Raw genomic sequence first — 128,765 nt, 5'->3', positions numbered from 1 at the left:
ACTCTCAGAAGGAAGTTATTTTGACAGGCACCACTCTACCTCAGGAGAATGGAATTTGTCACAAGACCAGGGGGAAAAAATGACATTTAAAATGATTAACTATCAAGACCCAGACTTATCCAGTTCTGTGTTTGAATTCACTCTTCAGATAAAAAGCAAAAGATTCAAAGATGAGAGACTCTGCAATTACAACTGTCTCTTTAGGAACCCTTCTATGAAATGCAGCAGAATGTAGAGATGGCACATCTTTAGATGTTCATCGGTCTTACTTAAAGCTGGAGTCTTCCCCCAGGGCAAGGTCTTTCCCAAACAAGGAGAGATGAGGAGAGCAGGAAGGTGCAACACCAAAGAATAAACAAATACTGTCACCAAAATTCAACAAATGCCCCAACTGCAATCGATAGTTATGGTATGGTTTTAGGGGAAGGTTGTCTAGGAGTTCATAAATGGAAGAGTTGAAACTTACTGCAAAGCTCTATTTTATTCCCCACAAACAAATCCAAGACCAGTTCCTTCAACCAGTAGTCTCTGTCTCCCTCCTAGGAAAATACAAGCAAGGACCAGAGGCATGGATTTGACTGCACCTGCATTATCATTCATCAGTGAGCCTGCTGCTGTAGAGTTTCGGTTTAGAGTAGCAGAAATGAAGGAAAATCAGAAACAGAATTCAGGGTCGAATTCATTTTTGCCAAGACACTTGTTCTGAATTTTTTTGAGATTCTTCAAAGGAGAGAAGGAAGGAGTAAGATCGTGAAGAGAAAAAGCAAGGGTAGATTGGAGTCCCTTCGATGGCGTCAGAAGTGCACTGTGCTTGCTACTAAAAGTAAAGGCATCATTCCGAGTGGTAGGGAATACAAGAAATTAAGTAAATGCTCTCTATATTTCTGAAATCAGAAGAGACAAACTTCATTCATAGGAACATCTTCCTCAAATGGAGCCAAGCTGGAAACAAATCTCTGTACCAGGTGTTTCTCTATTCCTTCTCCAAAGGTTCTTTTGCTTTTGCCAAATTTCATTTGTTGTTTTCTTGGATTCCATGAATGGGTGTGGTCCTCAGCCTTTGGGGACAGACATCTGGGGAGTTTCTAGCTAATTCATCAGGCTCTCACCCTGTTCTTCACTCCCATAATTTGGGTTTGGATTGGTACGTGATGGATTTATCTGCTCATTTTATTCCTCCTGGCACAGAAGGCCCCTGAATGTTGGTGTAGAATGGCACAAATGATGTCATGCCCTTCTCAGCTGGGCACATTCTTGGCTGAGGCTGGGTACCAATCACATGTCAGATCAGAGGTTCTGCCACCATCCTTGGGCCAGGCTGAAACTGAGCTGGCTGTTCTTGCTGCGGAGAGCTGCCATGTCTGGGGAGGGTCCCCTGGCACCAAGAGTGACAACAGCTCGCTTCCCTCTTAACCCTTCACTCCCAGCCAGGGTCCAGGGCTTCTGCTCAGTGGTCAGGACCTGAACCATGTGCTTGCAACTTTCCTTTATTCACCTGTTTGGAATGGCTGCCTTTCACTCAGGTAGGTCTGCAGAACAGAAGCTTTTCTTTCAAGTATTGTGGCAGTCTTGTCTATTAATAAGGACAGGGCTCTGCTCTCTCCCGGAGTTTTTATCGCAGATTTTTATCGCAGGTTTATACAAGATTTCTGTAAAACTTCATGAGGAAGTGAAATTGACAATAAAAAAAAAAAACACTGCAATTTTCAGAAAAAACAAAAAAGAAACGATCTATCTTTTGACAGGGACTTCTCCAAAGATATACATGTTGCGTGGATCTCAGGATTCACTTCCCCCTGGGCAAACCCCATTCATACGTTGTAGTTAAGGCTCGTAGGATGTGTTGAATCCATCATGTTCCCAAGGTGCTGTACGTTCCAGCTACCTAACTAAGCACCTGGGAAAAATGTCCAACTTCCCAAGACAAAATTCTATCACAGTTCATTCCAGAGCCCCAGCTCCCGAATTCAGGAACCTACAACTCGGACCGGCTTGCCCACGTGCCTGGCAAGGTGCCAATCCACCTTGAGCCACGACCTGCTGCTTTCCAGCATGTTGTTAGCAGAAAGGTAAACCTGGAAGTGGAGGTAAGGCTTGAGCTCGGGCACTCAAACAGGAGTTTGGGTGTCCCAGACAGAGGCCAAAGCACAGCACAGCTTCATTATTAAAATAGTCAAAGGAAGAAGGGGAAAAAACATTGAAGCATTGCAACTCTTAGAACAGGAACAAAATTCTAAATTTTGTAAGTTTGTAGATTGAGCCCTAGGCTCAACAAGTAAAAATCAGCAAAGTATTCATTAAGGCTAATTGAAGTAATTGGACACTGTATGTGGAAATTTAAATTTTAAAAGCATTTGTGTTTTGTGTGTGTATATATAAAAACATTGTGTAACTATTTGCTTTTCACACCTTTTCTTCTAATTGTAACAGCAATCAAGGCTCTTTACCACCACTTTCACTGTTTTCATGGAAAACAGCTCTACCTTGTCCTCATCCTGTCTCCTATTCTTAGCTGTTCTTCCATTTTGGTGTGCTTTTTTTTTTAAGATTTATTTTTTTTATTGCAAAGTCAGATATACAGAGAGGAGGAGAGACAGTGAGAAAGATCCTCCGTGCAATGATTCACTCCCCAGGTGACCACAACAGCAGGTGCTGCGCTCATCCAAAGCCAGGAGCCTGGAACCTCCTCTAGGTCTCCCACGTGGGTGCAGGGTCCCAAGGCTTTGGGTTGTCTTCGACTGCTTTCCCAGGCCACAAGCAGGGAGCTGGATGGGAAGTGGAGCTGCCAGGATTAGAACCAGTGCCCATATGCGATCCTGGCACGTTCAAGGTGAGGACCTCAGCTGCTTGGCCACTGCGCAGGGCCCTGGTGTATTATCTTGTTTTTTCATTTGCCCTCTGTGCATACTCACACACACATGGAAAGGCACAAAGCTTTTGGGTCATGATTATCCATAGCTTCCTTTCTGTTCTTCCCACCCACTACCACTTAACGTGAGCCTCACTTTAGGAACTCTTCATTTTTCCATCATATAAATGTGTTAAGCCTCAGCCAATAGTCTATAGTTAATTTCTTATATATTTTGTTTTTGTAAATAATAGTATGCATTCATTTTTGTGTATAAATCTTACTGAAAAGCATAATTTTAAAAGTGATATTAGTCAAACATTGTGATTTTTTGTTATAATCAGGGACAAAACAAGGATATTAATTCTTGCAATATCTATTTAACAAGGTTTAGAGATTCTAACCAGTGCAATATGGAAAGCCCATTAAAAAATACAGACTGGAAAATAAGAAATAAAATTATCTTTATTTCCAGATAATATGATCTTATATGCAGTAAATTTTAAAAAATCAGTATAGTAACTATGAAATTAGTAAATAAGTTTACCAAAGTCCCAACTTCATGCAAATAAACAAATATATTTTTTGAAAGATTTATTTATTTTTAATGGAAAGGCAAATTTACACAGAAAGGCACAGATAGAGAAAAGATCTCCTGGCCTCTGGTTCACTCCCCAGGTAACCACAGCTGCAACAGCTGAGCTGATCTGAAGCCAGGAGCCAGGAGTTTCTTCTGGGTCTTCCACATGGGTTCAGGGTCTCAAGGCTTTGGGCCATCCTCGACTGCTTTCCCAGGCCACAAGCAGGAAGCTGGATGGAAAGTGGAGCAGTCAGAACACAAACTGATGCCCCTATGGGATCCCAGTGGTTGCAATGTGAGGATTTAGCCACAGACCCAATGCACTGGGCCTTGAAAATCAATATTTTTAAAGCAATATATGTTTATATACTATCAAAAATAATCACAAATGAAATTAATTCTATTCACAGTGACATCAATAAAAAATATTTAAAGACACAAGATGGCAGGATAGGGTAAGGACATGTTTAAACAATTGGAGAATCATCAACAAGGGTGAAACAGAGAGGCTGTGATCCTGGGAAATAGGAGAGAGACCCCCTGGAGACCCTTGGACAAGGGAAAGCAACAGAGACAGCGGAGCAGTGTTTTAGTGACCAGATACCCCAGCAGCAATCGGCGATCAGAACTCTACCAGAAGCCGTGTGAAAAGGGGTGTCACCGGGAGCTCAGGAAGTAAGCCTAGGTGTGAAAAGGGGTGTTCACCGGGAGCTCGGGAGGTGAGCCTAGACATAGAACTGCTCAGCCTGCCGATATGTCTGATTGGAACATGAGCAGAAGCAGAGTGGCAGAGCTCAAGCAGGTTCATGAACAGGGTGGATTTCATGGCTCAGACCTCCCCACCAGTGCCACATTGAGCACCGTTTCGTGCACTGAGAAAAGGGCTGTGGGGCTGAAAAGAATAATGGTGCGCTACACAGGCACTGGGCTGGGAGAGAACTCACTTTTGGCTCAACACATTGCACTGATCTCCCAGAAAAAATAATACTGACTTGGCATCCTACAGGTTTCACCCAGAATAGGTCTGGGTGGCCTTTAGACCTGACAGCCAGCAGGTTCTGGCAAGACCAGCACTGCAGACAACCAAATGAGTTAGGACAACTGGTGTTTCCCTAATCCAGGGAACTGCTCGGACCAGGAGTGGGCAAAAGGCTATGGTGAGGTCACAGCACAGGACCACAGCGGGCGCAAAGTGGTGATCCAGGAACTGGGGCTGCAGAGACTGTGGTGAAAGCCTAGCACAAGTGCCCAGGACTGAAACTCCTGGAGGGTGTGGCTCAAGTGACTGCAAATGAAGAATTGGGTACAGAACACAATAGTAAATTGACCTGTAGAGCAGTGAGCAACAACACAGCTTAGAAACCAGCCCTAAGAGGAGGAATCTGCTAATCACAAGTACAATGACCAAGACCAAAGGAAGGGACAGAGGCACAATGAATGTTACTGATGCCTCCCATGCAAAGCAGCAAAAGCCTTTGCCAACCTCAGAGTTAAGTGAGAAGCGCAATGAGGAAATGGGGGATAAGAAATTTAAAAGGTTGTTTGCCGGGCCTGGCACGATAGCACAGCAGTTAAGGTCCTCGCCTTGAACGTGCTGGGATCCCATATGGGTGCCAGTTCTAATCCTGGCAGCCTCACTTCCCATCCAGCTCCCTGATTGTGGTCTGGGAAAGCAGTTGAGGACGGCCCAAAGCTTTGAGACCCTGAACCCGCGTGGGAGACCTGGAGGAGGCTCCCCTGGAGGAGGTTCCTGGTTCCTGGTTTTGGATTGGCTCGACTCCAGCCGTTGCGGCAGCTTGGGGAATGAATCATCGGACTGAAGATCTTCCTCTCTGTCTCTGCTCCTCTCTGTATATTTGCCTTTCCAATAAAAATAAATAAAATCTTTTTTTGAAAAGTTTGTTATAAAGCTTCTTAACAGCAATGAGAAGTGCATGCAGGAGTTCAAGGAATTTAAGGAACATTTCACACAGGAAACAGCAACACTGAAGCAAAATCAAGCCAAATTATTAGAAATGAAGAACACAATGGATCAAATTAAAAAGTCAATGGAACGCCTCAGTGGCAGAATGGGTAACGCAGAAGAAAGAATCTCACAATTGGAAGATATTTCTTGCCACAATGGGGAAACGATCAAAAAGCTGGAAGTGGAACTGAGTCAAGCTAAAAAAATATTCAAGAATTAAGGGATATCATTAAAAGGCCAAACATAAGACTTATTGGAGCTCCAGAAGGCACAGAAAGAGAAGCTGGGTTTTAATAAAATAATAAAGGAAAACTTCCCTAAATTGGAGAAAGAATTGGGAAATGAAGTACAGGAGAGGGGCGCAGAACTCCCAATAGGGTTGAAAAAAAAATGATCTTTGCCACAACACAGGATAATCAAGCTCTCTTAAGTTTAACACAGGGAGAAGATTCTTAAATATGCACATGAAACAAAAATAATTAACATTTAGAGGAACCGCAATCAGACTCACTGCTTACCTCTCAGAGGAAACTCTATAGGCCAGAAGAGAGGTGACATATTCCAGGTTCTAAAAGGAAAAAATTGTCAGCCCAGAATAACTTACCCAGCAAAACTTTCCTTTGTCTTTGAAAATGAAATATAATTCTCCCACAGTAAAGCAAAGCTTGATTCTGTGCCCATGTAGGAGGGAAGCCTGTCATCATTCTGTGCCCGTGCATGAGGGTGGCAGGTCCATAGCTGCCTGGGGATGAAGGTATGCAGATGGCCTGATGGATGAACCCTGCAGGGACATGTGGGGACCTGGGAGCTCATGTCCTGGTGAGCAGAGCAAGCTGGAGGATTTCCCCACGTCCTTGATCCTGAGCAGGGTTGGGGAGGTAAGGGGAGAGACCAGGATAATGTGTTGGCCTGGTGTGCTAGTGGACCAGGTGGGGCTTGGAGAACTTTGATCAGGCCTAGGTTTTAGGTGTGTGGAGGGGTAGGGTCCTAGGTCAGCACACGTGTCAGGAGCTCAGAACTCTGGTGGGTAGACAGAGCTCTAGTCCAGCACACCACACCACCGGAAGATTGAGCTTATTAAGACTGAGCTGGGGAACCCAAGCGCTCCCAAGCACAGGGACAGTGGATGGATTAGGAGAAGGGGCAAGCGAATGTGTGGGAGGGAGGATCGCTGAGGGAGTGTGTTGCAGGTAAGGAGTGAATTCTAGGGGACTTCCACGGCAAAGCCATTGTACTTGCAGGTAAGCGAAGAGGCTGAGACCAAGCGGTTTGGAGAAGGGCAACTAGAAGACCTTTAAGGGTCAGAATGATGCACCAGCCCATGTGGGAGACCTAGCTGGGCTTGTTAGTGTGCTGTGTGAAATATGTGAATCTCAGAGAGATGAACATGCCATGTTCTCTCTTACAAGTGTGAAACTAGTATAGAGTATAAAAATTGGATGGCTGTCATATCCTTTGGTATGGAGTTATGAATATTGCTTCACTGAATCACAGCATGTAAATGACAACACACCCTTCATGCCTCACGTTATGACCATTGTCATGAATCTCTCACTTTGTGATATAAATATCTGTTTTCCAGAAAAATAGAGCAGAGATAGAAGAATGGAATGCTGCATGGCTCCCTTGTCCGACTGTTCAACAAAAAGACATTCTCTGACCTTCCTTTTTGAGTCACATAGAAAAGTGATGAACCTACCTGGGAAACTTAGAACTCTCAATGGTTACCTCAGACTTTGGTTTTCAGGGGCCTGGGAAGCAGATCCTGAGTGAGTAAATCCTCCTGAACATGATATTCTTCATGACAGATGCCCAGAGAGCCACAAGTCTGAGGCAGGAATTATCACTAGCCTCGGGTCACCCTCGTTTGTTGGACAACACTGTCATGTTGTCCCCTTATGCAACAAGACAGAGTGTGAGTCTGATCTCCTGCTACAGAAAGGTGGCAAGCAGGACAGAGTGTCCAGGAGCCCTGCAACCACTGTCACCTGCTGGTCAGGTAGCCCTAAAGACTAGTGCTCAAAAGGCCTAGGAAAGTTTCCCTGTTTTATGTATATGTATTATTTTTTTTATTTAAAGATTTATTCAGTTTATTACAAAGTCAGATATACAGAGAGGAGGAGAGACAGAGAGGAAGATCCTCCGCCTGATGACCCACGCCGCAAGTGAGCCGCAACGGGCCGGTGCGCGCCGATCCGAAGCCGGGAACCAGGAACCTCTTCCAGGTCTCCCACACGGGTGCAGAGTCCCAAAGCATTGGGTTGTCCTCAACTGCTTTCCCAGGCCACAAGCAGGGAGCTGGATGGGAAGCGGAGCTGCCGGGACCAGAACCGGCGCCCACATGGGATCCCGGGGCGTCCAAGGCGAGGACTTTAGCCACTAGGCCATGCCACTGGGCCCGTATATGTATTATTTTTATTGGAAAGGCAGATTTACAGAGAGAAGGAGAGACAAACAGAAAAATCTTACTTCTTCTGGTTCACTCCCCAAATTCCCACAATGACCGGAGCTCAGTTGATCCCAATCCAGGAGCTTCTTCCATGTCTCCCACAGAGGTGCAGGATCCCAAGAACTTAAGCCATCCTCCACTGCTTTCCAAGGGCATAAGTAAAGAGCTGGATGGGAATTGCAGTAGCTGGGCACATGAATCAGAGTCAATATGGGATATTTGTAGACGGAGGGTTAACCAATTGAGCCATCACACCAGCACCCCCCTCCCACACCTGGTTTTAAACTGTGTTTGTTTTGACACAGTTTTATGATTCTTGTTTACTTATATACATGGTCAAATCAGAGGTCAAGTAATCCTTCCTGATGGATGTGTCAGCTGGAGAAGTAACCCTGATCTTTATAGCAGAGCTAGGCTTTATTCACATGGCTGATGAGCAAAGCCAATGGGAGGGTGACTCTAATCTGTCTCCCAGATCTGGGGAATCTGGTGAACGTTTTATGGGCTAGGTAGGATAAGCTGACACACAGAAGTATTGGGTTTGGAACTGGGCCATTTATGGTAAGGTTAGGAAGATGGGTTCCTGCTCCAGATTTCCCTGGTCACTGGATCCCTTATTTTGAAATGGCTCCAGACCCAGTGTGATGCCTCAATCAGGTAATGCTCTTCTTGCTAGTGCCAGGATCCTATATAGAAGCTAGTTTATGTTTTGGCTGTTCCATTTCCCATCCAGTTCCCTGCTTATAACCTGGGAAGGCAAAAGAGGATCCCAAAGCCTCAGAACCCTGTACCTGCGAGGGAGACCTGGAGCAAGCTCCTGGACCCTGGATTCGGGTCAGCTCACCTCTGGCCATTGCAGCCACTTTGGGAGTGAACTAATGGATGAAGATTGTTGTCTCTCTCCTTCTCTCTGTAAATCTGTCTTTCTAGTAAAAATAAATAAATCTTAAAAAGAGAAAGAAAAACAGAGGGAAGCGGGGGAGGGAGAGAGGGAGGGATGAAGAAAGGAAGGGCAGGCAGGAAGGTAGCAAGGAAGGTTCGTACATTTAAGTTTCTCATTCTTTAGATAAACTTATTTTCTTTAAAAGCAACAGCAAAAAAAAAAGATCCATCTATTTATCTCCTTTGCTTCAAAGGCAGAGACAGAGCTCTCGCATCTGCAGGTTCATTCCTCAAATGCCCACAATATTTGATGCTAGACCAGGCTGAATCCAAGAACCCCAAATCAACCCAGGTTTCCAGGCAGGTGGCAGGGACCCAGATACTTAAAACATCACCTACTGTCTCCTAGGGCATTCGTTAGCAGGAAGCTAAAATCAGAAGTGAAGCTGGGTGGGGAGGGGGGTGTTGGCACTGTGGCAGCCCTGCTGCACCAGTGTCTCATGTGGGTGCCAGTTCAAGTCCTAGCTGCTCCATTTCCAATCCAGCTCCCTGATAATGTACCTGGGAAGGTAGCACAGGATGGCCCATGTATTTAGGCTTCTATACCTACATGGGAAACCCAGATGAAGTTCTTGGCTCTTGGCTTCACCTAGACTATTGGAGCCATTTGGGGAAGTGAGCCAAAAGATGAAAGATCTCTCTTTCTCTCTTAGCCCTTCTTTGTGCAACTCTTTCAAATACATAAATAAATCTTAAAAACAAACAGAAAAACAATGAAGCTGTGCCTGGAACTCAGGCACTCTGAGATGGGATGTGGGATCTTGATCACCGCACTGAGTACCCACTTCATCTTTTTTTTTTTTAATTTGGTTTTTCCTTCTTCAGTCATGCCCATGTTTCTCCACATCTGTGTGACTAGGTCTTAAACAGCTCCCCTAAAGAACAACAACAACAAAAACCAGGATCTTGAATAATAGGATCAGACCCATTGTTACAGCACAAGTCAGGGAAATTTTAGAGAAGGAATGGAGAAATACTGCAAGAGATTTTGACATCTGGTGCATTAAGAAGAAACCAGTAAAGGGGGCAGTCCGGTACAGGGCTCAGTCTTTGTCTTCAATCATTGATCTTACCAGTCTCATCATCTTTTTCTGACCAGTTGCCTCTCACACCCCCAACCTCAGCCAATCAGTAATAAGCATGAATCCGAAATTAATCAGTGAGTGTTAAATATGAGTGGTCTTCAAAAACAGGTCATGGAAATGCATATTATGAGAAAACGGTACTTGGAGTTCACTTTTTTGGCACCAAAATAAAATTAACTTGCCATTCCAATTTTCCATTAACTTTCTTTCTTTCTTTCTTTATTTATTTATTATTTTTAATTCATTAAATGCAATGTATTATGTGACACAGTTTCATAGGTACTTGGATTCTCCCCACCCCTCCCCAAACCCTCCCACCATAACTTTCGAAGTCCTATTGTATTATCAGCAACTCAGGTACTTCTCGAGGAGAATGTATGTTACAGTGACATTAAGCTAGCCCTATGTTAGGTTACCAAAGGCCCCTTGCAGGACCAGGGTGTCTTGACCTCTATGTAGCATTGCTTTTATAGGACTCTGTTCCTATCCCAGGAGCTCTCACGATTCCAGCCCCCAGCTCTTTGGTTTTCCCCAAACACACTGCATCATGTCTTCTGCCTCCTTCATAGTCCTGTCCAAGGGGCGCTTTCTCCTGGTGGTTGTTGTTACGGGATTGTTCTGTCTCGGGTCTATAACATCGGTCCCCAAAAATTTGTTGTGAGGTTCTGAATGCCCTTAATGCTTAAAATCAGTGACAGCAATGATGGTACATTTCCAGACAGTGTTGGGAAGGTTGCCTGTAAGGCAGATCCTGTGGGTATCTGCACTGGCCGAGGGGTGGGAATTAAAGCAGCCTCCACCCCACCATGCTCTGGTGACTTCCTGTGACTATTTAACGATGTTACCTTGGTATGTAAAATTTTCATAACTATATTTGTAAAATCCTGGAGAGCTTGAGTCTGCTTATTTTTTTCCTCATTTCTTTAAGATTCCTGTCCAGGTTAGCAGGATCTCACGCTGATTAAAGATTGACCTTATGCAGACACATCTGTCTACTCTTACCAAGGTACATCTTGGATTTCCTCGTTCCATTAAGAGAGTAAAGGATGTCTTTTTTTAGGAAGAACAAGCACAACTTCAAGGGCCTTCATTATAATCTAATGCAACCACTGCATTTCACCCATCTTACAGATTCAGACAGGCAAATACCCATTTGAAAACCTGGTGACAGTGGAGAATATAAAGCAATTCTATTACATTCTGAGAACAGCATCATAAATATAGATTAATTCCTGAAGTTGAGATAACCATAATATTGATTTAAAAAGAACATTAATTTTGCCATAATAGTTTATTATCTTTCATGACCAAGAAAAAAAGATCAAACCCTATAAATGCTATAGATTTGGTTTAACTTTTCTTGCACAATAAAACTACCGTAACAAAATAACTTCCCATTTTTATCATTAACACAGGAACTTATTTTTTAATTCTACTGAAGTGTTGAAAACTATGATCAATATCAATTTCTTAATTTTCTTGTTATAGCTCTCTCCAACCAGTCTGTAAACTTGATGAGTCACATTTGCTCACCCTTCTAGCTCTGTAATTTCTATGGTGTCTGGCTGGCACTGGCTCCACTCATAGCTCTCCTGTGAATGAATGGATGGACCTTTAATACATAGCTTTCCCACAGTGCTGTATTAATCATTTTCTCTTAAAAGACTAACTTACTAAATGGTACTGATTAAGGGACAATGCAAGCTTGGCCCAAGACCCAACCCCAGGAAAGATGGAATTTTTGAAATCTCATTTCCTAAGCCTTTTCTTTCTGTCCCATTTTCTCTTCTTTCAGTATTCCCTCTGCCCTAACCATGCAATTTTTGTGGAAATCCACCCCCCCATAATTTTTATATCAATATAAAAATGATCAAAACCAAATATAGACTGAAGAATATTTTCATCTCTTTTAATTTGTTAATTACTTGACCTTCAAAGCAAGTCATCTTGAATGTTACTATGTACCAGGATCACTTGTGGGGCTTATTCAATTTAGTTTTTAAGGGTCCAGACACTGTAATTCAATGGGTCCAAGTTCAGGGCTACAATTTGCATATTTAACAAGTTCCTCAAATGCAAGTGGCCAGGTGACTCATTACTTTAAGACACTCACAGTCAACCAACTTTCCCCAGATTGTGTAACCATTTTCTACCCTCAGTATTTTTCCAGTCTTCTTCAGGCCAGAATAAAAGTGTGTGATAGTCTGATAGTCAGTCTGGGGCTAAGAACTTAATGCCTTAATTTTAGATGCTGTTTGCATTTTCAGAAGGATATCCAAGGACAGCAAATATTTGCCTCACAGCAAACTCACTGATGAAAACTGGAGCACTGGGAAAGAGGGACATTAAGATTACACGTTCTTTAATAAGCAAATATATCCTTGTACTATTTAAATATAGGAGGCCATTGATTACCTCATTAGAGGAGTATGTTTCCTTAGGCTTGTTTACACAATGCTACCTCAAGTGTAGGCTTGATCTATTATCTTCACTTAGTCACGGATGAGAATTAATCGTTTTATTAATTTTCTCCTGCTTATCTGCATTTCTTTCCTTAGGTACATGATTCTGAATACATTTTATCTCCCAGAATCTTCTTTGGTAAGTAAGCATAATTACAGATTTTTCCTTGAATTGATTGAGAATTGAGTTGCTTAGATAATATTTCTAACCCTGTGCTGTGCTGGGATAAGAGTCAAGTAATTATTAGTAAGTGACACCATGTTTGACCAGGTCTGGACACGCAGACTTGCTCACATGGAGGTGTGCACTGGCAGGCAAGGGAATAGAGGCAGACACTTCAGGAGGAAGGAGATGGAAGTCAAGGTTGCTTCACAGAAGGGACTCTGGGGGCCAGTTTTGAAGGATGGAGTGGAACTTTGGAGAGAAGGTCTGTGTAGAAGATTGTCACATGGCAGCAGCAACAACTTATGCAAAGAAGTAAATGAAAATTTGGTTTGCTGGTCCCTGCGCAGTGGCCTAGCGGCTAAGGTCCTCGCCTTGAACGTGCCAGAATCCCATATGAGCACTGGTTCTAATCTCGGCAGCTCCACTTCTCATCCAGCTCCTTGCTTGTGGCCTGGGAAAGCAGTCAAGGACAGCTCATAGCTTTGAGATCCTGTACCCACGTGGGAGACCTTGAGGAAGTTCCTGGCTCTTGGCTTTGGATGAGCGCAGCACCGGCTGTAGCAGTCACTTGGGGAGTGAATCATCGGATGGAAGATCTTCCTCACTGTCTCTCCTCCTCTCTGTATATCTGACTTTGCAATAAAAATAAATAAATCTTGGGGGGAAAAAGGAAAATTGGTTTGCTGAAGAGAGCTGCAAAAGTCATTTGGCATTGATGAGGGTATAGGTTGCATTCATTTCTACTCCAGGTCTGGCCTCGCACCTAGAAAAGCATTCTAAGTGCAGACATGTATGAACGTGCATAAAGTAATAAAATTTATTCACAAGGTGAGAAGACACACACATGCATGTACACACACACTCAGCAGTAACATGGATTGTCCCACACAGAGAAATACCTGTTCAGAGTAGGCACTGGGCTGGAAGACGACCTGCGAGGAGGAGGAGTGGGGGGAGGGAGGAAGAGAAGGCAAGCGAGCTGCATCTCCAGCTCTGGTCTACGGCTGAAGAGGGGAGGGCCCCTTTCCTTTCTCGGTCTCCTACATGAAGTAGGCAGCGCGGACTCCAGGCGCATAATCATCTAGGAAGCACGAGGCACTGCCATGTGTCCCACATGGAGCACAATATTCCATATATATTCCTGGCTTATCCATATATATTCCTCACCCTCCACCAAGGTCCCAGATGAAATAGATGTATGCTTGGAAATAGGTCATTTGGATTGACAAGTGGGAGGATAGCATTGCATGTGGGGGCTTGCGAATTCCAGCTCAGGGAAACTAAAACAACCAGCTGCCTGTCACACATCAGTATGGCTAGGAGCAGGCAAGCATGGCCTCATGGCCCACAACCTGTGTGTGAGGTCACACGTGCACCTTATTTATGAGACCGCCTCACTTGATTTAATGTTCTACTATCATTGTCTTCAAATTCTTAGTTTTTGAGTGAGCAGTCCTGCACTTCTGTTTTGCAGTAGATACTGCAAGTGAAGGAGCTGGCACCAGGAGCTGATCTGATGCAGGCTTTGTTGAAAAGCCAAGGAAGGATAGGGTTGCAGGTGAGTTATGACCCAAAGTTCATGTCAGTCTTCTTTCTCCAGGCTTAGAAGTCAGCAAGCCACAGTTTCTGCTGCCATGATATCACCAGAGAGGGCTGTTCAGAGGTTCTTCTCTTCACACAATGAAAGGATGCAGTGGTGTGACTCAGAGAGGAGGTAACAGAGGCAGTAACGGTTAGTGAAGAGAGGTAACACCTGACCGACCAGGGGGGCTCCCAGTAACGGGTTGGAAGCTAGACTGCATTCATGGCTCTTCCCCCCCCTCTTCCTGGTAATAAGTTATAGAAAACTCCTGCTGTAGAGTTTTCTGGACAGGGAATTCCTGAACTTTGTCCTGGGACCTCATGAGCATACACGGTCATTGAACCTAACAGTCCCCTTGGTGCAGGACCAGGGAGATTCTGCTAAATTCCCCCAGGAGAGGTTACTGAACACAGGGTGTGTAAGTGCTACTCAACTTTGAGGCTTGTCTCCTCATTCCATCACAACCCCTCCTATACACACTGGCCAATGTCTACTTAGTTACCTAGCACTTGGATCTTGTCAGCCATCCATGTGGAAATGCATGAACCATATCACACACTGTCTGATGCTGGGGGTGTTAGTTTTCCTGTGATGATTCCTCTTCAAAAGCCTTTAGTGTCTTCTCAAAATTAATAACTTTTTCTAGAACATTCTCTACATACATGAGTTTTTCATATTTTTTTTTAAAACCTACAAATTGAACTGTTAGGTCAAACAGAAAATACATTTTTTATTTTGACAGAAGTTGTTAAACTCCTTCAAAGGGAAATGCCAGTTTACATTCTTCCTGACATATGTGATGCTGTATTTGAAATACTATGCCAAAACAACTTATCAGAATTTTGTCAATTTGGTAGACAGGATTGATATTATTATATTAATAGTATTTCAAGGGCCATAGTGGTACAGGTAGCTAATCCTTCACCTGTGGTACCTGCATCCCAAATGGCTGCTGGGTTTAGTCCGGCTACTCTACTTGCAATCAGCTCACTGATAAAGGTCTGGGAAAGAACAAGAGGATGGCAGAAGGCCTTAGCCAGACCCAGAAGAAGCTCTTAGCTCCCAGACTCAGGCCACCCAGCTCTGCCCATTGCGACCATTTGAGGAGTGAGTCGGCAGATGGAGCATCTCTCCCTTTGTAACTCTGACTTTGAAGTAAAATGAATCAATCTTTAACATGAGAGCGAGAAAGAATTTCTTTTTGTGTATCCAAAAGCTGTTTAAAATTATTTTCCTCTGTGGCCTGTCTGTTCATATTCTTTTCCTTCTTCCTGTTGCTGGTGGATCTTTTTAATGAACTTGTGAGAGGACTTTATACAGTAAGGATAGAACACCTTATCCTTGATATATTTAACAGTTTATCATTTGAATTTTTAGCTTCCTCTTTTTTTTTTTTTTTTACTATGCATTTATTTTATTTTCATTTAAAGACAGAGTGACAGAGAGAGAGAGAGAAATCTTCCACCCACTGCTGGGCCACGCCGAAGCCAGGACCCCAGAACTCCAGCTGAGTTTCCTTCTCAGGTGGTAAGGACCAAAGCACTTGATCCATAACCTGTTGCCTCCCAGGACACATTAGTGTCAGACTCAATTGAAGCAAATTTGCCAAGACTCAAACCAGCACTGTGACATGGGGCAGGATACTTAACGTGCTGTTCTGCTACACTCATCCCCTATGATATTTTTCCATGGAGAATATCTTAATTTGTGTGTAGACAAATGTATCAATCACTTTAGCAGACTTCTGAAACTTTTCATTTTCAGAGATTCTCTGTTGCTCTGAATATAACAAATACCCTGAATTTAAATTGATTTAATTTTTAAACAATATTTAAATATGTTTTCTGCTAGAAATTGATGTGATGCATGAGCTAAATAAATGGCATTTCCCCCAATTGTCTTAACACCTAATTGGGCACAATCAAATTTTCCCCACTGATTCAAAAATGCCACCTTCACTATAATTTAAATTCTCATCTATTTTGGGTTTCACTTACGGTGCTATATTCTGTTCCATTGAACAACCTATCCAGGTGCTGATGTGAAACCACTTTAGTACTTAGAGCTTTTATCATCTATTTTGATATCTCATATAACTGGTCCTTTCTCATTACTATAGTTTTTTTTTATGTCCTGATTGTTACTTGTTTATTTTTCATATGAACTTTGCAATCATCCTATTCAGCTCCCCACCACCCTGGTCCCCCTGAATTTCAAAAAGATCATCTTGGCTACAATATGAACAAGAGCGCACATGGGAGGACCAGCAAGACACTGTTGTGGGGGTTCACGTGTCAGATGGGGGCAAGTTGGAGCGGCAGGCAGGCAGTGAAGGTGGAAGCAAGACCATATCAATGTATAGACAGGGATAACCGCTAGCAGGAGTTGACAATGAAGGTGATTTGGCACTTGAGGAAGAGAGTGCTTTTCCAGCCTTGCCTGGAGCAACTTGGCATTCTGTCTAGTTCTGTAAAGGCTCCAATCTGCATCAGTCCAAGGTGCACGGGGAGTTTTACAGTTGCCATTAGCACCCAGGTCTTCTTGGGCAAAGACCTTGAGTTCACCTTACAGAGATATCATCAGTTCAGATAAGGTTCCCCCCCCCCCCCCCCGTTGAATTTCTATAACCTGTATCAGGAAAACAAAGGAGCATTCAGAGCATCAGACAGACTGGGGGAAAGTACTGACGATGACCTCAAACCTGCGGTTCTCAGTGGCAGTGGTATATTTTGAAACTTTCTGTCACATTCCATCTGGGGGCCTGGAAAGACAACCTGTGGTTAGTGAAGACAAAATATGATAATTCAGAAGGTTTCCTTTCTTCAGTTCCTCAAATATTAAACTGAATTACCATGTGATTCAACACTTCTGCTGAAGTCTATAACCCCCAAAGACTTGGACAGATCAGTGTTCAGCTATGTTCACAACAGCTGAACAAACCAGCCAAGTGAGCTACACACATAACTAGAATGTAAAAAAGAAAGATGTGCCAATCTGGGCTACAGCATGGACAAACCTAGAAAACACTGCTTGGTGAAAAGACCCAGACACCAAAGAACAAAAATCACATGACTTACATGTGAGATACCTGCAGTAGAAACAGTCACGGGGTCAGAAGGCAGAATGATGGGCACCAGAGATTCAAGACATGCCCTGTAATGGGTAAGCGTTCCTGTTTGGGATGATGAGCAAGTTCTAAGAGGAGATGGTGGGGATCACTCCTTAAATTTACAAAATGAATGCCATGAACTTTAATAAACTTAAGAGTCGTTACATGATAACTTTTGTGTTTTACGTGCTTTTCTTTTTAAGCTGTATTTGAAAGGCAAAGTTATAAGAAAAGGGGGGGGGGGGTGGAGGAGAGAGGGACTCTTTCCTCCATGGTTCGCTCCATAGATGGCCACAGTGGCCAAGGCTGGGCCAAGCCAAAGCCAGCGGCCAGGCTTCCACATGGTTGGCAGGAACAGAAGCACTTGAACCATTCCCCACTGCTTCCCCAGTCACACTAGCAGGGAGCTGGATTTTTTTTTTTAAAGATTTATTTTATTTTTTATTACAAAGTCAGAAATACTGAGAGGAGGAGAGACAGAGAGGAAGTGGAGCTGCCGGGATTAGAACCAGCAGCCATATGGGATCAAGGCGAGGACCTTAGCCACTAGGCCACGCTGCCGAGCCCAGGGAGCTGGATTTTAAGTGGAGCAGGCAAGGCATGAACTGGTGCAGTATTAAATGTTTTTTAATTTAATTTTCCACAAACATTTTGAAGTCATCTAGTGTCCATTTTACCATAATAAAAAAGGAATTTTTTATGGAAGAATAGATCTTACTAGGAGTGCCTTCTCTCACCACTGGAACAAACTGACCATGTGGCTCTGTTTACAAATCTTAGTAGCACTCTGAGACCTAGCTGTCACAGAGCAAGCAATATAAGCTAAAACAATGCGAAATATTTTGGGAAACAAACTGTAGCATTTGCCTCTCCGGAAATCCCCTCCCAAGTGGGTAGCCACAAAGGGAGGAAGCATAAGAGGGTGAAACCAAAAGTTTATTGTCAAAGCTGAGGGTTTCTTTATTTCATTCTGGATAGATAAACTCTACCACCCTGCATTCAGAAATGTCAGGACTGGAGCACTTCAGTTTTCTTTGCCATAGTCTTCGCTCATCAATCTGCAGATGGTGTGATGCCAAAATGTTGGAAGCATTCAGTTAAACTCCTTACAGCCCAATGTCAAGTCAGCAGAATTCGGCAGTACATTCTGAAGAGCTCAGACGATGGCGAGTGGTGAAACTAAATTCCTGCCAGTCAAACTGATGTGACCAATGACCACTGAGCTATCAGGATAACAGCTACCCACAGTACTTCCATGAAAAAAAAGTTATTCCAGAAATGTATCATAAAATACAGGAACATCACACATGATCAAGCTATCCACGTGATGAATGGTAATGTGGTGTCCAGGAAAAGGCGAGCATAACGCATTAATACGATGCAAAGATGGAGAGCTGAATTATTTCTAGTGAAAAAATTCTTTGACAGATCCACACAGAAAAGTAACTACATCTGAACACAAAATCATCACAGGATTAAAGAATGAGCAAAGGTTCAGGTGTTGGCTTGATGACAGAAAATGAAGGGAAGGTAGACATAAAAATGTTTACCAAGGGAGGTAGGTCGTAGTCCTCCCACTTTTGTAAGCCATGATACTGTTATGAGATGCTGAAAGCAATCTCAATTCTTGTCTCATGTCAAAGATTTTCCTCAAGGACAAGAATAGAGTAAAGCAAGATTGATTTAAGTAAAAAGTATCCTGCCACAACAGCCAAGGCAGACTGCTGGAAGGAATTATTTAGGAAACTTACTAGTGGCAGGTGTTTTATACACAAAAGTGGCTACCTAGATTGAGCCAATCAGGGGAAAAGCAGAACAGCCAACAATCAGGAGGCTGGAGTAGCAACCAGTCAGATGCAAGGACAAAGTCCAACTGAGGCTAGAATTGTAATCCTGTGTATCCTAAAAAAAGCTGTCAAAAGGATAAAGATTGGTACCCTTTTCTAATTTACTCATGAGAAAAAACTAAATGTTGCTACAAGTAGCCTCTCAAAGAAAGTAAGAACTTCACCCACTATTTTTTTTTTAAGTTTTATTTTTATTGCAGTAAGATATACAGAGAAGAAGATCTTCCATCCGCTGATTTACTCCCCAAGTGGCTACAATGCCCGGTGCTGCACTGATCTGAAGCCAGGAGCCCAGAGCCTCTTCCAGGTCTCCCACAATGGTACAGGGTCCCAAGTCTTTAGGCCATCCTCATCTGCTTTCCCATGCCACCAACAGGGAGATGGATGGGAAGCAGGGCTGCCAGGATTAGAACTAGTGTCCATATGGGATCCCAGTGGATGCAAGATGAGGACTTTAGCCTCTAGGCTACAGTGTCGGGCCCTCTTTGTTCATTCTTTATAGGAACTCTGTCTCTTTTTTCATTCTGACAAGGACCTGACCTAACTGCCTATTGGCCCATCTGATACCTAACAATACAGGCCATTTAGTCCACCCCTTTAAAACTGAGAGCCCTGGGATTGTAACCAGATCAATGCAGTCTTTTTTACATTATCAGAAGAAAAAAGTGTTCCTGTTACAGGTTTTTGAATGTTACAAACAAAAAGAAGCCAGAAGAAACCAAATTGCGGCTGCAAGTGGATCCCTAAGATTTCCCCCAGAAGCGCTCAGAAAACTGCCCTTGCGTGGAGAGGGGGATGAAGGGAAGCATTCCCATGGGAAAGGATCTCTTGGGGAGCGCTCCTGGGTAGGTCTCTGCTCAAAGTCTTGACCAGCTCAGAATACCCTCAGAATACAGAGATGTTATTATTCTCCAGCCCTCCAGAAAGTCCATGAGCGAAAGGCTTTGAGCATCCCCAGGCAGCACCATGACCTTTGCACGCTCCTCTTGCTTTCCCTGCACCACTTCCACTGTTGGTAGCCATTGCTTTGGCTGTGCTCTGGCCTCAGGATTGTCCTGGTACAGCATGTTTCATCTCCTGGTACAGCATGTCAGGAAATGCTTCAAGATTCATTGCAATTTTCACTGAAAACTGCTCTTCTGGCTCACTGGTAGGAAGTTTTCTCCAACTTGTCATCCAGAACTGTGCTAACTGAACCTACGGAGCTGTTTATGATGTTGGCGGTTTATTGTTTCTGCTGTTCCTCATCAGTTCTTTTTGATTAGGATGCAAACAAGATTAAAGTTTTCTTGATGTGGATGATCTACAGTGGACTTCATCTTCAACATTAGCTCACCCTTTCTTAACATGCTTTTTGGAAGCCCAGCACGGTGGCCTAGTGGCTAAAGTCCTAGCCTTGAACGCGCCGCGATCCCATATGGGCGCCGGTTCTAATCCCAGCAGCTCCACTTCCCATTCAGCTCCCTGCTTGTGGCCTGGGAAAGCAGTCAAGGATGGTCCAAAGTCTTGGGACCCTGCACCTGTGTGGAAGATTCAGAAGAAGTTCCTGGCTCCTGGCTTCGGATGGTGCAACACCGGCCCTTGTGGTCACTTGGGGAATGAATCATCGGCTGGAAGATTTTCCGCTCTGTCTCTCCTCCTCTCTGTTTATCTGACTTAGCAATAAAAAAATTTTAAAAAATAAATAAATAATATGTTTTTTGGTAGACTTTTGATTTCTTTGGGACATCATCCCCATATATTTGTGTGTGTGTGTGAGAGATGCATCAATAATTCACCATTCTTCCACCCAAGAGTCCTTGTAAATATGTTTATTCTTACTTCAGTTTTAGAATTTCCATTGCTTTGAGAGGAACATTTTTCAAACTGATGCCATATCTTTGTTAGTAACGCAAACAGAATTCTATTTATATACATTATAATTTGATTTTGTTTGCTTGGTTGGTCTTTATTTGTTTCAGGGTAATTTTTTGGTTTTTAATATTTTTAATTTTATTTATTTGCATAACAAAAATAATTTTTAAAATATTCAATGCTATAATATGCTAGCATACATTTATGTTGGTGCAAAAAATTGAAATCCATACAATTTTTCATGATACCCATTTTCTGAGCCCAGTGCAATAGTCTAGTGGGCAATCCTCACTTTGCATCTACCAGGATCCCACATGGATGTTGGCTCATGTCCTGACAGCTCCACTTTCCCATCCAGGTCCGTTCTTGTGGCCTGGTAAAGCAGTAGAGCATGGCCCAAAGCGTTGGAGCCCTGTATCCATGTGGGAGACCCAGAAGAAGCTCCTGGCTCCTGGCTTCGGATTGGTTCAGCTTTGGTCATTGTGGCCACCGGGAAGTGAACCAACGGATGGAAGACCTTTCCTGTGTCTTTCCTTTTCTAAATAAATCTTTTAAAAAAATCATTGCCCACTGAAGGGAAACCAAATAGAAGCATAAATAGCTGGTTGATTCAATGGTATTAAGAGAAACTTATTTTTTTAAAAAATCCATTTTCCATGATCTTTTCAAAAGCCCCCTCCTAGAACGTGCCTTAGGTGTATGATAGACTATTCCGCCTTTTTAATATAAGTTCCACTCTATGTCATCCACACAATTGCAAAATCAACTAATGATTCCTAGCTGAGACTTTATCCTGCTGTTAAGCATTAAATCACTTAAAGAGAACATGATATTAAAATGGGATTTTCAGTTGAGATGTCTGAAACAGACACCGCATTCTAAATCACAGATGGTCCTGGAGGTTTATTTTTTCCTGGTCAATACTCAAGTCCCAAAGGGCTCTACGCCTCCCTATTTTATTTTGCCTTTTTTTTTTTTCCTCAGACAATTTCTGGAGTGATGTAAATACGTAAGATGCTCACCATTTCTCCATTGTTATTCCCGGGTCTCCCTCCCACCCTGTACTCCATTGACTCATGTTGTTAGGCTTCTTAAAACATAGGTCCCGTTGGGGTAAACTTGGCAAAGCGCCCCTGTTTTACCATGTTATCTTTCCTGGTTAAAGGAAGGAAGCGAAGTTCAGCCCTTGGTTTCCCATGCCCTGTCCCTCCCCTCAACCAGCTCTGTCTGCACTTCCTGCCTGGGTTTGGGTCCCCTTCTGCTGAGACGCACCCTGGGCTCCTACCCAAACTGTGTGAGAGTGTTACATCTGCACTTGTTAAGACAGCGAGCTTTGCCCTTCAAAGCTGCAGAGAGATAAATTTAGACATAAAACAGGAAGCAATCCTCTGTGTAACAGAGAACACTCTAAGAGAAGTTATGCCCCCAAACATACTAGTACTGAACTGTGGGGGAGGAGTTCTCAAATACTGCCACGGATCCGATCACCTGGAGGTCTCCCGAAGCCACACAGCATCAAGCCCACCCCCAGTGTCTCTGAATCAGTCAGTGTGGGGCAGGGCCTGACGTCAACAGCTGTTGCTCAAGACCACACTTTGAAAACCACTGTGTTTGATGTTAAACAGAGACAAATTAAGCCCTGCAGGTCAAAGGCTCTGTCTGAAATGGAAGGTGTTGGAGTAAGTCACCTAAGGTGCTCTCCAGAACTGACACTCCATGACAATGGTGTTCAGCGAGTGACTAAATAAGTACGTGTATCAAGCTACTCTCATTGTCATTAAATAACTACTGTCAGATTACTTTATGATGTTACTAAAAAAAATCCAGAAGCTTCAGATCGCTGATCTATGTACAGCAAAACATTATTAACAAGTCATTACTCTTAGTGAAATGCTTACAGTATAGACTATTTTAGAGAACTATCTTTTGCTTTTAATTTTAACTAAGCTCCCAATAAGTGTTTCAAAGCAAAGCTTTCAGTGTTCTTGTTTAAACTTAAGCAATAAATAGCATGTAAGATTTCTTTAATAATTAATGTGTAAATGCCATAGTATGCCTTAAACAGGTGGTTCAACTAGGCATGTACCTCCTTTTCTCCTTTCCTGAAATAAATCAATCTTACTCACAGTTTAATTTAGTACTATGTCCGACCTCCTGAAATAGCTAAGCTTGTGTTCAACATCTAATTTTAGACATGTAACTAATATGTTATTACTTGAACTGCTGAGTATATAAACATTATTCTCCCTTACCTAAATAAATCAGTGTATATGTTACTTTGCTTCATAAAGGTTCCGTTGTCTTCCATCTACCATTGTCATTATCCACAGTGATTAAGTATCTATGGTCATTGTCCATGGTCAGCCTTTGATCATGTACTCTTTTCCTTCAAAGTCTATTGCCCTTCCAACCCTGTCAGCTTGGGCCCCCACTTAGGTCTGTGCCTTCTTCAGACACCATGACTTCTTTTGGCTTCTCCCTTCTCCAAACTTCCTTACTACCCAAGGACTTCAGACTGAGGAAAAAAAACCCCAAAGCCTCTAGGCAACACCCCTAATCTGACCCACTCAAACCTCCCACCTGGTATCACTCTATAAACCCCCACACTCTGAATGGACAGTCTGGGTGATTAGGAGTTTTGAATGCATTGCTAGCACAAAACATTTTGCAAGGTACACCTCTATCCTTTGTGAGCTACCCAGTCTCTGATATTGTTACAGAAAAGAGACCAAGATAATGGAGTTTTACCTTGATGGAACAGGATAGGCTGATGAGGACCCAGTGCGCTACCCCACAGGCTGGCCCCATCCACTCTCTAGACTTCCTCTCTGCTAGGTGCCACCCCAATCACACATTGCCTTCCAGCTGCTTGTCTAAATCCCCGCCCTCCCCTTGTCTAGCTGGCATGCTCCCAAAGCTGGAGTAGAACTCGCCCAAACAAGATGGCAGGAGTGTGACTCAACTAACAGACTGAGCTGACATCCATACAGAAGAATAGAAACAATGAAAGCGACAAAAGATGAGCTCAATGAAATAGGCGTCAATCAGGAAATGGGGTGTGGCTGCCCCTTTGGTGTTTCTCTAAAGGTAAACTGCTTGATATTTTGTGCACTAGCTCTATGGCCTGGCTTAGTGCATTTTGTCCTGCTATTAACACAAGACAACAGACTAGGGGTTTTATAAACAAAACAAGTTTATTTGGTTTACAATTCTTGTTGTATTTTGATACTGGTTTGGGTGTCTCCAAAAGGCCCATGTGTTAAAAATTTGGTTCCCAGCCTGGCACTATAGGAAAATGGTGGAAACTTTAGGTGTGGTCTACTGGGAGGCCCTCAAAAAGCATTCTCTTAGGAGCTCTCCCAGAGGGCTGCTGTAAAAGAGTGAAGTTGAGTCCACGTGCTTGCTGGCTGTCTAATGTGAGCTTTTCTCCACATGCTCTTCCAGTTATCCTGGGACCTTCAGCATTAAGCCGTGTATTTGGACTTCCAGCCCCCAAAACCATGAGCTAAATAAACCTCTCTCTCTTTCATGGGTGGCTTGTGTTCAGGTATGTCACTGTAACATTGAAAAGCTGATGTACAGCCCTCAAGGAGTATGAGGCAAAGATACAGCCCTCAAGGGGGAGTGGGTAAGAGGGAGGAGCTGAGTATGGTGAGTGCCTCTGTGCTGTTAGCAGACTGTTGCAGGCCTTTGTATCTTAATGTTTATGCCAAGTTATTGCCCCCAAAGAGATAAGAATTCAGACCAGAGACATATGTAAGGTGCACAAGAGAGAGCAGGATTTATTTAAAAGCGAGACAAGAAGTATATACTCACAGCTGGGTGTGGGCCACCCCATGGGCAATACCTGCCGTGTGTGGGCCAGACGGCTGCCTGTAAGCGGGTAGAAGGAGGAAGGAGGCCAGGGAAGGACCTAGGTATGGTCCAGAAGCAAAATTTAAAAATGGGCTTTTCCTGTATCAGTCTCTTTTATGAGATTAGGTGCAGTACCCTAATTGAATATGCAAATATACCAGAGTTAAGTGTATGTTGAGGCATTCTGGGTGTTTAATATTGCCTCCTTGTGGAGTTTAACTTCCACATGGACATCAAGCCTTCTCCTCCTTCCTGTTCCAAGATGAAACACAGGTGCAGTATGAGAAACTGTGTGTGTTTGATTGACAGGTGTGTAGTGTGGGAGGGGTGGTTACAGTGAAGGGCTGACAGAAATTGTAAAAAAATATTGCAGGTCAGCTATTCCAACCTAACTTTCTGGCTTAATTCTCTCATATCAGAACACAGTGGAAGGCATCATCTATTGGCACAGCATGTGAGAGAGAGAAAGAACAAAGGCTGAAACCATCCTTTTATCAGGAACCCAATCACCTTTCCAAGTCTCTTCCTCCCTATACTATTGCACTGGGGATTAAGTTTCCAATGCAAGAACTTTAAGGGACACATTCAAAGCATACCAGTCCTGTGACTGGGACACTCTCAACAGCCCTGGTTCTTTGGTACCCTGGCTGGACAGGCTAGCTCTGAGCCTTAATGGCCAGAGAAAGGAATTCCTATAGAAATTGAAGATGCAGTAGGGAAATAAGAGAAGCCAATAGGAGCCGGGTTAATGGACAAATAAAGCTCTTTCTCCCCTGATAGTAAACCTAATATATTGAACTTCACTTTGTTTCTCCTAGGCCCTGTACTTGTCTCATTTGCTTCTACCATCTTTTAACATTCAATCTCCCTAAAGGAAAAGAGGAAGATGAAATGAACTTAGATCTCCTAGCCCTTGGACTATCATCACAGATTCACTCCACTGTGTTCTTGACTTTAGCATTAACTATATGAGTACGTATCCTTCAATTATAAAGTGAAAAAATCATGGGCATGCTTGAGAGATTGTTTGGAACAGATTTTCCCTACCTTGGCTATAGATTAGAACCAGCTGGGATAGCCAGAAAACAAATTCTAATAATAATACAGCAGTCCCAAGGCAACGAAATAGGAAGATGGAGTATATAGCCAAGTATTGGCTTATACTAAACTCCTGATATAATATGTAGTCCAAGCTGAGCCCCCATGCCCTGAAGATCATGTATCCCTTCATAGCATGACTGCCCATCACTTAGCGGACCAACTTTTAAAAAACCACAATGCCTGTACCCTACACCAAGCCAATTAAAATCAGTCTCTGGGGATTACAGCACAGGTGTCTGGTTTTTTGGTGGTTTTTTGTTTTTAGTCCATCAGATGATTCTTTGTGTGTATGGTATACTATATGTAACAAAATATACCATTTTGACTTTTATTTTTAAGGGTGCAAAGTCATTCGCACTAAATATATTCATAAGATTCTGTCATCAGTACCCACTCCCGGGACTTCCTCATCATCCCAAATGAAAATTGCACTTGTTAAACAGTAATTTCTTTTCTCCCTCTTGCTCCTGGTAACGACCCTTGTATTTTTTGTGTCTGTGAATGTGGCTACTCCAGGTGTCTCATGTAAATGAAACCCTCCAATTCCTGTCCATCTGTATCTGGCATATTGTGCTCAGCACAGCGTTTTCTAGTCTGCTCCATGTAGTGTGTATCAGAATGTAATCTTTTTAAGACTGGACATCATTCCATTGAATGGATCACATTTTGTTACTGCATCTGTTGACGGATATTTGAGCTGCTTTCATCATTCTGCTGTGATGAATAGTGCTGCTATAGAAAAGGGTATGCATCAAACTACTTCAATTACTTTGGGTATATATCTAGCAGTAGGATTGTTGCATTGTGTGGCAATTCTACCTATTTCTGAGAAACTGTACTATCCTGGCATTAATTATATGTGCAGCCAGGGAGGACAAACACAGGTACAGCCAGTTTGCCCCTAAAAACCCCAGACAATATTAATCCATGATGGGTAAAATATAATTGAATTAAATTCTTCATAAAATTGCCTTGTAGCTCAATACATTTATTATTGCCACACATTTTAAAGTGTTCTGGGGTTTAATACAGTTATTACCTTGATGAAAATCTCAACATAGCAGCTCATGTCCTTTACAATTAGCACATCTATTGTTGCTCTTTCCTGAAGTTGAAATGTCCTCCTTGTGAGCATTTAGACATCAAACTTTCCCACATAGGTGTTGGTTCTAATCCCGGTTGTCACACTTCCCATCCTGTTGTGGCCTAGAAAAGCAGTCGAGAATGGCTCAAAGCCTTGGGGCCCTGCACACACATGCGAGACCCAGAAGAGGCTCTGGGCTCCTGGATCCAGCTGTTGTGACCACTTGGGGAGTGAATCAACTTCTGTTTGACATAGGACCTGATTGGGATGCTCTGTGCAGAGACAGAGATGGACAGTGCACAATAGAAATATGTATATACCATCTCTTTACAGAAGCTCTTCAGTCTCATATCTGAAGATGTACAAGTCACTAAACATATACAAATGTTGTAAAATACAGCACCTTCCTTCATCTGTCCAGTGTTGCTGACAAAATACCTGAGGGTGGGCAGTTGGTGGAGAAAAGTAGCATTATGAAGCCCCCAGTTCTGGAAGCCAGGAGCATTATTCTGAGGGTCTTGTGCTGCCAGACAGCATGGCCAATGCATCTTGAAGCAGAAGCAATGTGAGAGCAGTGAGCAGTGCATGTGGAATGGGGATTCAAGGAAACACCAGGCTTACTTCCAACAACACTCTCTGGTGAGTGCCATGGTGCAGCATGAATCCTGTCTGATGGTGGTGTCATCTTCTAGAAAGTCACACTTGTAACAGAGCTATCGCCTCTCAATACCACTACACTGGAGATGAAGCTTCCAGTACATGATTTTTTGGAAGACAAACCATAGTCATCACGGTCTGGATGTGACTCAGTTCCCAAGCTCCTTCTGGACTTCAGATTCCAAAATTGTAAGTGAACGGTACTGAGAAGATGGTCACTTAATCCAGTTAGAGTGTTCAAGAGGTGAACCTAGCCAAGAGCCCTTGGGTCATTGTGAGCACACCCTTGAAAGGAGTTCTCCCAAGAAGATGGGTTGGTTAGAGTTGGGGCCAACTGTGCTGTCTACTCCTTGACTCCCTGTGTCACCCTTCCTCAATGGATGTGCTGCCATCGCCATTAGCCACCCTCATTTAGAACCCAGAACAGAAGGTCGCTTGATCTTGGACTTGAACCTCTAAAACTCTGAGTGAAATGAAGCTCTCCCTATACAATTAATTGCCTCAGGTATTTTCATAATATTAAAGAGAATCTGACTGACCATACACTGCATGAAATCCCAGCAAGAACTTTGAAGGAGGAAAAGAAAAATGCTAAGCAATAGTGAAAACCTCAAGTCTCGACCTTCTAGTGTTCTCAGATAAGTAATTAGCCTCTTACTTTTGTCTTGTGGCCTTACCATTTTTATGTGTCACTTAAAAAATTATTTTTACTTGAAACTCAGAGTACTAGGAGCGAGAGAGAGAGCCACTGGTTCAGTCCCCAAGTGGCTGCAATGACCAGAGCTGGGCTGATCCTAAGCAAGGAGCCAGGAGTTTCCTCTGGGTCTCCCATGTGGGTACAGGGGCTCAAGCACTTGGGCCTTCCTCTGCTGCTTTTCCATGCACATCAGCAAGAAGCTGGATTGGTGGAGCAGCCAGGACTCAGCTTGGCACCCATTTGAGATGCCAGTGCCACAGGCAGAAGATTAGACTGTTACACCATTGAACCAATTCCCACTTTTTTTTTTAATTTGAGAGGCAGAGGGTCAAATCTCATTCCCACTTGCTGGTTGACTTCCCAAAGACCCCCAGTGGCCAGGACCAAGCCAAGTTGAAGTCAAAATCTTAGAATTCACCCCAAGTCTCTCTACTTGAGCCATGCCCGGCTGCTTCCCTTGGTGTGCAGCAGAACTCTGCAACAGGGATTTGGATTTACCCTGGCACCCCAACCTGTGGCTCACTGCTAAGCTATACACCCATCCCAGCTTTCCCATTTTTAAAGTATGCCATACCCAGATGCTGGGGGGAAGAACGATGGTTTGGAGCATCTGTTGGGGTATAAGAGTAGGACACATGAAACAGCAGGAATTTGGACTGAGAGGAGATGTGGCAGTGGCAGCTAGTTTTGATATAAACTGGGTAAAGCACTTTATAACAGAATGCTGGTTCTGGGACTCACTTAGCAAACCAGGTCCTCCACATCCACAGCTTCCTGTCCATGGATTCAACTATTACCCACAAATATTTGGGGGCGGGGCAAAAACCCACATCTATACTGAAAGATGTACTGACTGTTTTCCTTGTCATTATTCTCTATAAAAGGAACAGTTAGAGATGCCTCCTGTTTCACACTGGAGTACATGAGTTTCATTTCTGGCTCCGGCTCCCCTTTCCAGCTCCTTGCCAGTACACACCCTGGGAAGGAGCAGGTGATGGTTCAAGCAACTGGGTCCCTGCTGTCTGTGTGTGAGACCTGTATTGTGTTCCTAGCTCCTGACTCAGTCCCAGCCCCAGGCCAGTCCAACCCTCTGTGGACAACGAGGAGTGAATCAGCCGATGGAGGAGTGAGCTTCATCTCTGCCTTTTCTCCCACATGCTCCTTTTCTCATTTTCTTTCTTCTCCCTCCCTCTCTTTCTTCCCATCTGAAACAAATAACAACTTTCAGAAGTAACAAAACAGCACAACACTTATGTATATAGCATTTACATTGTATGAAGTCTTATTTAAAGTACACAAGGAAATGTGAGTGGGTTATATGCAAATAACATACCACTTTATATAAGGGACTCAAACACCTGCTAATTTGCGCATCTACAGGGTTCTGGAAGCAATCCCTTGCAGAGTCCAAGGACCACAGTCTACTGGCAAAGCCACTATATATTTCAGGCTCAGAGACCTGATATCAACAAGCCTGGGTAACTTTTAAACAAGATTTATCAAACTTTATTTTGCCATGGAACCTTTTGCATCACCCACTCGTCTAGGAATTAGTGTTCCTCGGGATATAACTGGGGGAATTTTGTTGCAGAACTAGAGAGCTGGATGCTTTTGGAACCAGTGCGCTTATATGCATGGCACTTCAAGTCCTGCTTATTCCTCTACATGGCCCAAGCTCTCTGTCAGCCACAGCTCCACATGTGCCCACTTCCCTTTGCACACCACTTCTCCTTCCAAGACAATGGGCACTCTACTGCCTGAATGCCTTCTGCTAAAATCCACCTCCCATATCATGAGTCTTCCTCAGTTCTCCCCCTTGGTACACTCATCGCTTCCTTCAGCTCTGAACTCTGCCTCTAGCAGGCCGTGTCTCTGAAGCCACTTCCTCTGAAAGATGGGCTATTTAAGTCCTACTGTATCATAACACATCTGTTGAGGCTACGGTTTGACAATTCTCTTGGGAACAGTGTGTCATCTCCACCTATCAAGTTTGCTCATTTAAGTCTGAAAACACCTTTGCCCTCTCCCCTGAACCTTTACAGTATTCCACATGGCAACAACACTTGTTCATTTCTTCCTGAGTAAAACAAGCTCTGAATAACACAACTGAAAGTTTCAACAACATCCTCCAAAGAACAATGATTCATTCATGCACGCCAGTACTACTGGTAAAAAAAAAAAAAATCAATCAGTAAATAAATAACTGTCCCCAAACATTTTCTCTGTCCTTCCTCTCCATGCCCAGTGTCTTAGCTCTTTGGTGGAGGCCACTGTTTCTTATCTATCCTTTTTAATACTTCCTGCACCTCCAATCTTATACATGTTTGCCCAAGTGAATTTTTAGAGACTTCAAAGTGAAAACACTGTCTTGCTTATAATAATTCAACTCTTCCTCATCACTTACGTGAAACAAGATTTCTCATACTTCAAACATTTATCACCTTTGGGGGTTTGGGCATAACCTCATAGTGCCTACTTTCTTGGAAACATGACACACTTCTTCTAACAAACGTCACACTTTTCAATGAGTTGACCTTGTGCTAATGAATACTATGACTAGCAAATGAAAACACTGCCCATCAGATTTTGTTCTTTTCTGTTTTAAATTAATACATAACAATGAAGATCAAGACATTCGTCTTGTATTCCTCAAAAGCACCAGTTTGATATGAATGACACTGCGAGACACAGCCCTCCAGGATGAAACCCAAGCCCTCTGCAGTTAGCATTTGCTCTTCACCAGCTTTTTCATCTTGGCCACAGCACCATTCTCATCTGCAGTTTCAGCTATCCTGAACCAACTGTAGTTCTCCAGTCTGGCTTTATTATTTTAGGGTCTGAGCTGTTTACATATGATATTCTTGCTACTGCATTTCTCACAGCACCTCTTCTCAGTCTGAACATCAGTTCAGCAGTCAAAATGCTGCTTGGAATGCCTGCATCCCATATCATAGGATTGAAGTTTGAGCCCAAGTTCTGTTCAAGATTCTTACTAATGTGCACCCTGGGAGGCAGCAGGTGGTGGCTCAAACATTAAATCCCTGATGTCCACATGGATTGAGTACCAGGCTCTTGTCTTCAACCTGGCCCAGCCCTGGCTATTGCTGATGGAAAATTCACGCTCGCTTTCTCTCTTTCTCTCTTTCACTACGCCCTCCCCGCCCCGCAAAACAAAAATTAAAACATATATATCATCCTGTCTTTCCACAGAGAAAGAAGGACTTTCATTCTTGCACTGCCCTCTTGATATCACCAGAACATTCACTCCTCTATTTTCTCCTTTGCCTTAAGCAGACATTGGATTTAGTAGGTGCTGTGCTCGGAATCCTTGGAGGAAAACCAGAGGAGACTGAAATGCAGTGGATATCCTGACTAACCCATCTGAGCTATTTATGCTTTCCATTGTTTTTGTGAATAGGATGCTTTACAACTCTTGAGAGGTAAAATCGAACTTGTAGAAAAATAACAGTAATACAAGTAATTCCTAATATAAAAAAGTAAATTCCACTAGTGTGAAATTTAATAGATTTCCCTCCCGTGACAACATGGGGGAAGCCAATTTCGCACATGATGCGTTTGTTTTGGCTTTCCTGCAGTTCTGATGTGTTTATCTGATTTAGATTTTTCTCTGAAATGATTGTAACACCTTCCTGGCTCCTTTGTAAGTTAATGAGTTAAATAAAATCCTTGACACATTCATCGCCTGAGGGCACTTCAAAAAGCTTGTGCATATAAAACTAAAAGATGTCTGAAATCCACATATACAGAGGTCTTCAAAAAGGTTCATGGAAAACCATATTGGGAAAAAAATTGCATCCGTTTCAGTTTACACCAAAATAACCACATTTTAATTCCACTTTTCAAAGAACTTTTTAAAGTATCTTGGTGTATTTGCTGGGAGTTCAGATTTATTTTCTTTCTAAAGTACACTCTAATAGCATTTGGTACAGAGCCTGGCACAAGGAAGGCTTATTCATAATTGTGTGGTTGAATACACTCGGATCAGTAAATGGAGTTTTGGTCATTAGTCAGAGCTTATGTATAGAAGAAAGAAGGGTATGGAAAACCAGTGTGACAAGTAGCTAGCTACTATTCCAAAATTGAAGCCGAAATGAGAAACTTCTGCTACTCCCCTGGGAAATGTTGGCAAGAGTGGGCTCCATGACTGTGTGTCCGGAGTGGCCATAACAGAGGCTGAGTCAGAGAGGTCACTGAGAGTGCTGGCCATGGCATAAAGGAAGGAAGACAATGAGCAGCATTGAGGCCACCGGGCTCGCTTTTCCTCCCCTTCCTTGCACACCCATCCCAGGACTTGCAGGTTCTGTCCTGCACTGGGTCTTTCAAAACTTGTCCAGTTATGAAATCAGATACTGCTCTGGCATTTTCACTTGTAGTACCATCTACAGTGAAATTGTGTAAAGGAAAAAAACCCCTATGAGTCAGTTTCCACATCTATGAGTGTTTTGAAGATTACATCAGTGGAGTTCCATAGAATGAAACCGCGAACTTCCTGCAAAATTGTCTGGATCCACAACAATCTCTACCTGCTTCAACTAAGAGGGAGGCCTTCCAAGGACACTGTCCAGGATGTGCATGAAGTCTCAAGAGACGGTCAAGAGCCAGTTCTCTACCCTCAAGTTGTTGCCTAGCTTTATAGAAGCATAGTGATTGATATAGAAAAGGAAGCTCAGTTACTATTTATTATGTAGTTTCCAAAATTAATGTGGAAATTTTGCCCCTACTTCTCCTAGATAGTGTATGCTATTATCAAGTTCTAATATCTTCTTTAAAAAAAAAAGTATCTGGGGCCCAGCGCAGTGGCCTAGCGGCTAAAATTCTCGCCTTGAACACGCTAGAATCCCATATGCACACCAGTTCTAATCCTGGCTGCCGCACTTCCCATCCAGCTCACTGCTTGTGGCCTGGGAAAGCAGCCGAGGACGGCCCAAAGCCTTAGGATCCTGCACCCACATGGGAGACCTGGAAGAGGTTCCTGGCTTCAGATCAGCACAGCATCGGCTGTTGCACCCATTTAGGGAGTGAATCATCGGACGAAGATCTTTCTCTCTGTCTCTCCTCCTCTCTATATCTGACTTTGCAATAAAAATAAATAAATCTTTAAAAAAGAAAAGTATTTGAAAGGAAACGTTGCAGAAGAGAGACAGAGATCTTCCAGCTGCTGGTCCGCACCTCAAATGGCTGCAACTCGGCTGCTTCCTCCAGGTCTCCCATGTGGGTGCAGGGGCCCAAGGACTTGGGTCATTCTCCACTGTCTTCACAGTCCATAAACAGGGAGCTGATTCAGAAGTGGACCCGTCTGGACACAAAGTGGTGCCATTATGGGATGCTGGCACTGCAAGAGAGGCAGAGCCTACTATACCACATTGCTGGCTCCCAACTTCTTCTCTTCACAGATGTGGAAACTGAAGCTCAAAAAGGTTAAATAAATAGCTTCAGGGCCATACCACTAATAAAAGTTCAGCATGGGGACTCCAATTCAGAGCTTAACTCTCAAGGTCACGCTCTTGCCACAGCAATCAGTCATGTCCAAAAGAGAGCCACAAGAGTGATTTTATTTTGAGGGGATTTTATGTAGTAGAAATACTAACACTTAATTGAGAAGAAAAAGAGACTAGTCAGTGTCATGTCCATCCCAGTACATCAAGAAGATAGGGTGTCTGGACAGGTTATAAAGTAGCCAGGTGGAAAACTGGGTAGGAAAAAGGTACCCGTGAGAAGCTATATAAGACACTGATGATAGCTCCAGGTTAAAAGGTAGGATTCCAGGAAAGACTGATTCCTGTAATTGGTACACCCAGGTAATACTCTCAGGAAATACTAGTTCGGTGGTTGAGGACAGAATAGGAAACGCACCAGAAGCAATTGGGAAAGGTTTGTCCCATCAAGCTAAGAAGCAAGCGTCTGCATTTGTAAGGGCAATGGCTAGCATGGACTGAGTACTCACGAAGTGTCAGTCCCTGAGCTAGGTGTTTCATGCACAGCTCCTTCAAGGTTGCGGGCAATTCTGCAGAAACCATATTCCCAGCCCCAATCTAAGGGTGTGGCAAAGAAATTCAGTAATTATGTGAGGTCATGAAGTTGGAATCTAACAGGTGTTCCTGTTAGATCCAAAGGCAATTATATTGCTTTCTGACTGCCTATGCTGGAACATGGTAACATCACTACCTTGCTAAAATGTAGTGGAGTGCCCAAATTATTGCCATAGGAAATTTTGTTGTCTTGGGGACTAACCCAAGTGGGCATTTAGCCTAGCCATGTCCCACACTGCAGTATCTGCATTCAACTCTAGGTTGCAGCTGCCAGTTCCAGCTGATGCTGCACATCCTGCAAGGCAGCAGACACGGCTGTGCTTGTCGTGATCCTGCCACCCAGGTGGCACACCTGAATGTGGGTCCCCTGCTCAGATGCCTGAGGGTACTTACACATGACATTTCTGAGGATTCACTCCCCAAGTGACCGCAATGGCTGGTGCTGTGCCGATCCGAAGCCAGGAGCTTGGAATCTCCTCCAGGTCTCCCATGTGGGGCAGGAACCCAAGGCTTTGGGCCGTCCTCAACTGCTTTCCCAGGCCACAAGCAGGGAGCTGAATGGGAAGTGGAGCTGCTGGGATTAGAACCGGAGCGCATATGTTCAAGAGAAGGACTTTAGCCGCTATGCCACCGTGCAGGGCCCTCTCTTGCCCTTTCTCCTCACCTCCATCCCGAGAGAGAGAGAGAGAGAGAGAGAGAGAGAGAGAGAGAGAGAGCGAGCGCGAGCAAGAGCTGCTTTAAGGCACCAGAAAGTGACCCAGGAAGTGTATAATCACATTTTCTAAATTACTTGCTTTTTGTCCCAATTCAGTGGGATAATGCCTTGGAGGCTGCTAAGATAGGGAAAAGAGAATATAAGATCTTTTATCCTGGATCTTTCCAAGGAAGGGCAACCTTTTAAAAGTGTTGGCTTTGATTATGAAAACTGCGGGTGGGGAAAAAATATCTCTTTAGTCAGAAATACACCACAGCTCGGGTTTTAAAAATCAAGGTGTAGGGCCCAGCGGCGTGGCCTAGCGGCTAAAGGCCTCACCTTGAAAGCCCCAGGATCCCATATGGGTGCCGGTTCTAATCCCGGCTGCTCCACTTCCCATCCAGCTCCCTGCTTGTGGCCTGGGAAAGCAGTCGAGGACGGCCCAATGCCTTGGGACCCTGCACCCGCGTGGGAGACCCGGAAGAGGTTCCTGGTTCCTGGCTTCGGATCAGCGCGCACCGGCCCGTTGCGGCTCACCTGGGGAGTGAATCATCGGACGGAAGATCTTCCTCTCTGTCTCTCCTCCTCTCTGTATATCTGACTTGTAATAAACTGAATAAATCTTTAAAAAAAAAATCAAGGTGTAAGCCTCCGCAGCGATTTCGACCAATTTCGACTCAAGATCTTCAGTCTGCTTACTTCCCCTTTTCAATGCCATACACATCGAAGCCGAAGCATTTAAAACGAGGAAGCGCCCCTGAGGTCGCCCAAAGCTGGGTTGGGGGCGCCCCCGGGCACACGCAAGCGCTCAAGTCCGCGGACCTCGGCGCCCGGCGACGACGGCGGGCGGGCGAGCGCTCCCCTCGCTGCGTGAGGCAAGCCTCCTCCCACGGCCACGGGAAGCCCCGACGCCGCAGGCTTCCGAGCCAGGGCCAGAGCCGCCGGGGCGCAGTTCCTGCACCGCTTCCTCCTCCAGCGGCGGCCCCGGGTCCCTTCCTGCTCCGCGGCGTTCGAAGCTCGCGCGGCCGCGGCTCCGGAGGCGGCGGGGGTGGCGCGCGCGGCCGCACGCACGCGCGGTGGGCGCGCCGCCCCCGCAGGCCCCGCCCCTCGGCGCGGCTCCCCAGGCTCCCCCGGCAAACTCGCCTCAGCCGGCAGGGGGACAGAGCTTCCTCCTTGGGGCGCGGGTGCAGCGCCGCCCTGCAGGTCCTTCCGCTCCTTGCCTCCGCGGTCCGGAGGCGAGCGGAAGGCTCGCGAAAAGCCGGATTCCGCGACGTGGCCGCGGTTGCCGGCGAGGGCCATGTCGCTGTGGGGGCAGCCGCTGCAGGCCCCGCCGCCCCTGGCCTCACAGCCGCCTCTCGGCGTGCCCTCGGGGCCGCCGTTTGCCCCTATGGCCGGCGCGACGCTGAACCGCCTGCGGGAGCCTCTGCTGCGGAGGCTCAGCGAGAGCTTGGACAGGGCGCCCGAGGGCCGGGGCTGGAGGAGGCTGGCCGAGGTGGCGGGCAGTCGGGGGCGCCTCCGGCTCAGGTGAGCCCCGGGGCGGGTACGGGGTGGAGGGGTGCGCGCCGTGGGGTGAGCCGCGGCTCGGGGGGCCGCGGGCGGGGACTGAGAGGGCGGAGGCGTCGGTCCGCTTCAGGGGAAGCCGAACTCCGCAACTGTATCGCGACCTGCCTGCCACCCCCTCGGCCCGGGCTTGGGGAGGGATAAAGAAAAGGCCCCCAGGCGAGGCTCTCTGAAGGAGCGAGGTGGAGGAGGGGGACAGGTGGCCGCTGGCCCCAGGGTTGGGGCGACGGGTCCCCGCACTTGACGTGCAGGGAAAGTCGAGGTGCACGCAGCGCTCAAGGCTTCGGGAAAGGAGCCATGCAGGGACAGGGAAGAATCAGGGTGCACCCTCCACGCAGGGTTTTATGCAGAGAAGGAAGCGGGGCAAGACCGAGACTCGCTTTCTTCCTGCACCAAACCAAGTCACAGAGTTCTCCGCTTGACTGCAGCAGGAGCTTGGAACTTGCAGACGCCTTAGCAGGAAGTACCCCGTTGGCCACCCTGGAAGGTTGGGGCTCCTTTGGCTTTAAGAATGAATTGAGAAGCCGGGACAGCGCTTATGTGTGTCTGTCTATATATGACATGCATGTGTTATATACTGATCTTCGCCGTATTGGAATTAGGAAACCGAGACATCTTCAAAATCGAAAATAGCCTATTACCATGAAGCAGAAACTATTTTTGGATTAAAAAAAAAAAAAGAAACCAAACTTGCCCAAAACAATTCATTAGAAAATTTGCATTTGTTTGCATTTTTAAAATCCCTTTAATGTCTTAGCCCCAAGACCTGGCTGCTTTTAAGTGCTGCTGCGTCCAGTTTGTTGCAGTCACACATGGTGGGGAATCCTGGGATCTCTAGCATTCAGTGTTGAGAGAATGAGTGCAGAGGGTAAGTGAGGTCTCAGAAATGACTATAAAAAATCATTTTGATCTCATGAATCTACTGAGAGTGTACTGAGGAATCCCAGACCTCTTCTGCGTACCAGTGTTAGGGTTTCCTTCTTCCTTTTAAACCCCTTAGTCCTCTGTTTGTACTCCTGAGGTGATAGATTGTGTTGCACCGTAGTTATTGGATGCATCTCTGAATTCCTAAAGAGTGAGGGCCCATCCCTTGATATCCTATTGGATGCATTAAACCTCACAGACAATAAACACTTGCTGAATGGATCCTGGAGTTGGTTCATTCAGGATTGTGTGTGCTGTATTCATTAGCTGTAAGTTCCAGAAGATAAAACAAAATTAACACAACTTAGTTCCCATTCATAATGTCTTAAGAATGGACTGTTATTTGGGGAGTTACAAATAGCATACTAAGCATTATACTAGAAGTAACTCAAAATAATATGTTTTTATCCTTTATACAGCACACAGTGTATACCAGACAGTGAACTGATTGTTTCCTTGGGTCATCCAGTTGAGCCCTCCAGCAGCGTGAGTTTTAGTCGTTGAGGCTGAGGTAGACAATAATGATGTAGGCCACTGTTGCCCATACAGAGTGATGTGAAGAGAGGATTAAGAAGTGGGAAGTTAGCAAAATTGGGGAGACAGGTGGCCTCATTTTCCTCTGGTCTAAGAAAAACACATTCGACTTTAGCTATGTAAAGAAAATCCAAAATACTATTATTCTAGGTCTGTAGATTTCTGAATTTCTATAATTCATCACTGTAATGTGAAAAGTTACCTTCTCTGGAGGCGTACCTCCAAGGTATCATGTTATTGACTGGTGTAAGGGCAGGCTTGGGGTTTCTGAAGAGAGCCTGGTGTTGTTTATCTGGCAATGGGGCAGAGAGGAGGAAGTCAGGAGTCCTGCCAGGGAAGGAGTATGGCTGGTGGAACCCACAAGTTATGGGTAATGTGGCGTTGTGTGCTCTGTTCTCCCCAGACCTTCAGTCAGTTTTTGTCTGGCCTTGTTTAGGGGAACATGAAGACATGAGTGAGGTTGCTGTGCTGGAGAGCAGGGCAGATGCCTAGCAAGAGGTTGGCCAGCCCATGGGCATGCGTTTGTGGAGTCTGACACTGTCAGATACAGATGCATGTTACCTGCATTCCAGGGCGGTGGAGGCTGCTACCAAGTTAGTTTGTTGGGGTGGAGAGGGTAGCAGAGTTTGAGTACAGTAAGCTTGGACCTGTTAAGAGCAGAAGACTTAACAAGGGTAATGCTGGGGACTTGGGAACTAGACAGTGCAACAGAGGGGCCAGGTGTCAACCAGTGACTGCTGGTTGTATTTGAGGCAAATGTTATGTTAATATGATATTGTACCACTGGGACAGGAGGGTCTGTGATGGTAGAATGGTAGATCAAAGAGCTGTTTTTCTCTTGAGTGTGGAACAGAAATTTTAGTGTGGGAGTCTAGGCCAAGTGACTAGCAAATCCACGTGGAGGTGAAATACTCCACAGAGCTGCTAGATTCAGAACTATAACATCTCAAATGTTGTGTCTTCTGTGTTTTTTTTCTTTTAGCTTTTTTATTTTCTGACCTCTTACAACTTTCTGCAAACTAGATGAGTATTGAATAAGTAAATAAACCATAAGAAAAGAGTTGATTTAGAATTATCCACCAGAGATTAGGATTAGGAATAATTCTGCATGTTCTTAGATGGCTGTGGGGGATTCAGAATAGATCTTTGCACACGGTTTAGTTCCCCACACCATGTGCAGATGTAAGAACACCCTCCCATGTCCTCCCAGACCTTGTTCCCTTCCACACTGAGGTTATTCCAGGCACCCTTTGCTGTCAAAGAATATAGACACAGATTCCAAATGCCTTGCCCAACTTGCGTAAGGGCTGGAACGTCTGCTCCTTGGGATGGCAGAGCTGGAAACCCATAAAATGCCTGAATTCCACCAGGCAGGGAATTCCGAAAGGGGGCTGTGGCCGGTGGGCTGAGGAGAAGCCCTCAGCCTGCGCTGTTGAAGGTGCTGTTTTAGTGTGGAACCCCACCTTCCAGGGTGTGTAAAAGTCTAACGAGGCCCTCCTCCTCATCTCTGTCTCCTCGCCTTGGAGTTTTGGAACGCCCCAGTGCTGAGGCGTGATGATGCTTTTTCCAGGCTTCTTTACCTAGACCACTTCTGGGAGTTATCTTTCTTTTTTTTTTTTTTTTTTTTTGGTTTATTGTTTTTTTTTTTATTGGTTACATTGCATTATGTGACACAACTTAATAGGCAGTGGGATTCCCCCCACCCCTCCCCAAGCCCCCCAGCCGCCCCCCATGGTGGACTCCTGCACCCTGTTGCGTTACCACAGTTCAAATTCAGCTGAGATTCTTTCATTGGAGGCATCTACCAGGCATAAAGTCCAGCATCATATTGTCCAGATAAGTTCATCAGTTCCTTGGGGAGACCATCTCTGTTCTGAAGGTAGAGCTGGTAGAGTGTTTTTGACATTTCAAAGGTTCTGAATTGCTGCCACTCTCACCACTTCAAGTGCAATGCGGTCTCTGGAGAATCCACTGATTGACATAGTCCATCATAGAGTTTGGAGTTATCTTTAAATCTCATGGCTTTACTGGTCAAATACGCACAATGTCTGCAGTCTGAACTCTTGAGATTTGTAACCGTGGGTTCTTGGCCATCTGTTCCTGACTGACTAGTAGGCATCTTTGTGGGATCTCTCTCCCTTAAGCTCCACTGTCAGGGTTCAGGTAACTATCCCCCTAGGATTGCTAAGACTTTGTTCTTTCAAGCACTTTCTGCTCCAGTGGCATGCAACTTTTTTCTTTATGACCCCGCTTTTATACACCATGTCATTTTTGCCAGCATCTCCCGCCTGCTGACATGACTTGACTGTGTAGCTAGAATCTACCATGCACTGCTGATACTGGGCCAGATCACTTCGATATTCCAGTAACCATGTTTTCATGCTTTGTGTTACCCCCCACCCCCAGCCTGTTGTCAGAATTGCAGTGAGAATGGTTAATTAGACTGTCTCTCCTCTGCTCATAACCCCAGTTGCTCCTCCATCTCAGAGTGGAAAACATCATTCAGGGGCCCGGCGGGATAGCATAGTGGTTAAGGTCCTCACCTTGCACGTGTCGTGATCCCATATGGGCGCCGGTTCTAATCCCAGCAGCTCCACTTCCCATCCAGCTCCCTGCTTGTGACTAGGGAAAACAGTTGAGGACAGCCCAGAGCCTTGGGACTCTGCACCCGTGTGGGAGATCCGGAGAAGAAGTTCCTAGCTCCTGGCTTCGGATCAGCTGGCACTGGCCGTTGCGCTCACTTGGGGAGTGAACCATCAGACAGAAGATCTTCCTATCTCTCCTCCTCTCTGTATATCTGACTTTGTAATAAAAAAAAAAATTATAAAAAACAAAAAAAACACCATTCAGTTTCCAGTTAGCTCTTGGGCCTGGTATCCATCATCATCTCCAACTGTTTCTACTCCAAGAATACTTCCTCCCTTGAACACAGTGGAGTCTTAGACTTGCTGCTTACTGAGAGTTAAGCGGGCTCCAAAGATGACTGCTCTGTTTGCTCTTTTACCTTTTCAAGTATTTGCTCTTAAGTTTTATTCCTGTTTTTCTACCCTTGTTTCTGTCCATGCCTGTGCATACCTGCATCACTGTTCCTGAAAAAATGGAGGAAACCCAGGACTTTGTGCCCACACCTGGATGAAAGGATGCCAAGTCTGAGATCAAGAGAAATAAGGATAATGTGAAGTTTAAAGTTTAGTGCCCATACCTTGGTCATCACAGAGAGAAGGTAGCGAAACTAAAGTAGTCCCTGCCCCGAGTCCTGGCAGTGAAGGAGTTGAAATAAACTAAAATAATAATATATTCTTTAAAGTCATCTTTATGAGGACTTTTCTGATCGTAACATTTAAAATTACCAGGTCAGCAATGTGGCACCGCATGTTAAGCTGCCAGTTGGGAAGACCAGATCCCGTAGCCGAGTGCCCATGTTGGGGTTGTGCTTCTGCTGATCTAGCTTCCTGCGTATGTACCTGGCAGGCAGCAGACGATAGCCTAAGTGCTTGGGAAACTTCAGTCTGGCCTAGCCCTGGTTGCTTATAGCCATTTTGACAGTGAACCACCAGATGAAAGCTCATTCAGTGTCTCTCCATGTTTCTGCCTTTCAAAAACAAAATCTTTAAAAAAAGCTGTACTCCTGCATCAGCCTGCTCGTTGTCCCTGCCCTGCCCTGCTTCGGCTCTCACCAGGGTACTTAGGACATTGAGGAGATGGATTCTACACAGCTAATCTGTGTGTCTCTGGGTTGAAACGGCCAAAAGAATGGGCATGTAGTGGTTGCAGGGCATACAGCAGCTTCTGTTTGATTATGTATTTCTGAAAGTAAAGATGAAAGTAGGTATTTTTTAGAAGCAAAGTGTGTTTGTTTCAGTAATAAAGAAATATTTTTATTAAATCACAAATTCCGACGTAGGACTCATAGAAACCACCTCAAAGTGTGCTCTTACAGGAGTGGAACTTAAAAAGGAAAGAAAGAAAAAATTGGGTATGTGTAAGCATCATCTTACAAAAGCCAGTGCCCGTGTGGAAAATCAGTAAAATGAAAGAGAATTTGTTTTTCTTTGTGCCTCTGTATTGGAAAAGAAATTATCTACTTCAGTTTAATCTTTGTTGAAGAAAAAAGGCGAGATTGTTTTTGATTTTTCTCTGTATCAAGATAAGCATTAAAACATCACTTGATTTCATGTGGTGAGGTGGCTTCTTAATTCCGTGTGTCAGATGCTGGTAAACTTCTGAATCATAAAAGATTATATTTAGCACTCAGCATCCTTATTTTTATAAACCTCATAATTATTTGAAAAGTTAGTAATCTTTTGTCTTGGCCACACCTTCAAGTGGGTGGCACAAGAATTACCCATCCATTTCCTGATTGAGAGACCACTGGTGGGGAATGTCTTTCCTGCAGTTTCCCGCCCAGACAAGGAGGGGTCAGGGAATGCTTAAAATCCCAAGACCCTTCAGAAAGCCTTTGGTGTGTCTCCCACTCTCCTGTCAAGAGGCACCCCACTTCCCTGCTTTCCGGAGGTGCTTTCCCTTCCCTCTTCTCTGCACGTTCACCAGGTCACTTTCAAAATAAAACTTCTCTGTTTCCCGGCCTTTTATTTCTATATTAAGCTGAGGAAAGAACCCACTGAGCTTTTTTGATAATATTTATATTGTTTCTGATAGCTTCCTTGACTTGAACAGTTCAGGGATTGAAAATTTTTGCCAATTAGGAGAGCCAGAGGCATCTATAGCCTTTTGTTTTTATTGCCATCATAGTCACCATGATTTCACGAAAGGATGCTTTAACATTTAGAACTAGGAAGCACAATCGCAGAGTAAAAGGCAATCTTACTATCCTTTTTTTAATCATCTTGCCATGCACCAGAGATAGTCTTCCCACTGGTCTAGCCCAGATTTGGGATTGGCTAATACCGAAGATGATGATTCATATGAAATAAGAATAGCAGATTGAATATTAGGTAAATTTGAATACTTAGGATACCTAGCAGGTATAGTCATCACAGAAGGACTTGGAGGACCATTTCAGGTTACTAAAACAGTTCCTCACAAAAATATCTAAGGAAAAGTAAAATATTTTCAGAAATAAGCATGGTTAATGTTCTTTTAGTAGCCCCATGTTTGCTTGAATAGTTAGAGCTAATCTAGTGTTTTTCCTTTGCCAGGCACTTCTTACATGGATTATCTAATTGACTAATTATAACCCCATGAGGCTAATAACATTACTGTTGAGATTATTTCAGCTGGATACGTTTTTCTCTAAGAGATAATCAGTATTATCCCAGAATTATGAATCTTTGGTGACAATATAAATGTCATGCAAGCATTTTAACAAAATGGATCAAAAAGAATTAAGGAAGATTAAGAATATTTCAAATGAGCTGGCCTTGTGGCACAGTGGTTAAGAAACTGGTTGCCTACATCCCAAATCCGGAGGCCCAAGTTCAACTTCTGACTTTGCTTTTGATTCTTTCACATTCAGGGAGGCAGTGGATGGTGCATCAAACATTTGCTGTACCTGCCAACCATGGAAACACACAGGTTGAGTTCCGTCTTCTAATGTGGGCCTGACCAACCCTGACTGCTTAGAGGAATTTGGAGAATGAATCACAGATGGAACATTTTTCTTTCTCCCATCCCTCAAATCAGATGAAAATAAATCAGCAAAAATGTGTTAAAATCATCTTGCTTAACAAAAAGTGAAAGACTGTTTTTTTAAGTAATAGTAAAGCTCATTGCTGACCTTGATACTGCCGCGGTTGTTCACACTGCTTGGTTTGGCCACTTCTCCCGTCAAGATTTGCAGCCTTCCCAGTTATGATTGAAATTCATTTAGTAATCTTTCAGTCGTAACTGATTAATATGGGCATGCTAGAGTTTCTGTTTTCAGGGATTTTTCTGTAACCTGTTTGAATAAAAGCGTGCTCATGCAGAAAAGCTCACAGTTAAAAGGCAGAATTGTGTCAGACAGAGAACAGGGACCTGCAGAAGATTGCTCATGGGCTAGGCACAGACTGGTGCCTGTTCTGTACAATCTATAAACTGACTGATTTCTGGGTTTTAAAAATAGCAGAAGACAATATATGACAGAGACAGAGTAGTCCTCATACCTAAAATAAGTTCTCGCCAGCCCTTTACAGGAGCCGGCTAAGGAGACTGGGTGCGTGCGTGTGCTGGGCTGGTGAGGTTTGTGAGGACCTCAGAGAGAAGGCAGTTGATTTGGGGCTGTGATTCAGGTTGGCGAAGGAGAGGGCAGTGTCTGCGAGGTGAATGCAGAGTGTTAGACTGTCACACAGATGACCTTAAACCCATTGGTCATTGTTTTTGGTTGTTTCATGGTGAAGGGTGTGTGTATGTTTAATTGTTGATTTCTGCTTTGTTCCTTTTTCCTCCCCTTGAATATTTCATATTTGTATTTCTTCCCCCGTCTATAAAATAATTGAAGTGGTATCATTATCCCATTATTTGTAACCTCCTACAATATGACCTTAATTCTGCTTCTGATTGTGTATACTTTTATTGAACATCATACCATAGAAAAGGAAATTGTATGTATATGTTAAATACTGATTTTTTATGAATAGTTTTAGGGGGTGCCCAGCCTAGTAGCCTAGTACCTAAAGTCCTCCACATGCTGGGATCCCTTGTGGTCACAGTTTCATGTCCCAGCTGTTCCATTTCCCATTCTGCTCTCTGCTTGTGGCCTGGAAAAGTAGAAGATGACCGAAAGCCTTGGGGCCCCTGAACCCCCTTGAGACCTAGAAGGAGCTCCTGGCTCCTGGTTTCAGATTGACTCGGCTCTGACTGTTGTGGCCACTTGAGGAGTGAACCAGCAGATGGAAGATCTCTCTGTCTCTCCTCTCTGTAAATCTTTCCAATAAAAATTTTTAAAAATTAAAAAATTAAATTCTTTCAAATAAAAATAAATATTTAAAAAGTAATCGTTTTAGGGACCAGTATTGTGGCACAGTAGGCTGAGCATCCACCACTAGTGCCAGCATCCCATATCAGCACCAGTTCTGGTCCAACTCACTCACTGCTGGTACACCTGGGAAAGCAGCGGGTCCTGCTACCCATGTGGGAGGCCCGGATGGAATTCCTGGCTCTTGGCTTCCGCATGGCCCAGTGAACCAGTGGATTAAAGATTTCTTTCTTTAACCATTGAACTTACCAGGACAATAAGATGCTGGACTTTATGCTTGGTAAATACCTCCAATGAAAGAATCTCAACTGAACTTGAACTGTCGTAATGCATCAAGGTGGAGCAATCCACCATGGGGGGAGGGTTTGGGGAGGGTTGTGGGGAATCCCATTGCATATAAAAATGTGTCACATGGGCCCAGCGGCGTGGCCTAGCGGCTAAAGTCCTCTCCTTGAAAGCCCCAGGATCCCATATGGGCGCCGGTTCTAATCCCGGCAGCTCCACTTCCCATCCAGCTCCCTGCTTGTGGCCTGGGAAAGCAGTCGAGGATGGCCCAATGCATTGGGACCCTGCACCCGCGTGGGAGACCCGGAAGAGGTTCCAGGTTCCCGGCTTCGGATCGGCACGCGTCGGCCCGTTGCGGCTCACTTGGGGAGTAAAACATCGGATGGAAGATCTTCCTCTCTGTCTCTCCTTCTCTGTGTATATCTGGCTGTAATAAAATGAATAAATCTTTAAAAAAAATGTGTCACATAATGCAATGTAATTATAAAAAAAATAAATTACTTACCAGGCTTAAGAAAAAAGATTTCTTTCTTCTCTCTCCCTCTCTCTCTGTAATTCTGCCTTTCACATAAATAAAACCTTAAAAAGGAACAATTTTCATAAAAAATGGTAAGACAATGTAAAGATTCTTTCATGAAGGGATTATCTAATGATCTTGTGAAGGACCAAATGGTGAATGTTTTGTCTTTGCAGGCCAACTGTTCAGTCTTGTTTTAGAGCAGAAAAGCAGCTATAGGCAAAGGTAAATGTGTAAATGAATGAGCAGAGCTGTGTTCCAATCAAATGTTGCAAAAACCAGTGGTTGGACACATTTAGCCCACAATTCACAGCTGGCCTGTCTCTACAGTGGCGTTTTCTAGGCACTGTAGATGTCAGTAGTATTGATTCTCTTTTTAAGCATGCTTTCAAAAAATAGTGAAAATGAATACACATGGTACAAGAAAAATTTAATAGTACAAAGGGGTTTATAGTGAAAGGTAAATCTAGCCATGAACTCTATTCCTAGTCTTGGTTCCCCTCTCTGGAGGAACAGCTGCTACAAGCTTCCCAGTTCCCTTTGCTAAGTTACTCTGTATCTATAAACATACACACACTTATAGTTGGTAATTAAGATAGTGGCATCTAAGACATACATATAGTTCCATATTTTTTATAAATACAATCGTATAAATACAATTGCCTGGTTAATAAAAATGGTATATAGTTTTTAGTATGTTTCAAAAGATCTATACTTTTGCCTCCTTTTTTTTTTTCTTTTTTAGAAAAGAATGAGTAGCATACTTCATTTCATGTACATACTATAAATTGATCAACTAGGAAGCCAGGAACCAGGGGCCTCTTCTGGGTCGTCGTCTTCCACATAGGTGCAGGATCTTAAGGACTTGGGCCATCTCCCTCTGCCTTCTCAGGCTGTAAGCAGGGGAGTGGAGCAGCCAGGACACAAACCAGCACCCTATGGCATGCCTGCACTAATAGGTGGAGGATTAGCCTGTTTAGCACAGCACTGGCCCCGCTTCATCAGATTCTTTTTTCTGATTTTCCAGTTCCCCGTTCCTAAACATTTGAGAAGCTATCAAGACTGAATTTCTGTCACAAGCTGTTTGTGGACCTCTGTCTCGTTCTCCTGATTTACTAATATGGGAGTTGAGTGGGGGGAGGGCATGTAGAAGAATCCCCTGGGTGATGGAGAAGGAGGTGGCGAGCACACCAACGTTCATTTTGTCAGTGCTTTCCGCTCACCAACTTGTGGTCATTCCCTGGGGTACCCACACTGTTCCAGATGGACAGCAGGTGTATCATATTAAGGCAAGTTCTCTGTTTTCAGTTGTCTGGACCTGGAGCAGTGTTCGCTTAAGGTGTTGGAGCCTGAAGGAAGCCCGAGCCTGTGTTTACTGAAGTTAATGGGTGAGAAAGGTTGTACAGTCACAGACCTGAGTGACTTCCTGCAGGCCATGGAGCACACTGAAGTCCTCCAGCTCCTCAGCCCTCCAGGTGGGTCTTGCCTTCAGAGATTTTCTCCAGGAGTCTTGGCGTCATTGTAAAATAATAGGGAAAAATTTTATATAACCTGCATATTTGATAACAGGGAATTATATGGCAATGATATTGTAGTTCTATACATAAATGCTGTTTTAAAAAAAAGGTTTCTTGGGCTCGACAGCGTGGCCTGGTGGCTAAGGTCCTCGCCTTGATCCCATATGGCCGCTGGTTCTAATCCCGGCAGTTCCACTTCCTCTCTGTCTCTCCTCCTCTCAGTATATCTGACTGTAATAAAAATAAAATAAATCTTTAAAAAAAAAAAAGATTTCTTTATTTTATTGGATAGGTAGATTTACAGAGAGGAGAGACAGAGAGAGAAAAATCTTCTATCCTCGGGTTCACTCCCCAAATGGCTGCAACTGCCAGAGGTGAGCCAATCCAAAGCCAGCAGCCAGGAACTAGGAACCAGGAGCTTCTTCCAGGTCTCTCAGGCGGGCAGAATCCCAAGACTTTGGGCCATTCTATGCTACTTTCCCAGGCCATAAGCAGGGAGCTGGATGAGAAGTGGAGTAGCCAGGACATGAACCCATGCCCATATGAAATGCTGGCACTTTCAGATGGAAAATTAGCCAGTTGAGCCATTGTAACAGCCCCCATGAATGTTCTTTCTTCCAAGAGGTCCATGCAATTTAAAGGTAACATTTTTTCTAACATACATTGAAATAGTGTATCCAAAAAGTAGACATTTATTTTTCTGTGTATGTGTGTATATGGGTGAAGCAAAGCAAGGCTAGCAGGTGTTTGCTAAGTTTTATGGCAACGTGATGTGCTTTTGAAATGTAGATTATCTCAGCCATACACGTTTTCCTGAATAGACTAATACTGAGTAAGGCTCCTTGCTCAGAACATACATATAGTTGTGTGCTGTCCGTTGCATGTATCAGCAACTCCAACACAAATTGTTGTAATGACAGGAATACATTTCTGAGAAGCCTTGACGTGAAGTAGGGTTCACGAGAGGCAGGGAACTAGCGTGTTTCTGAGGATTTGGTTTGCTTTTTGTCTCTGCCGTTCCTGCTCTGGCTGCCTTCTGAGACTGAGTCTCCACATAGGCCAGCTTGCTTGCAGACTCTTGCTGAGTTCATTCATCTTTATCCCAGCATTCCTAGGAAATATCAGAAGGTTTGGGCCTGGCATGGAAGCCTAGGAGCAAAAGTCTTTGCTTGGCACACATCGGGATCCCATATGGGCCCTAGTTCATGTCCCAGCTGCTCCACTTCCCATCCAGCTCCCTACTAGTGGCCTGGGAAAGCAGTAGAGCACAGCCCAACGCTTTGGGACCCTGCACCCACGTGGGAGACATGATAGAAGCTCCTGGCTCCTGATTTCAGATCGGATTGGCTCCGGCCAGTGCAGCCGCTTGGAGAGTGAACCAGTGGATAGAAGATCTTTTTCTCTGTCTCTCCTTCTCTCTGTAAATCTGGCTTTGTAATAATAATAATAAATCTTTTTAAAAACCTCATTCTCTTTTTCAATAAAAGCAATAATGAACCAGTTCAACTGCTGGTTGCCACGTCTGTAAAATTAGCATAGTAATGCTCTGTTGGCAGTGTCGGGAACCTCTGAGGTTTTGTGGTATGAACACTGAGCTGAGACCTAGAGCTCCCAGCTTTTACAGTTTCCTGTATATGAAACTGGGCTTGAGTGAAATTGAGTTAGGTCATTGTTTATAATATCTTGCCTGCACTTCTGAGGCAGTGTTTTACTTTTTTTTTTCAAAATTGTTTGCATAATTGAGAGGAATACATGCCCATGTGGGCCTCTGATTAGGGTGGGGAAGGGGTATGGAGGAAGGTGGATGAGACACATGCCCCAGTCTTTGGTTTGTTTGTTCTGTGTCTTCAAGGGAGAAGGGGGAGAGAAGCCACTCCTTGCTGTCAAACCATATTAGCACCCAGAGATGGGGGACAGTTCTTGCCTGACACCCTGGAAACCCTGATATGGAGAAGAGTATTCCGAAGGTTTTACTTGAATGGTTTTGATAGTTCTGAGACATTGTTGGTTTCTTTGTTCCAGAGTTAAGAAAATCTTTCCAAGGTCTACTGTTTGACAAAGTCCACCTTCGTGTATCCACAGACCCAGGACCATGCTGCAAATCTTGGCCAGGAAAATTGTCTAACCCATTTTGCTTTCCATCCCCTGACAAGGCAGTTGACATCCCCTGCTAGCCTAGATGAGCTGACCATTGTGTCCCCCGTGTGCAACTGGACATGCTGTCCACTCCACAGTTGTCAGCAACTCAGCAGGCCCAATCTTGATACATACACTCCAAGGTCGGTCTAGGCATCCTGTGATTTTCCCTGTGACCTGCATCTGAGTCCAGCGATCCAGACATGGAATCCCCCAAGAAACCTCACCTGGGGTGACTTCATGCTTGGCTCATGTGTGCCAGCCAGTTCAGGATCAGGTGTGGTCTGTCATCTGCACCAGCCAGCACGTATACTAGTTGGTGCAGCTGCATGGTTAGTTCTGTCTCAGCCTCATAGAAGATAGCATTTTGTATATCTTGGTCTTTGACAAGGCAGCAACTAATAAAGTGCCATCAGTTACCTTTTGTTGAAATACGCTGTTGTGCTGCTCTGTTTCTCTCCTATAGTCAGGTTAGCACCTTCCTATCAGTACATAGAAGGTTCTGGCAATTGCTCTGTTGGTTTTTTTCAAGATGATTCCATGGAACTCTTTTTGCTTTGAGGGCAGAACAGAAGACAGGTCATTCCTGTCTTACCATGTCCACACTGTTGCATTAGGTTTTGTCATATTGGCTATCCTCACATAGTGTCCATTGTTTCTTTAGTGTTGATTGTTGAAGTAAGAGTAAGTATTTTAAGATCCAGTGAGGTTCAATAATGTAAGAATTAATCTGGATAAAAACTATAGTAGTTATATTATGAATGTAAGCCCTGATAAAATAACTTAATCTGGGATTTTGCTTATTTATTCAAGAAACATTTCCTATATTCTAATATCTTTGCTATTTCAGGCATAATGCTAAGTACCGGGAATTCATGGATGGCTAAAAGAATCATTTCTTCCTGTGCGAAGGTCATTGTTTCATAGGAGAGACAAACATGCAAATGATCACATCCGTAGCTCTGATAAAAACAAACACATAACATAGGTTATCTGATGGCCAGTTTTTCCTTTTCAACATATTCTTGATTTTTGGTGAAAATGCAGAGTTACATATTATAATGTTTTCTCTTTTTTCATAGTAATACCATTTCATAGGGGGTCATTGGTTATACAGAAAACTGAGTGAGTTTCTGGTCTGTTTGGGGTTAGTAACGTGGTATGAGCCTCTGAACAGGCCTTTCAGCCTCATTGCAGGGATGAGTACTAATGGACATAATGTGATGTTATTTTGCTGTAGTCTGTTCCAGTTGTTTGTGAAACAATAGCCAAAGATGCTGTCAGAGTGGCTGTGATAGAGAAGTTATCAACGTTTTAAGAATGTGACCAAGTTTTCTTTCCAAAGGTAGCATTTCTGCATCTCCAGCCAGAACAGTCCTGAAATTGGGAACCAGCCTGAGTGGTCTCTCTAAGATAAAGACACACATTCACCCTGACATTGTGCGCTCTGAGGACCCAGTGTATCTTCTGAAGAAGCCCCAGTGGGAAGGGTATTCTCTCACCAAGCATTGCTGTCTCACTGGGCTCTTCGATACAGTGTGAGCTGCCCTGGCGTCTGCTCTTACTGGAACTTTGTATTTAAGAAATTGCTTCCACTTTTCCTGTGTGGATGATGTTCACCCCCTTTTTTCAGTACTGATAAATTGTTGGTGTCTTTTTATTCTTGTGGTCATGTCGGTGGGAATTGGAGAAGGAATCTTAAGGGATGTACCAAAATTGGTTTGAACCACAGGTCTGTAATTATTTTTTAACATTTTTTTTTGAAAAGGCTGATTTGGGGCCCGGCAGCATGGCCTAGCGGCTAAAGTCCTCACCCTTAACGCACCGGGATCCTATGTGGGCGCCAGTTCTAATCCCGGCAGCTCTACTTCCCATCCAGCTCCCTGCTTGCGACCTGGGAAAGCAGTCGAGAATGGCCCAAAGCCTTGGGACCCTGCACCCGCGTGGGAGACCTGGAAGAGGTTCCTGGCTCTTGGCTTCAGATCAGCACAGCACTAGCTGTTGCAGTCACTTGGGGAGTGAATCATTGGACGGAAGATCTTCCTCTCTGTCTGTCCTACTCTCTGTATATCTGACTTTGTAATAAAATAAATAAATCTTAAAAAAAAAAAACAAAAAGAAAGAAAAGGCAGATTTTACAGAGAGAAGGAGAAACAGAGATAGATCTTCCATCTTCTGGTTCACTCCCCAAGTGGCCACAAAGGCTGCAGTTGAGCCTATCTGAAGCCAGGAGCCAGGAGGTTCTTTTGGGTTTCCCACGTGTGTGCAGGGTACAAAGGATCTGAGCCATTTTCTGCTGCCTTCCTAGGCCGTAAGCTGGGAGCGGAATGAGAAATGGAACAGCTGGGGCTAGTACTGGCGCCCATATGGAATGCTGGTGCTACAAGCAGAGGATTAGCCAGTTGAACCACCATGCCAGACGCTGTAATGATTCTTCTTAGACTGGTATTCTTTTTATTCAAGCTTGAAAGTTTCAAGACAAAATATCAAGGCTTCCAGTGTTGACAACTGGATTTTTTTTTTTTTTCTGAAAGGCCGAGGGACAGGGATCTCCCATTCTCTGGTTCACTTCCTAAGTGTATGTAACAAGGCAGGACTGGGTGAGGCCAGTCAGGAGCTGGGAACTGAGACCACTGAGGTGCCCCCCTAAGGACCTAACTATTAACCCATGCTTCCGAGGGTCTACACTGACAGGAGGCTGGATCAGAACCATAATAGGGACCTGGACCCAGGTACTTTGATCCGAACACCACATCTAAATCCCATTTTCCCATGAACTTTTGAAGTGACCTCCTCCCATATATTCCAGTATGCTGTGGGCAAGCTCATAAGTAATTTTCAGTGATATTTAGAAAATTTCCAAATAAACATATTTGTTTATGTATTTTGTTTGGAAGGCAGATTCACAGAAAGAAGGATTAAGACAGAGAAAGATATTCCATCTGCTGGTTCACTCCCTAAATGGCCAAAACGGCAAGAGCTGAGCCAGTCCAAAGCCAGGAACCAGAAACCTCCTCCAGGTCTCCCACATGGGTGCAGGGCCCCAAGATCCGCCCCATTCTCCACTGCCTTCCCAGGCCACAAGCAAGGAGCAGGATGGGAAGTGGGAGCAGCCAGGACACGAACCAGTGCCCAAATGGTTCTTGAAGGGAGGATTAACCAATTGAGCCATTACACCAGGCCCCCAGAATAACTTTAAAGAAAAGAATTAGATGAAAGTTGGTGGAAAAATAAAGCAAAACAAAAACTGGATTGTGAGTCTACTGCCTCTGGAAGTAGATGTAGGTTAGTAGATGCAGTAGATCCATTCCTGGAGAAGCTGTTTGTAATAACTACTCCTAGGGTATCCCTGAGGAATCTTTTTGTCAAATCAAGGGTCATCCTAATTTTGTCTTTTATATAATTCCAGCAAGGTTTTACGTTTTGTTCTGTTGCTGAGTATCATGTATAATGGTTTAGATGTGTGTGTGTGTGTACTCTGAAGGTGCAATCCTCATTTCTATCACACCCAATCAGATTCTCCCAGGTTTACAGAAAATCAAGGGAGATCAGGAATGAGTTCATTTTGAGTTCACTCTAATGCTTCCTAATTTAAAGCCAATTTGGCCAAACTCCTATGTCTTTTAGGCCTTTGCTTGTTCCATCTTGTTATTGTTGTCATTATTTTTCTCTTCTTGCACCTAAACTTGGAAAATCAGATTCTCTATATTAAATTTATGTTCTAAGGCTGGCTTGGCAGATGAATGCAACAGTTGGGACATTAATACATAGTGCTGAGGGTTTTTTGGCTTGAGCTGTGCTTCTCATCCCGTTTCCATTGCAGAACTCATAAAAATTCTGAACTTCATCCATGCTGAGCTCACTTGGCCTCAGCACAAAGGATAATGGATGAATTTAAAACCTTTCCCTTGGCAAGTGTAAAATTCTTCTTTTTTTTTTTTCTTCGAAGCTCTGTGTTTGCTAAAGGTTTTCTAGGATTTCTCTAGACCTCAACTATACCAAACACATGCTTAATGTTTCCTGATTTTGATGCTGCTTTTATCTGGTATCTTTCTTATTTGAATTTCACATATGTATTTCACATTACATACTTTTTCCATAAGAAACCTTAATACCTGTAATACATAAAGATTATTGAATTATTTATCCATTTTCTCAATTTATTGTTTTTTCCTTTGGGTAAGTGAATTGTAGAGGAAAAAGGCACTATTATGAAATCACATTCAAGATAGATGGGAAAGAAAATAAAAGTAGGTAAAGAAGGTTTTTTTTTTCTCTCTCTCTCTAAAGGTTTGTTTATTTATTTAAAAGGCAGAGTTACAGAGAGAAAGATCTTCTGTTCACTAGCTAACTCCCCAAATGACTGTATGTGCTCTACCTCAGTGCTGGTCCTGATTTGTTTTAAAGATTTATTTATTGTTATTGGAAAGGCAAATTTACAGAGAGAGGGAGAAACAGAAAGATCTTCCATCTGCTGCTTCACTCCGCAAATGGACACGACTGCAGTGGCCGGAGCTATGCCAGACAGAAACCAGGACCCAGGAGCTGCTCTGGCTCTCCCATGTGTGTGCAGGGTCCTAAGGCTTTGGGCCATCCTCCACTACTTTTCCAGGTCACAAGCTTGGAGCTGGATGGGAAGCAGGGCAGGTGGACACGAACTGGCCCTTGGAGGTGAGGATTAAGTTGAGGATTAAGTTCTGCCCAGTGCAGAAGTTTTAACAACCTTTTCTTCTTCTCTGAAAGCCAGCTAGCCCGAGTATTATAGACTTCAGCAAATGTGAAATGTACTTTTTCTTTTTTTTTTCTTTTTCTCTTTGTGGTCATCTGTCACTCTGTAATAGATTACCCCAATGCCAAAAACTGGAAACAACCATTTTTTTTTTGAGGGTTCTGAGAAAGGGATCCAGTGGTAGCTTAGTTGGGTAGTTCTAATTAAGGGTCTCATGAAATGGCAATTAAGCTGTTGGTTGGGGCGTAGTCATCTGAAAGCTGTTTGGGATTGGGAACTCTGCTTCCTCAGCATGTCACAATGTGGCTGCTGTCAGGAGGTCAAGCTTTCGCACCCACCGTTGGCAGGAGGCCTGCTTTTATTTCCTTACCACATGGGTCCCTCCACATGGCTGCCTGGCTGTCATGACTTGGCAGTGTGCTTCCCCAGGGTGCATGATGGGAGAGTGGAAGTCCCACTATTGATTCTAGAATCTTCTTCCAAACTTTCCATCAAAAACTTTTCCCAGTTTTGACACTGGTAGTCATTCCTTAAATGAGAAATGCCTGCATCATAAGTATGAAATTCATATCCTGCTGCTCTAGCTACACCTTTCTGCTTTCAATGCTAAGTCATTGTGTAATCTTTTGAAGACATTTTCAGTGGCATTGTCCTGGTTCATTTCATACTGCTGTAACAAAACATCACAAATTGGGTGATTTATAAAGGAAAAAAATTGAAAATCCAAAATTAGAATGTGCTCACACGGTGCAAGGCAGAAGGGCAAGCAGGGCAAATGATATGTCTTTACTTGGCAAAACAGAGAGCAGTGTTAACTCACAACCCTGCACATCTCCATTAGACCCCCTCTCCCAATACCATGAAACTGAGGATTGAGTTTCCAGTGTGTGAATCTGGGCAGTCACATTCAGACCACACTGTCTGGGTGAGTGTGTATGACTAAGTACTAGCATGAGCTAGCATTGACAACTAGGCTATATCCACGGCTTGGTGGGGATTATTTTATAAGATATATGCTACTCCTCAAATCCAAATTAGAACATTGGATAAAAGTTTCTAAGAGTTGAAGAAATAGGGCGCCAGCATAGCATATGAGCACCAATTTGTGTCCCAATTCCCTGCTTGTGGCTAGAAAAAGCAGTGGTGGATGGCTCAAGTCCTCTGGCCCCTGTACCCATGTGGTATACCCAGAAGACGTTGCTGGCTCTTGTCTTCAGATCAGCTCAGCTCTGGCCTTGGCAACCATTTGGGGAATGACTCAGCAGATAGAAGACCTTTCTCTCAGTCTTTACTCTCTGTGTAATTCTTTCAAATAAAAATAAAATAAATCCTTTTTAAAAATTGAATAAGTATGGCAAATGATTTTTCTCCCTAGCAATAGAGAGTACATGAAATCTGCTGCAGGTAACTTTCTTACCTGCTGCTTTTACACAGCCTGCGACTCACAAACTAATCATCGGGGAGGGAGATGTGACTGGGGATTTATGACAGATAAATATGCAAGTTGTAGGTTATTTCTAAAATATCTACTTTCTTACCTTTAGTTATATAAACAAAGATAATACCTCCTTTTTAACTTAACTGTTTTCCTTCCCCTCTCCCCCAGGAATAAAGATCACTGTAAACCCAGAATCCAAGGCAGTCTTGGCGGGACAGTTGGTGAAGCTGTGTTGCAGAGCAACTGGACATCCTTTTGTACAATATCAGTGGTTCAAAATGAATAAAGAGGTAATTTTTTAAAGATTTTATTTTTGTTGGAAAGTCAGATTTACAGAGAGAAGGAGAGACAGAGAAAAAGATCTTCTGTCCGCTGGTTCACTCCCGCAAGTAACTGCAACAGCCAGAGCTGAGTCAATCTGAAGCCAGAAGCCAGGAGCCGAGAACTTCTTCTGAGTCTCCCACGTGGATGCAGGGTCCCAAGGCTTTGGGCCATCCTCTACTGCTTTCCCAGGCCACCACAAGGGAGCTGGACGGGAAGCAGGGCTGTCTGGATTAGAACTGGCGCCCATGTGGGATCCCAGTGCTTGCGAGGTGAGGATGTTAGCCGCTAGGCTACCACACTTGGCCATTAAAGAGGTGATTGTTTTAATGGGTTTTGGTGTTTCTGCTGAATAAGAATGACTCCAGATGAATATCAGGTCAGGATAGGAACATATACCTTCTGTGTTATCTTTTTATGGATGTGTGATTTCTAAAACCAACTTTTTATATACTGTGATCAAAAAGTGATGGAAAATTAGCATTGTCATAAATGTGGTCTTAGGAAATTAATCAAAGTCAGGTAACATTTTTATGTTATTATTGACATTTTCAGTATCATTTTGATGACAAAATAATTCTGAGATTGTCTTACTATAAAATGTAAGCCATAATGAGACCAATTCTTGACTCTAAAAATTGTGCAAAATAGGATTTACTTAAGCAACAATGTTAGCAAGTAGGAAACTTCACTGGAACTTTCTCACTTATTTATGCCAAGATCTGTATAACAGGTTATATCTTACCTAAAAGTTTAAGAAGTTCTCAAGACCACATGGAAAGCTAAAGCAATGTTATTTTAACAGTTATACCTAACCATATTAGATCAAAGGATTTAGGCCATTTTGAATTGAAGTCTAGATTTGCAGCATGGGACATTTACTCATTTTGTGGAAGGATCATGTCTCTTCTACACCCAGCAGGTGTTTTCAGAACGCTTGTTAGCACTCTCCTTTTGGGACCAGTACTGTGACACTGCAGACCTCAGCTTAACCCACATTGCCAGCATCCCATATGAATTCCTGTCATGACAGATGTGAGGATTAAATAGATAGGCTATTTATATGCCTTGGAACATAAGAGATGATTATCAAAGATTATTTTACTGTTTTATCATTTTCAAGGTTTATGTTTTTCTTTAAATAAATGTCTTTCAGGATAAAATAATAAGAAAAGCCTGCTATAGATGATAACTATATAATTTGTAAAACACATCCAGTTTGGCAATAGCCATTAAAGTAGAAAATGAGGAGGCATCTTTTATTTATTTTTTTATTTTCATCCACTGCTTCACTTCGCTAAAAGCCTTAATGGATGGAGCTGAGCCAATCTGAAGCCAAGAGCGTCTTCCAGTTTTCCCAAGTGGTAGAACTCAAGGCTTTGGACCATCCTCTAATGCTTTCCCAATCCGTAAGCAGGGAGCTAGATGGGAAGTGGAGCAGCTGGGACATGAACTGGTGCCCATTTGGGATGCCGGTGCTGGCAGGCAGAGGATTAGCCTTTTGAGCCACTGCACTGACCCCATAAGCAAACATCTTTAATCTGAAGAATTGTGATGGATATTAAACTCTAACCAGTTGAGTTTTGTTAATATTTTACCAACCCGCTCTGATGTCCCTGGTTCTATCTTAGGATAGAGCAGTGTTTGCTGAGCACCTGTTGGATGCCTGTGTTCTCAGGCACTGTGAAGCTGTAAGACACAGGGTCCTTGTCCTCGAGGGCAAGCAGGGAGAAAGTAGAAATGAGCAGGCTAGCATCACCATCACCGGGAAGCAAGCACAGTGCTGATAGAAAGTGAGAAGCCACAAATGGTTTGAAGCAAGAGCAGCAGCATGATGAGTGGGATTTTTTTGTAAAACACAGACTTGCTGGAAGAGAGATTGGGAGCAGGAAGAGGGCCACTGGGTAATGCAGTGTGTGTATTGAAGTGTTAAGGACTGAAAAGGAATAGATTGAAGAGGAAAAATCTAGAGTAAGGCTTCAGACATCTTAAATCTGAAATGCACAGCTTCGCTATGGATGAAGCTGTCCACAGTACAGGCATCCCATATAGCTAGCATCCCACATCGGAGTGTTAGTTCAAGTTCTGACTTCCACAGTTCCACCCAGCTCTCTGCCAGTGTGCCTGAGAAGGCAGTGAATGAGGAGCCCCTGCCCTGCCCCAGGGAGATGGGAGACCCTGATAGAGTTTCTGGCTCCTGACTTTGAACCGATCCATTGTTGTGGCTACTGGAGAGTAAAGCAGATGATGGAAGATTTTCTCTGTGTGTGTCATTTTATACCTTTGAAATAAACAAAATATGTCTTTCAAATGATAGTTAGAAGAAAAGAGAAATAAAATACCCATCATACATCCAGGTAAATTGTCTACGAGTTTGGAGCTCTGGAAAGACAACATTAAGAGTTATGTAGTGATGGGCCTGCCACGACAGCTTAGTGGCTTAATCCCTACCTTGCATGCACTAGGATCCCATATGAATGATAGTTGTGTCCCATCTGCTCCACTTCCCATCCAGCCCCATGCTTGTGGCCTGGGAAAGCAGTAGAGGACTGCTCAAAGCCCTGGGACCCTGTACCCATGTGGGAAACCTAGAAGAAGCTCCTGGCTCCTGGCTTCAGTTTGGCTGAGCTGTTGTTGCGATCACTTCGGGAATGAATCAATGGACGGAAGATCTTCCTCTCTGTCTCTCCTTCTCTCTGTAAATCTGCCTTACCAATTTAAAGAAATAGGTAAATGGATATACAAATAAAAGGGTTATACAGTGAAACAGGCACCAGTAAAGACTGAATATGCCAGAGTTAGGAAGAAAGCCAAAAGGGGATGGTATCTGGGTCTCACATGCAAAGGATTCCCAGAAGACAAGGATGGCCAAGTTCTTGGTATTGCCAAGAGAAACTTGGGAGTCAAAGGATTGGTTGATTGGTTGGCTTAGAATATATTTGAGAGTGCTGTAGTGAAAGGGAAAATGATGCTGAAGCAGAGAGAGAACAGTTTAGGAGCAAGCAAACCAAAAGGGGTTGCAAGGACCCCACGTGGCAATTGATCGGTGCACCAAATGCCCATATATTGATGGGTCATTCACTGACATTCTGCACATGATTCTTTTACAGATTCCATATGGAAATGCCTCAGAACTTATCTTTAACAAAGTGCAGGTAAAAGATGCAGGCTTTTATGTCTGTCGAGTTAATAATAGCTTCGCGTTTGAATTCAGCCAGTGGTCACAGCTGGATGTTTGTGATATCTCGGAAGTAACAGAAAGCTCCCAAAGTAAGTGATAAAGGAAGCTGAAGGTTGGGATGGGGACCACCTTATTTTAGCTGTTTGATTATAAATAATGCCAGAGTAACAGAAACAGGACCAAAAGCTCACATAGTAATTCATCCATCCTCTGCATTGTTGCCACTTGTTAAGATTTGATCCCGTGTGCTATGTTTGTCTTTCTCTCTGTACTTGTGCACAGGGCACAAATCCTGTAGGATATTTTTTGTTTAAATAAAAGGATGGGGGGTTGTATTTTATCTTTTTTTATTAGAAAGACAGATATACAGAGAGAAAACTCTTCTGGGTCTCCTAGGTGTGTGAGGGTCCCAAGGCTTTGGGCCATCTTTGACTGCTTTCCCAGGCCACAAGCAAGGAGCTGGATGGGAAACGGAGCAGTCAGGATTAGAACCAGAGCCCATATGGGATCCCGCTGTATGCAAAGCGAGAATTTAGTCACTAGGCTATGACACTAGGCCCTGGATAATACATGTTTTGCTCACTGGATACCTGCTGATCTCTTCCAGACTTTGCCTCCTTTTAGCCTCTTGTGGCTGGTGTTGTGACGTAGCGAGTTAAGCCTCTGACTATGGCTCTGGCATCTTATATGAATGCCAGTTAAAGTCCCAGCTGTTGCACTTCTGATCTCACTCCCTCCTAATTTGCCTGGGAAGCAGCAGATGATGGTCCAAGTGCTTCGGCCCCTATATCCCCATGGCAAACTGGGAAGAAGCACCAAGTTCCTGGCTTCCACCTGACCCAGCTCGGGTCATTGTGGCCATTTCTGGAGTGAATCAGTGGATACAAGAGATCTCTCTCTCTCTCTCTCTCTTTCTCTCTCTGTCTCTGTCTCTTCTTCTCTTTAACTCGATCTTTCAAATAAATAAAATAAAGCTTGAAAAAATTGATGTGCTCTACCCTCAAAAAATTTAAACAATAGTAATATTCATGTTTAATGAACGGTTTCTGATATCTTTCTTAGGAAGGTATACTAGTGTGAACACATTTGTGTTTATTCAGTACTGATATCAGAATTCCTTATTTCGGAGGACAAAGGTGCAGCATGTAACACTTGCATGTCACTGAAGGGTTAGAAGATTCCACAGCCAAACTTGAACAGTGTTCTTTCCTTTAATCATTAAGCATATTGACACTTGGAAAACTGCGGGAAATCCTAAACTGATGGAATGTGCTTAACTTTGTTGAACATGATTTTCTAAACTTGTTTGCAACAGCTCACTGCCTTATCCACAGAACCTTTGATTATGTCATGAAATACAATTTGGGAAATGTTATTAAAGATTATCAAAAATGAAATGTTAGCTTGACACATCTGGTTTTTTTAAACTATCAGGGAAAAATTGGTTTTATGTTTATCCTGAAGATTTACCTTTTCTTTTAATTTAAGGAAGTGTGGATGGCGTCTCTGAGTGCACGCTGCAAATCTGTGTGGAGCCAAGATCCCAAAGGCTATTGCCAGGCAGCACGTTGGTTCTGCAGTGTTTTGCTGTGGGAAGCCCCATTCCTCACTATCAGTGGTACAAAAATGAATCACCGTTAACACATGAAACAAAGAAGCTCTACATGGTAGGAAATTGATTTTTAAGGTATCTGGGTTGAAGAGGGCTTTGGAAATGTGTATATATAAAACAGATGGCATAGTTGACATTTATAGTGAATATTGAAACTTAAGGGGCCAGTGTTGTGGTACAATAGGTTAAGCCACCACCTGTGACCCTGGCATCCCATATGGGTACCCATTGAAGTGGCTGATCCACTTCAGATCCACCTCCCTGTCAACGTGTCTCAGAAGGCAGCAGAAGATGACCTGAGTAACTGGGCCGCTGCCACCCAAGAGGGGACTTGATGCAGGTCCTGGATCTCAGCTTTGGCCTGGCCCAGTCCGGCCACTGCGGCCGTCTAGGGAGTAAACCAGCAGCTAGAAGAGCTTTCTCTCAGTCTCCCACCCCAACCTGTAACTCATCCTTTCAAATAAATCAATCTTAAAAACAAACAAAAATGCAATAATAACTTATGTATGTTGGGATGTTTTAATGCTTCTAGTGTTTTTACTTCAAGTCCACTGCCATTACATATTAATACTTACATTTGCAAAAATACTAGAATTTACTAAGGACTTCTATGTGAAATGTCAAGTAGGTTTTTTTTCTTAAGCCAGCTTAAACTAAAGTTGAAGAGAAAATATATATATGTTCTAATACTGATACAGGTGCCTTATGTGGACTTGGAGCATCAGGGAACCTATTGGTGTCGCGTGTATAATGAACGGGACAGTCAAGATAGCAGAAGGGCGGAAGTCATCATCGGTAAGCAATATTATTCACTGTTCTGACAAGTGGAATGTGATAGAAGCCCTATAAACAGAATGCCTAAGCAAAGGGAGTTCTACTGCTTTTTCCCATTACCATTTAATTATATGTTAAGTATCAAATTACACGTTTATATAGAAATTTGAGAGAGTACATACTAAATTCATAATCTAGATTCACATCAAAAGAAAAAAAACTGGAGTATCTTATTTATGTCATTTTAGTTGCTTTTTTAATTTTATTGTTTAAACACAGCAAAAATGTATTCTTTAAAGATTTAAAAACAAAAAACCTGCTTTGATTAAAAGATTTTTTAATAACACATTTTTTAAAGATTTATTTTTATTGCAAAGTCAGATATACAGAGAGAAGGAGAGACAGAGAGACATTGATTTATTCTGCAAGTGACCGCAACGACAGGAGTTGAGCCAATCTGAAGCCAGGAGCCAGGAGCTTCTTCCAGGTTTCCCACATGGGTACAGGGTCCCAGGGCTTTGGGCAGTCCTCTACTGCTTTCCTAGGCCACAAGCATGGAGCTGGATGGGAAGTGGAGCCACCAGGATTAGAACCGGCGCCCATATGTATCCCAGTACATTCAAGGCGAGGACTTTAGCCACTAGGCCACCACACCAGACCCAATAACACATTTTTAAAACCAAGATCACAAGGCTGGTGCAGTGGCTCAGCAAACTAATCCTCACCTGCAAGCACCAGAATCTCATATGGGCACCAGTTAGTGTTCTGTCTGCTCCACTTCAGTCCAGCTTCCTGCTCTATATCGGGAAAAGCAGCAGAGGGTTCCCCAAATCCTTGGGACACTACACTGCTATGGGAGATCTGGAAAAAGCTCCTGCCTCCAGGTTTCAGATTGGCTCAGCTCCAGCCATTGCAGCTGTTTGGGGAGTGAACCAACAGATGGAAGATCTTTCACTCTGTCTCCATCTCTCTGTGAAACTGCCTTACCAATGAGAAGAATAAATAGTTCTTTTAAAAAATTATAGGGGTGGGCATTTGGCTTTCCAAGTTAGATGCCTGCAGCCATTATCAGAGGGACTATATCTGGTCAGTACCCATCTCTGGCTGCTGACTTCAAATTCCTGCCCATGCAGACCCTGGGAGGCTACAATGATGGCTCATACAACTGGATTCCCACCACGCAGGTGAGACACCTGGACTGAGTTGCTGAATCCTGGCTGCTGCTTTGGCCCAGCCCCAGCTGTTGTGGGTATTTGGGAATGAACCAGGAAATGGGAGCTCTCTCTGTCTCTCTGCCTCTCAAATTAATAAACAGTTTCTTAAAGATTTATTTACTTTTATTTGAAAGGCATGTTTTACAGAGAGTAGAGACAGGGTTCTTCCCCTCCCCTCTTCTAGGTCTCCCATGTGGATATAGGGGCCCAAGGACTTGAACCATCCTTCACTGCTTTCCCAGGGCATAAGCAGGGAGATGGATCAGAAGTGGATCAGAAGTGGAACAGCCAGGACACGAACCAACACCCATATGGAATGCCAGTGTTGCAGGCAGAGGATTAATTAGCCTAATACACCATCGTGCTTGCCCCAACATTTTTTTTTACTTTTATTTTATTTTTAATGTTCTCATAGTTGAGAAGGAAATGCACCCATGTGGGCCACAGATTAGGGTGGGGAGAGTTGAGGCATTAAGGAAGGAGAGTGGGACAAATATTTCCAACTTTTTTCCTGTATTTGCATTGAGGGGATAAGGGAGGGGCCGTTCCTTGCTGCTAAACCACATCAGCACCCAGGACAGTGATTTGATGTCATCTTAGTCTCCTGTGTGGGAAAGAATGCTCTGAGGGTGTTACTTGAGTGGTTTTGATAGTTCTGAGGCTCTGTTGGTTTTGCTGCTCCAGGGTTGAGAAAATCCTCCAGTGCCCATTGTTCGGCCAAGTCCATTCATTCACACAGATATTCGCTGCAAAGCTTGAGCAGGAGAGTTGTCCAGCCTGTTCTGTTTTCAGTCCACTGACAAGGCACTTGACATACTCTGCCAGTCTAAATGAGGTGCCTGTCATGTCCCTCATGTACAGCTGGGCATGCTGTCCCCTACACAGGCATCAGCAACTGAGGAAGCCCAGTCCCAATACACACATTGCGAGGTCAGACCACATATCTTGTGATTTTTTCTCTGTGGCCAGAGTTTGAGTTCATCTGTCCAGTCAGGGAGACCCCCAAAAAACCTCGCCTGAGGTGACCTCAGATCTTGTTTGTGTGTGCCAGCTAGTACAGTTCAGAGCATCACCTGCATCAGCCCCTGCACACGCTGGTGAATGCAGTTGCCTGGTCAGTTCTGCCCCAACCCATCTCCCATGCAAACTGACAGGTTTTGTTGCAGCCTAATCCAACCCAGCTTGCCACAAACCTGGACCTTATGCACACCAGCAGGAACTGCAACCTAATCAGAGCAACCCCTTAGGAACCCCCAGCCCCAGTTTCTGCATATGCTGGCATGTGTAGCAATCTAGTCTGGCCTGTCCCACATCCCATCTGGCTCTTGGAAATACCCACAGGTGCTGTGGCTTAGCTCAGCCCAACCCCCAGACCGCAGCACACACATATGCTAATGGGTCCTGTCTCCTTGTCCAGCCTGGTGCATGCTCATGCTAGCAGAGGGAGCTACAGCCCAAAGGTGTTGCAACCATGCCAGCCCAGTCCCCCAGTTCCAGCTGTCACTGCTCTCAGTGGGAGCAGTGGCCTAGCAGGAGAATTCCTGAAGTTCCCCTGCGAGGTTCACCCTCAGCGTTGGATCTTTTGCATGCCAGGGGGTGCTGCAACCTGGCTCATGCTGATGGATACTACAGCCTAGCCCAGCCTGGCCAACACCCAGTTCTGGCCCACATGTGAACTGGCGGGTATTGCAGCCAACCCAGCCCAGCCTGTACCCTTTCCTGGCTCTCACATCTACCAGTGGATGCTGAGGACTGGCTCAGCCAAGCCTGCCCCTATATGCAGCCCACATATGTGCCAACAGCCACTTTGGTCCAGCTTGGCCTGAGCTGCCCACAGCCTTGGGTCTAGTGCTCACCAGTAGGAGCTGCTATCTAACAGAAGAGTTCCCCAAGTTCCCTTACAAGCCCACTCCCAGACCAAGATCTCATGGGTGCTGGCGGGTGGTAGGGCCCTGCCCAGCATAGTCCACCCTCAATCCCAACCTTTGCATGTGCTGGCAGGTGCTGTGGCCCAGCCCACCCCTTGACCCTGTTCTTGGATATACCCAAGGGTGCTGCAGTCTGAGCCATCCTGACCTGCTGCCAACCCCAGGTCCCACAATTTGTTGATGAGCTCTGTGGTCATGGCCTAGTTCGACCCATCACTACCCCCAGTGCTCACACAAACTAGTGGGTATTGCAAACCTGCAGGAGTGAGCCCACATGTCTTCTACGGAATCTGCTCCCAGACCTGGTTCCCTCATGTGCTGGTTGGTGTCATGCCCCAGCTTTGTATGGCCTGTCTCCTGCCCTGACAATCACTGTCAGGTTCCGTGCCCTAGCCCTGGCAGGCAGGTTCCTCAGCCCTAGCTTTCTTGTGCAGTGGTAGGTGGCAGACAATGCCACTTAACCCATCCCAGGTCTCCCATGTGGGCAGGTGCATTGGTTTGATACAGACATGCCCTCTGGTTTTCCCCCTCTAAATCACCTCTAAATCACTCATTTGCCTGTGAGTGTCATGGTCCAGTCTGTGGAAGCGTCCTGAAGTCATTCCACACCTGTGAAGCACTCCCTCAGTCACCCTCACTCCAACACATCCCCAAACCACCCTCCCCTGGCAATCCACAGTCCCCCTGCTTCTCTGGTGCCATGCCAGCATGGGCCCCAAGGTCATCTTCCAGTGCGCCTGGCTGGCCCCCTGCCACATGTCTTAAAAAAAATAGACAACTATGCTGGCACACTGGTGTAGTTAACAGAGATTTGGCATTAACCAAGCCCAGAATGCCCACCAGCTGCTGGCTGCTCTTCTCCCAGCAGTGGAACACTTGCCTAGGAAGGTACAAGGTATCCTAGGCAGGTGTCTACAGCTGGGGTAACAATTTTTTTTTTATTCACAAGCATACAAAGTATAGGATGCTCATTAATCAACAGTCTATATTACTAACTGCGTAATTTGGGCATTTATTCCATTTAAGATAGTTATATTTATAGTATGTTATTAATAATAGGAGATGTTGTATACATGTTAGCTTTTCAATGTATTCCTATGGCATTTATCTGCTTGATACCCTAAGCTCATGAATTACAATGTATTCAAATTTGTTTTCTCTGAAACAAGGAACAACAAATGAGGCAGTGGAGTGCACTGAAGGTAGTGTAATTCTTTGGTTTGAAACCAGATCTTCTGCATGCTGGTTCCTCTCGGGATTGGTGGAGGGTTCTAGTTTACTGAGTGCAGTGATGAAAAAATACTCCAAGAAATTCTTTCTCTTGATGAATAGTATTTCTTGGTCTTTGAAGCTGTATAAATTGCCCTGGGCAGTACTGAACTGACAGTCTGTCACAGTAACTAATCAAGTTGGTATTGACTCATTTGATTTTCTGTTGCCTGTTCAAAGCTCCTGCATGATTTTTGAAGAGCAAACTTTTGCAGTTCACTTATATTAACTTTTATCTTTATAAGATTTATTTTAAAAAGTGGATGACTATACTGTCAGGGTTATTTGGATTATTTTATCTATCCGTTAGCCATGATAAGTGGCTTCTCAAATGCTGATACAATTTCTGTAAAAGCTTGGGGACAGGAGATTTATTGTTTTAACTGTGTTTATCAGTATTTCTAATTATATTTAATAATATATTGTTTTAACCTAAAGTTGATGCAAATTTTATAAATGATGAATCTGCCATGTCAACTTTACATTTAAAAAAATTAAAAATCTATTTCAACATACATTTCTAGTTTAATTAATCCAGACAGTATACTTAAATTTCTATGAATAAATTTTAAAGCATAAATCACCTTCTCTTGGTGTGATGTCACATTAATTTGAATAATCAGGTTGGTGAATAGAAAAGTATTTTTTCAATTTCTGCCTCTTCTAAATAACCCTGGGCTCTCCTTGTGTACATAAGAAAATAGTGTTAGTTCTTATATTTCTTTGTTTTGCTGTCCTTCATTTCTATGGCATCACTTTGAAAGTCCTGTAATTGCTATTTTCATACTGAGAACTTGGTTGTAAAAAAGAGTTTTCTCAAAACAGGGAATTTTTTTATTGTTTTTAATTTATTCATTAATTACATTATATTATGTGACACAGTTTCATAGGTACTGAATTTTAAACCCATGGTTTGTTAACTACATGAGAGAAACTGTGAAGAAATTCTACTCACTCTTCTTGTTCTCATTTCTTTTTTGCCTAATTGCATGGTTTTTGTTTTTTTTTTTTGTCTAGCAGTAATTGCATGGTTTTTAAAACTTATAGCATTGCAGACCTCTAAGAATGACTCTAAGCTAACGTGTGTGACACATGTGACACATGTAACAGTGACAAGTGTAAATCATCACGCTAACATGCTGCTTCTGTACCTGCAGACCTTCATAGTTTTGCGGTATCATCAACACTGTGAAGTAATGATTTTCAAATATCTCTACCCAAAAATTGTACAATAAGATGTGAAAATATTATATGGCAATAAAAGTATTAATAAAAATGGTGTTGGATACTAAAAAAAAAAGTGGAAATGAAAATCCAGCTGTGAAGTTGCTCCAGAATTTCAGATGGAAGAATTAGATTTAGTATTTTTTCTTTTTTTTAACATATTTTTATTTTGAACTTTGAATTATGTGGTACAATTTTGTATAGGCTGGGATTCCCAGGCTGCCACTCCCCGACAGATTTTCCACACTTGACTACAATGGTGTAGTCCTTCATAAGGAATCATAATTCTATCAGTCTCTTATTTAACTGTGCCCCGACATTGTTAGTACAATGTCAGACAGTCCAGCATCCCATTGTCTACACATGTCCAACAGTTTCATTGGGAATCCATCTTTCATGTGGAAGCAGGGATGCATGTTCCTTTATACCCCCACATTTGTATATGATAGACCCCAGAACTCCATCACTATACACTTCTATAATTGAGAAACCATGAAACGAGGTCAATAACTGGTATGAGTTAGAACAGCCACAATAACTTAGATTTAGTATTTCTTCAAAAAAAAAAAAAGCTACAAGGTCCAAACATTTTGTAGGTAATTGCTACATACTTTGAACAGTGTCCTGCATTATAGAACTTTTGACCTGTAGAGAATTAAATCCTCATTTGATATATTTTAACTTGATCAGGACAAATTACAATTTAGTTGTATAAGTAAAGCTCTGGGAATTTTCTTAGGGCAGTGAGGCTATTCTGTATAATGTCTGTAATAGGGCATACACATATACAAATTTTTTTAAAAGTCCAAAGAAAAGAGACCCCAAGAAGGAATATAGAATGTGAGAAAAGAACAGAACTTTACTACGGAAGTATGGAGCACCCTCAGTGAAGGGAGACAAGGAGTGAGGGGCTGCTCCCTCGGTAGCTGCGAAGGAGTCTGGCCAGTAAGACAGAGACAAACAGAGTTCTGTGTTCCCTGTGTACTGACTGGCACCACTCCAGCTGATTTTATGTCAAATGTAAGGATAAAGTCCTATAGAACATCTTGTCAATAGTGTGAAATTTGTTACTTGTTGTTGATGTTCATTTTCATTCTCATAAATGTTGTAAAGAAATAGGTGGTTATAATAGGTGGTATTTGTTAGGTTGTTTTGCCTTCCCTTTATCTATGCTAAGATGTCACACAAGTGGGTACAGATTAATTCTGAAGTCACTGTACCTCCCAAGACATATTGTACCCTGAGAAAGCATGAATCTAATTGTGAGAAAGGCACGAGACAAGTCCCTCTTTAAGACATCCTAAAGAAACCTCATCACTTACCATCAAGGTCATCAAACTCAGGAAATGTCCAGGCAGCAGTCAGCTGAGAGGAGTCAGCAGGGAATGTGACATGGTTTCCCAGACAAAGTCCCAGAACAGAAAAGCACCTCAAGGTTCATTAACTGTGGCAAATAGGCTAAGGTATGGGGTGTTGGTAGTAGGGAAACTGGAGCATGGAGTGTGTGGGCATGCTCTGCACAGACCTCTGAAAAGTTCTGTAAATCTGAAGGATGAATGTCTTGAAATTGAATTAACTTTTTATGAATCACCATTTGGTAGTGTTGAGGCAACAGATAGCTCCATCTCCTGGCTGCACTTCTCCCAATTGCCAGAATAGGTGAAATTAAAAAACAAGCAAAAACTAACTATTTAACTTTCTCTTATTGAACTCTGATTGATAACTGATTGATAACCACAATATTATTCTTTCCTATTCAGTCTTTGCGTGGCATGGCTTCTTCATTTAATTTGAAAAGTTCTACACTGATGAAATATAACAATAATTCAAAAATGGCTTCTTTAATTGATTTTATTCTTTGTGCTAAACTGACTATTAAAGTTAATCTATGTTCTTTCATTTCATTTTAGATGAATTAAATAATCTTGGGCATCCTGGTGAGTAATCCAAACATAAAATCAAGGTTTTTTTAAGTTGTTGAATTAAAGGTAGTATTTTGCTGTAGTTATGTTATTAACTTTTTTCTATATTAAAACAACACAAGTTTTAAATTACTACATACATGAAATATAGTTTCCCACAACTGAAACATTAAAAATATTAGATTATAAGGATAAAAAATAAGAATTTGAAGCAGGGTAAAATATTAGCGTATTTTTTTATCATTGTGCATTGCACCGTATCTCATAAAAAGAAAAGTCACTGGGGGAAGTATGTGGTCTGTAGTGTGAATGGAAGCTGAGTTAGAATGGGAAGGGAGTGACATTTCTGAATTGGGATCATTGTCCTCATTCTTCAGTCATGCTGGAACACGCAGAAGGCCCTAGGCCTCTGTTAAACAGAACAGATTTCTGACAGGATGAAGGGAAAGGGAAAGCCTCTGGCTCAAACTGCCTGTCAGTGGTGAGGACCACATAGAGAGGGCATTGGCTTAGGCTGCAGGTGTTCTAGACACAGTAACGGAGCCCATATGAGTGTCTGGAAATAGATCTCGTAAAAGTGAATGAAGAAGGCAGTTACGGTATTTAGTATGTGAAGAAAGCCCTGTTACTTCTCCACGTGTCATTTCTCATTATTTTAACCCTGTGACTTGTCAGCTTCATTTCACTCTTGGTAGTAGACACCTATCAGTGTCAGGCTGTGTGGACTGTGCTAATTGTGTATAAGCAGTTCAGAAAAAAGCAGAAACGCACTAACACCAGTCTTGCTATGTTATTCTCAAATGTAAAACATCATCCTTGTAATTATTTCTGTTGGTCTGATTGGAGTCCCCCTTTTCTCAGTTTGTTATATTTTGCCCTTCTTCAGAAACACTTGCCAACAAAAGTTCTTTGCTTCTGAAATTTTCCTGTCCCCTTCATTTTCTTACTCCCTAAGATTCAGAAAAGCCAAAAACGTAAGTGTAGGGATGATGTGCATGAAAAGCTTTTTATAGGCCTCATCGTCCTCTATTTTACTGAAAGTACAAACCAAGCGGCCTTCCACATAGGAGATGCATGACTGATTGAACTACGTCTTTCCCTGTGTCTCCTGAGTGATGCCGAGGGCTGAAGGGAACTTCATTTTACGTACAGTTGATGGGAACCACGCAGAGCCTAGGACAAGACTCCCTCTGCCTCTGTGTAATAACATTAGTGAGGTGAGACTGAATCTGTGATGTGCAGCACGTAGCACAGGGCCGAGTCAAAGCTGCAGGAAATGCGAGCAAACACTGCTGTTGCTTGCTGTTGCCAGCAGCGCTACTGTCTCCGGTCACCGTTAGCATCTACCGTGGTGAGGACCATCTCACTGTGGTGATCAGTTACCTAGAGTATTCTCTGCTGGATTCCAGTTCAGGCCAACCATGTAATCGTATGTGTTTTTCACGACTCAGCATATCTTCCAATTGTAAAGTGTTAGTGATGCTGCTGATGTCCTTGCCCCTTGCTTTCCACATATCTTTTACTCTAAAAATGCTCGTATCGTGGATAAAAACACATGTTTTTCCTCTTTATCTTTAGATAATAAAGATCAGAACACTGACCAAACTTTGGGTGAGTATACAGCTTTAAAGTATTCCGTTTTATAAAGGTGATTAGGGGATTTAACATATTTTAATTTGATTATTTTTATAGAGACTTGAATAACATTAGAACTAAATGCTTTATAATTGGTATTTATACAAGAAATCAGAGGAGGAAGCTTATAAGCGATTACAGGGGCAGAAATGCTAGTATAGCGAGTTAAGCCACTGCTACATGACGTCCCTGTCTCTTGCTGGTGTACTGCTTTGAATCATGGCAGCTTCGCTTCCTGGGTAGCTGTGTACTAATGGACTGGGGAGCCAGCAGAGGAAGTCTCGAAGGTTGTGGGCTCTGACTAACCCCTGTGTGGCAGAGCTCCATGGTGGCCCAGGCTCCTGCCTTTCCTCTCACTGGGCCCTGGGGTGCTGTGGGCACTTGGAGAGTGAACCAGTGAATGGAAGATCTCCGTCTCTCTCTGTTTTGCCTTTCAAATAGAAGAAAATAACCAAAAAAGTAAAAAATTTAAATTTAAAAATGGTTACAGATTCTGTGTCTGGGATCAGGTCATCTTTTGTAGAGTGATTTCTAAGTTTCTGGCAATATGTAAATATGTGAACAAAAAGAACCTCTCTACTCCAAGCAGCTAGAAAGAAAAAAATCAGTGTCACCTAGTGGAGATGCAGGTTAGGTAGATGTTGTAGAGGAATCAAGAAACTTCACAACTGGCTGCCTTGTCTTCTCTAGTGGGAAGAGAAAAGGCTTTAAGATAAAATATACTGCATAGCTGGCTCTAAAGAATGCCTTGGAGAAAAAATAAATATCTAAGGTGTGGGATTAACTGCATGGGAACCAGGGCTCATTGGGGACCAGTGGGAAAGGTAGGCATGGGCTATAATATGAATGTCCTTATATGCTCAGCTGAGAACTTGGACATGAGAAGCACTGAAGGATTTAATTCAGGGGTCAGCATTGCAGCATAGTGGGTTAAGCTGGCTGCTTCACTTCCAGTCCAGCCCCCGCTAATACACCTGGGAAAGCAGCGGAGCACGGCTCTGCACCCACCTGAGAGACCCAGCGGAAACTCCTGTCTAATAATTTTTTAAAGATTTCTATTTCATAAATACCTCTAGGTCCTTTTATGGGTGCTTATGAGTATTAACTCATTTTGGATAACACCATGATTGGAATTTTTAGAAAGGAAGCAGCTGTTGTTTGGCCTAGCAGTTCAGACACCCACGCATCACATTTGAGCACCTAGGTTCTGTTCTCAACTCACACCTCAGCTTCCTGACAGTGGTGGTGATGACTCACATCACTGGCTCTGCCACCACATGAAGACATGGATTGTGCTTCTAGACCCCAGCTCCAACCCCACAGAGCCTTGGCCATTGCAGGCATCAGACCAGTGAATCAGAAGATGGCAGTGCACATTCTTCCCTCCCTGTCCTCCATCTCTCCCTGACAAATAAGAAAACAGTTATTAGACATCGAATTAATGATATTGCACTGCATTCGTTTTTGAAGAAGGCAGTGCATTTAAGCTTTGGAAGATATCTGTGATCACTTGTGAGGTGGTTTCATCACTCTTTTGCTTAGCCTACTGGCATTTTTGCTTCCTTTTCCAATAAATGGCTCATGTTCAAGAAGTTGTATGAGGTCTTACAGTAAAGTCTGTGGAAAACATCTGCCTATTTCATCAGTTGAAAAACTACTATAAATTGCTTTTAAAGTGGCTATTTTGACATTTTTCTGTATTCTTTACTTTTGTCCCCCTGAAGTCAGACTTTACTGTTCCTGTCCCTGCTCTGTCTCAAGTCTGACTCTATTTCCCTTCCTGGAAACTGGTTTCCTGGACAAGCCTTTTCACCTCTTGCTTCGACCACTGCATCTGTGCCCCTGTCCTAAGTCCAGCCCAGTCTACCTGTTGTCCAGGAACTCTTTAATAAGTGGATGGGGCAAGGTAAGATTTAATTACTTCTCATTTTATTAACCATTAAATTCAAGAAAATGTGATAACACCTCTTAGGAACTAGCTACTAAAAATTAGCATTAGAGGGCCTGGTACAGTAGCCTGGCAGCTGAAGTCCTTGCCTTGCACTTGCCAGGATCCTATATGGGCGCTGGTTCTAATCCCCGCAGCCCCACTTCCCATCCAGCTCCCTGCTTGTGGCCTAGGAAAGCAGTAGAGGACTGCCCAAAACCTTGAGACCCTGCACCTGTGTGGGGGACCAGGAAGAGGTTCCTGGCTCCTGGCTTCAGATTGGCTCAACTCCTGCCGTTGCAGCCACCAGGGGAGTGAATCATTGGACAGAGGATCTTCCTCTCTGTCTCTCCTTATATATATATATATCTGACTTTGCAATAAAAAAATAAATCATCTAAAATTATCATTAGAGAAGTTTTTAGGAGAATATGGCAGTTATTAGTATGTACGTTTAAAGACACAATGTTGGGCCCAGTGTGATAGCATAGCAGCTAAAGTCCTCGCCTTGAATGCACCAGGATCCCATAAGAGTGCCGGTTCTAATCTCGACTGCCCCACTTCCATCCAGCTCCCTGCTTGTGGACTGGGAAAGCAGTCGAGGACTGCCCAAAGCTTTGGGACCCTGCACCTGTGTGAGAGACCTGAAAGAAGCTCTCTGTCTCTCCTCTCTGTATATCTGCCTTTCCAATAAAAATAAATAAATCTTTAAAAAAGATAAAAAAGAAGAAAGAACTAAGTCTGTCACTGTGATATGATTGGCTCTAAATTCTGCTAGAGTTGATGAACTCACAGGAGCATGTTCTGGGCATTTTCTCCCTCTGGATAAGCTAGCTAATGGTATTATTATAGTGTTTTTTTTACTGTAACAATACTAGTTTATTTAAGAAAAAGCATTTAAAAAGAAGAAATTCAAGTGATATTAAGTTAATTAAAGAATGAAATCCATCCTGAATATTCATAACTTTTTCATGGAATTGTAGAAGTCAGGGCAGTTTTTTTTTTCTAACTTTCTGTATCTATTAAGTAATACTCTTGATAAGTGTCCTTTTCTTTTCACTAAAAGATTGTCATTTGAGTAGGACTTGAAATTACCTTTACTGAGTTTAAACTGTGGCTTATATCTATTCATTTTTATCTGAAACATGTGTTCATAAAAATATCTGATTTGGGGAGCCCGAATTTTGTTACAGCGGGTTAAGCTGCTGCTTGCAATGCCAGCACCCTGTATGAGATACCTGAGTTTTGGCTCTCCTCTTCTGAGCTAGCTCCCTAGTAATGTGTCTGGAAAAGAAATGTGTCCGGATGAAATTCCTGGCTCTTGGTCTCAAAGAGCCAGGCCCAGCCCTGATCTTTGTGGCCATTTGGGGAGTAAACCAGTAGATGGAAAATCTCTATCTCTGTCTCTCTCCCTCTGTGTGTGTGTGTGTGTGTGTGTGTGTGTGTGTGTGTGTGTAAATAAAATTTATTTAAAATAAATCATTTTTTTAAAGTAAGCAATTTTCTAGAACTCTCTGAAAGTGTAAACAGAATAGAGGCAGCACAACATAAAATTATTGAGGCATTCCACAAAATGGATCTTTCTGCTTTTTAGATTCATTCTTTAAGTTGATGTTAGTGATTTTTTTAAGATTTGTTTTATTTTTATTGGAAAGTGAGATGTACAGAGAGGAAGATGCTCTGTTCGTTGATTCTCTCCCAAAAGTAACGTCAGCGGCCAGAGCTGTGCCCCTCCGAAGCCAGGAACCTCTTCCGGGTCTCCCACGCGAGTGCAGGGTCCCAAGGCTTTGGCCTGCTTCACTGCTTTCCCAGGCCACAAGCAGGGAGCTGGATGGAAGTGAGGCTGCCAGTATTAGAACCAGCGCCCATATGGGATCCCAGTGCATGCAAAGCAAGGACTTTAGCCGCTAGGCTACCGTACCGGGCCCTCTAGTTTTTAATAATAAACTGATGTGGAAAAAGAAGAAATCTGTTCTGTGGAAAAAGAAGAAATCTTGGTGACTTTTACACATCTTAATGATTTGAAATATCTGAAATTTTATTACATATTGTAGGCATCAAATGAACAATGCAATTCTTTAAGCATCTTTCAATATCACGAGGCAGTGTCCACAGTAAGTTAAAAATAAACCACTTAACAGGCTGGTAACTGTGCCCTAGCCTGTGTGTGGCAGGAAGTGACCTGCAGTGCGAGCCTCGTGGCTCCTCACCCAGCTCTTGTCACACCTGTGCTTTCTAGCTTTTCTGTCCCCGATTTCCGCTATGACTTCATACTGCACCACATCACCCCCTGCGACTGCCCCCAAGAGGAAAGTTACCACGGGTTTCTGTTGTCGTGGATGGCTTTTAGCCTTTGCGTTGACTCCAGTTTTGGTATATGCAGCAAGCACTGAATCCACTCCAGAATGTCAGAGAAAGATGACAGGCGAAGACCTCTTCAGCTCTGAGCCCACTTCAGCCTTCCACCTTTGTTGTTAACAGGCTATATACCCTTGAGTGATCTGGCTGATGTTTTTTAAGCCACAGGTATAGATCTTTTTTGCCCTAAGCAAACAAAAAGCGCCCATTTCTGTCAACACACATTATCTTTGAGTAGAATCTGAGTGTGGTAAGTTCAGAAAATGAGTTCCCGAAAACAAACTCATCTCAGTAGAGAAGGAAAATACGCTTGGAAGAGGCTGAGGGCAGACAGTGCATCCACATGAGTAGTGCAGGACAGGTCAGGCCCGGCAGTCCCCGCCTGGTCTCCTGTCAGTGCTTCCCAGCCTCATGCAGGTGCTTCCCTCCTGCCAAACAGAAGCTAATTTCCAGCCTACCTTCTTTAAATGTGATCTACAAGACATTACTTGTTACAGACATAACATTGTACAGGTAAGGATTGATAAGTGGTTTCTCTTTGCCAAGTTAAGCACTACACCCCAGCTGGGTAGTGTATTCTAGAGGTGTAGTTTGGCTTTTGTGACCTTTATGCTTTGTATGTAACTCTTAAATGTCCTTATTGAGATTCTAAGCATGACTAAGTATAATTTCAGTTATTTGACTTTTTTAGCTCTTTGTACTTCTCACAGTGATCTGAATAAAGTAACAGTCTTCAGATGAAAATAAATAATGAAATCTTATTTAAAATGAAGTACTACAATATAGAAGCGTGCTTTTATATTATAAAATACTGTTTCCATAGTCTTATTTGAGTCTTTATTTCCTCCTTTAAAACATCTTCCTTCCTCATCCCCCTTTTTTCCACAGCCAAAGACAAGGTTGCTCTGCTGATAGGAAATATGAATTACAGGGAGCACCCCAAGCTAAAAGCTCCTTTGGTGGATGTGTACGAGCTGACCAACTTACTGAGACAGTTGGACTTCAAGGTCGTCTCCCTGTTGGATCTCACTGAATACGAGATGCGTAATGCAGTGGATGAGTTTTTGCTACTCTTAGACAAAGGCGTGTATGGTAAGCTAGTTGTCATCATTGATCTGTAATCTTCTACCACTCTTTTTATTGTACAAACTAAGTTCAGAATTGAAGAATCAGGTAAAGGTAGCGTGGACACATTTTTTAAATACTTAAAAACAACTAGGTCTTCATTGCATAGTAATTATCTTGAAAGCTTTATGTTTCAGTTTTACTCTGATTAAAACTCTTACATATGTTTTGTGATTGTGGTTTCTTCTAACTGCAAGAGCTGCTGTATAATAAAGTTTAATCACAAATCACAAAGGTTACGTTCATGTGTAAACTACCACTGTGTGGTTTTCTGTTTGTTTTTGACTAGGAACGGTTGTAACAGAATGTACCTCGTGTTTATTTCCTTGTTCTGCTCTCACATGATAGTTTCTATTCTATCGGTGAAAACTGAAGCTTAACAAAATTGTTATTGAAGGTAGCATATGAAACACAGTTTCCGATTAGTTTTATTAAAATATGGCTAAATTTCAGAATTTTCAGATTTCAGAAATTTTAGCAGTAAATTTTTACTGGTTTTTCCCTTTCCTCCACTTAAAAACACCAGAAAGAGTAGATGCTCAGTGATTAAGACTCTAGAGACAAAGCGTATTGCTGCGGTCATTTCCTCGTGGTTGCGTCGCGCTGTGTGTGGCCTCTGGCCAGGCCAGCTGCTGAGCTCCCTTCTGCCACACTGCTCAGGACTGTCCCTGTCAGGCCCTCATGCGGGACTGTAACTGTCAGGAAGGTGACATTCCCAGGCCTGTTGTCAGGCATGCAAATGAGAAACACACAATATTGGTTTGACTTCTGTATCTCTCTAGTTATTTTTGCTTTAATAGCACTGGTATATTGCTAATTAGATTGACATGACGGAGCAAGATTGGTAGAATAGCTGATGGTCCTCAAAGTAGAAATGTTAACAAAACAAAACCATATATTTTTTGAGAGATTTATTTATTTTTATTAGAAAGTCACATTTACAGAGAGAGAAGAGACAGTGTAAGATCTTCCATCCCACTGGTTCATTCCCCAAGCAGCCGCAAAAGCCAGAGATGAGCTGATATGAATCCAGGAGTCAGGAGCTTCCTCCAGGTCTCCCACGCAGGTGCAGGGTCCCAAGGCTTTGGGCCGTCCTCAACTGCTTTCCCAGGCAAGAAGCAGGGAGCGGGAAGGGAAGTGGAGTAGCCAGGACACAAACCAGTGCCCATATGGCACTGCAAGGTGAGGACTTAAGCTGCTAGGCTGCCCTGCCAGGCCCACAAAAACTGGGTTTTGTTTGTTTGTTGGTTGGTTGGTTTTTTTTAATATGTAACCTTGTAATATAAAAGCTGGAAGAAAATCTGAAAATCTCATTTAAATGAAATTTCCCCTCTATGTAATGGGGATTGTGCTCACTTCAGCAGCACATATACAAATATTAAGTAATGGGGATTAGATTAACATGGTAAAAACCTCAAATTTAAATTTTTGGCCCGTAACATTGATGCCGTGATAACATAATGTGACTTATAAGCATTATAGAGCAATAACTAAGATTAAACATGTCAGTGTAAAAAGCAAGCACAAAACCAGAAATAATCTCTGAATTGTCCTTGAAGGTAAACATTTCTGGTAATTGAACCTGGGTAACCAGGATGGACAAGAACTATTTGGCCTGCTAAATACCCTTCCAGTACCCATTTGTGTTCATCTGTTCCTGGACCTTAGGGGTAGTTTTTTTAATGTGGGTTATGTTGTTGTTTGTTTTTGTTTTTGTTTTTGTTTTTGTTTTGGAAAGTCAGGTTATGAGAGGAGAGAAAAAAAGATCTTCTGTCTGCTGGTTCATTCCCCAAGGGCCGCAACAGCCAAAGCTGAGCTAATCTGAATCCAGGAGCTTCTTGTAGGTCTCCCACATGGGTGCAGGGTCTGAAGGCTTTGGGTTATCCTCTGCTGCTTTCCCAGGCTACCAACAGGGAGCTGGATGGGAAGTGGATCAGCTGGGACACAAACCAGCACCCATGTGGGATCCTGGCACATGTAAGGCAAGGATTTAGCCACTAAGCCATCACACCAGGCCCCTCAGTCATGTTTTTGTGGAGGTTTATCGAGGGGGTATGATCAAGACTGAGTTAGCTGGGCCTCTGCTAGGAACACCTATGTTCCCTGTTGGCAGTGCCAGGGTTAGCCATGCACCCTCCACTTCCTGTCCAGCTTTCTACTGGTGATGCCTTGTATACTGGGTCTCTGATGCCCACAAAGGATCGTTAGATGAAGTTCCTGCCTGTCGACTTCAGCCTGGTCCAGCTCAACTTTGACAGACATTTGGGGAATGAACCAGCAAATGGAAGATCTTTCCATCTCTCACCACTCTCCTTCCCTCCATCTCTTTTGCTGTGTCTTTCAAATAAATAAATACAAGAAAATCTGGCCAAAATATGGCAGGAGCTTCTCTGAGCTTGCAGTCATTCAGCTGACTGGCTCAGCGGCCAGCCTTGGAGGAGCGCATACTGGCTGCATGCTGTGTTCATTTCAGTTTTGTAAACCAAAGGGAGATCAATAGGAATAAAGAGCGTGTTGCAGAATAAATCAAACAAAATCATGTTTATTCCCCACACTAGAAGTGCTCAGAGTGTTGTAGCTACAATAGTTTTCTGCCAGGAAAGGACAAGCTTTCCTTCATCTCCAGACCAGAGTTAGACTAGGAAGGATTTCCCCGCAGGTCTTAACTACAGAAACCCAGGTTAACTTTTTAATGTGTTATATATCTGCTTGAGGTTTTATTTTTTGGGGATTGGGGAGACTATTTTAAGTTTATGTATTTGTTTATTTGAATGATAAAGTTTCAGAGAGTGCCCAACATGGTAGCCTAGTTTCTAAGTCCTCATCTTGCATCCTCCGGGATCCCGTACGGGCACCAATTCTGATCCTGGTGCTCCACTTCCCAAGCAACTCCCTGCTTGTGGCCTGGGAAAGCAGTCGAGGACGGCCCAAAACTTTGGGACCCTGGACCCACACAGGAGACCTGGAAGAAGCTCCTGACTTCAGATTGGCTCAGTTTCGACCATTGTGGCTCACGTGGGGAGTGAATCTGCAGATGGTAGATCTTTCCTCTCTGTCTCTCCTCTCTGTAAATCTGACTTTCCAATAAAAATAAATAAACCTTTAAAAAGTTTTTTCTCAGAGAGAAAGAGAAACAAAGAGACAGTTTGCATTCACGGGTTCACTTCCCAAATGGCTTTGCAACAACCAGGGCTGGCCCAAGGCCAAGCTGGGAGCAGGGAGCTTCTTCCAGGTTTCCCACATGGGTGGTAGGGCCGGGGACTTTGGCCATCTTTCACTGCTTTTTCCAGGGAGCTGAATCAGAAGTGGAGCAAGCAGGACTCGAACAAGTATCCACTATATGACTGCAGCTTAATGTACTGTGCCACAACACTAGTCCCAAGGAGAGCTTTTTAAAGTTATAATTAACAAACAAAACAGACAGTGCACTACCATTTTATATTTTCTGAGCTTAAAGGTATCTAGAAATCCCAGCTGAGGGTATAGAGAGCCTGTAATGTCTCTGTCAGGGTTGGTTAAACTAGCCTGCCTCTAATTTCTGAATCATTGGAATGTGGGTGTTCAGTCCCACTGTCTCCATTTTCACATCTGTCAAAGGGGGATACGACTGTTACCTGGCTTGTTATGGCGCATGTGTTGTAAGTATTGTACAAGGTAGGATAAGTGGTCCACTGTCCTGAGTGGGACCTAATGCCCAGTGAGTGCCGCCAAGCCTTCACCGTTGGTGATCCACGCTGTGTCCGAGCAGGGTTTGTGCAGGTGGAGTGCAGTCCCTTGAGTGGGAAAATGTTCAGCTGACCTCTCTATGCACTCTTATTTTCATTTACAGCAGTAATTTAGTTCCTTGCTGGGCTCATGTCTGTTCTATCAGCTGTCATTCCAGACTCAGGCCCTCCTTTTTCCCGTTCTCCTGCCTCCCAACATTCTGCTTTTCTCCTGCCCTGCCCTGTCATTGTACTGCCCGCTGGTGTGACTCCCTGAGCGTGGCTCATTTTGTACATGCTTGCCCTAAAGGCATCATCTGTGGCACTGAACTGAGTTCTGGCTTTCCCTGTTGCCCACATGCGGAAGCCTGAGGCCGTGGAGGCTGTGGGCTGGAAGGTCCTGGAGCTCGACAGTCTGGGATCCTCTTCCGCGTTCCTCCTCCTTGAACTCAGTGCCAGCCTGAACGCCCTGGGTGTACACGCAAGCCGCAGGACAGACCCCAGGAATAAATGGGTGTCTCCCTTTTCTCTTTTTAGCTGAAATGTTGTGTGTAAAAACTCACTTTCCCCGTTTTAATAGAAACCGAAGAAAAGCAGAAACCTGCATTCTGCCTTCTAGGACCCAGTGAGACAAGTTTTCTTTAATCATGAAAATGGCCTTTCTGCTGGAGGCTGTGATTACAGTGGAGTGGCTGTTTCTGGTTCCTTATCTATAAACATTTTATTGTGAGATTGGCATGCTAGGAATTAACAAATGCATACAACAGAATAACAGTAGGGTTTCCATTTTTATGTTTGAATATACTTTTATGTTACATTACTTCATCTTATGACATATTTACATATTGGAAAGTTAAGCTTGTAATGATGGAAGGAACAATCATGCTATTGTAATAACTTGGGGAACAATAATAAGAGGGGGTTATGGGTGGGGGAGGCAGGATCCTCTGTGCTTCTAAATATGTATCTTGAAAAATAAGAAATGTACTTATTTTATATAAACTGAATATATATATATAACTATATAAAAAATTCTTGTATCCAGAAGACAGAACAAAATTAATAGACTTGTAGACATTATAAACTCAAAGAAATGCAAGGGAACTTCAAAATTTTGGAATGGAATTAAAAGGTAAATTTATTTTGGTGCAAAAATACTTGAAATGTAGACATAATCTTTTTTCATGGAAAAAAAACTGCATTTTCCATGAACCTTTTGAAGATCCCTCATATAAAAAACAGTTCTTTTTTTCTAAGATTATTTACTTGGGGCCAATATTGTGGCAAAGCAAGTAAAGCCACTGGCTGTCATGTTGACATCTCGATGAGCACCAGGTGGAGACAGAGCTGCTCCACTTCCCGTCCAGCTCTCTGCCAATATGCCTGGGGTGGCAGAGGATGGTGAGCCAAGTGCTTGGGCCCCTGCATGGGAGACACAGAAGCAGCAGCTCCTGGCATCTGGCTTCAGCCTAGGCTAGCCCTGGCTGTTACATCTAGGGAAGGAACCGGCAGATTGAAGACCTCTGTGTGGGTGTGTGTTAATAAGTGAAATAAATATTTGAATAAATAGTTACATGTTTATTTAAAAAGCAGAGCAATACAGAAAGGAAGAGACACAGAGAGATCTTCCACCTGCTGCTTTATTCCCCAGATAGCCACAACATCCAGGCTGTTCCAGGAGCCCAGAGTGCCAACTGGGTCTCCCGCAAGGGTGGCAGGAACCCAAGCACTTGGGCCATCTTCCTCTGCCATCCTAGGCACACAAGCAGGCAGCTGGAGCATTAGTGGAACAGGCAGGACTCAAACCAGTGCTCTGCTCTGAAATGCTAACATCAGAGGTGGCAGCTTAACCCACTACACCACAATGCTGACTCTCAAAAATGTTTCTATCAAGTATTTTTAAAAGGCAATTGAACATGGCTTTTGTGTTTTACAACCAAGCCAACTTCTTTTCAAGAAAGTAATGAGTTCCTTGATATAATTTTCATAATGTCATTTCTCAGCAAGAAATACATTGAGTTTTAAAACTAATCCAGATTTTAGAGCAGCTAATTCAAGAGACTCTAGCTGGAAAATTAATGATATTTAAATCTCATAACAAAAAGGAAACAGCCTATGAAATTAATTTCCCCTCCCTGATTATAAGTGCACATTTATAATTTTACCCCTCTCCCCACCCCCGCCAATGTTTATGGTAATGCCTGCCGAGTTTTCTGTGTGTCACAGGTGCAGTCTTGTGGACATGGGTTTGTTTGTTGAACTGTGAAATACCCAGCAAGCTCCCACTCTGCCAGGGCTGCATAGATCAGCATGAGACCTCCCTGCCCAGAGTGAGCCCCTAGCCTGGGGGGTGGGGGGCTACCAGGACCAGGAAAGAAGTCCTGGCTAGCTGGCTACCTTGTTTCATTCCTGGGAAGATAAGCTTTTCTCCCACACTGTAACATTAGTTGCAGATCTGTTACTGTCATGAATGAGAATATGTTTTAGGCAGTGTCTTGATGCTGTGCTCAAATGCAGAATTCAGGTTAACAGAATGAATAAGAAAGTTTTAAATAGCCATTAACACTGTGTTTGTGGATGAGTATTTCTTAACTATGCCTGCATCAATTTGAATAAAAGCTCAGATACATTTAGAACTAACATCTACCTCCTTTTTTTTTTCAGGGTTGTTATATTATGCAGGGCATGGGTATGAAAACTTTGGGAACAGCTTTATGGTCCCTGTCGATGCACCAAATCCATATAGGTCTGAAAACTGTCTGTGTGTACAGAATATACTGAAGTTAATGCAAGAAAAGGAAACTGGACTCAATGTGTTTTTGTTGGATATGTGTAGGAAAAGGTAAATTTTATCTTTTTAAATTTATTTTTATTGGAAAGGCATATTTACAGAGAAGGAGAGACAGAGAGAAAGATCTTCCATCCACTGGTTCACTCCCCAAGTGGCCACAATGGCAGGAGCTGAGCCAATCTGAAGCCAGAAGCCAAAATCTTCTTTGGGTCTCCCACACAGGTTCAGGTACAAGGCATTAGGCCATCCTCAGTTTCTTTCCTAGGCCACAAGCAAGGAGCTGGATGGGAAGCAGAGCAGCTAGGACATGAACCGGTGCCCATATGGGATCCTGGTGCTTGCAAGGCAAAGATTTAGCTACTAAGCCATTGCACTGGGCCCCAAATTCCTCATTTTTATGAGATGATTGTTAGAATCAAATGTGAATCTTTTTAATAATTTAATTGTTTATTTGAAAGACAGAGTTGCATAGAGGGAAAGGGGGAGGGAAAGAGATCTTGCATCCACTAATTCGCTCCCCAAATGGCTGCAGTGGCCAGGGCTGGGCCAGGCCAAAGCCACGAGCCAGGTACTCCATCATGTCTCCTGCACACATGGCCGGGGCCCAAATACTTACACCATCTTTCCTTGCTTTCCCGGGGAAAAGCATGAGCAGAGAGGTGAATTAGAAAGTGGAGCGTCTGGGACTTGAGCCACAAGTCATGTGGAATGCTGGCACGCCAGGTGGCAGTTTAACCCTTGGCATCACAATGCTGGCCCCATAATTTAAGATCTTGACAAATTAAGCCCTAGACAAACCCTGTAAAATGACAAAAGCCATTTCAGTTTGTGAATTTTAGATTATACATTGAAGCTGAGAAATGATAGGAGAAAAAATGTTGAATATTTTACCCATTTTTTTGCATAATGTTAAGTGAAAAACTAAAGGGTCCCAGGGAATCGGCGCTCCAGAATGCTTTTCGATGGCTTTCCACTAACCATTGCAGCAGTTCCTTCAGGAAGCTGCAGAGCAGTGCCTGTAGAGTTAGGATATGGGCTCACTGCATGGGCCTGCTCTCACAGATACGGAAACCGTAGCTATAGCAGTTGAAGGTCAGGGTCCCTTTTGTCTGCCTTATGTTCCTGATGAATAGAAGCAGTGGTTATCCTTCCAGGATTTACTATTTTTTACTAGCTCACCATTTACCAGTCATTACATCCAGAGCCATTGTCCAAATGCAACTCCTGTTTGTGTGTGTGTGTGTGCCTACGTGTATGTACGTGTACACGCATACATGTTAAGACTCATTTTATTTATTTGAAATGCAGTGTTAGACGGAGAGGGAAGAAAGAGGAGAGAGAGAGATCTTGCAGCCTCTCCTTACATAGCTGTGATGGCCAGGGCTGGTCCATGACAACGCCAGAAGCCAAGAACTCCATCTGGGTCTCCCACATGGGTGCAGCAGCCCAAAGGACTTAGGAGATACTGGCATTGCAGGCACCAGCTTAGTCAGCCTCACCACAGTGTTGGCACAACAGCTCCAGTTTTAAAGCTGGGAAGACAAATAAGATGACTGTGTGCCGTGTTGTGCACAGTACAGGGACTGGGATGAATTTTTATAAGTATGTAACTTACAAGATGAACAAATTTTGAATCTGTAATTTTAAGCTAGTGTTTTAATTTTGAATTAGTATTTTCATTGTTATTTTATTTCTAATCCTTTAAGAATGTGGTTTTATTTTGCATTTTTATATCCGTCCCTTTTTTTGTCCGCTCATTTTAAATAGAAATGACTACGATGACACTATCCCAATCTTGGATGCACTGAAAGTCACTGCCAATATCGTATTTGGATATGCCACGTAAGAAAATGTTGTGTTTATTATGTTTAAGACTATTTTTATTACAGGTTAGAGACCTAGAAATTACCATATACATGGTGTAAAATTGCCTTCTTGATACTTTTTTTTTCTTCTTAGTACTCTTGGTAGAAAGTTTTAAATAATTTTACCAGTTCATTGCTTGTTATATTGTCACTGCGTGCCAGAGTGTTTGGTTTTGCTTCACTGGGGATGTGGCCGATGCAGGAGAGAGCTGAAGCCGGACAGTGTGTGTGGAAGCTGCGCATGGCGAGTGCTTGCCAGTTACCACATTGGTTTTGCTGTTGGATGTAGGTTTTCTCGTAGAGTGCATAGAGTCACAAGTGCCTCAGACTTGTGAGTTTCTAGGATTTGCAGTAATGAAATACATGTTACCGTTTGAGCATCCCTAGGCCAGAAATCAGAAATGTGGTGTTCTGAAACAAAAGATGTTCCAGAATCTGAGATCTCTGAAGTGTCATGTTGGCACTCGAAAAGTTTTCAGATTTTTGGTCAGGAGTTGCTCAAGCTGCATTAACAAATTATGATTATGTATATTAATGGCATGCAAGGTGTGCACAGAGTGTGTGTGTGGGTTGATTTAATCAAACTAGCTGGTAAGCCCATTGCCGTAAATACTTACCGTTTAATCTGCTAACTACAAAATGTGGGTTTGACCAACATCTCTGCATTCCTCCTTCTCCGTTCTTGCCATCCTCGCAGCCCCAGTGACAGTGCCTTTCTCCTTCTGTGTGGTAGGTGTTTTAGGATCCCCATGTGAGAACCTATGGTGTCTGTCTTTCTATGCCCAGTTTATTCACTTCTTCATTTGCTGTGTTTAAGGTGTCAAGGAGCAGAAGCTTTTGAAATCCAGCATTCTGGATTGGCAAATGGAATCTTCATGAAATTTTTAAAAGATAGATTATTAGAAGACAAGAAAATCACTGTGTTGCTAGATGAAGTTGCAGAAGGTAAAATTAAAGATAAGATTGAGACTTTTAGAATAAAGAGAAGAAGGAAGCCAAGTCCACTCAGACTTCCTTGTTTGGTGATGATTGTGTTGCTGCACAGAAGGGGGCGGGGAGGCCAGTGAACAGACGCCTAGGATTAGAGAATCCTTTACAGAAACGTTAAGACACTGCTGATGAAAAGTCAAGTTCATTCTTTTCTTAATAAACTTGGTTCTTTTAAAATCGTATTTTGGAGACAGGATCCTAAAAAGGTGAATGCCATGTCTCAGTTTCCTTCTGTCTCTTCCCCTGCCAGCCAGTATAACGCTGTTCTTGTCAGGAGCTAATTAAGCACATTGTATCCATAGATAGCACTACAGTTTTGTAAGCCTTATGAAGAAGGTGGTTCTGCCAGCTAGCCAACAGAGTTTTGTGGGTATTCTTAAGATGGCAACCTGGGTATGAGGTATTTTCCTAACAGCCATCAGGTAAAATTATTTATATTTTTGTCACCATGGATATTTTAGGTAGAACATGCAGCTGTTAGCCACTTTCCCATTTAACACAGGCAGCATGAATTATGGACTTAACACCCATTTTCTTGCTTTATTCAGGGAAGTTCTGCATTTGTCAGTGTTACATATATTAGACATCTTTTTTGTTCTTCGTTTTTTATTTGAAAGGCAGGGACAGACATCTCACATCTACTAATTCATTGCCACACAAATGCCCACAGTACCAGAACTGGGCCAGGCTGAAACCAAGAACCAGGAACCTATTCTTGGCCTCCCATATAGGTGACCAGGACCTAGTTCCTTGAGCCATCACCAAAAATCCAAAATCTGGCATACTACAAATGGAAAATTCCATACTGTGCTCACATGACAGGCCACAGTCAAAACACAGGTACACTAAAAATAATGTATGAAATTGCCTTCAGGTTATATGTCTGCATTTATACAGATTAGGGGGGTTACTATGGTTATAAAAGATAAAAATAGAAGGGGGCTTCAGAAGGAAACAGCACTTACAAGTATGCTTCCTGCTGTATCCCTGACGCCTTGAACCATGCCTGGCGCGTAGTAGGCCCTGTGAATATTTGTGGAATGAATAAGCAATATTGAGAATATGACTTGATTTTTAAGAGTTTTCTTAGCCAAAATATTACAGAGGAATTGTTGGTCTGGGAAGATAATGTAGCAGAGTGGGTTAAGCTGCTGCTTGGGATGCCAACCTCCCAGGAGTGCCTGGCACTGGGTCCCACCTTTGCTTCTGATCAAGCTTCCTGCCAGTGTGTACCCAGGAGGCACATTGAAGTGATGGCACAATTTCCTGGGTCCCTGCCACCCATGCAGGAGATCTAGATGGGGCTGTGGCTCTTGTCATGTGTGCAGTCCAGCCCTGGCTGTTGCACACATCTGGGCTGTGAACCAGCAGTTGGATGATCTCTTGTTCTGTCTTCCTCTGTACCACTTTCAAAGAAATAAAGTGTTTAAAAATATAATTGCTGCTGTAAAAATAACATGGACTTTCTTATCTCCTAGATATGGGAAAATGTCATCTTACCAAAGGCAAGCAGGCTCTGGAGATCCGGAGCAGTTTGTCTGAGAAGAGGGCGCTGACCGACCCGATCCAGGGGATGGCCTGCTCTGCCGAGGCTCTGGTGCGGAACCTGCAGTGGGCCAAGGCGCACGGTATGGCAGTCTGTCTCTACAGGAGAGAGCTTTCTAAGATGGACTGATCTCAAGTCATCAAAGCATTTTTTTCCCCTGAGTAAACAGTTTTCTTCTCAATTTGTAAAAATCTTTTGGCTTGGTAACAAATCTAAAAGTAAATAAATATCTCGGTTATGGATAACACACAGATTACTGTTGGAAATATCAAATTATTTAATACATTATTTTTACTGTTAACAAAATATAAGTGGTCATTTAAAAATTCTTCTATTTTTAAAATGGGTTAATTTTCAGTTTACTAATAGGCAGCCCTTTAGAGTCTCCTCTATTTTGTAACCTGTTAAATAAGCAGTTGCTGATAATCAGATGGGTCAGGGTCGGTATCATGGCATAGCAGATTAAGCCTCCACTTGTGATGCTGGCATCCCATATAGCCACCAGTTCAAGTCCCAGCTGCTGTACTTCAAACCAAGCTCCCTGCTAATGTGCCTAGAAAGAACCAGCACCCATACAGGATGCTGCTGCCCTGCTGGAGGCTTAGTCTGCTGTACACCACAATCCTGGCTCCCAAGGACTATTTAAGTAGTCCTTAAATAGGTTTTATAATTTATTATTGTTTTATGTGAAGGCAGAAAGAGGTGGAGAGCAATCTTCCATTTGATGATTTACTCCCCAAATCCTACACAGTTAGCACTAAGTCGGGCCAAAGTGAGGGGACGAGAACTCCATCCAGGTCTCCCAGGTGGGTGCCCAGAACCCAGATGCTTGAGCCGCCATCTGCCGCCTCCCAAAATGCACAGTAACGGGAAACTGGATGGGAAGTACAGAGTCAAGACTCAGCCAGGCATTCTGCTGTGCAACTCAGGCTACTTTTGTGACAGCTCAAATCACTGCACCTTCCACGCCTGATTCTTCTAAGTCGTTCTTATGTTCCTTTTCAGAACTTCCAGAAAGTATGTGTCTTAAATTCCACTGTGGTGTTCAGATCCAACTAGGATTTGCAGCGGAGTTTTCCAATGTCATGATAATCTATACGAGTGTAGTCCACAAGCCGCCTGAGGTCATAATGTGTGATGCCTACGTCACCGATTTCCCACTTGTAAGTCTCTCCTTCTTCCTCTTACCTAGAATGTAATCATATAGTCTCATTTACTAAAGACTAAACTGTTAAAACTTAAACTCGATGGTATGTATAATATGTAAGGATATATATAGTGTATTTGTAGTTTAGTAACTGGCCGTATGTTTAATAATTTAAAAAAAAAGCCTTGGGTTTGTCAAATTCAGAAATGTCTAAAATTCACTCAAGAAGGCTGCCTTTATTTTCTCAATACCTAAATAAGATATTAAATGTAAAGAAATAGATGTGCCAAGAATAATTTCTTTTTAAAAAAGTTATCATTTTCAAAACTAGCTATAATAATTGTATAAGTCTTTAAGATTTATTTGTTTTTATTGGAAAATCAGATATACAGTGAGGAGGAAAGACAGACAAAGGTCTTTAGTCTGCTAGTTCACTGCCCAAGTGACCACAATGGTGGGGGCTGAGCTGATCCGAAGCCAAGAACTTCTTCCAGGTCTCCCATGCAGGTGCAGGGTCCCAAGGCTTTAGGCCATTCTCGACTGCTTTCCCAGGCCACAAGCAGGGAACTGGATGAGAAGTGGGGCAGCCGGGACACAAAGCAGCACCCATCTGGGATCCTGGAGCGTGCAAGGCAAGGACTTTAGTCACTAGGCTATGATGCCGGGCCCAATTATACAAGTCTTATCTGTCAATATATGCTAGTATTGGAGGAAGATAAATTGTATTCTGTTCTTGCCAAACATTTACATCTGATAATAGTTTGATATTTGATATTAAAATAGTATCCTCCTTACCTTTCCTATGTAAATATGATGAGTTGAGAGGTAAACAAGGAATAGGACAAACAGATCCAACAATTGGTCACTTTATGATTGATAGACTTTACAGAGGACATTGCTTCAGGTGTGAGCAAGTGGCTGCCACCAGTCCCAGAAGGGGATCCACCTCCGGGGGGTTAGGCAGTCGAAGGGCCCCTGGAGGAGCAGAGCCTCCTGCCCCAGCCAGCAGGTCAGCTCTAGGGGCAGACAAGGGGAGGCCTCACGTAGGCGTGCCAGTTTATTAACCATGTGAGTCTCCTGCACTGCCCAGAGTGACTGTCACGAGGGAGAGGATCCAGGAGTCACTAAGGCCCTGTGTGCTTAGAGTAAAAACTCCTTTCAGAACTAACCTTCCTTTTTAAATTAATCACTGCACAATTCAGAATTCCTGTTACAACCATTGGACGTTATTTTCATTGTTCCTTCACTCCTGGATCAAAGATTCTTACTCAGGTATCACAAAACAGTGATATCTGTTAGAATATTTTATGTCGGGCCCAGCGCCGTGGCCTAGCGGCTCAAGTCCTCGCCTTGAACATACCAGGATCCCATATGAGCGCCGGTTCTAATCCCAGCAGCTCCACTTCCCTTACGGCTCTCTGCTTGTGGCCTGGGAAAGCAGTCGAGAATGGCTGAAAGCCTTGGGACCCTGCACCTGCGGAAGAGCAGCTCCTGGCTTCGGATTGGCACAGCACAGGCTGTTGTGGTCACTTGGGGAGTGAATCAACAGACAGAAAATCTTCCTTTCTGTCTCTCCTCCTCTATATATATCTGACTTTCCAATAAAAATAAATAAATCTTTAAAAATACATATTTTATGTAAAGGCTAGCATTGTGACCTACCAGGTAAAGCTGCCAACTGTGACTCCAGCATCCCTTATGGTCACCAGTTCATTTCCCGGCTGCTCCACTTTTGATCCATCTCCCTGCTGGCAGCCTGGGAAAGGCAGCAGAGGATGGGCCAGGTGCTTGGGCCCCTCCATACTCACCTGGGAGACTGGTGTGAAATGCCTGGCTCCTGGCCCGGTCCAGTCCTGCCCATTGCAGCCAGGTAAGTAGTGAGTGAACCCATGAAGAGAACATTTCTCTGTCTCTTTGTCTCATCCTCTCTGTAACTCTGAATTTCAAAATAAATAATTTTTTTTTTCTAAGAAAAGATGTTTTATGTCATAGGTCACGTTATGACTTTCACTGATTTCATTAATAACATTCACGGTTATTTTTTCTTTCACAGGACCTAGATATTGACCCAAAAGATGCAAATAAAGCAACTCCTGAAGAAACGGGCAGCTACCTGGTGTCTAAGGACCTTCCCCAACACTGCCTCTACACCAGGCTCGGCTCCCTGCAGAAGCTGAAGGTTGGTGCTTCCCCTGCTCGTGGCTGCTGAGGGTTCACTGGCATCCAGTGACGTGCCCCTTCCTCACACGTTACATTGAAGTAGAGATGACCAGTCTGCAGTGTATTTGATCAGTAACCCTTGGTGCGCTCACCCTCGACTGTGAGAGCGTGTGTGCTTGCCTGCATCTTGTTGAAAAGTCAGGATCCTGAGTACATTCGGCCTGTAAACAGCTTCACATCTTTAACTCAGTTGTGTGCCATGGGAGGATATTTCACATGCCAGCCAGCAGTGACCATGTCGCCTGGCGGCATTGTAGATGTGCTCTGTGGTGCTGGCCGAGGGACGGAATCGCCTGACGGTGCGTTTCTCATCGTTTGTCCTTATGAAGTGATGTGACTAACCCATTTCCTGGTGCTTTGACTTTCTACATACAGCAAATTAGAATCAAATTTCTTTTAAGTGCTTTTCAATTCAGGCTGATGAACAAATGAGAAGTAAGCTGTACGTGGTTGAACTTTCTAATATAAGTATATCTTTGCAAACTGTTTTAAAGTTATTTGTTACGCCATGATGCTAGAACGTAGCAGCCCAAACCCAGGAAACAGAATGCGCTGTGTTGACAGGTACTAGACACAACAGGTGTGAAGCTCTTGGTGTGCCTGTTTGTGCCCAGTCTGCTCTTCTCTGAAAGTGTGAATCCACTTCCTGCTTCCATCCCATTTGCTACCCATGGCATAGATTATCATCATCACATCATAAAATTTTAGGAGCCAGTTTCAGCTTTGATCCAGGTATTTTAAGACCAGGCTGCTTTCTTATCAAGTGATAACTCCTCATCTAATAGTAGGAGAAGAAAAGGCCACTCATTCCCTCTGCTCAGAAAATGCCTTATTGGGGCTGGTGTTGTGGGTTTTTCAGGTTAGCCTCTACCTGCGGCTCTGGCATCCATATGGGCACCAGTTGGAGTCTTGTCTGTTTCACTTCTGATCCAGCTCTCTGCTATTGTGCCTGGAAAAGCAGCAGGGAAGGGTCGAAATGCTTGATTTCTGGGCTCCTGGCTCAGCCCCAGCCATTGGAGCTGTTTGGAAAGTGAATAAGCAGCAGGAAGTTTCTTTCTCCTCCTCCTCTTTCTTCTCTCTCTGTAACTCTGCCTTTCAAATAAAATAATTACAGTATTAATTTTTTTTAAAGATTTATTATTATTGGAAAGCCGGATATACAGAGAGGAGGAGAGACAGAGGAAAATCTTCCATCCGATGTTTCACTCCCCAAGTGAGCCGCAAAGGGCCGGTGCTGTGCCGATCCAATGCCGGGAACCTGGAACCTCTTCCGGGTCTCCCATGCGGGTGCAGGGTCCCAAGGCTTTGGGCTGTCCTCGACTGCTTTCCCAGGCCACAAGCAGGGAGCTGGATGGGAAGTAGAGCTGCCGGGATTAGAACCAGCGCCCATATGGGATCCCGGGGCGTTCAGGGCGAGGACTTTAGCTGCTAGGCCACGCCGCCGGGCCCCTACAGTATTAATTTTTGAAACCCGACAGCACTATAAAGATGGTGCCTTGTCAGTGTTCATCAGGCTGTCAAGTGATTATTAACAGAGCTAGGACTCTCCCACACTGTGAAGTATTGCATGAAAGGAAGGAAACCCAATTGCAGCTGCCTCAGCCTCCAGAAAGTTAAAGAATGTTTGATTTGGAGCCTGGAAAAGAGGCTGGAGTGGGTTTTGTTTGTGATGATGTTTGAAGCCTGCTACATCTTGATTGTGAACCTGCAAACCTTTGTGTCTCAGGAGCAGCTCGTCTTCACGGTGTGTTTGTCGTACCAGTACTCGGGGCTGGAAGACACGGTGGAGGAGAAGCAGGAGGTGAACGTAGGGAAGCCGCTCATTGCCAAGCTGGACATGCACCGAGCCCTGGGCAGGAAGGCATGCTTTCAGACATGTCTGGCGCCCAGCAGCCCCTATGTGAGCTCCGCAGCCAGCTCGGGGGCAGCGGGCCGTTACCACTCCTCTCAGGACTCGTTCCCTGGTGTCTACCACTCACACCTGGCTGACTCCGACCCCATGCTGCCGGCCGACGGGTGTCACTGCCGCCACACACAGGATGCCTTCATTGCCAGTTACCACACCCACCACTATTCCTGCCAGTTCAATAGGAGCAACGTGCCCGTGGAGACGACCGATGAGATACCGTTCAGTTTCTCTGACAGGCTCAGGATTTCTGAGAAGTGACCCCGGTGTTGGAGAGCTAACACAAGTACTAGATGCCACCCATGAAATCCTGTGTATGTAACAGAGGCACTGTGAAGAGACTGATGTGTGTATCTAAGAAAAATCAGTAACAGTTGTTTCACACTGGACCTGGGACTTTGAGATGTTGCAATGACACAGTTATCCAGAGTTCTTCTTGTTCTCTTGTTTGTGATCAGTGAATTATGAATCTGAGCGAGAGGGTCAGTGCTGTTCAGTGTTTGAAGAAGAGTTTGTGCTGATGGTGCTAGAAGGAGTTACTTACCTGCTGCCAGATCCTTATCTCTCCACCTACCTAATTACAAATGCATCACCAAACCTAAATGCAAGAACTGAAATTCCTCAAGAGAACGTAGAAATGAGCCGTGTCTCCAGTAATGCCAAAAGCACAAGTAAGCAAAGGTAAAAACAGGATAAAGACTTCATCAAAATGAACCGTTTTGCCTTAAGAGACAGCTTTAAGGATCTGGTGCAGTGATGTAATGGCTAAGCCTCTGTGGCACCAGAATCCTATATGGGTACTGGTTCCTGGAATGGCAGCTCCACTTCCCATCCAGCTCCCTTTTTATGGCCTGGGAAGGCAGTGGATGCTGGGCCAAAGCCTTGGGCCTCCGCACCCACATGGGAGACCTAGAAGAAGCTCCTGGCTCTGGACCAGCCCAACTCCAAGCATTTTGGAAGTAGACCAGCAGATGGAAGGTCCCTCTGTCTCTCCTTTTCTCTCTGTGACTCTACTTTTCAAATTAAAAGAAGAAGAAGAAATGAAAAGACCAGCTTTAGAAACAGGGCTTAAAAAAAAATTCATATCTGGTAAGAGCCTTACATCAAGAACATATCGGGCCCAGCGGCGTGGCCTAGCAGCTAAAGTCCTCGCCTTGAAGGCCCCGGGGATCCCATATGGGCGCCAGTTCTAATCCCGGCAGCTCCACTTCCCATCCAGCTCCCTGCTTGTGGCCTGGGAAATAAGTCGAGGACGGCCCAATGCATTGGGACACTGCACCCGCGTGGGAGACCCGGAAGAGGTTCCAGGTTCCCGGCATTGGATCGGCACAGCACCGGCCCATTGTGGCTCACTTGGGGAGTGAAACATCGGACAGAAGATCTTCCTCTCTGTCTCTCCTCCTCTGTGTATATCTGGCTGTAATAAAAATGAATAAATCTTAAAAAAAAAAAAAAAGAACATATCAAAAGCACATGAAAATAAAAAGACGTATTAAGCACTGGCTGGCTTGTGGCCAGTGAGCCTCCTGTGGTGATGGGACAGTTGTGTCTGGACCTGCACCTGTCAACTCCTGGTCCTGTGCGATTGTGGAGCAGTGCGATACAGCCAGTGTGAGGAGCAGGACTGGTCTTCATCTTTATTTACACAGATACATGGAGCTAGTGTCTCCCTGTTGTCTTGTGCTGCTGTTGGAAACTCAAGTTAGAGTAAAGGAGATTTCTGACCTTCCACTTTATACCCTCCTGTATATTTGAATTTTTAAAACTAAGCATGTATTTAATTTATTTTTAAACTGATTTTTAAAACAAAAGAGTTATATTGTTTTCATCTTTTTTTTTCTTTCACTCAGCCATGCTTTTATATTGGAATTTTGCATGCCAGTTGCTTATACTATGGGGACAAGGTTTACCCACAAGTAGAATGTAGAAAAGTAACCTGAGAGGTAGGGGTGGGGGTGCAGGCATGTTGCACACCTGGTTAAACAGCTCCTTGGGAAAGTCAACACCCACGTCCCCTTTCAGTGTTGGTTCAATTCCAGGCTCCTCCTTTACCGATACAGCCTCCTGCTGGTGTGGGAGACAACAATGAGAACTCAAGTATTTGGGTTCCTGCTCCCCTGAAGGGAGACCTGAGCGGAGTTCCTGATGCCTAACTAGCCTGGCTTGGCTCTGCCTTTGTAAGCATTTGGAGAGTGAACAGGTAGACTTCTCCCTCCCTCTTTCTCCCCTCTGTGACTGCACTTAAATAATTAATATTTACATTAATAGATGAAACACTGAATTATTGTCCATGTAGTAATAAAGAGGTCAAGTTGAAAGAGAAGCTAAAAATTTTTAAGACTAATACTTGACACTGTGCCACTTGGGAGTCCCGCCTGCCCTGGGGAGCACCAGCCCCGGCTGCTCCACTTCCTACCCAGCTGCCTGCTGCAAACACACCTGGCTCAGGTGCTTGAATCCCTGCCACCCATGTGCGACACCAAAACAGAATTCCTGGCTTTGGCCTGACCCAGCTGGCTGATACTGCACTTTATGGAGTGAGCTAGAAGATGGAAGATCTATCAGTCTGCCTTTCAGAATGAATAAATCTTTCAAACTGCCACACTGCAGATTACCTTCTTCCTCTTTGTCTAATGTTAGTTATTACTATTATTATTATTATTTTGGATATAGTAAGGAGTCTATTAACCAAGAAGCTAGGTGAAAGTAGAACCTACTAGAAATTAGCCAATGCCAAGTTTATATGGCAGCCCTCAAGGCAGAACTGGTGAAAACAGCCTCCAGTGGTGGAAGCTTTCCTGCCCTTGTCAGCTGACTGGGAAAAGAACAGGCCGTGTGTTGGACTATAGACAGAACAGCCCCAGCCCTTGCTCCCCCTGTGAGGGGCCAGAGAAGACAAACCCACTGAGGTAGAAACGAGTGGGTGCCAGAGGCTGTGGAGGCAGTGGGGGTGACTGCTAATGGGCATGGAGGTTTTTTAGGGGTGAAGGTGGTATCTGTCACCTGAGCTATAAATGTAATAAATATGCTGTTTATTTTATCTGAAAGGCAGACGGTGCTCCTGTCTGCCGGTTTGCTCCCCCACGTGACCGCGGCAGCCTGAACTGAGCCATGTGCCTAAGCAGTGGGTGACAGGGCCCCAAGGTCTTGAGCCAGCACCTCAGGTGGCTGGAATGGGGAGTGGAGGTAGGGATTGAACCCAGGCCCTCGGAAATGGGCCATGCAGGACCTTGACATGCTTAATGAAACACGTAGGTGAACTTGTGGCATGTGGATTATGTTTTTATCCAGAAAAAAAAAAAAGCACAGCTGAGCATTGCCGAGGCAGTTCAGTTTCTGGTTGCCTTTGTTTAAAAAAAGCAAACCTTTCTTTTTCCAGGATCAGTTATGTGAAGGTGCATGGCAATGAAGAGGTAGGGGGAGGTGGTCCCGAGGCGACCCTGTGCCCCCAGCCAGGGAGGAAAAGCAGTGAAAACCAAAGCCCAGGGTCCCGCTAGTCAGGCTGGGCTGCAGGACTGGGAGAAGGCCCAGGTGTGTAGGACTGACCAACAGAGGGATCGTTTGCAGGGGGAAAAAAACCCTGCTCAAATGAGCTTAATCTAAAATGCACTTTTTAAAAAAGATTTGTTAATTTTTTTTTTAATTTGGAAAGGCAGATACACAGCGAGGACATACAGACAGAAGATCCTCTGTCTGCTGGTTCACTCCCCAGGCAGCCGCAACAGCCAGAACTAAGCTGATCTGAAGCCAGGAGCCAGGACCTTCCAAGTCTCACACGTGGGTGCACGGTTCCAAGGCTTTGGGCTGTCCTCTACTGCTTTCCCAGGCCACAAGCAGGGAGCTAGATGGGAAGTGCTGCTGTAGGTTGGGACATAAACCAGCGACCATATGGGACCTGGTGCATGCAAGGCCAGGACTTTAGCCACTAGGCTATAGCACCGGGCCCTAAAGGGCACGTTTATTAGGATTCAAGAGTATGTCTCAAGTTCAGGACCAAGAGGACAGCCGAATTCTGGGAATAACAGGCCACTCAAAGCAGGGCTAGGGTGGGTTTCTAGAACAGCCCATCTCAGGCCTCTTGGATTCCTCTTTGTTCCAGAACAACATCAAGTGGGTACCTGAGCCTCAACTGCACACTTCCGGTGGGCTCTGCCCAGCCCAGGGTGGTCCTGAAGCAACACTGCCTCCAGGTAAGCTGGTGGCTGGTGAGAACCCACGCATTCCTCCAGGAGGCAGCAGGTGTCGCCTCGCTACGGGTCATCCTGAGCACCCAGTGAAGTTCAGCTGAGAGCTTAATTTAGCACAGTCCGGCTTGGCTTAAAAGTCAGAGGCACCAGCTTAACCGTGAAGTGACGCTTTAAACATACTGGGGAAGGAAAGGAAGATAGTGTGAGTTGAATAGGAACTCCCCAAACCTCAGAAACAGCCTGTGTGTGGAAACAGGGTGTTTGCAAGTATACGAGCCCAGCCTAGATGGGTGTGGACACTAGTCCAGGTAAAGACAGCAGAGCAGAAAACAGGGACAGGGAGAAGGACCGGCGGAGGCAGAGACCGGGCCTGCAGGGGTACAGGGAGCCTGCCCCAGGGGTGGGCCAGGCAGCCCCTTGACCCCCGCCCAGCTACCGTGATTCCGGCTCCCTGGGCTCCTGAACGATGTGAGGGTCTGTTCGCTCAGTCTCAAGCAGCCGGCCTGGTGGAAGCCAGAAGCAGGAGTCCTGTCGCAGTCCTGCGCCCCCTCCTGGCTCAGAGGAAGAACTGCTTTTATCCCAGATAAAATACTAGGGAGGGAATCTCAAGGCTTCAAAATAAATTATGTCTGTAAGGAGGGAAACTTTATATATATGTGTGTGTATTCATTATTTCCTCCTGTCTTGAAAACAGAGTGATATCTTGGACGCTTGTCCTGGTCTCAAGCCCCAGCCCCTTCTTCCTAATAAACAACCTCCATTGTTGCTGGGTGGAGGAAGACCCTGATTTGGTCATCTATCCTCTGTCATCCAGCTCCCTTCAGGATCCCTCCAGTAATATCTCACAAGCCAGACCAACTCCGCCACCCTGCAGGCCCTCCTGTTTCAATCAAGGCTTTCTTGCTGGCACCTGTCTTCTCCAGCTCATCCCACCCCTCCCAGCGCCACAGACACTGGCAGCATCCCCAGGACCCAGGCCTGCCTCCGCCCTCCCCATGAGCCGCGGTGGTCTCCAATTTCTTGTAGCTGGCAAGACTCTAACCCAGTAGTCTTCCACATACCTATCTCCCTCTCTCTGTGAACCTCTCATTCCTCCTCCTCCGCCCTCTCCTGGCGATCTGTGCCCTGGCCTTGCCAGTCTCACCGGGATACTAGAGCCAGCGCGGACACGTTGCCAGCCTTGACCAGATCACCGTGGCTCCCCCCGTCCCTGCTGCAGCGAGGGGCAAGCCCACTCCCCTCCACCCTGCTTCCCCCACCCCAGACACAGCTTGTAGGCTGATCCAAAGTGGAGCAGGCTGTCACCGTAGCATAGTAAGCTAAGCCTCTACCTGTGGCGCCAGCAACCTGTATGGGCACTGGTTCACATCCAGGTTGCTCCACTTCCAAACCAGCTCCCTGCTAATGGCTTGGGCAAGCAATAGAAGATGAGAAACCCAGAGCTCCCACACCCTGTGAGCAAGCACTGAGTGAAGTCCATGCATGTGCCTGTTGGGATGCCAGAAAAGGGCCCTGCCCAAGAACTGGATCTGCCAGCACTTTGATCTTGGACTTCCAGCCTCCAGAACTGTGGGAAATATATCCCTGTTGTTGAAACACTCCCTCCCCCCCAAAAATTGAATGACCATTGAGCCTTAAACCAGGCCCTGTGTGACCACAGAAAGCTCACGAGTCATCTGTTAGCAAGAGAAAGATGGGGGATGACCAAGGACATGAAACCTGGGAAAGCCCCTGGGCGCATGCTCACCAGGAACAAGAGTTCTCATCTTCCTAGTGAAGACACTCGCCCCTACAGTGGAGACCCCACCTGAACCCGGGGACCTCCCACCGCCTGAATCCCAATAGCATCACTTTGGAAGGCAGGACTTCAGCACAGGGGCTTGGGAGGGTGTCAGCGTTCAGTGTGTGACACTGCTGGCTTGGGGAGAGGCTCCACATCTTCATAGGACCTATATACGGATGCATGACACAGAGGAAGATCTTCCATCCAATGATTCACTCCCCAACTTCTCTTTCTGCATCTCTTGGAACTCCCATAACTCTTTTTTTTAATTTATTTATTTTTATTGGAAAGCCTGATATACAGAGAGGAGGAGAGACAGAGAGGAAGATTCTCTTTCAATTAGTCACTCCCCAAGTGGCTGCAATGGCCAGAGCTGAGCCAATCTGAAGCCGGGAACCAGGAGCTCCTCCAGGGCTCCCACGCAGGTGCAGGGTCCCAAGGCTTTGGGCCGTCCTCAGCTGCTTTCCCAGGCCACAAGCAGAGAGCTGGATGGGAAGCGGGGCCGCCGGGATTAGAACTGGCGCCCATATGGGATCCCAGCGCATACAAGGCAAGGACTTTAACCACCACGCTATCGTGCCGGGCCCTCCCATAACTCTTATATTTGGTGTTTTAATAGTGTCTCTTAATTCTTGAATACTTTTTTTAGCTTGACCCAGCTCTGCTTCTAGCTTTTTGATTATTTCCTCATTGTGACAAGAAATATCTTCCAATCTGGGATTCTTTTCTTCAGCCTTCTTCATTCTATTATTGAGACTTTCCATTGAATTTTTTAATTTATTTATTTATTTTTCCATTGAATTTTTAATTTGCTCTATTGTGTCCTTCGTTTCCAATAATTAGGCTTGAATTTGTTTCAGTGTTGCTCTTTGCTGTGTAGCATAGTCCTTAAATTCCTGCAGGTGCTTCTTGGTGTTGATAAAAACTTTATAACAAGTGTTTTGAATTCTGTATCCCCCATTTTCTCTATGTCTTCCTCTGTGAACTCTGAGGTTGGCAAAGGTTTTTGCTCCTTTGCAGGGGAGTCTTCGGCAATATTCATTGTGTCTTTGTCTCCTCTTGGTCATTGTACTTCTGGTTAGCAGATTCTTCTCCTTGGGGCAGGTTTCCAAGCTGTGTCACCCACAGGTCTGCAATTCAATTTTACTTATTGCGGTTGGTATCCAGTTCTTTGTTTGCAGTCACTTGTGCCACTCCCTCCAGCAAGTTTCAGATCTGAGCTCTTATGTTAGAATTCCACCACAGACTCTGGAGCCCCAGCTCCCAGTTCAGCACTCTACCTCCTGTGAGCCTGTGCTGAGGCTGCACTCTTATCTGTGTAACCTTTTTCCCCCTTCTGCTTTGAGTAGTTCCCAGGATTAGGGAGACACCAGGTGTCCTAAACAGCTAGGTCGTTGGTGGTGCTGATCTTGCTGGAACTTGCTGACCATTATGTCTGAGGGCTACACAGGCCTATTTTGAGTTATAAGCTGCCCAAGTTGGTATTATTCTTGATGTGGGACCAGGCAATGCACTGAGCTCAGTGAGTTCACTCCCAGCTCAGTGCATGCGCAGCTCCCTGTGTCCCTGCAGTCTGACAGCCTTTGCCACACTGTACAAAATGGCACCTGGTGTGCCACTCGTGGAGTTCTTGATCTGTTGGCAGTTAGGTCTGGGGGCTGCCCAGACCTGTTTTGGGTGGAACCTGTAGGATGCCACATCGCTGCATTGCACTGAGCCAGAAATGTTTGCTGCCAGCTTAGTGCACGTGCAATGCTGTCCCACTTTGCCTCCCTGCACAAGATGGCACCTGATTTGGCTCTACTGGGGGTCTCAGCTATGAAATCCACCCTGTTCCCATACTGCCTGTTCGGGATAGGCTGATGTGTTTCTCCTCCTGGCCAAATCAAACAAGCCAGTAGGACAGGCAGTTCTTTGTCTGGGTTCACCTCCCGAGTTCCTGGTGAACTCCCCTTCCCACCAGGTTGCTAGTGGAGTTCTGGCTGCTGCTGGAGTTCAGATTACTGTTTGCTGGATGCTACTGGGGTATCCGGTCACTGCAACACCACACTGCTGTCTCCACTTCTTTCCCGTATCCATCAGTATCCAGGTGCCCCTCTGTCGTTGGTCTGTCTTCGATTTCCTGGAATATGCCCTCTCTGTTCACCCTGGGCAATGTTTCTCCGTCTGTTTAAATGTGTCCTTACCCTATTCTGCCATCTTGATTTCTCCCCAATGGTTTTTAGCCATGGGTAGTCGACAAAATCCAGACCAACAAAACAGTTCAAAATACTCTATGTTGTTATGCGACATTCTCACACAGTTTGTTATCACTGAGGCTAATTAAGGGGACCGGAGCTAAGGGCTGCATTTGGGCTCTCACGTTCAGGGACTTACTGACCTCCCAAGAAGTTACCCTGTGGTGACAAACAGTAGCAAAGGCACTGTGTGCAGACCCATCACTTTGCTGAACCCCCTTAGCTTCTTGATGGAAGCAGAGGCTGAAAAGGTTATTGTGCTTGGGCCTGGTGCAGTGGCTCAGTGACTAAATCCTCACCTTGAAACAGCCGGGATCCCAAATGGGCGCTTGTTCATCTCCCAGATGCTGCACTTCCCATCCAGCTCCCTGTCTGTGGCTGGGAAAGCATTAGAGGACAGCCCAGAGCCTTTGGGACCCTGCACCCATGTGGGAGAACCAGAAGAAGCTGCTGGCCCTGGCTGTGAATCAGTGGGCTTCGGCCACTGTGGCCACTTAGGGAATGAACCAGCAGATGAAAGATCTTTCTCTGTCTCTCTTTCTCTCTGTAAATCTGCCTTTCCAGCAAAAAGTAAATAATTCAGAAGAAGAGGAGGAAGAAGAGGAAGAAGGTGTTAATGTGCCCGCCTGAGGCCCACACAAAGTGGTTGGGTCGCAGGGCAGGATGAGAGTCGTGGAAGCTGGTGAGTGCCAGCCAGTCTCTGTGTAGGCCACGCCTCCAGCCACTCACTCCACCGTCTCACCTCTCACTGGAGCGTTACTGCATTTCCATAACCAATGCTCCCAAACTGGGCACATACCACTTGGGCTGTGGCTCTGCTCTGAAACACTTGAGCAGGATGAGTTCCCAAGGGGCACCCCTTTCAAGGACAGCCCAGAAGAGGGCCTCAGCAGACCGTGCTCGAGATACCCTCACCAGTGAGGAGAGTGTCATGCCCACATAGGAAAGCTCCGAGCCTAGTGAGGGAAGCAGCCTTGCTCACCTGGGCTCTAGCAGCAGAACCTGCAGGACCAGGCCTTTCACTGTGGAAACAATGGTTGTTGCTGACCTCAGCTACGGTTAGAGCGGGCATAGTGTGCGGATGGCCATTAGGTGGCGCTGTTGTTCTCCAGAAGCACGAAAGGGACTGGACAGGGAGGTGTTTCGTGTGTGTGTGTGTGTGTGTGTGTGTGTGTGTGGCACGTTTGCATGTGTTCATGTGTGCGATCGAGGCATTTGACGTGTGAATAGCATGCAATGTACTTGCAAGTGGCATGTGCATGTGGCATGAGCATTGGGGCCGAAACAGCTTTGCTCTCCTGCACCCAGCCATGCTGAGCAGGCAGCCTGTCTCCATAGCCCGCCCTCATCCTCCACCCCTCACCCACGTGCCCCCCTCATACCATCATTGCCCTTTTCCATTTCTGGCCAAAAATTAGCACAGGGAAGCGAGAAAGCAGGAGATGGCTCAAGCACTTGCATCCCTGCCAAACACGCGGGAGGCCGGGGTGGAGTTGGCTCAGCCTCAGCCACTGAGGCCACTTGGGGGAAATGAACCAGCAGATGGGAGAATGTTTCATTTCTCTTTCTCTGCTCTTTAAAAAGATAACAATAGTTAGCTGTTGTTGTTTGTGCTTTAGGCAACAAAAAGAAAGCATATCCAATCAGAGGAGCAGCCTGTCTCCCTGGAGAATCACATCAGGGGGCAGGGCCTCCCAGCCTGAGCCTCCCACCCAGCCTCTCCTGGCACAGCCAGCAAGATGACCTCACTGTAGATTCCTTCCTGCAGGTCTGGAAAGAGAAGTCCTCTAGCGACCACTGGGGGTAGAAGGAAGGGAGCCTGCCCCAGCCCTCCTCCAAGGTCATGCCCACATGGGAAAGCTCCGAGCCCACTGAGGGCAGCGGCCTTGCCCACCTGGGCTCTAGCAGCAGAACCTGCGGGACCAGGCCTTTCACTATGGAAAGGCCTGCATGGAGGGAGGTGCCAGGGTCCCAAGGGTGCTGGCTGGCAGGCCAGGCTTGTCTCCCTACAACCACCCCCCAGGGACTCAGCAAAGGTAAGCACTCCCCACGCTCTCATGATACGAATGGGCAGGGCCTGCTCTGCATGGCTGATTCTGACACATGCTGTGAGTTCAAATCCAAACTCCACCAATTCTCTGTCTGAGAGGCCTCCTGTAAGTCATTGAACCGCCAAAGCTTCCGTCTGTCTGAAGATGAAGGAAAATATTCTTATTAGCTAGCCACGTGACTAGCCTTTCCAATAAAATGAAATTCCAATAAAATTATGCTTTCCAATAAAAATGAAAAAAATAAATCTGAAAGGCAGATCTACAGAGAGAAAGAGAGACAGAGAGAAAGATCTTCTGTCCGCTGGTTCACTCCCCACAATGGCTGCAGCTGAGCCGATCTGAAGCCAGGAGCTTCTTCCAGGTCTCCCACACGGGTGCACGGTCCCAAGGCTTTGGGCTGTCTTCTTCTGCTCTCCCAGGCCACAAACAGGGAGCTGGATAGAAGTGGAGTAGCTTGGACACAACATAGAGCCCGTATGGGTTGCTGGCTCTTGGAGGTGGAAGATTAGCCAGTGAGCCATTGTACCAGCCTCTGGTGTTACTCTTGGTAGTACAACATGGGCATTGTCAGAAGGCAAGAAAGTCAGACAGTGTGAACTCTGTACCAGGCCCTGTATCACACACCGTCTGTGTACCACACACTCCACAGGCCTAATCAGTCTTCAGCTTCCCAGCGGACTATTAACTAGGAAGTGAGCTGGCCTGCCTGACGGCCACACAGTCCTGTGGAGCAGAGAGGTGCTGGCCTGCACGCCCAGTTCCTTCCTTTGAGAGGCAAACTAGGGTGCTCTTATCCGAGGGCAAGGGGCTGGCGTGGGGTTTGTGTGCTCCGTTCTTCCAGGCCGAGATGTCTCCCGCATGGAAACAGTGGTCAGTAAGTGCGTGGAAGAGTTGTGGCCATGACTTAGAGTAGCCATGTGTGTATCTAAGACACAGGTCTTCTCTCCGCGTCACTTGTCCTCTGCATCCAGTACAGGCAGCCAGGTGTGGGACCCTGCGGAGTGCCACGTTGACATACAGGTGCCCAAAGCTGAAGTCCTGTCTCAGGGGGCCGTATCCAGCTTGCAAAGCCTGCTGGCATCTCTCAGACTGCACGGGGGGCGGGGCGGAGCTTGAGTGGCCCCCTCAAAAGCCTTGAAAGCTTTTATTATCCCCAGAGAAAACTGGGCCGAGGAGAAGGATGGGAGATTTTCTGTGACTTTCTGGACTGCAGCGAGGAGAAATGTGGAACAGGCAGAAAAGAGAGAGACAGAGCGACAGGGCCACAGGTCAGTGGGAAGACAGGGCAAGGTTTGGAAATCCTGGCTGCTTTGGGCACAGCAGAGGCAGAGCCTTCCAGAAACAGAAGGGAACGTGAACAGGGCAGGCAGGGCCCCAGGGCTGGTCAGGAAGCACCAAGCCCGAGCAGGCAGGCAGGGCAGGGCAGGGCAGGGCAGGGCAGGGCGGGTGTCGGAGGGGAGAGGGCTCCTACAGCTACATCAAAGGGCCTTCCTCCTCCAGGCCACAGCTTGTCTTCTCTCCCACCAGCTCGTAGATGGCCGCAGGCCCCTCTCCCCCTCGGGCCAGGGCGGGGTTCCAGTCCTTCCAGGCTGCCCCTGTCCTCCGGACCGACCAGGACTTTTGGGGGATCCTGGGTCACCAGGACCTCCGAGGAGGAGGGGCCAAAGCAGGACCATGGTAGCCTCTCTTCCTCCCATCCCCCTGCTGACTTCTCCCCGTAAGGGCCTCTCCTTGGCAGAGCCAGGCCCGGTTGCTAGGGGAACCAGCAGCCTGCTGGCTGGCCCAGCCCCCTCTGCACACAGAACACAGAAATAGCCAGGAGGGAGAGCGAAGGATTATGTTGCACTAATCTCGGAGCTTCAGGGGAGGCACCGGTGGCCGATCGGCCTTGTACGAGGCAGGCTAGGTCCTGCAGGCCTAGGCCTGCCTCACCTGCCAGATCCCAGCCTTCAACCACAAGGTCTCCCCCATTCCCCCAACAAAAGAGACCACCAGCTTTGCTTCCTGAACACAACAAGGGAGAGCCCAAGCCAGGCGGGCCTGCTCACCCTGTCCCCAGCACGTAGACTCAAGGGGCACCCGCACCCCTCGTGAGGAACGTGAGGGCCGTGCAATCGTGGAAGGTACAGTCAGACCACTTCCCTCCTGCAGCAGACACGGGGCTCAACCGCCACGCCCTCTGGTTGCTTCTCTGGCTCCCGGGAACTGGATGAGAAGTAAAGAAGCCAGGACACAAACAGGTACATATGGGATGGTTAACTCTACAAGGTGGAGAATTAGTCAGTTGAACTATCACAATGGCCTCAATTATCTTTTTAAAAAGAGAAATATTTATTTGTTTATTTGAAAAGCAGAGTGACAGAGAAGGGAGAGAGAGATCTTTCACCTGCTGGCTCACTGCACTAATGTCCAGGATGACCAGGGCTGGGCCAGGCCGCAGCTAGGAGCCTGGAACTTCATCTGGGTCTCCCGCGTGGGTGGCAGGGGCACGAGCACGTGGCCCACCGGTCACTGCTTTCCCAGGTGGTTCAGCAAAGATCTGGATCAGAAGTAAAGGTGTGGGCTCATTGTGATGACCTAGTGGCTAAAGTCTGCCTTGCACCTGCCAGGATCCCATATGGGTGTTGGTTCATGTCCTGGAGACCCCTGCCTTCCATCCAGCTCCCTGTTTGTGGCCTGGGAAAGCAGTTGAGGACAGCGCAAAGCCTTAAGACCCTGCACCTGCTTGGGAAACCTGGAAGAAGCTCCTGACTTCAGATCGGCTCAGCTCCAGCCGTTGTAACCACTTGGGGAATGAATCAGCGGATGGAAGATCTTCCTCTCAGTTTCTCCTTTCTTTGTATCTGACTTTCCAATAAATAAATAAATAAATCTTAAATGGGCGCCAGTTCTAATCCCGGCAGCTCCACTTCCCATCCAGCTCCCTGCTTGTGGCCTGGGAAAGCAGTTGAGGACGGCCCAATGCCTTGGGACCCTGCACCCGCATGGGAGACCTGGAAGAGGTTCCTGGTTCCTGGCTTCGGATCGGCACAGCACCGGCCGTTGCACTCACTTGAGGAGTGAAACATCGGATGGAAGATCTTCCTCTTTGTCTCTCCTCCTCTCTGTATATCTGACTTTGTAATAAAATAAATAATTCTTAAAAAAAAAATGAAGAAGGTGCCAGGATTCGAACTAGTGCTACAAAACAGCATGGCGGGCCCGGCGGCGTGGCCTAGCGGCTAAAGTCCTCGCCTTGCAAGCCCCGGGATCCCATATGGGCGCCGGTTCTAATCCCGGCAGCTCCACTACCCATCCAGCTCCCTGCTTGTGGCCTGGGAAAGCAGGAGAGGACGGCCCAAAGCTTTGGGACCCTGCACCCGCGTGGGAGACCCGGAAGCGATTCCTGGTTCCCGGCATCGGATTGGCGCCTACCGGCCCTTTGCGGCTCACTTGGGGAGTGAAACATCGGATGGAAGATCTTTCTCTCTGTCTCTCCTCCTCTCTGTATATCTGGCTTTCCAATAATAATAAAATCTTTAAAAAATAAAACAAAACCAAAAAACAGCATGGTGAGGTCACCAATGCGGCTTAACCCGCTGTGCCCTCTCACAGGCACCCACCCATCAATCCCTGTGCTCAGTTTTACTCATCTTTGCTCCCAAGAGGGTCGGCAGAGGCAGATGGAGGGCACTGTGGCGCCCAAACCTCAGTGTTGTGCACTTGGATTTGCAGCGGCTTTGTTCATTTCCTCCCCGCAAGGGTCAACGAGAGCAGAAACAGAGATCGCCAGTCCTTTGAACGGCCAACCCTGCACTTCACAGTGGGACGGCCACCCTGATTCCTCAAAGCAGTTGTGACTGCCAGTCAGCCTGCTAAGCTGGGTAGCAGGGAGCTGCCAACCGCTGGCACCGAGGGGTTCTTGCACACCTTCTCCTCGGCTGCGGGGGCGCTGCTGAGCACAGCGGTCACAAACGGCCCTGCAAGAAGGAGGCCGGCCTTCAGCCAGGCACGGCCCGGCGGCTACATCAGACCTCACAACAGCGCTTTCAGTGCCAGGTCCCCATTTGCAACGAGCAGGTTTGGCTTCCCCGGGGGAGACGGGCACGTCGCACGGGGCAGGCGCGGACGAGTGGCTATCGTTGGCTGCAGCTTCACGCGCCCGGCCCCACCGCTGGACTCCAGAGACCATGCAGAGAAACAACCCTTTGTTCTCCAGCCCTGCCCGATGCTGGATCTGGAGCCTTCCAGAAAGGGGGAAGTTAAGCACAGAGGCTGCAGACAGCGGAGGGCGTGTTGAGGAAATTCCATTCCAAACCCTCATTTCCGAAAATGGCCCAGGACAGAGGCGGAGAGATAGGCTGGCCCTTCAGGTCATTAAAAATAACCTCCAGGGCAACACAAGTGCAGGCTCTAGGCAGGCAGGCGTGGACCTTACGGGACTGGCTTTGTTGTTTATTTCAGGCTGAAATCAGTTATCCCAATTGCCCTTTTAAAAAACAAGTTTACTGAAGAGTATATTTTAAGTTCATTTTGTCTCCAAAACAGGCAACTGCCACACATTTTTCCCTTTAGTTCCAAAGACTTACACACAAGGGCCTGGCTGGGGTCACGGGCCACAGGACCAGGGAGGTCAAGGCCTGCCTAATGGTTCCCAAATGCTTTTGGCAAGCAGCCTGCACGTGAACTTTGCATGGCAGTGGCGGGAGGCCCCAGGCCCAGGGGGGCAGAGCTGGGCAGGGCTGGGCAGGGAAAGCTGGGACAACCACCTCTGCCTTCAGCTCCACTTTCACTGGGCTTAAGGTCCCAGCAGACAGAAGATCTTTCCATCACTCTTTCCCTCTGTAAATCTACCTTTCAAATAAAAGTAATATAAATGTTTAAGGAAAAAAAACAGTGTTATGAGGTGCAGCCCGTGATAGCCAGCACCCATTGACAGTAGGCAAATGAAATGTAGCTGTGGCCCCCACCCTCTGTCCTGAAGGACTAACAGCAATGGAATGTTAATTCCATCCTCAGCCACTCCCCCTGCCCACCTGTGACTCACCTATCCTCGGAGAGAGGACAGTATTGCATTGTTGTGTAGCCAATCCCCTCACAAGCCCCTCTAAAGGGGCCTTGAAGCAGGGAAATTCTCTCTCTCTCCCCTCTCCCCTCTCCCCTCTCCCCTCTCCCCTCTCTCCTCTCTCCTCTCTCCTCTCTCCTCTCCTCTCTCTCTCGCTTTCTGGTCAGGTGCTTCCGTTACTCTGGCACCTTGACTCTTGGCTGACCCAGGACAGGTAATCCCCTAGGCATGGTCCCTGTGTACTGCTTAGATGGGACAATGGATATAACAATGTTATTTCTGGTTTGTCTACTATCTGGAGTTCCAGGGGAGGTGAGGACTAGCAGTAGTGGAATGTGGGCAGAGAAGCCAGGGAAAGGTGAATGTCTGCAGCTTTGTAAGTGTGTCCAGGTTATTCGTTGTATGTCTCTTAGGATAACGTGTATTGATGAGGAAGCTGGGACATAGGTCTTCAGCTTAATGGATGGACTTGAGGGAAATGACTATTTGTTCCTCTTGGGGCTTAAATTGCTTGGATTGCCATATGGACTTGTCATTTGCTATTTCTAGTATGCTGTATTTGTTAGTTATTTAAAACAGTTACAGTTCTAGTTCATATGATATTGTTACACGCAGCTAATTCCCACAGCCTGGTTCTTTACCGTGAGCTGAAAACACCAGACGCCAACGAGGTATCTTAGGAGGTTTATTCCAGCAGGGCAGGAATGGGACCTGGTGGTGGGGAGAGGGAGAAGGGGGAGGAGCAGGTAGGGGTAGGTAGGGGTAGGTCGGAAGGAGGAGAGATAGCCACACCTGGGGCCTTTTTGTCACTCAGGTGAGCCTGCAAGGTTAGGGGTGGGGATTGGGAGGGACTGAAGGCAGGCCCCAGGGGATTGGTGCCTGAGACTGTCTCAGGTGATTGTCCAAGAATGATTGGTGAGTGGGCGGAGCTGGGGAAGGGGCTGGAAGATTGGGGTTGGGATTCTCAGGTGAAGTCAGGGTCTGATTGGTGGGTGGCTAGACTGGCGCGAATTTCGTGAGCTGTGAGGAAGATGAAACGGCGCCGGGTGACTCCTTAATAAACCTTAGACATGTCTGGTGTGATCTCGCTCGCACCCCGTCACAGCAGCGTCCATGCAAAACAGCTGACGAAGGTAACAACGCCTCCACGGGAAGTTAGCGTCTTGCAGGTTGTGGAGTCTTCTCCCCAGTGATTCCAAATTAGTCCAGCTCAAGCAGGTCCTGGATACATAACCAGCACCACCCAGGTGATTTGGTGAGACCTTGCTGATGGGCCTCAAGTTCACTTTGAGAAATCACTAGAGCCAAAACAGGAAGTGGCGCAAGGACTGAATTCCGCCTCCCTGGCAGTATACAGCATTGGGCCCAGTCTAGCTTGGTTCCAAGCCAGGGTGTGGTTCCAGGTGTGCCACGTGTCAGCCATCCTTGGATCAACAGGGAGCCAGCACCATGTCCCTTGTTATGTCCTGGATGCTAACTGGGTGCTGATCAAGCAGGCGTCTGGCCACACCCAACTTCCAGGGGAGTTCTGGGTAAGCCTGTTCTGCCCCAGAGGCAAGTGGGGCGAAGTAAATGCTGAGTTCTGCCTGCTTTGTTATGTTTAGACTGTTGTCCACTGGAAAAGAGCAGCTTTTCTCTCTTTCACAGGTTGTAGAGAAACCGTGTTTTTAACAGAGACCACCTGTGATGCACTAAGGCTAGATTACTAAACCAAAGCTTGCCACTCCTGCTTTAGGGCAGGAAAAGGTCCAGGTCTGTTTTTATTTGTTTTTTGCTTTGTTGTTGTTGGTTCACTACATTGCACAGGAATAGAGATGGATGGTTTCATAAGTGTTTTTTTAAGTTAAAAGGGATTTAAAGATGTTTCCTAGCCAGGGCCCAGTGGAGAAAGGAGGAGGGGAACAGCTGATAAGGCAGGATAAGGGAGCAAAGATACCATGTCCTTGCCCCTTATTGGGTTTGAGGCTGAGCAAGTGGCCATGTTGTGGGGTGTGAGTGAGATCACGCCAGACAAGTCTAGGGCATATTTTTTTTTAAGATTTATTTATTTTTATTACAAAGTCAGATATACAGAGAGGAGGAGAGATAGGAAGATCTTCCGTCCGATGATTCACTCCCCAAGTGACTGCAACGGCCGGTGCTGTGCCGATCCGGAGCCAGGAGCCAGGAACTTCCTCCAGGTCTCCCATGTGGGTGCAGGGTCCCAAGGCATAGGGCCATTCTCGACTGCTTTCCCAGGCCACTAGCAGGGAGCTGGATGGGAAGTGGAGCTGCCGGGATTAGAACCGGTGCCCATATGGGATCCTGGCATGTTTAAGGCGAGGACTTTAGCTGCTAGGCCACGCTGCCAGGTCCAAGTCTAGGACATATTAAGAAGTCTTTATTAACCAAGCTTGGTGATAATAGGGCCCACTAAAAATTAGCAAATGACAAGTCTATATGGCAATCCAAGTAATCGAAACCCCAAGAAGAACAAATGATCATTACCATTAAAGTCCATATGACAATCCAACCAATCATAATGCAACCAAACATAATCCCGAAGAGGAACAAATAGTCATTTCCCTCAAGTCCATCTATTAAGCTGAAGACCTATGTCCCAATTCCCCAACAATACACGTTATCCTAAGAGACATACAACGAATAACCTGGACACACTTACAAAGCTGCAGACATTCACCTTTCCCTGGCTTCTCTGCCCACATTCCACTACTGCTAGTCCTCACCTCCCCTGGAACTCCTGATAGTAGACAAACCAGAAATAACATTGTTATATCCATTGTCCCATCTAAGCAGTACACAGGGACCATGCCTAGGGGATTACCTGTCCTGGGTCAGCCAAGAGTCAAGGTGCCAGAGTAACGGAAGCACCTGACCAGAAAGCGAGAGAGAGAGTCCCTGCTTCAAGGCCCCTTTAGAGGGGCTTGTGAGGGGAGTGGTTTGCAATACTGCCCCTTCTCAAGATGGTGGGGGGAGAGTGGCTGAGGATGGAATTAACATTCCATTGCTGTTAGTCCTTCAGGACAGAGGGTGGGGGCCACAGCCAGATTTCATTTGCCCACTGTCAATGGGTGCTGGCTATCACGGGCTGCACCCCATAACACACACCTGGGTGGCATGGGCTTTTAGGTGTGATCTTCCCCATCCTTTCTCCCTCTCTCCTCCCCATTTTCCCCTACCTCAATTCCAAAGGACAGATAAGAGAAATCACAATCCAAGTTTTCATGACATGAGTCCCTTCACAAGGGCAAGAAAACCCCAAGAACTGTCACACCTGTGTGTGTTTTCATGTTGGGTATGATGACAAGAGTACAGACATAGGTGGGCCAGGAGCGTGATGGAATGCCGAGGGGCTGGGAGGCTTGGCCAGGGCCTGTTTACTCACTCCAGGCCCCTCCTTTTACCCCGGCTTGAGCAGGGCAGCTCTGGGTGATTGCTGGGGAATCCTCCCAGAACTTATCAGCTGCCCCTAGGGACAAGGGCGGGACAAAGTCAGAGCCACCTTCTGTTCCCTGTCTTTCTCAGATTCCTTTACTTTTGTGTGGTGGGATATCCAAACCCCAGCAGAGGGGCAGCTTTTTCTCTCAAGCCTGTGAAGGCAAGTTGGGACCTTCACAGTGATTGGGACCTGCTCCATGATGGAAGGCACGTCTCCCACCACACTGTGGCTGCACATGCCTTTGCTGTGCCAGGCCCTGGCTCGGTCCCCAGCTGGTTAACTGCTGGCCACCAGGATCCCACCAGGGCCCCTTTTGCTCAAAGTGAAGGTGTTTAATGCCTTCATTGACAGTTCTTCACCTCGAGCAATGCCAGCCTGTCTGCCCCAGTCACAGCCACAGCACCTGCTGAGCTGCTGGTCTCCTGGGTTGGTACATGTGGCGTGTTGTCCTGTGGCTCTAAATGAGACCAGGTACTTGTTCCCTAACCCCATCTCCGAAAGCCCAGCCTCTAGGTTGGATGACTGTCTTTGCTCATGAATCCTCTCCATTCTCTCCTAAACTCTAGGTTTCTTTTTCTTTTTATTAATTCCTTGGAAGGCAGTGAGAAAAGCAGATACAGCGGCAGATCTTGCATCTGCTTGTTTACGCTCTACATGACTGTGACAGGCAAGACTGGACCAAACCAAAGCTGGGAATTTAGATCTTCATCCAATGACTTCAGGCAACACCTGCTCCCTCCTTGGGCATGCATCAGCAGAAAGGTAGCCAGTACTGGAACTCGGACTAATAGGACACTCCCAAGCAGTGTTGTAACTGCTGTGCCAAAGGCCTGCCCCTTCATCCTTGGGTTTCTAGCCACTTTGGCTTTGTTTTCTGACCAGAAATCTTCCTGCTTCCTGACCCGACTTCTTTATCCACTGGCTCATACCACGTCCTGCGCATGCGGCTCCATCCCTTCTCATCTCTTCTTCCTCCTCCCAGCAAGCAAGAGAGCCCTCCACTCCCCACTCCAGTTAGCCAATTTCTCATCACTGTTCTATCCAGCCAACTCCATCCCTGAAGTGTCTGGCCCATGTAGACATAGTATAGCCCCATGAACGAGCTAGATGAGTGAGTGTATGAATGAATTGGCTGATCTGTCACCTGGGTTTTTTAAACTCCTAGGAAGCTGCCTCTGGTTTTATACAGAGTATATATCTTATTTATATATATCTATTCATTCACTCATGTATCCCTGGAGCTATAAGGATAAATACAAACAGGATAAATATTTTCCTAGACTCGTAAAGAACTTGTGGCCAGCAGAGGAGGAAGGACATTTTCTCCCTTCAGAATAAACTTAGTGAGCCTGGAGAGATTTTTAAAAACAGATCTCTTAGGAGCACAAACTACCGTTCAATCTAATCGCGAAGGCGCTAAGTCTGCCAACCCAAAGAACGATCGAATTCCTTCCTTTCGTGAAATACAACATTCTCATTGTCCTCTCCTAAAAGAAACACTTAAATTTGCTCCCCACAAGGTCTGGAGCTGGTGCCTAATGTGGCTGAAAATGTTATTGACCCCAGCGAGGAAATCCAACGCCCCAGGGCCCGCGGGCCTGAATATCGTCCTTGTTTCCAAGGGCATTCTCCATTGTGCCCCCGCGAGCTCAGATGACATGTTTGGACACAAAGCCTCTTAGGTAGAAATGAGTGCATTTGCAGGCGTCCCCCCCTTGGAGCTAGGTTTATTATCTCGGCGTCGGTTTTCTCCCGTGAAGAGGTTGTTGAGGCTGCACAGCCGAGTTGCGGTCGCCCTTTGTAAACGCGTGTCATGTGTGTCCTAGTCCTGCCGACCACCCACTCCCTCCAACCCCCTCTGAAGATTGCTCAGCGCAATTTCCTAGTAAAGATTTCACTTTCTTCCCATGGAGCGCCTTTTCTCAACCTCTCAGAGATATGTATCAGTTGGAGCTTGAAAACCCATCTGTGAGAACAGGGCATGATGCAGACAGCTGAGAGGGCTCGGGAAGCAGTGTCCCTCGGGAGTGGGGCAGAGAGAGGCCATTTTCCCAGATTGTTCTCAGACGGTAGATAAGTGGTTCCTTCAACCTGGTGGTGGAGGGCAGCAGGCAGGGAACAAGTTCAGGCCAAGATGACCTTAGAACATGAGCATCACAAGCTTTGTCTTTGGGAGCCAGTGTACGTTCCCACAACTTTTGTATCCCTTTTTGTTTTGTTTTTAAATTTTACTTACTTATTTAAAAGGTAGGCTTAGAGAAAGAAAGAGAAAAACTGAGATCTTCTACCCACTGGTTCACTTCCCAAATGGCTACAATGGCCAGAGTTAGTTCAGGCTGAAACCAGGAGCCCAGGGCTCCATCTGGGTCTCCCGTGTGAGTAGCAGGGACTCGCTGCTTTCCTGGGTGTATTAATAGGAAGCTGGATTGGAACTAAAACAGCTGAGACCAACTGGTGTTTCTGTAGGATGTAGGTGGCATCCAAAGGCTGTGCTACAGTGCTGGCCCTTAATGCCTATATTGTTAAGGACTGTTCAGTTCTCAGACACACTCCCAGGAAGCTACTGATTCAATCCAGAGGACTGAGAGAGAAGACAGTGAGAAGGGTAGGAGGCCAGCTGTTAGCTGGCTGTGACTGTTATCCAGGCTGGCTTCACCGAGGTTTGTGGAGGAGCAAAAGGGGGACCTAGCACCCCACCAGACAGCCTTGGAGTGGTGATCAAAACTTTGGTTTGTCTCAGTCATCCTCAATGCCTATGCGACTCCAATCTTTCTGTCTCAACTTCTAGCATTTGTGCTTCCCACATGGCATGGGAGCCACTTCTGGGTTCTGTCCCCAAATTGTCTTGCTGTTCAAGTTTATGAGATGAAGATGTGTAGTGTCCTGCTTCTTGCTAACAGTGCTCCCAGTAGTTTTTCTTGGGATCTAGTTTTCTGCCATGGATCTTTTTAAGTGGCATTCAGTGGGAGCCAGCGTAGTCCTGGGTAGCACCTATTAGCCTTAGGGAGCTGACAGACTCATTGAGGATGTATAGGTAGCCCCAGAGGAGCAAACCTACAGCACACAGGGGAACATTCTGGGGGTTACTAGATTATATGGTACACAGTCTATCAGAGGAAAGCGTGGAGGAGATGCAAGACTTTCTGGAATAGACATGAGCTGATCAGGACTTTGATGGCACAGTTGAGTTAAAAAAGAAAAAGCTAAGGGCTGGCATTGTAGCATCGTAAGCCAAGCATCCATCTGCAATGCCAGCATCACATATGCAGCAGTTCAATTCCTAGCTGCTCCACTTCTGATCAAGCTCCCTGGGAAAGCAGCAGAAAATGGCTCAAGTGCTTGGGTCCCAGAACTAGATCTCCCATTTGAAAGGCATTCTCTCCAACTGAAATATGTGTTACCCTGAAATACCAGGGTAAGGGTAAGCTCCTGGTTTGCAGAGAGTAGTGGCTCCTCCACTGTGTCTGGTGGTCATGCCAGACCATCGCAGACTTGGTGTTTGTGAAGCGTCCACAATCCAAGCAGGAGCAGAAGAGTGGTACATGGCCACAAAGCACAGCGGAGTTCGCAGCTGGCCACATCATGCAACTGTCTCTCCACGAAGGGCCCTGAGTGTCCTTTCAAAGTTTTCAGAGACCTACTTATTTTTATTGGAAAGTCAGATTTACAGAAAGAAGGAGATACGGAGAGAAAAATCTTTGTCTACTGGTTCACTCCCCAAGTGACTGCAACAGCTCGAGCTGAGCCAACCTGAAGCTAGGAGCCAGGAGCTTCCTTCAGGCCTCCTACTTGGGTGCAGAGTCCCAAGACTTTGAGCCATCCTCTACTGCTTTCCCAGGTCACAAGCAGGGAGCTGGAAGGGAAGTGGAGCTGCCAGGACACGAACCTATGCCCATATGAGCTCCTGGTACATGAGATGCAAGGAACCAGTCACCAGGCCCTTGCACTGGACCCAGGTATTTTCAATTTTATGCCTCCACTCTGGTGGTCACCTAGAGATGGATTCCCTCTGTATCCTGTAGATCACCTGCACAGCCCCCGTTCCACCCCAAGATGTGGATGTCTGTGTGCAGTTGCGGATTCCCAGCTATACTCTCACTGTTGGGCTGTGTAAGCTCAGTCTGCACCAGGACCAGGAGACTTCCTCATCACCCAGGCATGTCTTTTCATAGCCTGCCTTTCAGTGTACTGCGCATGAGTAGTGGAAGAGGCCGCTTAGTCTGGTGGTAGCTACTGTAACAGAATACCTGAGTCTGGTTGTTTATAAAGTAAAGAGGTTGATTTTTGATTCTGTTCTCTGGAGGTTTGGCTGTGTGGAAGTGGTGGCCTTGTGTGGCTTCCAGAGTAAAAAGTTGGACAAATGGGTGTGTACAAAAGGGGAGGAGACAACGAGGTCCACTCATGATATTTGAGGAAGCATATGATTCCATTCGTGAATGTGATGCCTGATACCCCCCAACATCTCTTAAAGGACACACCAGGCCTCAACACCATTACGTAGGCAGAAATGTCAGCATGAGAGACAGATATCAGGCCTAGTTAAGCTGTTGGTTAAAATTCTTGCATCCCCACATCCTAGTGCCTAGATTTGAATTTAGCCTCAACTTCTGATTCAGCTTCTTATTGATAAAGTCCCTCAGCAGCAGTAGTGATGGCTCAGGCAGCTGGGCTCTTGTAACCTATGTGGGAGACCTGGACTGAGTTCCCAGCTCCCAGCTTTGGCTTGGTTCAGCCCTGGCTGTGGTCAGCATCTGGGGAGTGAACCATTGAATGAAAACCCTGTTTCCCTTTTCTCTGTCGCAAATAAAATTTAAATACATATATATATATATTACAAATATTTTTTAAATTTTTATTTGAATGGCAGATTTACAGAGAGAGAAGGAGACACACAGAAATCTTCCATGGCTGCAACAGCTGGTGCTGGGTTGATCGGAGGCCAGGAGCTTCCCAGGCGTCTCCCACATGGGTTCAGAGATCGAAGCACTGTGTCATCTTTTGCTGCTTTCTCAAACCATGACCAGGGAGTTGGTTCAAAAATAAAGCACTGGGATGCTAGCACCACAAGTGAGAGCTTAACCTACTACATCACAGCATCAGCCCATGTATTACATTTTTAGAAATATCACCATGTGCTTCGATGTGGACATACTAGGTCCACACTATAGCATCATTTGCAGGCTTTTACTTCTTTGTCAATATTTGGGAAGTAGAGTTGTTGATTTTCATTTTAAAAGATGTATTTATTTGTTTGACAGAGAGAGCTATAGAGAGAGACAGGAAGAGACAGAGAGAGACATCTCCCATCTGCTGGTTCATTCTCCACAGGAGCCAGGAGCTTTTCCAGGTCTCCCATGTTGAGCCCAGAGCGTCAAGCTCTTGGATCATCTCCCCTGCCTTTCCAGACACGTTAGCAGGGAGCGGGTCTGAAGTGGAGCCCCAGCACATGGACCAGTGCCCATATGGGGTACAAACGTTACAGGTGGCACTTTAACCAGCTGCACCACAGCATCGGCCCTGGAGTGGTTGGCTCTTAATTTATGAACTTGTAATGAAAGCCAAAGGAATTGGAGAAAAGCAGTCAGGTGGAAATTGTGAATTGTGTAATTTATAATAGCGACAGGCAATGTAAAGAGCAGAAAACCAGACCTAATTTATGCACAGAGACAGAGTGTGCATTGAAAGTCAAGGCGAGATCCTGACCAATTAGATTGAAAAAAAAAAAAAAAGGGCAGAGAAGAGAGTAAAGACATCTCTAGGAACATCTTATGAAAACATTGGCTTGCTGTCACCAAACTGTGCAAGTCAGAAAAAGTAAAACCTGGGTCCTTGTGACACAAGTCCCTACTTTGCACAAGCCAGCATCCCATATGGGTGCCAGTTTGTATCTCGGCTGCCCCGCTTCCCATCCAGCTCCCTGCTTGTGGCCTGGGAAAGCAGTCAAGGACAGCCCAAAGCCTTGGGACCCTGCACCCGTGAGGGAGATGTGGAAGAAGCGCCTGGTTCCTGGCTTCGGATCAGATCAGCTCCAGCTGTTGCAGCTACTTGGGGAGTGAATCATCGGACAGAAGATCTTCCTCTCTTTCTTTTCTCTCTGTATACCTGACACTCCGATAATAAATAAATAAATAAATCTTTTTAAAAAACAGTAAAATCTACACAGTATCTTTTTTTTAAGTTTTTTTTTTTATGATACAGTTTTATAAGCTCAGGAATTTCCCCTTCGACCCTCCCTATTCCCCTCCCTCCACCATTTTCCCCTATATTATTTTTTTCTACACTAATATCATTTTTCCCCTGTATCTGGGGTCAGGGGAGAAACAAAGGGAGAAGCCCCACCCAGCCTCCCACCCATCCCAGATCCCCGATGTGAGGCATGCTCCGAGTTTCCCCTATAATACTGCAATAGTATAGTCCTTCTACCACAGTCACAAGTCCGCCCTTCTCTTACTGAATCCACACAGCATTTTAAGCATCCCCCTGAACGGTCCTCCGCCTTCCCCCCATCTCTTTCCATTGCACCCACATGCTTCCCATTCCTAAGAATGACAGGGCAGGTTCTCATATTTTTCCAAGACGGAAATAGAAGCAGAAGGCAACCGCCCGTTCTGGGGGCGAATCTGCTTCAGCCAAGTACAGAAAGGTTTCTTTTGTTCTCTGGAAATCACTGAAAAGTGAGTTGCTTTCTGTGAGTAAAATTTCAGCCTCACAAGTGAGTGTTGGCAGGGAGGTGGAGAAAACAGGGACTGGTGGGCTGTGGGCAGGTGCAGAGTGTCGGTTCTGAGATGTGAAGGCGGGCACAACCGTGCGATTATGCCTCCTTCCCCAGGGGTGCACGTCCCAAGGGACACAACAAATGTCTGTATGTTATCACTATGTAAAAATTATGAGGTTCTTCTAAGTGGCAAACCCTCAACAAGCCTGTTCTTAATGGCAGTGTTCCCCGACTTAAGCCGTGTTTTTCTGCTTGCTTGGGGCAGTTTAGCTTTCCTCTGGCCCTGGCCTGCACTGCTCCTGGGGGTCCTGGCTTCTGCCAGACTCAAATCATTCCCCCAGCGTCTCCCCCGCTGCTCACCTTTGTTCTGCTTGGCCCCTTGCCAATGGTGCCCTGCATCCAGTAGCTGAGTTGTTTCCCTTCAGATTTGCTGTTGTCATTCTTGAATCCCTTGGGAGCTGAGACAGCCAGGAGGTAGGTGTGCTCCTAGGAGGAGGAGGCTCCCGGGAGGCTGAGCCAGACCCTAATAAATCTTGGGGGTTCCCATTGTGACAGTGACCCACTGCTCACCCCCTGCCTGCCTCTCCTCTCTGAAAGAAGTTTCCGCGCTGTCTGGGAATGCTCTGAATGGACAGTGTGTGATTGTGCTTTAGAAACAGATGAATGTGGGCTGCTGGGCCGTTAAACAGGTGCACCTGAACCCTTGGAACTCTTTCCCCACATTGAGAGTTTTCTTGCCTCTCAAGATGAAGATGGCTGTGGGATGGGCTCAATGCCTCATGAAGCTTGCAGGACGGTAACACGGGTCAAATCCTCCTTGAAGCCAGGGCTCTGACCCTTCCCTGGTCTGCCAAGCTGAAGGAACTCCAAAGGAGCCAAATAAAAAGGCAGATCCTGAAACTACACACCAGGCCCATCCCGGACCGCATCTTCACCACCTGCTGGCTTTGTGCTTGCGTGGGACAGTGGACTGCATCTGGAGAAAGCTCACTCTGTCACTGTCCTGCAGCGATGGACTTGGTGCACGGAGCCAATAATAACACGCTTGGACTACTGACTGATGATCAATAGCCAAAATTTATTAGGGGCAACAGACTTTATATGCTGAGGGACATACAGGATTAGTTCATCAACAGAACCACCAACTGTTTCTATGCTTTAGTTTGGAAGTTCTTTTGCCTTGTATATTTCTTCCCACTCAACTGTTCTTATACAAATGATATCTCATCAGGTATACAAAAGGTAGCCATTCAGTTGTTGTCATGCAAAGGATATCCAATCAGTCACACACAAGACATCCATTCAGTTGTTTATCATACAAATATTGTCCCATCAACTGTAATCCTGTGCTTGCTGACTATGGTCGCTGACCTACGGTCACAATGTCCTCCTACACACTCCATTACAGTAACGTAACAGAGGTGACAAATAGCATCGATGAGCTCCAGGGTGAGTTGGACCCAGATTTGACCTATTCACCTCCTTCCATGCGTTTTGGATGGTGGAAAGGTTCATATTCACAGAGGGAGACTGGTTCTGCACTGGGCGTGGGGGGAGGGTTCCTTCATTACCTGGACAAGGCCCCTTCTCTGTGCAGGGCACCCCAGTGAGCGGTCACTGGAGACACCTTCTCCGGCCACCGATCCAAGCCTCCATAGTTTTCTGTGACTCCACTTTCCGGAACCCAGTTCCTCAGAACATCACAGAACTGGGCAAGTGACTAGCCCCAGTGTGGGCAGGAGAAGGTCTTTGTGTCCTGGGGGCTGTGACGAAACAAACTACCACACGATGGAGTTCCATGAGTTCCCCCAACCCCCCTGCCCCCCTCGCCAGGCTGTCAGTGCAATCTGGTTTCACCCCTTCTATGCGAGGCACATGGATGGCAGCCACGAGCAGCTGTGTCATCAGTAGGTCCTGAGCCTTTTGCCCAAGGTTGCCAGAGTTCAACAAGTTTCACTTGTGCACCAACTCCCCCAATCTGTTGGACACAGATTAACTGTACCCCTATGGCCAGGGACTCATTGACAAATACTGCATTGCTGCAGTGCCTTGGTGACAGGCCTGCCCTCTACTGCTCTGGCCCCTGGGCCTGGCCACGTGACCCTGCGAGCCTGGTGACACATGTATCTGGCCAGACAGCCTCTGTAAAGTACAGGAACAGTCCATCTCCATCTCCATATATGTCCTGTAACACCACCCACAGTTATTCCTCATGGCTACTTGTGTCCTGGTAGTGATAAAGACCTTAAAGGAAAATAATAATGTAAAATTCAGTATAGCATTGTAAAGTCATGCAATGCACAGAGAAAAAAGTGCGAAACCAAACGCAACTTTTTAAAAATTATTTTTATTGGAAAGTCAGATATACAGAAAGGAGGAAAGACAGAGAAGATTTTCCATCTGCTGATTCATTCCCCAAGTGGCCATAATGGCCAGAGCTGAGCCAATCCGAAGCCAGAAGCCAGGAGTCTCTTTCAGGTCTCCCACATAGGTTCAGGGTCCCAAGGCTTTGGGCCATCCTCAACTGCTTTCCCAGGCCACAAGCAGGGAGCTGGATGGGAAGCAGGGCCACAGGGATTAGAACCAGCATCCATGTGGGATTCTGGTACATGTGCAAGACAAGAACTTTAGCCACTAGGCTATCACAATGGGCCCCTAAATGCAACTTTTAATGAGTAGTTATAAAGCAAAGACTCATGTACTGTCATCTGGGCATGAAATAGACTGTTGTCTGCCTGCCCAACATCCTCCCTACAAATACACACTATGAATTACAATCTACTTTCTCAACGCAGCTTTCCACTGTCTTAAACTTTATAGTAATCACCTTTTTTTCCCACCCGAGTCTGCACCCTGAATATTGTGGTTTAATTTTGCCTGTTTGTAAACTTGATCTAGATGAGCTCATGCAACATCAGGCTGCTTTCACTCATAAAATGTCTGAGACAATCGGCTCATCTTTGGTGGTTGTGGCCACTTGGGGAGTGAAACAGAGGACATAAGAAATTTTTCTCTGTCTTTCCTTCTCTCTGTAAATCTGCCTTTCCAATAAAAATAAACAAACCTTTATAAAAAGTTTTCCTAGACTTGTCAGCATTGTTGTGAATAGTGATACTTCATTCTGTTCTTCTGTCTTACAAATGCATACAGATTTTCACTCCATTCTGCTGTTGTCAGGTGTTTAGCTTGTTCTAGCTTTAAATATTAGGAGCAACATTTCATTAGTTCTGACCCCAGTAATAACAGGAGGGAGAATAGTTGCTTCTAGCTACAGAACCACTTCCCTATGTTAAATTCCTCTATTTGAAACACCTAAAGTGGGGCAGATGCTGTGGTGCACACGCCCCATATTAGAATGCAGGGTTCAATTTCTTGATCTTCCACTTCTTTTTTTTTTTTAGCAAAGTTAGATTTTTTTCTTTAAAAGGTTTAGTTGTTTAAAAGATAGAGTTACAGAGAGAGCAAGATCTGTTCCCTCTGCTGGCTTACTTCCCAGATGGCCACAACGATGGGAGCTGGGCCAAGTCAAAGCCAAGAGCCAGGAACTCCAACTGCATCTCTTGTGTGGGTACAGGGGCCCAAGCACTTGGGCAATCTTCTACTGCTTGCCTTGGCAAAGGTTTGAATCTGAAATGGAGTATCTGGGAGTCAAGCCAGTGCTCACGTGGAATGCCAGTGTCTCAGGCAGTTGCTTAATGCCCCGTGATTACTTTTTCCTTCAAGCTTGTTTTTTTTTTCTCTTTGATTTTCAGATCTTCCATGTTTCTTTTTTTTCTTTTTTAAGATTTATTTATTTTTATTGCAAAGTCAGATATACAGAGAGGAGGAGAGACAGAGAAAAATCTTCTGTCCAATGATTCACTCCCCAAGTGACTGCAACAGCCAGTGCTGCACCGATCCAAAGCCAGGATCCAGCAACCTCCTCCAGGTCTCACACACAGGACCAGAGTCCCAAGCAGGGATGGGAAGTAGAGCTGCTGGGATTAGAACCAGCACCCATATTGGATCCCAGTGCGTTCAAGACTAGAACTTTAGCCACTAGGCCACTGCACCGCCCCCCCCTTTTTTTATGTCCTTATTTGAAAAGGAAGCAAATAGTTGGTCTGTTGGCCTGCTCCCCAAAAGCCAGTAACAGCAAGGGCTGGCCTTAACCAGGCAAAAACAAGAGCCAGGAATTCCATCTGGGACTTGGACATAGGTACCAGGGGCCAAGGTGTCTGGGGCCATTCTCTACCCTCTTCCTAGGCACATTAGCAGGAAGCTGGATCAGAAGTAGAGTAGCTGGGGCAGCATAGATTAGCTGGTATTTGTGATGCCAGCATATCATATTGGAAAACCAGATTGAGTGCTGCCTGTTCCACATTTAATTTGGTTCCCTGTTAAAATACCTGGCAAGGCAGCAGGAAATGGTCCAAGTACCTGGGCTGTTACAGGAGACCCAGATGCTGTCTGGATTGCTGGCTTCAGGCCCCTGGCCATTGCAATCATTTGGAGAGTAAACTAGCAGATGGAAAACCTCTCTCTTTCTTAGATAAATTAAAAAAATCATATAAAAAAGTAAAGTGGAGTAGCTGGGACTCAAACATGTGGTAACTTGCTGTGCCAATTCCCACCCCAAGTCCTGTCTCCTGGTGATCCCCTAAGCTTACCTTGCATGAGCACCCCTTCCTCACAGTTCCTCATCCAACTCATTTTTTTGCCATTCCTTCCCACGTTCACAATTCTGACCCAGGTGCTCGTTAAACTAGCTCTTACTAATTGTCCAATTTTCAATCTTTTTTCCTTGCACCTCACAGCTATAAACTACAATCCCTCCTTGCTCCTGATACTATTCTCTCAAGAACATATCTGGGGCCCGGCGGCATGGCCTAGCGGCTAAAGTCCTCGCCTTGAAAGCCCCGGGATCCCATATGGGCGCCGGTTCTAATCCCGGCAGCTCCACTACCCATCCAGCTCCCTGCTTGTGGCCTGGGAAAGCAGTTGAGGACGGCCCAATGCATTGGGACACTGCACCTGTGTGGGAGACCTGGAAGAGGATCCAGGTTCCCGGCATTGGATCGGCACAGCACCGGCCCGTTGCGGCTCACTTGGGGAGTGAATCATCGGACAGAAGATCTTCCTCTCTGTCTTTCCTCCTCTATGTATATCTGGCTGTAATAAAATGAATAAATCTTTATTAAAAAAAAAAAAAAGAACGTATCTGAAGCATCAGTCCCATGGTGACAAAACATTGCTGACTTTTTGTTGCAATGGAATTCAGTTCGCTGTCCCAGATTGACCCTAGCCTACTTTTCCGGGTTAGGCTCCTGCTGGACCCAGCTATGACATGTACAGTCATTCTCATGAATCCAACCCTCAGTGTAGCAGCAAGCCTTCACATTTTCACACATATTTCTCATTCCTTGTAGTACGCCATTCCCTTCCCTATGAAACTACACATTCCTCAAGTCCAAATTTCAGTGGCACCAACCTCTAACCCACATGTTTGCGGCTACCTTAGTTGACCTTTGAGTAAGGCCTTACTCAGAAGGCTGTGGGCACGAGTACGTAGAAGCCCATGTTCAACAGCCTAAGTCCTGCAATGCTTGCCTGTCACTCTCGCCTGCTATAAGACTGAGTCTTCTCTAGTTTTGCATCCCAGGACTCAGCACAGTGCTTTATGTAGGGGGGGCACTCAGTCAATGTTTGCTAAACTGAAGGGAATTGTTGAGAACACACCTGAACTTGGGCTTACAAAAAAAGAAAAAAAAAGAGGAAATTGTGTGGGAGTCAATGATGCATATAATCTAATTCAAGTTTATGAATGTAGACATTCTGTCAGCATGAAAAAAGCTTAATGGATGAGTTGGGAAGGGATATTGAGACAGAAGTAACACCCTGTGCCCCTTGCCGATTGTTGGTGTGTCCTTACCCACTCTCATGTACCTGTCCCAAGGAAGAACACACAGGGTATCTTTAAGATTGGAATCCCTATGCACGAGCTTCCCATTGGTGCAGGGAATTCTAACTATTTGAGAAAGCAAAATCTTCTGTACACATCTCTTTTCTTTGGATAAAATTTCTGTTTTAAATTTCTTTCTTCAAACAGGACTGAACCCCTTAAGACCAAGAGCACCGTGACTGTTGCACACTAAGTGTTCAATATGTTTTAGTGAAGTATTGTATGGACAGATGGGTGGATGGATGGTTGCATGGATGGTTGCATGGATGGATGGATGGTTGGATGCTTGGCCGGCTGAATGGATGGATGGGTGGGTGGGTAGATGGATAGGTAGGGCAGATGGGAAACAAGTGATATGAAATATTATTTTCCTAGGCTCAGTAGAAAGGGCAGGCCTGCCTGAAAACGTATTTGATCAACTTTCCCAGTTGCCCCCCTAGTGCATCTTCCTCTTCTACATTAGCCTCTGAGTGGGGAAGGGAAAGGAGGGAAGGAAAGGACATTTTGCTTAAGAGTTTTTACTTGTTTTGTTCAAAGTAGCATTGTGGTGATCATTTCTAAACTTCTGTTCCACTCACATATTTTCAAGTAGGTAATATGTTTACAGATACAAACTCCAAATGGTTGGAATGGCATGCAAATTAAAACTGAAATCCAGTCCCATCCTGGCCCAGCCTTCATTTCCGTTGCCTTAAACACTGTTCTGCAGATGATTTTAACTTACAAAAGCAGGCAGATTTTTTTGTCTTTTTTTTTTTTTTTAGCAAATGAAAGCATAGCATACCCAGTTTTTCTAGCCTTTGGCTGCTCATTAGAATCATTTCAGGGAACTTTTGAGAAAATATAAATCACAGTCCTTGGAGGAGGGACCCAGCTGTCAGTTTGTGTATATATGCATACATATTTGTTTATTTCCCCAGGTGGGAGCCTACAGGTAATAGGTACCCGCTAACCACAGGGCCTGGATTTCACACCTGGCCGCAGGTCCAGCGTCCAGTATCCTGCAGCCACTGAGTAGCAGATGGCAGAGATGACCCAAGCAGCTGAGCTCCTGCCACCTGCATGACAGAACTGGTTGAGTTCCTGGCTCCCTGCTTGGGCTTTGGCCTTTGCCCAGCCCAACCTGTTGAGTGCATTTGAGGAATAAAACAGTGGGTAATGGGAGCTCTTTCTCTGTGTGGCTGTCTATTTGTGTGTGCTCCTCTGTGTGCGTCCCTCCCCACCACCCCAAGTAAATTTTTTGTTTAGATTATCTTAAGTGTACATAGAACATACATGCAAGATGTGAAATAAGAGGGTTGCGACAGTTTTTTATTTCTGTTTTATTACTTCAAATTCTTTTTTTTTCTAACATCTTTTTAAAAAAATTTTATTGGAAAGGCAGATGTACAGAGAGGAAGATCTTCCATCTGATGATTCACTCCCCAAGTGGCCGCAATGGCCGGTGCTGCGCCAATCCGAAGCCAGGAACCAGGAACTTCTTTCCAGGTCTCCCACAGGGGTGCAGGGTCCCAAGGCTTTGGGCCGTCCTCTTCTGCTTTCCCAGGCCACAAGCAGGGAGCTGGATGGGAAGTGGAGCTGCTATGATTAGAACCGGTGCCCATATGGGATCCTAGGCATGCAAGGCGAGGACTTTAACCACTACGCTATCGTGCCAGGCCCCCAAGTAAATTTTTAAAAATTAATTTCTGTGGGAAATTCCAATGTGCATCTAGAATCAAGAACCACTGCATAGACACTGTTCTGTAAGTTATTTTGTTTTCTAATTTTGTCATTGTTGTTTTTAAAGATTTATTTATTTTTATTGGAAAGTCAGAGATCTACAGAGAGGAGGAGAGACAGTGAGGAAGATCTTCCGTCTGATGATTCACTCCCCAAGTGAACGCAACGACTGGTGCTGTGCCAATCCAAAGTCAGGAACCTGGAACCCTCTCCCGGTCTCCCACGCAGGTGCAGTGTCCCAAGGCTTTGGGAGCTGGATGGGATGCCAGGATTAGAACTGGAGCGCATATGGAATCCCGGCGTGTTCAAGGTGAGGACATTAGCTGCTAGGCCACCATGCCAGGCCCTATTTATAATTTTGTTATCTCATTTTGCCAAACTACTTGTAATGCTGTGAATTACGTTATGCTAGATATTAGATATCAGTAAACTGCCATTTTAGGATACATATTATAATTAACTGTATTAATTATCATCTAGATTCATGGAAAAGTCTTTTTTAAAAAATATGTATTTCTTTGCTAGGGAAGGAGAGACAGACAGCAATTTTTCCCCCACTGGTTCACTCCCCAGATGACTGCAATGGCTGGAGGGAGGCCAGTCTAAGGCCAGGAGCCAGGAGCTTCTGGGTTTTCCACATGGGCACAAGAGTCTCAGCACTCACAGCATCTTCTACTGCTTTCCCTGAATCAACTTGAGCTTGAACTGGCATCTCTATGGGATGTTGGTTCCACATGGGATGACTTTAACTGCTACGTCACGGCGCCAGTCCATATGTAGCATTTTTAGGATGGGAAATATGATTGTGTTTTTATTTTGTAAAAAAAAGATTTCTTTGGAAGGCAGAGTGACACATTTTTTTTCCGATTGTTTATTCCCCAAATACCTGCAACAGTTAAAGCCAGAAATCAGAAGCTGCACCTGGGCCTCCCGCCTGAGGGCAGGAGGAGCCCAGGCTAAGTGCTCGGGTCATCCCGCATTGCCTTCCCAGGAAACAGGCTCAGAAACGGAGCAGCTGGGACTTGAACCAGGAACTCCAGCACGGGATGTGGAGCCACCCCCCTCAGCAGCTTAGCCTGGCGTTTCACAACACCTGTGCCAATTGCCTGTTCAACATGTTTTTGCTAGAACATTGAGCTTCCCTTCTGAGCTTAAGTTTCCGCAGTGGAAGGAGATTGCAAAAATGGATCATCTGTCGTACTTAGTGCTACCGGTGTCTTTCCTAATGGGGTGGCTGGCTGCATAGTTTCTTGTTCTTTTCTTGTCATGAAAGAGTTTTGTTCTCGGAAAGGAAACAATCTGTGTCCTTTGATGTGGCTCCGGAGAGCGAGCGCAGCACCACATGTGAGAGGCTCTGTGGAGAAGCGCCGACAACCGCCTCTTCAGAGGAACGTGGTCTCCGAGGAGAGATGCTTCCAGAGAACGTGGAGGAATGCTGCCTCTGGAGACAGCCCCTCATTGAAGAGAACACAAAAGCAAAGCGTGGGAAAGGCAGACAGAATCAGGCTCACTCTGATGGGAGGCGCTTTCCAGCCTACATGAATCTCGACCTTGCTAGAAACTGCAGACAGTAAATAAAATGCAGCATGAGAAACGCGCTCTGACACAGAGGCACGCGTGCCTGGAGCACCAAGCAGACCCCCTTTGGGAAGCTGCTGTATTTTTATATGACCGAATGTTCCGCTCTATAAACATTGATCTCTTCTGTTTCCCTCTTAAACCCTTCTCTCTCTTTCTCCTCCAAGGCGGAGACAGGCAGCCACAAGGATAAAGTTGTGGAAATGCAGAGAGAAACAGAACAGATTTTCCTTCAGCTGGGGCATGTTTTAAAAATGGCTGTTCAGATTGCAGAGAGAAATGGACTGTAATAAAACAGAGCCTTGTCACATTAGATGTGCTTTATGGTATTCCTGTATTTCTTGAAGAAATCCAAGCATCAGCCTTTGAATAGTCTGTCAGTTAAGGTTCTTTGATAGCAAGTGATCAAAACGGACTCACAAGCATGAGCCGAACGGGTGGTTTCAGTTATGCACGCAGCCCAAGCAGGAGTAAAGGCAGCAAACACAACCGCAGGGCGGGGTCTCCTAGAAGCTTCTATTGAGAATCTTGCCTATCAGATGATTACTTCCTAATTCCCAAGGAAAAGGACCTACTTATCGGGCCCGGTGTGGTGGCCTAGCAGCTAAAGTCCTGGTCTTGAACCTGCCAGGATCCCATATGGTCACCAGTTCTAATCCCGGCGGCCCCATTTCCCATCCAGCTCCCTGCTTGTGGGCTGGGAAAGCAGTCGAGGACAGCCCAAAGCTTTGGGACCCTGCACCCACGTGGGAGGCCCAGAAGAGGATCTAGGCTCCTGACTTCAGATTGATGCAGCATCGACGGTGGCGGTCACTTGGGGAGTGAATCATTGGACAGAAGATCTTCCTGTCTGTCTCAGTCCTTCCTCCTCTGGGCAGAGGCTGAGTCTGATGCCAGCAAGGGGTGTGAGAAATTGGAGGAGGAATTAGCCACACTCCAACCCCCAGGAGTTTGTAACCATGCCTACTGGATCTGGAGTATGTTGAGATGCTCACTACAACCCTAACTTGACTCTGAGTAGAAATTGGCTGAGAACTGGACAAAAGTGTTTTCAAGAGCCTTTTAGAAGACTGAGGAGTCTTACCATGCCTTGGTAAGCTGGGCAGTGTCTACTACCAGACACATAAAATGCAGCATGCCAATTCTGGACACTTATGTTCATAGCAACATTATTCACCATAGCCAAAGGTTAGAAGCAGACCAACTGACAGGGCAGACAAAGTGTGGCATATACACACAGGCGGGTGGTTAGCCTGCAAAAGAAATGCCTATGCAAGCTACAACGCAGTTGAACCTTAAGTGCATCCTGTAAGTGAAGCAAGCCAGACACAGAAAGACAAATATTGCGTGTTTCTGCCTTCTGCAGTCCTCTAAAGTAGTGGCCAAGTGGTGGTTCCCAAGGTGTAGCAGCTGGGGTCCTGGGGAGCTGACGATCTGTCTCGTGGGGTCAAAATTGCAGTTCAGCAAGATGTAAAAAGACCTGCAGGTGGAGGGGCAATGGTTGCACAAAAACAGCAAGGCACTTAATACTGCTTCTGAGTTGTATTCTGAAAACAGTGCAAATAGGGCATTCTGTAGAGCTGGTTGCCCACTAGGTCTGAAAAACAGTTTAAGAGTAGCAGGTCTGATAAGTGGGATAGAAAAGGAGAGGTAAGAAGACTTCACCTTGAGGTGCTCTGTGGCACACACACACACCCGTGATGGCTTGGCTTGGCTGATCCCTAGAATCAGATTTGGTCTTTAATTTGTAAAAATAAAGAAGCTCCTGGGTCTGAAGAGAACATTCTAAAGGCAGCACAGGGCTCCTGTTTCCTCCCTGCTTCGA

At 45.2% G+C, this 128,765-nt stretch overlaps 1 protein-coding gene across 2 annotated transcripts; it reads left to right on the top strand.

Moving 5' to 3' along the window:
• Positions 1 to 36,289: 36,289 nt before the first annotated feature.
• MALT1 (MALT1 paracaspase) lies at positions 36,290 to 93,353 on the top strand. 2 transcript variants are annotated; one of them, XM_058677073.1, is made up of 17 exons: positions 36,290 to 36,552; positions 47,073 to 47,239; positions 55,753 to 55,874; positions 59,016 to 59,175; positions 60,575 to 60,753; positions 61,397 to 61,493; positions 65,784 to 65,816; positions 69,018 to 69,044; positions 70,608 to 70,640; positions 75,838 to 76,041; positions 82,443 to 82,620; positions 84,337 to 84,411; positions 85,252 to 85,379; positions 86,903 to 87,052; positions 87,976 to 88,133; positions 90,171 to 90,296; positions 92,064 to 93,353. In XM_058677073.1, the coding sequence occupies exons 1-17, from the start codon at positions 36,326 to 36,328 to the stop codon at positions 92,502 to 92,504; spliced, it is 2,505 nt and encodes an 834-aa protein (XP_058533056.1). In that variant the 5' UTR covers positions 36,290 to 36,325; the 3' UTR covers positions 92,505 to 93,353. The 2 variants fall into 2 exon arrangements, with proteins under 2 accessions (XP_058533056.1, XP_058533057.1); XM_058677074.1 differs by lacking the exon at positions 65,784 to 65,816.
• Positions 93,354 to 128,765: the final 35,412 nt, after the last annotated feature.

The sequence above is a fragment of the Ochotona princeps genome, chromosome 18 (assembly GCF_030435755.1).
Source record: "Ochotona princeps isolate mOchPri1 chromosome 18, mOchPri1.hap1, whole genome shotgun sequence".
NCBI classification, from domain to species: domain Eukaryota; kingdom Metazoa; phylum Chordata; class Mammalia; order Lagomorpha; family Ochotonidae; genus Ochotona; species Ochotona princeps.
Note: the sequence above shows the minus strand (reverse complement) of the source record. Positions and strands in the feature narration are given on the sequence as shown.

What these genes read in the sequence shown, in the direction of transcription:
- MALT1 (XM_058677073.1), top strand. Translation starts at nt 36,326, where the DNA reads ATGTCGCTGTGGGGGCAGCCGCTGCAGGCCCCGCCGCCCCTGGCCTCA. An exon ending in ACGTCACCGATTTCCCACTT is followed by an intron (nt 88,134 to 90,170) that starts GTAAGTCTCTCC and finishes TTTCTTTCACAG; the next exon opens with GACCTAGATATTGACCCAAA. An exon ending in GCTCCCTGCAGAAGCTGAAG is followed by an intron (nt 90,297 to 92,063) that starts GTTGGTGCTTCC and finishes TTTGTGTCTCAG; the next exon opens with GAGCAGCTCGTCTTCACGGT.